The sequence below is a fragment of the Eupeodes corollae genome, chromosome 3 (assembly GCF_945859685.1).
Source record: "Eupeodes corollae chromosome 3, idEupCoro1.1, whole genome shotgun sequence".
Classification (NCBI taxonomy): Eukaryota; Metazoa; Arthropoda; class Insecta; order Diptera; family Syrphidae; genus Eupeodes; species Eupeodes corollae.
The window spans coordinates 44730603-44861629 of NC_079149.1; the positions used below are offsets into that span (position 1 = coordinate 44730603).

General features: G+C 28.9%; 4 protein-coding genes across 6 annotated transcripts; 3 read left to right on the top strand and 1 right to left on the bottom strand.

Annotated features, from left to right (window-relative positions):
- The first annotated feature begins 10741 nt into the window (after positions 1–10741).
- On the top strand, positions 10742–12194 carry LOC129951022 (lipase 3-like). Its single transcript, XM_056063011.1, has 3 exons — positions 10742–10901; positions 10965–11687; positions 11755–12194. The coding sequence occupies exons 1-3, from the start codon at positions 10785–10787 to the stop codon at positions 12148–12150; spliced, it is 1236 nt and encodes a 411-aa protein (XP_055918986.1). The 5' UTR covers positions 10742–10784; the 3' UTR covers positions 12151–12194.
- A 1710-nt stretch (positions 12195–13904) lies between these two features.
- LOC129950442 (lipase 3-like) lies at positions 13905–15218 on the top strand. Its single transcript, XM_056062383.1, has 3 exons — positions 13905–13982; positions 14032–14760; positions 14817–15218. Exons 1-3 carry the CDS (start codon positions 13905–13907, stop codon positions 15216–15218), a joined length of 1209 nt encoding a protein of 402 aa, XP_055918358.1.
- Positions 15219–18584: 3366 nt separating this feature from the next.
- LOC129950326 (diuretic hormone receptor) lies at positions 18585–101537 on the top strand. Of its 3 annotated transcripts, none has more exons than XR_008782103.1 (13): positions 18585–19607; positions 55145–56199; positions 70839–70956; positions 88580–88775; positions 88868–88964; positions 89071–89164; positions 89711–89791; positions 89939–90045; positions 95024–95134; positions 95360–95545; positions 95682–95806; positions 100010–100160; positions 101064–101537. XR_008782103.1 is itself a non-coding variant. In XM_056062220.1 (13 exons), the coding sequence occupies exons 2-13, from the start codon at positions 56044–56046 to the stop codon at positions 101104–101106; spliced, it is 1365 nt and encodes a 454-aa protein (XP_055918195.1). In that variant the 5' UTR covers positions 18588–19607; positions 55145–56043; the 3' UTR covers positions 101107–101537. The 3 variants fall into 3 exon arrangements, 2 of the variants coding, with proteins under 2 accessions (XP_055918195.1, XP_055918196.1); XM_056062220.1 differs by having other exon boundaries at positions 18588–19607; positions 100010–100060; XM_056062221.1 differs by having other exon boundaries at positions 18592–19607; positions 89939–90018; positions 100010–100060.
- A 6819-nt stretch (positions 101538–108356) lies between these two features.
- LOC129952087 (U-scoloptoxin(19)-Tl1a) lies at positions 108357–113770 on the bottom strand. The gene is made up of 3 exons (XM_056064515.1): positions 113324–113770; positions 108833–108982; positions 108357–108764 (listed from the first exon to the last, which is right to left on the bottom strand). The coding sequence occupies exons 1-3, from the start codon at positions 113430–113432 to the stop codon at positions 108643–108645; spliced, it is 381 nt and encodes a 126-aa protein (XP_055920490.1). The 5' UTR covers positions 113433–113770; the 3' UTR covers positions 108357–108642.
- Between the last annotated feature and the right edge of the window lie 17257 nt (positions 113771–131027).

Below are 131027 nucleotides of genomic sequence, written 5' to 3' on the forward strand. Positions count from 1 at the left end.
AGAATCTTCTTGTCTATTCCTAGACCTGGTCAAGGTAAAAATGATGTGGGAAAGGATTTTTCTATAAAGATTGAAACGGTTTTGCGTCTGGATTTGGACTTAAAGTTGGGATGAAAGGATTATAATTCATAAAGTATTTTCTTGAAACAAAAACTTTATTCATGAAGGATATTTTATATTATACGAAAAGACATCACGTGCAAAAGGTTCAAGGTTTAGTTAAATATGCAGAATGTCAATTATGACAGGATAAGCAGTTTCTTGACAAGAAGGTTTTGAAAAGAGGAAACACATATCTGGTCTGCGGTCGGAGAAAAAAGGTTAGTAATACAGAGTAGAGATTTGTTTCTTATGCATAAAGAGCTAACAAAATATTCTTTTTCAAACAGGGTAAAATTGAAAAAAATCAAGGTTATACTTTATTTTAGATTTTGAAAATAGATGAGAATGAAAAACAAATGTATTCATAGACCTTGTGTCGATTACAAAAACAAAAATCTATTGAGATTTCCCTAAAACAGGCATACAATATTTTGAGTGTTTTCAATTGGAAAAATCCTAAAAATGAAAAATACCTAATACAATTTTGTGGATGAAATGAAATCCTTTCAATTTGTCTACAAGTTTATGTAATTTATTATTGCAATTCAAATCTCAACGGTTCAAGCTCAGTAAAATGTAAAATATAATCCATTAAAAAAGATTTTTGTGCGTATGTTTGGTATAAACTCTTCCTATTTTCAAAATCGCTCAAACGATTATGATATCTATGGATCTCACCCCGACAACTACACATTGGTACATTTAAAAGCTTGCAAATATTCATTCAAAGAACTTCCTTAAACAATTAAATTAAAGCTGTAAAAATATTTTGGACATAAGACCAATTTAGTAATATTTTTGCTCGGATTTTATGTTGTTCTAAAACAGTGACGGTGCTTTTGTCGTCAGTGGGTTGTTGTGGGACAATCAGTCAAACCCCACAAAAGAAAGCAGCTTTTCTGTTTTCTCAACCGCGTTCGTGGTGTCCAGGGAGGGGACTACAGTTAACTTTGAATTGGAAACACAGAAAAGTAAGAAGAGAGGAAAGTAAAAAGAGGTAAATAAAAGTCGGATGTTTAAAATTTAATCAATTAGATATAAATGTAAATTTTATATATAATAAAGTAATAAATAGTAAGTGAAAACGAAAAGAAGATTCGGCAATTTAATTCCGCTCCGCGACCGCGATGTATGATTTTTAGAAGTCTAAGGGGCGGTGGGAAACCGACTGTCACCCTTATCACACAAAAATCACAAAAAGCGGAATTTATTAAGGTATTCGAACTCTTGTTGGAGTAGCTCAACTTCGATATAAAACTAACAGTTCCACTAACCATTGCACCAACCTGAAAGGGAACTCTAAGAACTAAAGTTCAAAATTTAGTATAGTGCAATGGTAAAATTGCATTGGTTGACAGTTGCTACTTGTGTCTTGTGTGTATTATTTTACTGTTAGCAGAAGGCAAGAACATTACATTGGTATACATAGTGTGTGGTTATTATGTTGACGTATTACAAAACATTTTGGCCATAAGTTGATACAAATTTTGTATGACGTCGTAATGTGTAACATATGTATAGTTTACTTGAAGGCAATGAAGGCTGTAAACAAAATTAAAAAAAAACTAGAGCAAGCTTTTGTCTGCAATAATCAATTGACTAGACTTCCATTTCATACAAACTTATTAACATAACAACTATAAATCAGCATTATCAATATTCAACCATTCCAAAATTTGTATGTATTTCAATAACAAAAACTGCCATTTTTAATCAAGAACGAAAATTACTTCGCTATTACCACCAACAAATTTAACTCTGCAGAAACCAATTTTGATATTTTTTCCCTTTCTTGTCCCCGTGCTTATATTCTGGTTAGAAGACCACCACAAATCTTATCCAAAATGCTCATTAACGTCAATTTACTCAACCATCAATGGCGTCATTTAAGGGTTGTTGACTGGCTTTTTGTCCTTTTTAATGAAAATACACTCCCCCATTCCCAAGTGGGCATACAAAAGAACAATTTCAAGGAATTGAACAGAAATAGAGAACTTGAAGTACAATAGACAACCAAAACGCCTGCTCCTCATCTCACTTTTTCGGTGTGACGGTGTGTATATTTTTAGTTGTGGTGTATTATAATCTTTCCGGTTTAATTTAGTTCTGGAAAATCGAAAATACCAACCGCATAAATGAAACATACTTTTCGACAATGTTGAGTTTAAGAAATAAGGACTTTCAAAAGATTGAATGAAAAGATAAGGAAATTCATAATTACTGTGAAGATGATACTTGTCAAGGTCGGGATTGTTATGAAATAATCATTATTTTCGTTTAGAGACTTTTTAGTGGAGGGTTGGGGAGGGAAGGTCTTAATTAACTGGGAATTAGGAAAAGCTTTGGTGTATTGTTCTTCACGAAATTAATTTATAGAAGACATCAATATTACAATTTTTGTTGTAATTAAAGTTTTCAAAACAAACAGAATAGCTAATAACACGTGTATACTCTTTAATATTCTACTCCAGAAGAGGTTGAACCTATATAAGTTGTTGGTAATAAGGAAAATGTCATTTCAAGTCAGAATTAAAATTGATTCTAAACATTTCTGGTGATCATGTAAATGAAAGTAAAAATATTTGGCAAAAATTCGAAAGACAGACATTCCTTACATTAACTTACCAATTGTGAAATTTTTGCAGGTTGTAAATATAAGGTGGGTAACGGAAATAAGGGTACAAATATATGGTCAGTTCGGTCTCATTCAATGGAGTGTTTTTCACGTTGTGTTTGACACTTTCGTCAAAAGCAATGAATCAAGATGGGACACTGCTTTTCGAAAAACAAAAACAATTACTAAAAAAAAGCCATCTGACCCCAAACATACTGTAGCAACTCCCGATAATACGGAAAGGCTAAGAGATGTTGATCTACAAAGTTCAAGACAATCGTTGTGGAACCAAGCGCAGGCCTTACAAATTAATTGTTTCGTACATTAGCATTAGAGATGCGTTTGTTGATATTAATGAGTGATGAAGCGCATTTTCACCTCAATGTTTTTGTAAATAAGCAAAATTGCCGTTATTATACAGAACTAAACCCTCAAATCATCCTTTGGCCTTTGGATATAACTTTAGACTTGTGCTTAAGAGTCAAAATAACGTCCTTAAGACGCACTCACGGATGCAAACAAAATTGCATTGTTAGATGAAAACTTAATTCGACGTTTTCACTCAAATTTTATTGACCGTCCTTCTTTGTTTTACATACATACAAGATGGACGTCATCTATTCGAAGATATTTTTAATTTCCCATAGGAAGTTTTTATAGTGGGTTCGATTTGTCAAATTAAAAATGTTAACATTTCTTGACGTTTCAAGGACAAAACGGACAGACAAGATTGAAAGTTATTAGTGTGGGTCGCATTAGAATCTCTTTTTAAAACTTTTAATGGCACTAATTTGTATATGATAAAATATTACTAAAATAAGCAGACGTCAAAAACATCATGTGTTATGTCCATTTATCTTTTTTTCCTATTTCTGTGAACCACCTTTTATTTAAGGAGTTAAAGCCAAATCTTAAAAGTGTACCTTCTTACAGAAAACTCATCTTATCTAAAACATACCCGACCGATTTTCAGTAACATTTATTAATTTTTTGTTTCTAAAATTGATTAGTTTAAAAAAAATCAAACCAGAAATTTCACTGAACTGTTGTATCTTTTATTTTTGTCCCAATATTACACCTTAAACTTATCTTTGAATAAAGTGGGAGTCATTTTTCACTTCTATTGAGTGTTTTTGACTGCATTAATATTTTTAAATAAACGTATCAAAAGATTAATACTTTAATTGTTACTTATTGACTAATAAAATATAAAAACGTTTACATGATTAAGTTAAGTAAATAATTTAAAATTTATAAACGTTTTTCACAACTTTATAAAAAAATCTAATTGAAAAATCCTCTCATGGACATGTTTTTCTGTGGAAAGCATTTGGTGTTAGTTTTCAACTTTAAAAAAATATAAATATAATTAAGTATCTGAAAAAGTTTGGACATAAAATAATAACAAAACCGATGTTAACAAAAAGGATAAAGTACTATTTTTAAATGTCGGTATATAATACGGAAAGTTTAAACCAACATATTATAATGACAACGGATTAAAAGTTTATTTTATGTTATAACTTTGTTTCGTATAAATTGAATTATATTTTCAGTGCACGGATTAACAGCTATGATGATGATATTTTTTGTGTGGAAAACAACCACCATAAAATAATGAATTGGTGTTAAATTTGTTCAGAACAACTGTTTGAAATATTGGAAAATAAAAGGGGAAAATATCACGAATGAAGTAAATGCTTATGACAATTACAAATAATCTAAAAAAAAATGTAATGTAAAATATTATAACCATGCATACAAAACTAAATCTGTGGAACGGACCTATTAACTCAAAGTAATAGGGATTTGAAAAATTCTAAAATTAGCTTGATTGTCATTTTTCACTTAAAAGTTTATTTTAGAATATTTGGGTGCGATTGATTTTGAATATAAAAATCAAAAAATGATAAATTATTCCTTCATTTTAAAAATAAATGAGAACAAAAGTATTTGCCAATATTTAAACATAAGAAAAGAAAAATGTACTTAAAACATTTTCCAAAATATCGACAAATTTTCCATTACGACCATTTGAACCAATATAGTTAATGGTACAAAAATTAATTCTAAAATTAAAAACCAAATTCCCAAACACAAAAAACCTATTTTCTAAACCTAATCTACAAAATATTTCCATGATACTTACACCATTTAAGAGTTTTAGTTATCATAACAACTTACTTTAAATACCCCTTAGTTTCCCAAGTTATACTATGACGCTGACATATTTTTTATCCTCAAACAAACATACAGGTACTTAAGAATTGAAAGTATTGATAATATTTATTAATAGGGGGTAAAGAATATATAAAATTAAAGTAGCAAAAACAATGATGTCAATAATCCTTTTCAATTGTTTAAATAATCTTTTAAATTGTTTGTATTATCTCAAGTATACTTTTTATTTATGTCCGTAAAATACAAATAAATACTTTCCTTAAGTATTCGCATATTTAGTATAAGTGTTTTTAAATTGTATAAACAAAAACACCTGGAATTGATAAACACTGATTGTTTGTATAAATCGTACGACTTTTTTTGAAAAGTGGGTAATTATAATTTATGCTAAAAAAACTCTTTTGTAAAAAAAAATTATAAAGTCGGTTTAGATCATAAAAATAAAATCAAAATTCGTACACACCCATTTACTCTCAGTAAAGAGGCTTAAAAAAGTTACTGATTTTTTGGTTACGTATTGAATTAATTTTTATAGAATGCAATGTGGTGATTATACCAACCAACTGAGTATTGAAAGTATTCCCGAAAAATAGGTTTTTAAATGGGTATAGTCTTACGTAATTACTCAAAACCGAGGAACTGTGATAATTACGAAGGTTGTCCTGAAAAATATTTGTGTCGGTGGATTTTAGGTAGCATGGATACTAAATGTTATTTTTTTGTGATGCAATATATAAAATATATAGGATGGTCAGATCAATTGTAGATCCGGAGGAGGGATCGTATAGGTTATGATTTTTAATTTTAATAGGAATTTTTTTGAATTTCAACCTAATCGTATTGCGTTATTGGATATGACCATCTTATATTTTAAATGATTATTATTAAAATTTGTATTTTAGTGGTTTCCACTTCGTGGTTAAAAGTGTTACTTCTAACTTAGGACTAGACAAATAATACAATATGAATCGGAAATCAAGGTCTATTACAATTGCGCAGCACAAATTCATCAACTTTTAAATAATGGGGGATCCAGGGGTCATAACGGCCATAAAGCAAGGAAAGATTTTAAAGTAATTTAATTCACCAAAAAACGATTTGTCTGTCAAAAACAACAAAAATATTTTTAATATTCTTAAGGTATCACAAAATGTAAAATTTGAAAAAAAAACATTAGTAATGCTTTAAATTATTTGTATTCTTTATTGAGAAAAAAAAGCAAATATTTAGATTCTTAAGATGAAACCTTAAATAAATGATCGTTAATTTAATATTATATTCGGAGGAATAAAGAAAAATGAAGCTTTAGTTAAACTAATGGCTAATAGGAAAACATAATTGATGTTTAATATTTTTTAATTTAATATAAAAGCTTTAAATCTCTCCAGAATTGAAGGTTCTGCCATTTTTTCTGCGGCATACCTAAGGTTTCTTTCTAATTCCTTATCTGAGTTCGTTTTTTTTTTTTTTTAATTTTAGAGAAATTATGTAAGTGAATGCACCTTTTTCGTTAAATTTAAGAGTCAAACATATTTCTTTCTCCACTTTTTAAGTTTTGTTGACTCCTTTTTAATCGAAATATTTGCAAACAGACCGAAAATAATAGCAATAATAGACTCTTAAAATTTGCGTCAAAAGAAAATACGCCAAAAAAGCTTATTACATTCTGTTGTATTTCCTTAAGATAAAAGATCAAATTTTTCTTGAAAACTTTCGCATTTTCTGGATTTTTACATCCATATTTTACTAATATTTTTCTTATAACGTAACTAAAGACTTTGAATACAATGAATACAACTCTATTGGTGGAATTTTATGTCTAATTTTTATTAATAAGCTCAATGAGATGAGGCTAGTTTCCTTTAAGGTGGAAATAGTGTTCACCATAAATCACTTGAAATTAAATTTAATTTTTCTGTAATTCAACTATATCAGTTTTGTTCCAATGTTATAGCTCATGAATATGATTTCAAAAATACTCATTTATATTCTATGAACCGATGTTTTGAAAGCGTAAATTGGCAAATTATTTCAGTAATTTAGAGATGGTTTTTGCTATGTTTCGGTATATATTATATGATGTTATTGCAATTTTTTTTTTCCTTTAAAAAATTCAAAAAGCCCAATTTGGTCATTAGTTAAAAAATGTCGTTGCTAAACTCCGTAAAAATATTAGGATTTAGGATTCTTTTCGAGAACAATTTATTAGATCTAGGAAAGAGTATGAATTCTTAAGAAGATTTACATACATATAAACAGTATGTTTGGTCTCTTGAGTCGAAAATAAAAACTAACAGAAAATCAATTGGAATTCCTTAAAGTATTTCTTACAATGGATTTTTTTCTGAAAATGTAGAAGATATTTTTAACAGCTTTGCTTTATTTTTCCAATCGAACTTTTCCAATATGGGCTTAGATTATAACGAAACACTTAGTTTTAATCCTAACATTAATGTTAGTGACATTTCTTTATCGACAGTTGATGCATTATATGCTTTACGTAACTTGATAACAGTTTTTCAGCCGCTTCGAAAAATATTCCACCTTTAGTTTTGAAATTTTTTAAATATAACTTAAAAACCCCGATTTGTCCTTGAAGCAAGGAGTAGTTTTAGATACATGGAAACATTCTCTAATAACTCCTTTGCATAAATCTGGATCAAAATTTTTTTACCTTTTGCTAAGCTTCAGCTAATCCCCAAATTATTTGAAGCATTTGTTAAAATTAAACTTTATAGTTTAGTTCAAAACCATATTTACCTGCATCAGCATGGCTTTATGAGTGGTAGGTATACTGCAACAGATTAAGCATTTTTTACAAATTACTGTCTTGGTTGTTTATAAAATCGTACTCAAGTGGCTGTAATCTACACCGATTTTTCCAAGGCGTTTGATCGGGTACAACATAATGTTCTCTTGAAAAAAAATTAAATTGATTGGCTTCAACTCAAATCTCCTTAAATGGATTGAAAGCTATTTTCCGGTGTACCACAAGATAATCATCTTGGTCCCCTCCTTTTCATTTTATTTATAAATGATTTACCGAATCGTATTAAAAGTTCTAGATATTTTTTATATGCTGATGATTTTAGTTTAGTGATTTTTGTTCTGTAAGTTCTTCATCAGATAATATTACCAAGTGGTGTTTCATTAATGGTTTAAATTTGAATGTAAAAAACTGTAATATTGTTATGTTTTCTAAAATAAATTATCCGATTTGTTTTGAGTACAAAATTGAGAATTATTTCTTAATGAGGTTAACAAATCAAATGGATCTTGGTGTGATTTTTGACTCGTATATGAATTTTTCTCTCCAAATTGATAATGATGTTTCAAAAGCTAACATCATATTTTGATTTATTTCAAGAACTTCTAACTCATTCGAAGATCCTTATACGAGTACATTAAAAAACTCTTTTTGTATCCCTTGCATATTGTTGTACTTGAATATTGTTGCATAATATGGAATGCCGTTACACAATCAAGTATTTTAATTATTGAAAAGGTTCAGAAGAGGTTTACCAAATTTGCTTTACGAAAGCTTTATAATTATTCAAATATCCCACCTTATGAGACAAGATATGCTTTATTTGATTTAAAATTTTTAGTATCTAGAAGAAAATTGTATTGAGTACTCTTTGCTTACGATGTGCTCAACTCTATAATAAATTGTTCATTTTTTTGTCCCATTTTAATATACATGTTCCATCTCGGAATTTGCGTCCTAGATATGGTAATTTTCTAAATATTCCTTTTCATAGCAAAAATTATGCGAAACATAATTCAATAACTGCTTCTTGTATTGTTTTAAACGTATTTGAATTAGTAATTAATTTTGATAAAAATAGACTAGATATTAAGAACGATGTAGTGAATTTGTTGTAACACTATGTTTTTACCACTGTCAATTTGTAATATAATGTTTGATTTTAATGTAGTCTCCATTAAGTATTGAAACTTAACGAATAAACAATTAAATAAATAAATAAATTATTTTGAAGTGATCTTCGCGTTTATTTTATGTATTATTTTTGGAAAAAAGCTACGTTGCAATACAATTTCTAACATTTTTGCAGGAAATGCACCCAAAACTGCACTCAATTATGTTATTTTAGCAGTAAGTATTGCACATTCAAAAAACGGTTGGTATTTTGGAATGCTTTGATATATAGGGACTCATCAAAATGAAAGTTAGACAAAATCTTGCTTAAAAACAGTGTGCTAAAAAAACTAATAACTGAAATAATCACTTAAGCCCTAAAAATATGTAAATAAAACTTTAAGGTACACATTATGTTATTTTAATTTTGTCAACCTTTTTCACAGAGCATTTATAAACTGGGGCTCGTCTATATGTTCAGGATGAGACCCCTCCCCCCTTTAGAAAGTCAGGTTATTTAACATTATATTTAAATGTTTAACTACAAAATAAGGATATATGCGTGCATTTTTTCTTTCATTCATGTTAAAAATGGATATATGTAAAAAAACTAGACTTATACACTCGGGCCTATACTCAATATTTTTCTACTATATTTTGTTTTTGCACTACACATTTTGTTGCTTTTAATTTGGATTAGACAGAGTCTTATATTTTTCTATATTTTATGAAATAATTAGAATTGCATATTTTTTTTCAATTTTGATGTGCTTATGATTCAAAAAAGTCAAGCTACAATAAAGCATGATGTTTATCAACAGGTTGCTCCCTATGGAACTTATTGAACGAGCTTTGTGGAATGTGTATTCTGGATATTCTCGCAAACTTTTCAAATGAAAAACTCATTTTCTCTTTCTGAGAGAAGTGCATTCAAATTAGAAAAAACAGCTTTCAATTTAAACATTGCATTTTCAGAACTACCTTTTTTGCTAGAAAGAAGTATAAGCAATGTTAATTTATAAAAAACTCCACTTTTGTATTTAAATATGTTATTTTTGTATATTTTTTTGGAAAAATAATGACTTAATTACTTACTTAAGGTGGCGCTAACAGTCCATGAAGAACCAGGGCCTAGTGACTTACAACTTTCAACCATTCCTGTGTGCGAGTAATGTTTTCAGTTGTCAGATATGGAAGGGACCTAAAATTCATATGCCGAATCCGAACTACTAATTTGAGAAAGCACTTTTCATGACAAGAATTACTCTTGAAAGATTTGTCAATTCCTCGCAAGAGGCAGAACCCGCGAAAACTTTTTTTCTTAACTAACTCTTAAATTCCAGCTCAGGAAAAATGAAATCAAAAGACTTCATTCAAAAGAGATATTGTAATAATACAAATCTAGGCTATGTTGTTTAAAATTTTAAAACTTAAGTTATTCCTTTATTGGCAAATAATAAGAAAAGTTTCTTTTTGAAACATAAAGGTTTTGATAAAATAAAACTTTTTTCTGTATTGTGATATTGAGACGAATTATATCTAAATTTAAATCTAACAAATGAAAATAATTTACAGACCATCATTGTATTATAGTTTGATATCAAACCATAAATAATATGAATTAAAATTCATTGTCTTTACTCAAAATTCTATATAGTTTACAAATTTAACCAAAGACCAAACTGTTATTTGAATTTGAATGCAACGAATAATTACTGTTGACAATTATCAACAACAATAATTATAAATTGGTAAACAAAACTACTCTTGAGAGAAATGCCAGACACATGCTATCAACTTTATTGTAATAATAATTATAATTGTAAAATTCTTTAAATTAGAAAATAAGTAAGTAAACATTTTAAAAGGGTGCCTCAAGTACCTTTCTCTGTTTTATTTACTTCTTTACATCAGCGTCACTTTTTATCAATTTTTTGTTAAGATTTGTTTCAATTCTAACTTTATCGATAGCCATTCGCGTGGACTATAAAAACAACACTTCCTTAAATGTCATTGATTAGTTTTTGTACAGAAGTCGGTGCGATGATTATGCTAAAGCTAACTATAACAGCGTTGTTTGTGGTCGCGGTAGGCACGGGTCCTACAAGTGCAATGAAGACCACAGTAAGTTTCATTTATGATTTCAAAAAACAAAAGGAAATACAAATTATTAATTTTTTTTAAAAGGCTCAACGAATTGCAAGATACAACTACCCAGTGGAAACACATAAGGTTCAAACCTCCGATGGTTATATCCTCACCGTATTTCGCATCCCCTACTCGCCCAAGTTGAAGAACCAAAATAAACGTAAACCAGTTGCGTTCCTTAACCATGGACTTCTGAGTTCATCAGATTGTTGGATTCCCAATGGGCCCGATAACGCTCTGGCGTTCCTCTTGTCCGATGCAGGTTACGATGTCTGGTTGGGAAATAATCGAGGCAACACCTACTCCAAGAAACATGTCAAGATCTCAAGTCTTCGACCAAGTTTCTGGGATTTCACTTGGAACGAAATTGCCCTTTTAGACTTGCCAGCCCAGATTGACTACGTTCTGTTCCACACTAACGAGCAAGCTCTCCACTATGTGGGTCACTCTCAGGGTACCACCATATTCTTTGTTCTTATGTCCGAGATGCCGAAATACAATGCAAAGATCAAGACAGCCCATATGCTGGCTCCAGTTGTGTATGTAGAACATATGACGAGTCCCTTTGCCAAAATGATGGGTCCCATGTTGGGTCAGCCTTCTCTGTTAACCGAAATGATGGGCAATAGTGAATTTATGCCGAGCAATAAATTCATGTCTATGATGGGCCAACAAGCTTGTAAGGATACCTCAAGCTTTCAGCCAATGTGTGGGAATGTACTATTTTTGATGGCCGGCTGGAATTCACAACATTTAAATAATGTAAGCACCTATTTAACAATTACATTTTCAACTATTTTTAAAATAATTATAAAACGTTGCCATTCAGTCATTGCTTTCAGAAGTTTGTGAAACTCATCCTGCCGGAGCCTCTACTGGACAATTACTTCACTACTTACAAGAATATGTGTCAGGAATGTGGCGGCGATATGACTACGGAAAGTTGAAGAATAATCGCAAGTACAGCAGTTGGTCACCACCGAAGTACAATGAAAAAAATGTTGTTGCACCGGTACGATTGTATTACAGTGACAACGACTATTTTTCATCGGTTGTTGATGTTCACAAGTTAATGCGTTTGTTGCCGAATTTGGTGGAGAGTTTTCATGTTCCTTATCCGACATTCAATCATTTGGACTTTTTGTTCGGCATGGAAGTGAAACCTTTGTTGTATGATAGGATAATAGCGGCTGCTAATCGTTTCGAAAGAACTGGAAAACAATAGAAAATCAAAAAAGAAAGAAAAAAATGAATGTGTTTTAACAATAATTGTGCTTTAATTCTTCCATTGATAAAAATGATTTGTGATAAAGTGAAGTCTTTAAGGAATAACTATCGTCTTAGCCATTATCAAAAAAATGTAATAGCAATTTTAACCTTTACACATTTCTCTAAAATTTGAAAAAATACGATTTTTACAGTTTTTTAACCATAAAAGTAAGATAATTGTCCTAATAGTATTTTTAGCTTTCAAAAACGTGTAATTAGAAAACTTATTAATAAACCTATTTCTTTTAAATTTGTTTCAAAATAAATCAAAATATGAAGTTGACAAATTAAATACTTGAGAAGCTCGAAGTAAATTAATTTTAAGGGTGTTATAAGTTCTAAGTTCAATCGTACCAGTAAGGATCTTAGTTAAAAACTCATTTCAAGGGTCCAATTATAACAATACAATAGAGCGCTAGAGAAATCACTTTAAATGAAGGAAATGTAATTCATTAGCTTTTGAGAAATGCACTTAAATCAGCTGCAAATAATTTGTATAATGTTGGAAATAATGATCAACACAACTGTCAAACAAATCTTGTGTTTATTTAAGGACACCATTAAAAAAGAGTTCTCGAAATTTTTATTTTGAATAGTCCGCTTTTTGAAAGTTGTCACTTTTGAAGCTGAAACTGAAAACGTAAGAATACAAAACGACGTTTGTTTGGACAATCCAAGTATGATTAATAAGAAGCCTAAACGTATGATTGTATGCTGATTTGAATGGTCTTCACATTCATCAAAATGGCGATACGTACAAAACAAGCACATTCATCAAGATGGCGATAGGTACAAAAGAAACAACACAAAATCGCAATTTCGCAAGAAAACTTTCTTGACAGTGTTTTAACACCTTTAGACTTTTTGCCAATCCTACACAATTAATTTAATACCTTCCATTCCTGATATTATCGAAATCATACAGACACAAATGTTCGATCTGACCATGGAAAAAAGTTTCATGTTAAAAATGTTACACTGCAACCCTTGTAGCCATACTAGACATTTTGATTGCATAGTGTCTCATTTATATGAATTAAACATACATTGATTTCTCATTAAAAAAATTTAATATATATTTTGTTATATGAAAATGAAACTGCTTATTGGAAAACACTTAAAGTATTTTTTGTAAGCTATTAATTTCGTACGAAACACATTTTTTACACTGCTTCTCATTAAAATATAATTTTAATAAAATTCAAAATTTCCAACCTTTCGTACACTCTACTCTACACTCACTCTAAAAACGATGGGTTTATAGATTCAATTTCCCCTGAAGATTCGAGAAATTTCAAAATTTACAATTTTAACTGATGTAATGATAAAACCCAGTTTTAGTACTGGCTATAGTCTTACAACAATAAATATCTAAACCGGAGGCCTGTTGTTTTGACACTATTTGTAAAAATATGAAGCTATTTACAATTCTCTATGGATTTCAAATAAATCTATAGGTTTTGATAGAAATGTAGCCCGCATGTTGTTTAACCTTTTCGTTCATTGCAGTGTACCAAATTAAACCTGCATTAATGCTTTGACCTAAACCAATGTTATAAAAAATTCATTAAATTTCAAGACTAAAACAATGACAAGTTATAATTAAACACTTTAAAATTAATTAAAAAGATGAGAAATTATGAAATGTTACCTTTTAAAAAGCAATCTGTTCTGATTAAAAGCAATAAGTTGGCACAAGTAACATCAGAAATGTATTTCATTCTGTTAATTATATTACAAATAATAACGACTTCCATAGCTGAAGAACCAAATATTCTCATCTCCACTGTAAGTCTATATCAAGAAAAAAACTAATTCATCAAAGAAATTTGTACAGCCCCAACGTATTGCCAGCTTCAATTATCCCGTGGAGTCCCATGAGGTCAAGACAGCAGATAACTATCTTCTTACTATGTTTCGCATTCCCTACTCTCCAAAAAACCTACACTTGAATGATTCCAAGCCGCGACCGGTGTTCCTCATTCAACATGGCATGTCAACATCCACCGACTCATTCATATTAAATGGTCCTGATAATGCTCTGGCGTATGTCCTTGCGGATGCCGGTTACGATGTTTGGATGGGAAACCATCGTGGTAATGTCTATAGCAGAAAACACATTAAACTATCACCTGATGAATCGGACTTCTGGAAGTTTTCGTGGCATGAACTGGGTATATTTGATATGCCAGCGATGATAGATTATGTCCTTGGGAAAACTAATCAGGATCAGTTACATTTTATTGGTCATTCTCAGGGAGCAACAGTTTTCTTTGTTCTTCTATCCGAACTTCCAAAATACAATGCAAAGTTCAAGACTTCGTTTATGTTAGCACCAATAGCATTTGTTGGACATATAAAGAGCCCCATAGGATTTATTGCATCATCTGTTCTACATCAATCCCCAATATTGAGTCACCTTCTTGAGGGGCTTGAATTTCTACCTATGATTGAGCCAGTTTCGATGTTGGGATCTGAATTGTGTGCTGTGGGATCATGGTTTCAATGGGTTTGTGCTGGTCTTCTATTTATACTTGGAGGTTGGGACTCAGAGCATTTGAATTATGTAAGTTTTCTACTTTCATTTACTTGCAATCAATATTTCAATTCGACATTTTGTAGACTCTTTTGCCACAAGCTATTGAAACACATCCTGCTGGCTGTTCAACTGGTCAAGCTATTCACTATTTACAAGAACACAAGTCTGGCTATTTTAGAAAATTCGACCACGGGAAACAGAATAATCTAAGATTCTATGGTCAGATAACTCCACCAGATTATAACATTTCAAATATTATCACTCCAGTTCGTGTGTACTATAGCGACAATGACAAAATGGCTCCAGTAGTTGATGTAAAGAAAATCGAAAAATTACTTCCAAATCTAGTTGAAAGCTACAATGTACCTGTGAAAACATGGACCCATGTTGATTTTGTGTTTGCCTTAGAAGTTAAGGAACTTATTTATGATAAAATTATAGAAACGGCAAATTATTACGAGAAAACCGGGCAACAGTTGAAATAGTTTCCAATTGTTCAGCTTAAAAATGTTCTAATGAACTAATAAGAAAAACAGATGCATACTAAATTTTATTAAGATATTATTATATTAAGTTTGAAAAATGAATGGGAATAATAATTTTAATGCATAAAAATTGTGTTTCAAAATCCATTAATTGATAAAGTAAAAATAATCTTATTGTAAACAGAAAAAAAGTGCATTGGTTTTAATTATATATTTATCGTAATATTATTATTCAATGAAATTAGTTAATAATCATAATGAGATGTACTAAGATTGTTGATCACAAAAACTGTAACTCATTTAACTTGTGAAGCACTTTCGGACATCGTAGGATCTTGAAATTTCATAGTGCATAGTCTTAAATTTAGACTGGTCGTACTTTCAGGCCTCTTTACTTTAGAAAGTTTGAACGTTGATACTATGTGCAACCAAAATGCGAATTGTTGCAAGCATCGATTTTTTTGAGGTAGTTTTCGACCACTTTTTGACACATATTGGGCAGTATCTAGGCAACAACTTGACGATTGTTAGTTTTTAAGTGTTCAAGAGTTAAAGGTTTATCTGCATAAACGCAGTCTTTCGCGTAGCCTGAATTGACGGTGACAGTCGATCCATCGTCGTTTTCGAAGAGGTAAGTCCCAATCACACCTCCGAATCAAAGAGTGCACTAAACAGTGACTTTTTGTGAATGTAATGGAATTTCTTCAATTACTTGAGGATTCTCAGAATCCCAAATACGACACTGTTGTTTAGCAACATACCCACCGAGTGAGAAGTTTTCTTTGTCTCTGGAGGAAATTTTGTTGGTAAACAACAGTGTACTCATTCGACGTATATACGACACGTTGGGTTAGCCGGCTTCAGTAGTTCAGTTTTTGTGTCAGCTTGACTCTGAATGTAGGTGCCAAATGAAAAATACACCATAATATGCCATAAGACAGTCCTTATTTCTGAGAACTATGAATAACACATTCTGTCGAAAAATTTCGACAACACTTTCACTTACAGCAGTGATATTTTCAGTGGTACGAGCGAAACGGTAATGCAAACGCCTAACAATAATTGCAACCAATCCACTTTCTTAAAATTTGTTTACAATTTTGCCAATTTATTGCGTACTTTTGACACCCCAAAATGACTAAGCTGATATTTTAATTTGTATTAACTAAGGAAGAAATATACGTTCTTAAATTGTTAAAATCTTGTAAGCAAAATCATGATTGTACAAAGAGTACAAATACGCCGGGGTGTACCAATAAAACTCAGGGTTTTATAAAGTCATAGAATAAAAGCTGAGATAGATTTCCAGACGAAATAGCTCTAAGTCTAAAGCATTGCAACCGATTTAAAAACCAATTAAAAAAATAGGGTGGGATGCGACCCACACTGATAACTTCCCATCCCGTCTGTCGATTTGTCTTGTATAAAAGTTTGTAGGTTTTCGTGTTCGGGCAAAAAAGTTGTCAGATGAATTATTCTTTAAAAATTTTAAATTATTAACAATATTTTTCATATAAAGAAATAGTTAAGTTTTTAGAATCTTGTTTGTTTTTACCAATTTAAGTAGAATTTCTTAAATTTTTACAAATTGGATGAACGAAAATATTTTAAGAGATATCAAGAACCCAATATCAATTTTCAGCAAATTTGCGTACTACTTTTTTAGATTTTAATTTGTATGGAAAAACGGACTGTTGGATTTGTATCAAAAAAAACTACTGAATATCGCAAACACTATTTTCTGTGAAATAAAAAAAGTTTAAAGATAATATTTTAAATTTTTGAAAAGCTATTTTAGCCGAAAGTAAATTATTACCAAATTTTAGTAATTCTTTTTTTTTAGGCTTTTCTTTTTTGTAAAAAAATCTGTCAATTCGATTTTTCTCAAAATTTTACTGAATATCGACAACAGTATTCTTATATCTTTTCTGATTCTAGAGCTATGGACAACGAAAAAAACGTCGCGAACGTACGTACAGATGAACGCACAGACATATTTCTAAAAATCTTTTATTCCGACTCTAGGAACCTTAAAACGTCGAGAAATCTCAAAATTTTTAAATTGACAAATCGGGCCCATTACAACAATTTCCTATGGGAAGTTTCTAAAGTGTTGTTTTTTATCGATATCAATTATTTTGTCTTTTTTCTCTTTTTTTTACAAAAGACAAGTTTTTTTTTGGGAGGGTATCAGTTATTTTTGAAAATGAAACTGAGCCAAATGATTAATTTTTACGTACACATATCTTAAATTACCCAAATATAGGTAAAATAAAATACTTTACGATTTTCTTTAATATTTGTAGATGTGTGTTTATATTTTATGCTTTAAGATAGTTTGTTGTTAAATTAACTTAACAACAAAAATACTAATTTGAAATATCAGCTAATCAGAAATCGTAAGGATTTAGCAAATTATTAAAAGTTCAGACAGCGACACCATGATTTTAACTTTCATAAAATGTTAATAAGTAATTCCGTAGGCATACTTTTTCTTTTATTTTATTTGTAATATAACCTACTTGGCAACCACGAAATCAATCAATGTACTTATTTACAAAATCAATTCATAGTTTTCTTTTCCTAACCGGCAAATATATTTTCATCTAAACCAAACTAACATTTGAAATTTTGTATTCATTCATGAAATATCAAAGCAAACAATCTAAAATGATCATCTGAATTTTAAAAACTTCCGTAATACCTTAGAAGCTTTCTATATGCATATACTTATCTACAACTGTAAGTTTTTAATGTCTTGAGGTAGGCACCCTACCTACCTCCAACTAATTAACATATATAACTCTTGAGTTTTATTAAGGTTGATCACCTCCGATCAATCCTCACACCCCAAACCCCACTTCTGTCGCATAGAAATTTCCAATAATTTTACAATGATAGAACTACCTTCAATTTTTATGAATGGTTAACTTTTAGTAAACAAATTAAACACATTCCACAAAACAACAAAGCAGAGAAAAAAACTATAAACAATAAAGATACAAATAAAATGAAGCATATAAAAGATTATAGAAGAAGATTAGAAGAATAAAAAAAGATTTAATAAAACAATAAGCTTGAAAAAATACATTCTTGATTTTTTTGTATTCTCAGAACACCAAAACGGAAGACCGGCGCTCTTCAAATCTGCCTGCTTCGGGAAGTTTATACTCCAAGGAACATCAAATCCATTAAGTTACTCTTCTGAAAAGATTTGAGCTTTTTTTTGCGTGATGTGGATTGAGATTCAGATTGCTCAGAGAAATCAACTCTCTGTGTGGAGGGCGGTGGGTGATGTTCGCTTTGCTCAAAACTAAAAGAGCTTTCAATCCAAAGACCGACACAATAAAAATGAATTCATTAGATAACGAAATAGTGATGCAGATACTTTTGTTTTCCGCAGATGCTACGCTTCATCAATGTTTTGTGTTGTTATCGTTTCGCCGCCGCCGTAGTTGCCGATGCCGTTCGTTGGCTTAAAGGCAACATAGTTGATTTTGATTTAAAAATACATTAAATGTTTATTTAATAATAAATTAAAAAAATAATAAAAACAAGCAAAACAAATCTTTACAAAAAATAAACTTGTTTCGTGATAAGATATACAAAAAGATACTTAGATACAAATCAAACACAGGTGTCTCCTTATAGTGATAAATTAAAATCTATCTATGTTTTGCTTCATCACCTCCAATATACATACTTTCTGATTTTCTGATGATATAGTGATTTTCATGAAATATAAAAATCATCTGTTGATTTAATTTAAAGAAAGAAAAACGAAAAAATTCCGATACAAAAGTTTACAGATACTTTAGCAGGTCGTCAATTAACGGTGGCGATCAAAAGTGATAAAAGTAACCGGCCGTAAGTAATAAATGGCCAATGGGTGCGGTATTTAATTAATATTTATACAAATTTGAATTAATCACCATTCATTGATCCATAACTCTATACCAACTTTATGTGTGTGTACTCATATGTGATGTGCAGTAATTATTGAATGCAATGGACCAGGTCCGTCCGTCGTCAGTCCGTTTCTCGGCTTTAGTTTTCGGTTCCTTTTACGTACCGTACATACGTACATATATAAAATAATTGCTTCCTCCGTCATCATACAAATACGCACGTTGCTGAATAAACAAGGAAATTGATTATTGTTTTTGTAATGAAATGAGAGTTAAACAGGAAACAATAATACAACATACGAAGAAGAAAAACCCTCTACTTACCTGCATATATAAAACATATGTACCTACGTTTACATAGGCTTATCTCCTTTGGGAAAGGATTTCCGGACCCAACTATATAGCTAGCCAGTGCAATCTATACCCAACTTTTACTCCAAAGGCCATTCGGATCCTTTAGCTGTATATTTATTAATTCAAGGTGGGTAAGCTCGAACTGAGCATGTATACTTTTGTACTCTTAGTTTATTTTTCATTTATTTATTTTCTTGAAATTTTAATTTTATTGTGTTTTTTTTTTCATTGTTTGTTTTCCATTTTGGTGTGTTTTCAATCAAAAAACCTCATTTTTGTGTTTACTCTCTCGAATTGTATAAACCGCCTCAAGTTTTTGGTCTTTTTTTTAACTCCTGAAACGGTAGTGGGATCGGTAATGCAGACTGTGTTTGTTTTGAGGTCAGTATCATGAATAATAAATTAAGTGAACTGGCTGGAAAACATAGACAAAAACAAAAAACACAGAAATACACAAAAAACTTGTGGGTAAATATATTATGAGAGGACGATTTTGGCTCGGACTCGAACTACAAGCTTGTGCTTTAGCTTTTAAAGGGTTGTTGTACCCTTCCTTACCTACCCTAAAAAATAATTTGATACCCGTGTTCAGGGTTTTTTTCTAAATGGGTTAAAAGTGGTTTTTAAGTTGTTGAACAGTTTTTTTTTATACATATCTCGCTTATCTATGTATGAGTTTATATACATATGTATGGGGAAGTGGTGTAAATCCTGATGTGTTTGATGTGGGTAAAAAGATTATTTGACCAAATAGTTTAACGCTTATCGGAAATTGGTTGAGGTACGGAGGATAGATAGAAGAGATTTTTTTAATGAAGTTTTATTTTTTGTTGAATTATTTTTAGAACTACAAGAAATAATGTGGGTGATTGATTCCACGTTGGGCGCCACATAATAAAATTTAAGAAAAACATTGTTCGTTTAACAGACAAAGTAATTGTTTTCTATTCCTTCAACTTCTTTGTGTTTTATATATCAAACTAAATTTACCATCAATCGCAATTTCTTTTTCTTAATTGAAAATCGGAACATGCATCTAAGAAATAATCTCAAGGATTTCTGTATGCAAACTTATCGATTATTTTATTCATATTCTAGCACTTTTCGATAGAGGAACAATCCAAACAATTATGTACTTGAAATTTCTAAATTTCATAAAAATTTTATTTTAAATTGAAATAGATATATTTTTGTGATGGTATTGACGTAAACGTTAATACGAAAAACACAGGTCCAGGAGTTTATCAACATTTTCAGTATTAAATTTCAGACTTATATATAGCGTTTTCTCCTTGACTTATATTTTTTTTTTGGAAATGTTGTTTACTGATTTAATACTGAAGCAAACATGACAACATGAAATTCGGAGAATCCAGAAAATATTGTGAACTTGTTTGTGAAATATAAAGAAATGAATTTCAAGAGGCTAACACCTATAGTTTTGAGGACATTACGAGAAAATAGCGATATAGTTCGCGGTATCCTAAAAAAAAAATTGAGTGCGTAGTAATTTGAACCGTTTATGAAAGATCTATTCATACAAAGTGGAATATGTTTCAATAAATTAACTTCAATATTTTTAAAACATTTTTAAAATACTAATATGTTCTTAGTTTTATAGGAAAATGCTTGATTGATTGAATTAATTTCGTATTAAATATTAATGTTTTATAGAAATACTAACTTATAAAATACTTAAAATACTTAAAATACTGTTTTCAAACTTCCTTTCTTTTTAAAAGATTTCACACATATTCAATAAACTCATGTAAGGGAATATTTCTTAAAATTTCAAATCTACAAAAAAATCGAAAAATCTTTCATTTTAAGTCATCGAGGTACATTCTACGAAAATGAAGGGAGACACACTTGTTTGGTGTTATCTGTTGTCTTAAGGTCTTCAGCAAAAATTCTGGTTATTAATTTCTTTTGAATCAATATTTCACCTTTCTTTAAACAAAACTTCCCATTTATCCATTTAAGTGGCAAATCCATGGCAATATGCATATGTTGTACATACTTTCATCACAATAGCTCCCCATACCCTTTAAGAAATTTTATGGTAGAAGCCTTATATGTAGGAGCAATACTAACACATGAGTCCTTTTTGTCTATTATTTTGGAGACCATGACAACACAATTTATATTTCCTTCAGTTCAAAGAACTTCAAATCTATATTCTGTGCATCAGTGTTTTTATTATGAACTCGATCTAAAAGCTCCATCGCAAGTAATTTTCCACATTCTTGAAACATACATAGGTAACGGGAACATTAACTTGGTTACCCTATATCTTTGATCATAAGCTTCTAATCCTTGAAATTCGGAACATAAAACCTAATTTAAATTATTGTTAAACTCTTATAGAAAATTGATGGAGTTTCTATGTCAATAAGCTAGGCTAAAGCTTCCTTTTCAATATGTCAAGAGCCTGATGTTTGTGATGATTTCGAGATTAATTGTTATAACGAATGCCATACTCGTATATGATAAAGCAAATATCACAGGTAACTATGACTTCAAGAATGATGAGTATACACATTTTAAGTCTTCTTTTTTGTATTTTTTATGCTGCTATTGACTGAGCATGAATCGAATTTTTCAAAAAATTAATTCGTGGCCTCAATTTGAACTCTACCCTACTTATTTCAATAACGAACAATGAAAGAGAAAAGACTTCTTCTTCCTATAGGTATATAAAAATAAACAAGATAAAAGAAAAATTATAGGCTGTTATTTTTCTTAATAAACTTGGCTAAAAGAAAATTCCAAGGGAGTACATTATTTAACTTGATATTTATGGTAGGTGGTATATGTCTATCTTTTCACCACCTGCAATCGCCGGAGCTGAGCATCTTAACTTTTCGTCTTACATAGAGCAACCAATAAATTATTGTCTTTAAAATGCATATTGATGATTCTTCAAAGTTTTGAGAAAATTGAAGATTTATTTATTGTTTAAAATGCAAATATCAAGTGTTCAAATAAATAAAATTTTCAAAACAACACTCAAGTTTTTATTCCACACTTAGTTTGAATTTTGAGGGAAATTTTGTTTCCCACGTAGAATTTTATTTCATTGATTTGAATTAATTAATATTTTGAATGTTTTGATAGATTCATTCATGAAACGTTCCAATCGAATATATATACCATAAATGAATTGGAAATAAATGTCCATGTTCTTGGTAAAATTTATTTACGAATTAAAAGAAATGTTTCAACATCATTCATGTTCAAATATATTTCCAGGTAAATTTTAATAACGTTTAGTTCTAAAATTAATTCTTTAGAAACATTTCCCTTAACAATTTAAACCATTCGAAACATAACAACTGAATATGAAAAAAGATTTGGAAAATTTAATAATGAACATTTTCAAGAGAAAAAATTACTCAAAAGTACAGATTGTTTAAAATAAGTTAATACTATAAATCAATGATTTAGAGAGGGAAACATGTTCTCATGAAAAACGAAAAGCTGAAGGATCAATCTGGATAGGTTTTATTTTGTTATTATTCTAAGGTCCGGTTTCTCAATTTAAAAATGCTGACATTTTTCTGGGGTTCAAGATTCTTAGAATCTAAATCTAACGTTTTGGAAAGAAATGTCTGTTCGTAAGTGCGCACTATTAGATACATGGGCTCAATGTAGTCTTACAAATATTAGAATTATTTTTTAACTCAAAAGCTTTAAGAACAAAAATTAAAAAAGAGATAGGAATGGGACCCACACTGATTACTTCTTTAAAGCTTAAAAGTTTATAGGTTTTCGTGTTGGATTAAAAAAGTTGTTAGTTGAATTGTTCTTAAAAAATTTAAAATAACCAACAATATTTTTCATATCAAGAAACAGTTTAGTTTTAGGAATCTAGTTTTATTAAAAAGATTTTTAGTCAAAAACAAATTTTTACCAATTTGAGTAGCATTTCTTAAATTTTTACAAATTGGATGAACGAAGTTAATTTGAAAGATATCAAGAACCGAACATCAATTTTTACCATATTTGCGTACCATTTTTTGTAGATTTTATTTTTGTATGAAAAAACGCACCGTTGGATTTTTACAAAAAACTACTGAATATCGAAAACAATATTTTCTGTTGAATTAAAAAAGTTTGAAGACAATTGTATTAATTTTTGAAAAGATAATTGAGTCGAAACTTTTTAGCAGTACTCGTGGCATGATGGTAAGTGCGATGGACTGTCATGCGATAGGTCTTGTGTTTGATCCCTGCCTATGCCACCTTAAAGTTTTTTCACGGGTTTCTCCAAGAGTAATTCTTGTCATGAAAAGTGATTTCTCAAATTAACCGTTCGGATTCGGCTTAAAACTGTAGGTTCCCTCCATCCTTGACAACAGTAGTCGCACACAGGAGTGGTTGAGAGTTGTCAGTTACTAAGCCCTAGTTCTCAAACGGTCTGTTGCGCCACCCAATTCAATTTAATTTAAAATTTTTAATTTTATTTAAGGCGAAAATCAATTTTTACCAACTTAGAGCAATGTTTGTTTTAGGTTTTTATTTTTGGTAGCTCGTATTGAAAGAGTTCAAAAGGCTTTCACAAGATTTGTTGTTAGGCAACTAAAATGGAGAATTGATACTCCTTCATATCCGTCAAGATGTGCTTTGATTGGACTTGATTCTTTACAAAAAAGGCGTTCTGTTCAATGTGTACTGTTTGTCCATGATGTATTTTCATACCGTATCAAATGCCCACAAATCATTTATAATTTTGAAATCTATATTCCGGAAAGAAGATTGCGTCTTCGTCATTTCTTTAACAATCCTAAACATAGATGTAATCATGGTTGCAACGAACCATTTACTAGATGCATACAATTTTTCAACACTATATGTAATGAACTTGATCTTTCTACAAACAGATGTGAATTTAAAATCAAATTGCAAAGCATATTATAAATTAGCTTTAAGTATTTAATTATATTTTTATATCAAAATTGTCAGTAATCTGTAAGACTTATATCTGTGGATGAATAAATAAATAAATAAATAAATAAATAAAAAAAACTGTTAATACGATTTTATTCAGAATTAAACCGAATATTAAAAACAATATTTCTTATAACATAAAATTAGTTGAAAGATAAAATGCAAAATTTTTTTAAAAAATATTTGTATCCAAAATCAATTTTTACCAACTTTTGTTAAATTTTCATTAAAGTTTTTATTTTTTGTTAAAAAAAACTGTCTGTTCGATTTTTCTCAAATTTTTACTGAATGTTGACAACATTTTTTTTAAAAGACGGAAGTAGTGCAAAGCCAATATCTCAAAGTTTTGCAAAAATATTTGATTCAAAGATCAATTTTTACTAACTCTTATTAATTTTTTTGTTTAGGTTTTTAGATTTTGTAAAAAAATCTATTAATTCTATTTTTCTCAAAACTTTTCAGAATGTTTAAAACAATATTTTTTATAAGATAAAATTAGTTGGAAGTCAAAATCTCAAATTTTTGAAAAGATATTTGAGTAGAAATGCAATTTTTATCAACTTTGAGTAATTTTATTTAGGTTTTTATTTCTTTATAAAAAATGTAAATTTGTTTTTTCTCAAAATTTTACCAGATGTCAAAATTGTTTTGAAGATGAAATCATTTTTTTTTCGTAAAATTTTGAGGTGCCAATTTTTTTTCAGTTTTTTTGAGCTATAAAAAAACTGTTGATTGGATTTATTTCAAAAATATACTTGTTTGGTATAACCTTACAATATATTATATAAAATTTAATTCAATTCTCTAGCGTTTTTGTTTCGTAAGATATTTAGGGTTAACCCAAATTTTCACCTTTTTTCAAACTGCTATAGTAAAAAAAACCTCCCATGCAATTTTCTTCAGAGCCCTTTCTGCATCTTTCTGCCTTATTATCTGTATAACAAAATTTATTTGAAGTTGATATCGCTTCTACCAACCCTCTCCCTTAACCCTTGGCCACACTATAAGATTTGGTGTTGGTGAAAAGTTTGGTGCGTGCCAAGTTTCATTTCATTTCAAGAATTTGGATTTAAAGAAACTTTTCACACACATAAAATCAAAACAAGTTTGACCGTCTAAACGTTCGGAAATTTTGAACAAATCGTACAACAACAAATTATTAGTAAAATTGTTTAAGGCTTTGGGCAAAAAGACCTAACGCCGCAAATGCAATGGAAGTTTAATACTAAGATTCATATATCTATTAAACTTTTCAAGGTAGGGCCATTTTTGTATTTAATTTTCCAGATAATTATACCTGGCCCGTCTTTTCGTCTTGGAAAAATACACACAAATTTTAATAACGAGCGTTTAAAATTTAATTTCATGCCTCAGAAGAACTTATACGAAAATAAATTTTTCACTATAGATATTTAGACTATATGTATAAATTATTCAATCAAAACAAAAATATATAACACCTGCTTTAAGTTCTAAATATCAAGTCGAAAATTCATTGATTTACCACGGCAGTATCCAAATTATTACTAATTTATATGTGGGTCGATGTATGAGGTCAAACATTTACAAAAACAAACCTTTATTTAAATGGATAAATCTATAAAACTACCGAACTAAACCAAACCGTTTATTGCAAACACCACATAATAAAAAAATTATAGTAAATGTCTCTGATTTAGTATATCACAGCAGCTGATGAATGTAAAGTGATGCTGGTCGTTTTTCAACTTCATTAAACTGGAATTATAACCAAGAATACAAATTTTTAATTTTATTCATAATCAATATCGATATTTAGTTCCTCTAGAACCCGCATTGGTTCATTGGATATTCATCATCCGAATACGTTCAAATTACCATAAAACATTTCTGACCTTCTAAATGCCTCGTTTATAGATAAAACATGTCCCTAAATTTCTGTCTGATACCCGATTTCAGTTGTTATCGTTGGAATAATCTTGAAACAATAAATAATGAAATATATGTAAATCCATATTTTGTAAAAAATAAAATACAAACCCCATGAAATAAATTTGTTTTATTCAATATGAGCAGACTTATTGATCAATTGAATTTCTGGGAAAATTCTTACATAAATGTATTCAATCTGAAGAGAAAATATGAAAATCCATTCATCCAAGTAAAAGATCAATACTTCGTCATATTTCAAATCTCAAAAACAGAGTGTCGATAAAGATAAGAGGTACAAAAAAAAACTTTTTTTGTTTTTCCTCGCATCAAGAATAATTTAAACGAATCTATCTATGGCTTCATTTCAGACTCAGTGATATAAGACCATCATCCTCATAAACTACTATCTATGCACCTACATACTCGAATATACATATCTCGCCCTCTGACTGACTTTTGCCGAAATATATTTTGATTGTCCTCCTTGAAAACAATTTGTCTTGACGGAAAAATAAAATAAAACATAAAATTTAAATCATTGTTTATGAGTTCGTGTACCGTACCTCCATATGCATATACTCTATATTTTTAGCAACTACTATGACATATGAGTGTTTTTGTATCTTGTGTTGTCAGTTATAGAAAGGGGCGTATAACGTTTTTATCTTATTCTTGCAGAATATACTTAACAACAAAAGATGTATGTTTAACTTATGGATATTAGGTTCTTTGAGCACGCATCACATCAAGCATACGTGTATCTTGTTCTGGATACCCTTACCTATGAATTGCTATAACCACGAGTATAGGTACTACAACTTAAGAAGATACAATATTTTTCTCTTCCATCATTTTCTGTACTTTGTATAAATATAGGAAAAAGAATCTACTTGCAGGTTTTATAACCCACTCAACTTTCATTCATCTAATAAAAGTTATAATTCAATCAGTTAAAAGTTTATGTGGGTACTTTGCCCCATATATCTAATCACAATGACTAGTTCTAGATACTTTTCCATTTAGAGATACGTGCGCTCTCTTATTGAATATTATTTTAACACCATGACCATATACCGACGAGAGTAGTAAGACACTTGGGACAGGGAGATGATGCTTGGTGCTGTACGAGTACTCGTGTAGCTCAATATCTATCTCTAGATATGATCATACAAGTATCTTTTTACACTAAAATGTATCTACTATATGTCTGTCCATGTCTAGATAGTATTGAAGTTTATCTAAATTATTATAAACATCATGAATTCTGTAAGGTCTCAAGTGAACTGTGCTCCTTTCTCTCCAATTTCTATTGTTGCTGCACGTATATCGTGTATAGTGGATGTCTTCTGTAAGTTTACTATAATATTCTATCTACAATATACATGTGAAGCTCATAGTCGTGTAGATTGCGGAAGTGTTGTTTTTTTGTCTTTTCTTTTAGCATGAAGAACGAGGAAATTTTGAACTTTAATTCCCTCAAGATATTGAGATGTTGACGATGTGCGAAATTGCAAATGAACTCCCCGACACATTAAAATAAAATGATGAAACGATAGAATCTACTTGATGCAATGGGATTAATAGTTGTACCTATCCCTAATGTGTTTGGGATTTGTCGACGATCAAAAGTTGGATAAATGTTACATTTAGACAAAATGTAAAAAAAAAAGAGAACTTTGAATGAACTTTTAGGGAATAATGCTTATCTAATTATCATATACAAGATGACATTTTAGACATATGCCTTCTAATTTTCATGGGATTTGTTATAGTTCAAGACCTGAAAGATTTTTTTTTATAAAAGCTCTCAACATGACCAATGTTTCAAATCAGTCTGAATACTGGGGATGTTATAAAAGAAACAAGGACTTCATTATAAAAATAGAAAAAATACCAAAATAAGAATAAAAACTTAACCAAAATGTTGAAGACCCATAATCTAATAAACTCAAAGTTTGTAATAACCCAAAATCGCAGAATCACAATATCCTGACAACTCAAAATCACAAAAACTCAAAAACTTTATAGTCTCAAAAGTAAGAACATTTTCTGCGGAGAAGGCTTTATGGTATGCTCATTTAGGTGTTTTGTGCATCGAACGTTTACTCACCTTAGCGTTTGGACGGTAAATTTAAGTTAGACAAAGTAGTAGTAGTATCACCCGTGGCGGCGGGATAGTTAGTGTTTAAGTATCTTGGGTTCAATCCCTTCCTGTGCCATCTTAAGCTGTTTGTACGGGTTCTGAATCTTGTAAATAATTGACAAATCTTCCAAGAGTATTTCTCGTCATAAAATTAGACCTTTGTAGTTTGCATACAAATAGAAGGTCCACTCCAACAATGACTTAAACAGAACATATCAATCTTTTAGAGTAATATATCACTAGGAACTGGTTTTTTACGAACTGTTGCACCACCTAATTTATTAACTTCCCAAAGAAAGTTATTGGGTCTAAATTATGGACTTGAAAATGTTGACATTTGTATAAATAAAAAAAAAAAAACAAACAAAAAATGATAAAATCTTAAAAAAAATTGTATGCAAAGAAGAGTAACGACATTTGGTATAATTTTCAGAGAAATCCAGTTGACAGTTTTTTTTACAAAAAATAAAAACCTAAAAGAACATCAGTAAAAAGCTTATAAAAATTGGTTTCGACTCATATATCTGTTCAAAAATAAAAGGCATTGGCTTCAAATCAAAAATTGTTTTTTTGACATCCAATGCATTTTAAATAAAAATCTAACAGACAGTTTTTTTCAAAAACATTCAAACCTTAAAAAATACTACGCAGAATTTTTAAACATTGAAGTTCGACTATCTGTATTTCGTGAACAAATTAACTTATTGACTTCAAAATGCTTTCATTCCATGACAAATTTTGTCGTTAACGTAAGATAATTGTCTTAAGACAATTAAAAAATAAGAAGTAAAATTTAAAAAAAAATGTACTACAATTGGTAAAAAATTATTTTCGACTAAAAATATCGGGAACAAAAACTCATATCTATTAAAATCAGACTTATTCATATTCACAATATTGTTGCTAATATTAGATATTATTTTTAGAAAAACGGGAAATCCTACAAAAACAATAGATACTGATTCTTATCAGTAATGGTTTTTGACTTAAGTTTTAGAGGAACAAACAAAATTGTATATCTCACACAAAATATTATTAGTAATATTTTATTAAAGTTATAGACAAATTGACAGACAGGTTAGGATAGGACGTTGTCAGTGTGGGTCGTATTCCAGTCCTTTTTCTGTTTTTAAATTCGAAATCTACTAACCTTACTAAGGTTAACACAGTCTAGCATCTTACATTACGGTACAAACATCAAGCAACCTCATGTTTTGACACACTTGGGGTAGCTGTGACGTTGTCTGTATTCAAAAGTTCATATTCAAAAAAAAATATTTTTAAAATTTCGAACCTTGCAATCATAATACTAAAAGTGTTCTTATATTACTAGAAATATTTTAACAGTATAAAATTTTTTTAACAGAGTTGAGTTGAAACGAGGTTAATTTTTAACTTCCCATAGGAAATTATTGTAATGGGTCCGATTTATCACATTGAAAATTTTGACTTTTCTCGACGTTTCAAGGTCCCTAGAGTGGAAATAAAAGATTTTTAGATAATGTCTGTGCGTGTGTGTGTGCGTACGTTCGTACGTCCGTACGTTTGCGATACATTTTTGTAGTACATAGCAAAAGTTGATAGATATATATATATACATATATCATATATGGTAAAACTTTGAGAAAAATCGAATTGACTTTTTTTACAAGAAATACAAATTTTAAAGAAATGTTAACAAAAGTTATTAAAAATTGCTTTTTGAATCTAATATCTTTAAAAAAATTAAAAATATTGTCTTCAACCTTTTTTATTTCACAGAAAATATTGTTTTCGATATTCAGTAGATTTTAAATGATAAATTGGTAAAAATTTGTTTTCGACTAAAAATCTATTTAACAAAACTAGATTTTTAAACTAAACTATTTACTTATATGAAAATATTGTTGTTTATTTTAAAATTATTAAGAATAATTCAACTAACAACTTTGTTAACCCAACACGAAAACCTAAAAACTTTTGAGCATGACAAATCGACAGACGGGATGGAAAGTTATCAGTGTAGGTCGGATCCCAAAATATTTTTTAATTTGTTTTTAAACAATATCTCCTCCCGTCTTCACCATTCAAAACTCAAAAAATGTTCAATGATTTTGACAGAAAAAAATGTATATTTAATTTTTTTAATTTCATTCCATTTATGTTTATTAACTTCCCATAGGAAGTTATTGTAATGGGTCCAATTTGTCAAATTGAAAATTTTGACATTTCTCGACGTTTCAAGGTCCCTAGAGTCGAAATAAAAGATTTTTAGAAAGATGTCTGTGCGTGCGTGTGTACGTACGTTTGAACGTCCGTACGTCCGTACGTCCGCGACGTTTTTTTCGTCGTCCATAGCTCAAGAACCAGAAGAGATATCGACTTCAAATAAATTTTGTTATACAGATAATAAGGCAGAAAGATGCAGAAAGGGCTCTCAAGAAAATTGCGTGGGTGGTTTTTTTACCATAGCAGTTTGAAAAAAAGGTGAAAATTTTGGTTAACCCTGAATATCTTACGAACCAAAAACGCTAGAGACTTGAATTAAATTTTATATAATATATTGTAACATGATACCAAACAGGTATATTTTTTGAAAAAAAATCAATATAACGGTTTTTTTTTTAAATCAATAAAACTGAAAAAAAAATTTGTCACCTCCAAAATTTTACGACTGAAATATGATTTCATCTCTAAAACAATTGTGTGCAACGAAAAATAATGTTTTTGACATCTGATAAAATTTTGAGAAAAATCGAATTGACAGTTTTTTTATAAAAATAAAAATCTAAAAAAAAACATTACTCAAAGTTCGTTAAAATTGAATGTAGATTCAAATATCTTTTCAAAAACTTAAAATATAGGCTTCAAGCTTATTTTATCTTATAGGAAATATTGTTTTCAACATTTTGAAAAATGTTGAGAAAAATCGAATTGACAGTTTTTTTACAAAAAATAAAAACCTAAAAAAAAAAATTATAAAAGTGGGTAAAAATTGATTTTCGACTCAAATATCTTTTTAAAACTTTGAGATATTGGCTTTGATTTACTTTTATCTTTCAAAAAATCTTGTTGTCAACATTCAGTTAAAGTTTGAAAAAATCGAATTGAAAGTTTTTTTACAAAAAATAAAAACCTAAAAAAAAATGTATAAAAGTAGGTAAAAATTGATTTTCGACTCAAATATCTTTTGAAAAATTTTAAATATTGGCTTCAAACTAATTTTATATTATAAGAAATATTGTTTTCAATATTCAGTAAAATCTTGTAAAAAATCGAATTGACAGTTTTTGTACAACAAATTAAAAACCTAAAAAAATTTAACAAAAGTTGGTAAAAATTGATTTTCGACTCAAATATCTTTTCAAAAATTGGAAATATTGGCTTCACACTAATTTTGTCTTATAAGAAATATTGTTTTCAATATTCAGTTAAATCTTGAAAAAAATTGAATTGACAATTTTTTTACAAAAAATAAAACTCTAAAAAAAAAAAACAATACTAAAGCTTGGTAAAAATTTACTTTTGACTGAAATAGCTTTTTAAAACTTAAAAATATTGCCTTCAAACTTATTTTATTTAACAGAAAATATTGTTTTCGATATTCAGTAATTTTTATATAAAAATCCAACAGTCCGTTTTTTCATAAAAAATAAAATCTACAAAAAATAGTACGCAAATTTGGTAAAAATTGATACGAGCACATATAGACAAACTTTTAAGCAAGACAAATCGACAGACGGGATGGGAAGTTATGAGTGTGGGTCGCATCCCAGCCTCTTTTTTGTACGACAATTTGAATTGTTACAAAACATTGAGAAATTTAAATTTATAAGTGTGGGTCGCATCCTCATTTGTATTTATATTTTCAATCACATAAATAATACATAATCTAAAACTATTATACAAAATTAAATTGTACTGCAAAGCTTCCACATTTTTGTTTTAATTTTTTAATTCTTTTCCGATCCATAGTTTCGGGCAATGACGCAGATCTAATTTTTAATCTTAAAAAATGTAAAGTACCGGTTCTTAAATGGACTTATTACCTTGTCTTAAGATTTTCACTTCCAATTAAGCACAAAAACAGGTCTAATATTTCACTTACATAGAGCTCTCTAATTGACCACTTTGTTCTTATATAGTAAGGAATTTCCATTTCATATACAAATAGTGTGGTAATAAGAATAAATTGTTGAATTGCATTTCAATTACACTCTCAAAAACAAACTTCCAAAGCAATTTCCCTCAAGTTAAGTAGACTTTTAAATTAGTTTTCTTAATGCATTTGGAATTAAGCCAAATGAATATTGTTGCCAATTTTATAGCACTCAATAAATATTTTATCAATTCAACACTTTTCTTGTAGGTTCTTTTTCAAAATTTGCTTTTCTCATAAAAATATGAATCTAATTTGATAGATTCAGCTGTTACGAGTATTGTTCTGCATATGAGATATTTTGACTTCAAACATTCATTGAGATACAATGAAATAATTATTATTATTTCAACATTTTCAATTCAAAAAAATAACAAACAAGAAAGCGTTGATTTTCTTCTTCTTAAGTGAAATAATAAGAAATTGATAAAATTTAATTTTTCATCATTAATATTGTTGTAAACAAAATTGAGTAAACAAACAAGTCAAAAAACAAGTCAAAGAAAATAAAAATAATGAACATCATGTTAGATGTTTTTATATCAAAAGATAATAATCATTTTCATCTCGCTGTGTACCTATATTTAATTTCTTCTTGTTAAAATTTTGTTAATTAATATTGTTTAGAAATCCGATATAATGTGAATTTTCTTGTGTAATTAAAATTGATTATATATAGAATCATTTTCCAACCCACGAATAATAACTACAGAGATTTTCAAAATATATTCGATATTTTGAGAGAAATCAAACTCTTTTTGTGTCGTGTTAATTATATTGTGCGTGTGTATGTGTCCGTTCGATTAGGAATATTTTTAGGATAAGAATTATCATTAAAAAAATACCTGAGTTTAAAATAATGTTAGATTTACAAAATATTTTATTTCTATTCTATTTTTGATTCCAAATGTTTTTAGCGTTAAAAGCTTTTTTTCAATTTGTATCTTATTTAAAAAATTAAAATATATGTGTTAATACTATAAATGCTTGTCACCCACCTGTTGACTATTTTTATCATTAAAGCCGGATGACTTAAGAATAAAATAAAATAAAAATACAAAAACTGTATTGCTTTTTTGAATAACAATTTATTTTTTAAAACGACTAGGCTTAAAAAATGCTAAGTATGTTGAAGCACTTAAATATTGTGATGACTATTCTAAATAAAATCCAACTGATATCGTACTACGTATTTTTTTTTACTGTATTCTTGTTTTATTGAAGTACATACAATATTGATACTTTTTTTGAAGCAAATTTCCACCTTTTGAATCTTTGACATCAAGTAATTTCATAGAACTCTCTGTTCAAAAAATATGCTGGTATGAACATTTTAAAGATGTTAAGACGCGACTTACTTACACTGAAATTTAAGCTTTTTTCGAGATAATTAAAAACTTCAAATCAATTTAATAGTATTTTTGGTACTATTTAAACTTTGTTTTTGGATAATATATAATCAAACAGGAACTGATGGTGATTATAGGACGTTCATTATAATAAACAACTTTCACTGACTACTCTAACATCGTATATAATAACTACAATCAGAAAATAGAATTAAACCTTAAAAATATCCCTGATAGTTTTTAATCGTAAGAAGATAGCATGTGGGTACATTAACTTAATGGCTGATTCGACATTTAATAGTAATGAGCCGAGTATAATTGCGAACATGTTTTGCAAACTACTTCAAAGATGCTTTTGTAGATCATAATACTACTTTTTTCCGAACACATCTACCACTGTTTCAAATTTCAACCACTTAAAATTTTATCAATTTCGTTATTAGTAAAGATACGGTCTTTAATAGTATCCTACAACTTGACGAATATTTTAGTCCTGGCCCCGACGGTGTACCATCATCCATTTTAAAGAAATGTGGTGCTGCGTATTTAGCACACCCGTTATGTGTTTATTTTATGTCTTTAAGAAACTCGCAGTTTTCTTTTATCTGGAAGAGCTCCTTTGTAATACCAGTACACACAAAAGGAAATAATGAACTACCGACCTATTGCTAAACTATCTGTGATACCTACATCCTTTGTGGCGTCCTTTCTTTTCACTGTAGTTCAAGTATCTGTGATAACCAGCATGGTTTTGTTAAAAAGCGTTCAACTGTTACTAATCTGTTTAACTTTACGTCGTTTTGTTTATATGTTTTTATAAAACGTGAACAAGAAGATTGTATATTTACTGATTTCAACAAGGCCTTTGACAAATTGTGTCATAAAGCATTACTTTTAAAACTATCGCATCAAGGTTTTAACGATTATTTCATGAACTGGATCTCCTCACATTTGCAAGATAGACGTTATAATGTTAAAATTCTTAATGAGTGTTCAAGTTCACTAGTGATGTGAATTCTGGTGTCCCAGAGGGTATTCACCTTGGTCCTATTCTATTTGTTTTATTTATAAATGACTTTGATTTCGATCATACAAAATTCGTCATTCCTAATATCATTAAAATTAATTCAACACCTGACTGTCTTCCCTTGCAAGAAGACTTAATATTATTCAGGGAAAGGTGGAATACTAATCGTCTTGTTTAAATGTTGACAAATGTAAAACGATGAGTTTTACACGCATAAAAGTTGCATTTTTGATTCTTGTCCTTTAAGTAGAGTATACATACGAGTATGTATTTTCTGACTTGGCCTGATTTCCGTGGTCTATATGTATTAAAATTACTTTTTGTTTCATTTGTGAGACCAGTCCTGAAATATGCTTGTAGAGTTTGTTCACCTTACTAAGCCGCCTTACACGTCACAAGACGCAAGCCATTCACAAAAGATTTTTGCGTTTTTGCCTACAATTCCTTCCGTGGTTTCATGATATTCAAATATTATCGCCTTATACACAAAGACTTTCTCTCATAAATCTTCCTTCTTTGACAAATCAGAGGATTTACTTGCAGTTTTGTTTGAATTAAATAAATAAATTAAATTTAATTAAATAAATCAAAACAAAACTATAAATTAAATTTTCCTTAAAATTAAATTAAACCATACAGTTTCGAATAAATACATTTGTGTTCTCAAATAATTATTTGTTATTTTTATTTATTTGAATCGAAAATAATTTTTTGTAAATTTTTGAAACTTTTGATTTTATGATAAAAACCAATTTCAATTGAATTTCTAGTTGATTTCTAAAAATGTTAATTCATATGCAAAAAGCCATCATTTATTGTAAAAATGAAAAATGACAAATATGTAATTTTTTCAATTCTTTTGAAATTGGTTAATTTTTTTCGAATTCAAACCAATTTCTTATAAAATTTAAAAAACGTGGCATTTTGTGAGATATTTGGGAATAACAAAATGTTACATGTTTTAAAATTGCTTTGCAAAAATCCCAAACCAAAAATTATTATCTCTATACTCGAAAGGTATATACTTAATGGACGGACGAACGTTAGCACGGACAGATCTGTAACAATCAAGGATTTAAATTCTAGAAATTCAAAAACTTCTAATCGTTCCAATAATAATAACTTCAAATAATAAAGCACAAAAACTACCGAAGTAAAATGAAGTTTTTATTAGAGCACCTATATATATTTTCTTGAAAAGTTATTTTTAAATAAAAAGCAAACATAAATCCTCACTAAATGGCTTTTCACTTCTTGTAAACAATAAAAATAAAATAATTTCATTATAATTGACGTGCCGTTTCTTATTCACACCTATAAAAGTATATTCCATTATATACTAAAGTCTCTCCGGCGCGGCGGTGAACCTAGTAATTCAGAATGTAAATATTATTCATCATTTTTAACTGGATAAATAAATAAATTTGCACATTGCACACTTAACTTATATACTACGTGCATTCTATGTACATTACATACTTATACTTTATACTTCATTGCATGCTCACTCGAAAACACGTAGAGTCAGCACTTGTCACATTTTCGAATGACATATTAAATGATGGGGTAATTAGCCTCCCGAAATTATTTATTCATTTTCATATTAAAGTTCACTTACATTTATAATTATTTTATTATGTACATATGGGAGTGTTGAAAAGATCCATCACCCTCACCTTAGTCATAAATATATATGTAGATAGGTACTGATTTGTTGTTAATTTGGCTTCTATAATTGAATTTTTTTTTCTATTTTGATTATATCATAATAATGAGTTGTTTTTCTACACATGAGTACATATTCTCATTTATATAAATAACATTAGTTGCTCTTAACAATGATTATCCTAAGGCGTTAAGATGGTTCTGCTTTTAACGATTACGAATCGGTGTGTTTTTCAAATCTCACTAATCACTTTCATATTTAATTCTCTAGCTATCTCATAACGCGTTGTCCATGAGGACTTTAATCCATTATGTATGCCGAAATATTTTTGGAGTCACACTCACGACTTTAGTTATTATAAACGGAACAACGGAAGTTCTCTGTACGTACAGTGCAGTTCTCTCAAACTGGCACATATTTTGTAATGATCTTTTAGTATGTTAATTTTGTACAGCCCCTTGATATTTTTCCACAAGCAAAAAAATAAAAATAGCAATTTGAAATAACTATTGGAAAACTTTTAACTTGCTATACTACTTTCTATTACAACAATGTTCACCTTTTTTTTGCATAATTAGCTTTTTTTAAGATTATATCAATTTTAAACTAACAAATAATTAGAAGTACATCCCGATTGCTTCATTGAGGCTATTATATGGCCAATACTTAAAAAAGGTGACACAAACACAAACATTTTTATTCTTGGATAAATAATACGAAGCAAACTCAATCGTAATGCTAAACTTTATAACTTTTTCGTTGACTTGAAAGCTATCTATAAACTTTACAACTAAGGTGCATCATCCAAGTTTGTTAAAGCACTGGAAAAACTCTACTATCAAACGACAGCTAGCGTTCATAATAGTTGAGGCAAATCAGAAGAGATCCAAATAAGTCAAGGATGCAATCTCAGCCCATTGTTATTTGCGTTGTTTCTTAATGACTTGGTTGATTGAATTCCTTGTGAAGTGCAGTTTGAAAGCTTAAAAATAAAAGTAATTATATATGCTGATGAAATTGTCATTTTGGCAGAGTCTCCAGCTATATGATTATTTTAAAAAAAGGGGACTGAAAGTAAATTCTGCAAAATCTAAGATAATGGTATTCCAAAATGGTGCAGGTCATACCGCAAGAGGAGAAAACTTGAGATATGATGGAATAGTATTGGAAGTAGTCAAGGATTATGTTTATCTGGGAATGACTCTCAAGTTTAATTAGAATATAGACAAATACCTCAAAGCCAAGGCTGATGCTGCTAAACGGCTATTTGCCGAACATTAAGAAAATTTTCAATAATAACAACATATCAACAAATGCCAAATATGAAGTTTTTTTGAAAATTTTTAAACTACCTTCTTTTTTTTGTATTTTTGTGTCTACAAAAATTCATGTTTTTCTTTGGATTTTGTAAATAAACTTAGAGTAAGAAAATTTTTATTTTTCAGTAAAGTAAACGTACTTAAAGTAATTTTGTTTCGACTAAACTAAAAGTCACAACTACTTTCTTTTTTATAGTTTGACTGAATTAAAAGTAAATTTTGCTACAAGTCAAGAAGTAACAATTACTTGAAAAAACTAAAAATTGTATGGTTTTAAATTGAATATAAAATTAAATAACATTGTCACTCGGGCAGACGACATTTTTGTCATGTCTTATTATTTATTCCTTATACCAAAAAATGTATGTAACTTAAAATTATTGAATAAAAATATCTATCTATCTAGTTAAAAGATTTGTTTTTAAATCCTCGATCTTAATATAGTGTCCAATGTTCTGACAGAAGCTGTCCCTTAAGTATTATTGTTAAATTTTAGACATTTGTGAACATTTTCTAACTGAAATGAGTAACAATCTTTTAAGATCTGTCAATTCCTTAGCTAAATAAAGAATTCAATGTTTTCCATGACATATTTAAGCATTGATACCATAAAAAAAGAACTGTTGTGAGTTCTTTACAACTGTGTTTAATAGTTTATGTTTTTAAAAGACAATTTATGTGGCAATTGAAAAGTTGTTCAAACTGCTAAGCTTCACATAGTATTTTTGATTAAAACATGTTTGTTACGTCAGCTGCCGAATTTCATCTACGCACGGATATTGTGCTTAATAATACCCTCGGTTCTCTGTGTCAACAAAATTTGTACCTGCTTAGTGAATGGAAAGTTTTCTTCTTTATTCCGCAGTTTCCAGTTCATAAATCAATGGGTTTTTAGAGCATCTTTGCAAATAATTATATAATTTATAAAGGATTAAAAAAATGAAGATTGTTTAAAAAACAGCAGAAGATAAGCCGTAAAAATAAGCAATTTGCCTAAACTAGATAAAGCTTAAACTCTTTGTTTCAATGACAAATATTAGATAATATTTTAGAATTAAGTTACTGTCTAAAAGCAGTTATTTTGATTGCAAGCATGAGATACATTTTTTGCGTTTAATTGATACAAATTTTATTGGAGTCAAAATATCAGTTCATAATCTATAAAAATTTAATTTCGATCTTCTAAAAACTTAATTTATTAAAAACATAAGTAACTTTTTACTAACGATTATTATAAACAATTTCTTAATTCGAAACTTAAAAACAAATAAAAAACAGTTTATGGGCAAATATTGATCCATATATTTGTACGTGCGGGTCACCTTTTTTCATCGGAGAGATGTCAAGAACGACTGAAAACACTTTTAGTTTTCAAAAAAAAAAAAAACGTTTAAAAACAAATAAGTTAAAAATTTTAAAATTTTAAAAAATAAAGAAATAGTTAAGCTTGAAAGTTTAGTTTGTTAAATAGATTTTTATTCGAAAACAATTTTTTACAAATGAATAGACGAATGAAATTAATTTGAGAGTTGTCAAGAACATCAATTTTTACCAAATTTGCGTACTATTTTTTGGAGATTTTAACGGACTGTTGGATTTTTATATAAAAAAGCTACTGAATATCGAAAAAAATATTTTCTGAGAAATAAAAAAAAGTTTGAAAACAATATTTTTAATTTTTGAAAAGCTATTTGAGTCAGAAGTAAAATTTTACCAAGTTTTAGTATTGTTTTTTTAGTTAGGTTTTTATTTTTTTTAAATAACTGTCAATTCTATTTTCTCAACATTTTACTGAATGTTGACAACATTTTTTTCAAAAATTAGATGAAATATCTCAAAGTTTTATAAAGATATTTGAGTCAAAATCATTTTTTACCAACTTTCAGCAATGTTTTTTAAGGGTTTTTTAAAAACGTTTTTTTTTTTTTTTTTGTTGCACAAAACTGTTTTGGAGATAAAATCATTTTGTATTTGTAAAATTTTCGAGGTGACAATTTTTTTTGTTAGTTTTTTTTGGTTTATAAAAAACCGTGAATTTGATTTTTTTCCACAAATATGTTGGTTTAGTATCACGTTATAATATATAATATAAAATTTAATTCAAGCCTCTAGCGTCATTGGTTCGTAAGATATTTAGGGTTGACCAAAATGTTCACCTTTTTTAAACTGCTATGGTAAAAAAACCAACCACGCAATTCTCTTGAGAGCACTTTCTGCATCTTTCTAGCTCATTATCTGTATAACAAAATTTATTTGAAGTCGATATTTCTTCTGGTTCTTGAGCTATGGACGACGAAAAAACGTTGCGAACGTACGGAAGTACGGACATACGAACGTACGTACACACGCACGCACAGACAGAATCTAGGGACCTTGAAACGCCGAGAAATTTCAAAATTTTCAATTTAACAAATCAGACCCATTATTATATCTTCCTTTGGATAGTACAAAATGTGGGTGACCTCAGATATCTTGAGAACCAATAATTTATTGATTTTATTTGTTGACGAAACACGCAACGAGTATGAACTTAAAAACATTTAAATAATAGTTATTATAGTATATCACAAACATTTTACAAACAAGAAATTAAATAACCTTCAGAATAATTTTACATTGATTGCGTACTTTTCGTATTTTCCTAAACTTTTGGTGCAAGGAACTTGAGAACTTTTGTCTTCCATCGAAAATTAAATATATAGTTAAAAGCTAATGTCTTAAGACTGATTTCTATCCTATTACTCCTAATCTAAATCTGAATAAAACTATATTAAAATTTCATACTAAAACTTAGCATTTCTCCATTGCCTAGTTTACACACAAAAGTTTCTTAAAAATAAACACATTCATTTTAAAAAAGTACGCAACTTACAAAAATTAAAGAGACTAATCTCTTGATCTGAATTGTATATTAGTACCATAATTGCAAATTTGCCGAATATTGATTTCGATGACAATAGATCATGATCTCTACTGACGTCAATATTAATTAAGTAGGTTCAATACAGAAAAACGTGTCTTTCAATTTAATTAATCACAACATATTTTAATATTTAAACTGACTTGAAAAACTAATAGGCTATAATAGGATACCTAACACAACTTATTCCCATATGTACATTCCTTAGAAATGGAACACAGAACTAAGAGGGCTTCAATAATAATATTAAACAGTTAATTGTTGATGTCATATGATTACTTGGAATAGGAAATTGATCTTGGCATATATCTAATTAATATGCATATAACATAATCATAATTATCATGATAAGATTTTGGTTGAAGAATCAAACAAAAAGTATAAGTGGGTTTAGTAAAGTCTCTATTATAATAGTTTGAATTTCACTTTGTGAAATTGAACTTAAAACTGCAAAATATGAAGCATCACATCAATAATATCAGAATCACACACAGATATAAAGAGAGAGAAGAAGTTTAACTAAGTAATTGACATGTTTTGTGAATTTTAATTTCTATTAATTCAGAATGTGCTAACAAATACAAAAATATGAGGTGTGATTAGAATCTATACATACTAGAGGACACGCGCTATCGTTTCTTCTCATTGTTTACTTTGTATGTACATTAGAGTGACCGCAAGAAGTTTGTTTTCGAAAAATGGGTCAGGGGAGTTCCATGGTTTGAGATTTAAATGGCCAAAATTTGATTTAACCTCTCAAAATTTCAGAATTTACAGATTTTCCTCTTTTGCGAAGTAGAGCAGAGAAGATCCCTAGTAAATTACTAGTATCTTCTTTTTTTCCACAGAGTCGTCGGCTTCAAAATAAACATTGGTTTTTGGGGAAATTTAAAGTAAGGTAATTCTATTATTTTTGCTTCCTTTTCGACTTATAAGGCAAGTGAATTTTCGGTATCGTTTCCATTGGTTTGTCAAATTACAACCCATTAACATCTTTTTTTTTTAAATAATAAAAATAGCACGTCATATTATTTCTAATATTTTCAATTTGTAGTACGGCTTCCCTCAAACTTAATTTATTACATATTTATAGAATATTTTAACAAAATTTTCTAAGAAATATGTACATACATATATCAAGTTTTTGCCTCAATGTTCTCATAATTCATATGTCTTAGTTATTTTTTTAATATTTTCATAACGAAAAGACAAATTCTTGTAAAATTTTTCAACATTTCGCTTGTTCTAAACAAAATTGTATTTAAAGTTTGAACATTTTATACAAATTGACTTTTCTTCTTGGAAAAATCTTTTCTTGAATAATTGGCAAAATGTGTTCTGTATGTTAGACATTCATGGTAGCAATAAATTAAATTTTGAGTATTAAAAAGAATAAATATAGGTATATATAAGTTTAAAAAAAATAAAATTCTTATTTATGGCGAACAATAAAATAACCCACCTTGCCAAAAATTACGTTTTTTGTTCACTTTCATCTTCCTCAACAAATCACATTTGCTTCCATTAAAATGTCTCGCTGTCTTAACTTACCTTGCCGCCAGAAAAAAAGTATTACTGCAAAAAAAAACAGGTGGCCTAGATCTTAAACTATTGAGGAAAATATTTATGACAAATTACGCTTGATATGAGTTTTTGATTGATTGATGGCTTTTACTCGTTATTCTTGGCCAAGTCAAATACAAAAAAACACACACACACAAAAAGGAAAAATTCCCAAAATTTACTATACGCCAGATTGAATTTATTTTTAATTGCATTTATTTATAACTCAATTGACTTTGGAAACGTGTACAATATGCATGCAATTAAAATACTATAAAAAGAATATTTTGAGACTTGTGGCTTGTGGTGTGCCTATAATCTAAGAGTTCTATTATAAGAAAAATTTACAGCACACATTATTTTATTAACCTTTCACGTCAAAATTACAGACATTTTGGATCTACAATATAAACATTTCTTTTTGTTTAAATAATTAAATTTAACGATTTGATTTTGTTGCTAATTTTACTTTCATTTTTTGATGTGATTTATAAAAGTGAAATTAAAAACAACCAAAAGGCATTCTTGATTGGTCAGAAGAATTTTGGTATAGTTTAATTGGAATTTTATTGACTTGAGCAAATGGTTTGCAAAAGAATGTACTGTATGATGATTTTCTTGTATTCGGTGCAAGGTCTCTTTAAAATAAAACCCAACAATTGTTAAGCTCTGTTAAATATATCCCATACACATCTTTCGGACTTTTGCTCAAAGGGAACTTAATACTGTGGTTTACCAGCATTTAAAGCGTTGATTTTGAATAAAACATACGAAGAATTCAAAAACAAGAACCAAAACAAGTCACAGAAGCATTGGGTGTGTAGTGGGGTTGTGATTTACCTGCAAGTTAAAGACCTTGCATTCAAATAAGTACATAATAATACACAGTGATTTTTTTAACAAAAAAATAATATTTTACTAAAAGCAGCTAATAAAAAAGTCCAGAACTTGAACCTTCCATTACTTATTAGTTAAATTGTTACTTAAATTAACTCAAAAAATAATCATTGATAATTAAACTTCAAATTGTTGACTGGCAAAGTTATTGTTATTTAATCTATTTTTTTGTTTTAAACTTTTAATTCTATTTTCACAATTAGCAATTTGACCAGATTTCAAGAACTCCATTTACCTTCATTAAGTGTTAATGCCCAATTCACATTCCACAAGGAACTTTTTTTGTGTTGATTTACATCTTCGTTTTTCTTAATTAACTTCCCTTAGGAAGTTATTGTAATCGGTCCAATTTGTCGAATTGTAAATTTTGACATTTCTTGACGTTTAAGGTCCCCAGAGTAGAAATAAAATATTTTTAGAGTGATGTCCGTGCATCAGTACGTTCGCGATAATAATGATAATAATGCCGAAAGATGGAAAAAGGACTCTCAAAAAACTTGAGTGGGTGTTTTTTTTACCATAGCAATTTAAAAAAAAAAAAGGTGAACATTTTGTTTTATCCTAAATATCTCACGAACTTGTATTACATTTTATATCATATATTGTAACGTGATACCAAACAAATATATTTTTTGAAAAAATCCAAACAAAAAATGACTTTCTCCAAAACAATTTTATGCAACAAAGAATAACGTTATAAGAACCTCACAAAAAAAACATTACTCAAAATAAATATTAATTTTCGACTCAAATGTTTTTTTTTTAAATTTGAGATTATGGCATCCAACTAATTTTATTTTATATCAAATGTTGTTTTCAGCATTCGGAAAAATGTTGAAAAATAATCTAATTTTTACAAAAATTAAAAAGCAAAAAAAATGAACAAATGTCGGTATAAATTGATTTTCGACTCAAATATCTTTTCAATCATTTGAGATATAGGCTTCAAATTAATTTTATTTTATAAAAAATATTGCTTTCAACATTCGATAAAATTTTGAGCAAAATGGAATTGACAATTTTTTACAAAAAATACATTACTTAGAGTTTGTAAACATTTTCGACTTAAATATCTTTTAAAAAATTAAAAATATTGGCTTCAAACTAATTTTATCTCACAGAAAATATTGGCAAACTTTTAAGAAATGCTACTAAAATTGGTAAAAATTGGTTTTCGACTAAAAATCTTGATTTTTAAATCAAACTATTTTATTATATAAAATAAATTTTTGGTAATTTTTAATTTTTTAAGAATAATTCAACTTACAATTTTTTTAACAAAAAACGAAATCTACACACTATTAAGCAAGACAAATCGGCAGACGGAATGGGAAATTATCAGTGTTGGTCGTATCCCAGCTTCTTTTTTTTCCATATATTTAATGTACAAATTGATAGAAAGTTGAAGTCGTTGCGTTAATGTTGATAGTAAATTTGTTTAAATTTCAGGTGTTCAGTCAAATTTCTTTTTTTTTCGCTTGACTGTCAAATTTATTTAGATGTCTCTATCTCGTTTTTTTACAAGTCCACAATTTGTCAAATCTATTAACTCATCTATAATGCAATGTAATGCACCTATCTTAAGTAATAATCTTATTGTTATAAAAATGTGCATCTGATCAAGATCAAATCATAGACAAATCATCAAATCATGGACTCGTATTGCACGACAAAATTAGCACCTAAATAGGTCTTAATTACTGTATTGGTGCTATGTGGACGTTAAGTTAACATCACCACGAGTTCCATATAAATTCTGAAAAATGTCTGGATTACATCTGATATACTAGTATGGTAAGAAGATAAATGTATGTATAATCTAATTAAGGACATGTTTTGGATTCCTTAAAAGTTATGACTATTTATTTATTTATAATACATACTTAAAATCTCAAAACTTAAACTAGACTGTTGAAAAATATTAATTTGCAATTTATACTTTTCATATTATCATTTGGTGAATTAATACAAGATTAAAATTTATTACAAATTTCAATTAATTGATTTAAGGGGCTATGTTCACCATAGTTTGATCTGCAAAAATTAGTATTCAATGGTTTCTGGAGTGATGGTGTAGTAAAGTGACCATAATGTACCAGCATAAATGAAACAGAAGGTAATTTTAAAACATATGGATCACGGATATCACGGCTAAATCGCTTTATAAAACCCAGAACTCTATTTGCTTTTTTAACTATGAAGCTAGTTTAGGGTCTAAGAAGTCAGAAAAAAGATATACTCTTCTTAAAGGACAAGAATCAAACATGTAACTAAAAATGATTTGAACTTTTATGCGTTTAAAACTCATGGTTTTACATTTGAAAACATTTAAAACAACACGATTATTATTTCATCATTCCCTGAATAATATTAAGTCTTCTTGTCAAGTGAAGACAGTCAGAAGCAGAGTTAATTTTTTTTACAAATTTTAATGTCATGAGCATATATTAGGAATGGCGAATTTTGTATGATCGAAATCAAAGTAATTTATAAATAAAACAAATAGAATAGGTGACTACCCTGACACCAGAATTCACAACAAATGAACTTGAACACTCATCACGAAATTTAACACTATAACGTCTATATAGCAGTTTATTAAATAGTCGTTAAAAACTTGCTGTGATAGTTTTAAAATTAATGTTTTATGACCCAATTTGCAAAGGCCTTGCAGAAATCAATACTACTCAAATATTTGAATCGAACATCAGTCCGTTTTGTTTAACTAATTCTACGCAATGAATGTCCGTTTGTTTGTAACGATTTGATTCACTCACTCTAAAAAATTAGTCAAATAGAATATAAAATGTTCGACTACAATTTCAACTAATAGTTTTCTTGTTGGGTCTAAGACATTTTTTAAGTTAGCATTTCATTTTCGATATTTTATAAACTGATTTAATTGAAGCTTTTTTGTTGCTTGTTGCAGTTCTGGGTTGATATCAAGTTAAGATTACACTTCGTGAAATTGGGATAGCTTGTGTGCAATTAGTTGAAGATTATTTGTTGTAAGTTAATCCTGGAAAGAAAATAATTCCAAACATTTCGTTTACTTAGATTTTTTGTAACACAATATACCCCCTTTTAAAAAAAAATCTAAGAACAAACATGTTTGGAATTTTTTGTCTACAACTAATTTACAACAAAAAATTTACATATAACTGCAAACTCAGTTTTTTCAAATTTGGAAATTGACAATTTAGGTCTTAATTTACTTTTTATATATTTTGCATACTAAATAAAAAACTTCCCGAGTTAGTACCTGCGACCAAGTTAAGCACTTTATTTAGTCACTCGTCAATTTATACTTAATTTTACAGAATGGTGCGTATGTATGTAAGTCGAGCTTCGAGATAAGCAATTTCCAATAAGAAGTTTAATTTTTGATATTAAAAAAAATTATATTTAAAAATAATCACTTGATTATAATTTGAATACAAAGAAAAAGATATGCCACTACGACTGGTAGCACTATATCCTTTTCATGATATTTCTCAAGCCAAATTCGCATATTTATGGTTGTATGTCCCCGATAAGCATTTAAATAAAAATTATTTTTCACGAGCCACCAAGAAAAAGTATGAAGGTGTTAAGTCACAAGATCTCGATGTCCAATTGTGACCTTATTTTTGGGAGACAACACGCAAACTTTTCTTGACACAATGCAACATTTTCAGTTTTAGAAGTTTCATGCTTAGTACTTATTTAATTTTAAAAGATGACAGTCCTTAAAGTAAAAGCTCGGAAATTAAGAATGTCAAAAATGTCTGTTTGACAAATAGGTACGATTACATTATTATTACTTTTTTTTTACAAATGCATTTTTTAGAATCGAAATGTTCTATTACTTTAAACTTTTACTTAGGGAATGTCGTATAGCTTTTGGATCACGAAACGGAAGACGTTAAGAATATTTAAAGTCATAAACTGTTACAATTTATGGAAAGCTTAAACAAATGTATCAATTTTTCTCCGCATTTGTGTATAACTATCACGGTTATAAAGCAATATCATTAAAACTTAAAACCTTAACCTTAAGACTTAGTTATTATAGACGGAGAAAAGATCCCTCGGTCTCCTTACCTTAAAAACTGAGTATTTCTCTTTATTATTCATTAATAGGTTATTTAGTTAAAATAAAAATTGAAATCTCTTATAACCGGAGTTGACTGTCTTATGTTAAATAATTACTCTTGATTCTTTACTTTGATGTTAATCTTTTACTTCTGTAAATACGAAGATACTTACAATATGTAGGAACGAAAGAGTATATTCTGTTTTAACCTACTTTGTAATATTGACATGGCTTTAATTGTGAAAATTTTCTTAATTGAACTTGCGCATTAAAACACTATAGTTACTCGTTTTTCTATTTATAGCTATGTAAAATATACCAATTAAGTTTCAATCAACTCACAATATTTCTCCCCTGATGTATACCATAATACTCTACTCGTACTCTTCATTTCATTATTTTGTTCTAATAAGGTGTCCAGTTAAAGCCCAGGAGTGAAGATAAATTAACTTATAAAGTTAGCCTACTGCTGTGCTCAAAATTCCTTTTCCTAAAGCGTTGCTATACTATGATGTTATGGTGTTCTATTTACCATAGGCTATAGAGGTAGATAAGGTTATACTATAGAAGAATATAGACTTGTAACTTTACCTTATCCTCCTGGATGGTGGGTTCATATACGAAAACCACCTGTAGTTATTCGTATGTAAACAACAATATTTTTGGAAATTTTATTGAGAAAATGTATCTTATCGAAGGTTTACGTGTATACCTCTATCTATTTGTATCCTATAGCTGATATAAAAATTGGGTTTTCTGTCTTTATTCACCACCCACTTACTATGTATTAATCAAATAATTGCGTTGAGAATAAAAACTCTAAAGCTTAATTGAAGTAAAAATAAAATTACCTAGAGTTCGTTTTCTTAAAATGTCTTTATTTTATTTTTTATCTTTGGAATTCTTATAAATCACTCATTTTATGTGTGATACGAGTATGTCAAAGTGAAATTTTTGAAATTTATAAAAAGTTTTTTTGCTCGTTAACTGTTAACGTCCAAGTTAGAATACCGGGACGAAACGGTAATGTACCAATTTTTGATGAACTTTAGGGTCAAAGCTATTTAAAATGTATAATTCAACAGTTTATTTAATTCCGCAAGTAAAATGATTTAAAAAAAAATATAGCCATAATAAAAAACCACTCCATTCCCCCTTAAAAACTCCTTGACCTAACCACAACTTAGCAAAAAAAAATAAAAGTTTCTACATCTTTAGGAAGTGTTACCTAAGACCAGGTCTTTAATTTGTTTTCAACTGATTTTATGAGGTAAACATGTTCGAATCGCTTTTACACTTTTCGAGCACATCATGCCGTCATTTATTTTTGAATTAATCGAAATAAACATTTTTCTATATTTTTTTTAAATTCTTCTTTAAAAGTTCTTAGACTCAGAATTTAGCCATTCAAAGTTCATTAAAAATTAAAGGAATCAAAGCGGTTTTTTCGTATTTAATATTGAAGTATGAACCTTCTTTCTTGTTGATTCTCATAAGTTATTGTGTCCATTACTACAGAAAACTAAATTTATACCCGCATGGTACTGCTCACACCATCCGCTACTGATCATCATTAAAAACTAATTAAACTTATAATATTAGCCTGATAAACACCACTAGCTGGACTAAATTTTTACATTATGGGATTTTCCGATGCTGGTTTTCTTATCCAACCTTTTTAAACTACATATTTTTGACTACAGGTCACAGCACTTTTATAGAAAATCATAAACCTACGAAGAATAATACCAACAAAATTATCAGTGTCCCTTTATATTTTTGTTTTTTACTAATGTCTCTCTAATTATTGATATGTTTCCGAGAAAAGTTCCTTTTCAAAACTAAAGCAACTATACAAAGTAACACCCCTGTAGAATGATTATATTATCGTCCTTAGATCTGGGTGAATTGAATGCCGAATTAATTTTCACATAATATCATTTTGAATAAACTAGAAATTTCCTAAGCAGAAACTAAACACAAAGCAAGTCAAGCGTTGTCTAAATTAAATGACCTTTCCATAATATTCTATTTATAGTCAAATGCAATTAAAAGTTATAAATCCAATATCATCGCCATCATCCACATCGTATCGGTTGATTTCCCTTCAGGCCACCGAACACATAACACTACCTTAAATCTCTTTCCAACTAAGTTTAAAACATTTATTGGTTTTTTAAGGTTTAGCTTTTGTATTTAGGCCACAATGAATGGGATTTGTATATTAGAAAAAGAGAACCCCTTCGACCGTAACATACTAACAATATCCCATGGAATTTTATGTGACCAAAACGTATTCGTAGAAACATGTTACGCTCAATATGTTGATATTATAACTTTACTACTCGTATGTGTGTAAACATAACATAATATTTTCTGCTTCGTCAATTATTATTGTCAAACAATGAGAAAAATAATTATTTCGTGATACAACCTTAACAATCGTTCTCTATTTAATAATAATTATATTTTTTCAAATGTGTGTTATTTTCCTTCACTTTTTCCCACTGTATAACAATATCCTCATCACACTTCTGGACAATTAAAACTTTAGAAATTAAATCTCTACTATTATGGGAAAATGTAAATATACAGTTCATAAAAAGTTTAATTTTTTAAGATAGTGAAGAATCAACAAACTTTTTAAAGTGTTTCTTAAACGTCATGAGTTCATAACTAATAAAGAATATACATTTTTTTTATTTTATTTAAGTTCATAATCCAAATAAAACCGAAAACCATAAAATAAATAGAATATTAGCCGAAATGGTTTTTAATTGACTCTTAACTCTGCTTTATGTCATTTGCGTCACAAACTTCTTTTTGGTTAATAAAATGGTCACAAGTCATATATTTTATTTGAGTAATCTCTAGTCTTTTCTTTACGCTCAAAAGATTATTTTTAGAATCCTAAACGGTAACAACATTTTCAAAATCCTTGTATTTAATTTAGTATGACGCGAATTGAATATGTTAAGAAAATATTTGATACAATTGTTGAATTTTAAGGTTTTTCTACATATTTTGAACAAATAAAATAAGTAAGGTTTTTATTTAAGAAGCAAATCATACATCTCTAATGGCTGTTTGTTAGTTTATTTTCTAGAATACTATTAAGGAGGCATTTTACAGCGTGGATGGGGGAAATTCGGTTGATTTTCGTAATTTTTGGTGCTAAGAAAGTACTCAATGATATCTTTTCCAATATATACAATTATTTAGCTGTATTAAACAAACAGTCCATAATTTGATATGTTGTATTATCGACATAATAAGCTGTCTTCTAATGGGAAAAATAAAATCATTTGCACGGCGGCGTCCATGATTCCGGGGAATGACGAAATAGATGACGCAGAAAATATTATGTCGTTAAACTAGAACTTTTTGTTTCTGTTTTATATCCCAAGAACTTCAAAAAAATATCCAAATTGTCAATATTCATCTAATCAGAAATATCACACTTAATCGCAGCGTAAATATATTTATAGATACTCAGTTCAAATATCAAGCTTATGGAATAATTTCTCTTTGCATTAAAATGTCAGCAAAATTGAAAAATGTCATTTTGAGATTTCAGTACTTCATTCCATTCGCAAAGAACAATTGCACTGAACATTTTGTTAGATTTTTGGTCAATTATCCGGGTGATTCAACTAGCGAAAATATGCTTAATTGACATATCTGTTCAATTAAGTGAAAACCGTATATAATTGCACGAGTAGGTCAACTAAAAAAAAATATTCATCCCAGAAATTTAGAAATTTACTCTATAAATATTTAGGTGTCAACTAAATTTCGGCGTCTGTTAGTTCGCCATAACATAATACGTTATGTCATCACATGCCAAGCAAGCATCGAAATCTGCATTGTCCTGAAGAATGTTATCTATGACCACGAGATCATTTTCCGGCTGATCTTGTCCTTGGATGAAGCCTGCCTTAAAAAAAAGATCTTGCAAATGCAGGTTTAGTTAGTAAAATGTTTTCAATATTACTTTTCTAAAACAATAATTTCTTATAGTAGCAGGTGTTATAAGCCACAAACAATGTTGCTTATGAGCATTGCTTGCGAATATGTGATCGACTTCGAAAATTCTTCCATAGTCTCGCCACGTTAGATGGCTATAATTTGTTTCCTTATTATATAAGGTGATTTTTTAGCTTTTATCTTTTTGGCAACACTGATTTAAACAGCTGACTTACGTTTCGTGTTTTGTTTCACTTTCAAAAATCTTCAATTTGATCTATAATTTAACCATGAATCGTCTTACAAACGAACAACGCTTAAAATATTTTCAAGTTTATTATCAAAATAAGTGCTCTGTTAAGAAAGTTCATCGCGCGCTTCTTCCATTTTATGGTCAGTTTAATCGACCCACTGAAGCGGCTATTCGGGCTACTGTGACTAAATTTTGAACCAAATTTACATTGTTGGACATTAAACCACCAACACGCTTACGTAGAGTGCGAACTGAAGAAATTATCGCAGCTCTATCGATGACCATGACCATCTATGTTCAGCGACGAAGCTCATTGGGTACGTAAATAAGCAGACTTTTCGATTTTGGAGTGAATCAGCCAAAAGCATTGTAAGAGCTACCAATGCATCCAGAAAAAGTCACAGTTTGGTACGGTTTGTGGGCTGGTGACATCATTGTACTGTACTTCTTCAAAGATGATGCGAATCGTAACGTAACTTTAAATGGTGAGCACTGCCGTGCGTTGATATCCAACTTTTTGTTTGCCCAAAATGTAAGAGCTTGACTTGCATGACATGTGGTTTCAACAAGACGATGCCATATGCCACACAGCACGCACAACAATAGACTTATTAAGAGGCGAGTTCGGTGAACATTTTATTTCACGTTCGGGAGAGGTCAATTAGCCGCCTAGATGGAGCTTAAGACTATTTTTTAAGGGCTATGTTTAAGCTCATGTTTATACATACAAGCCCGCTTTAATTGACCCATTGGAAGACAACATTCTCGAGATACCTGCCAAAATGTTGGAAAGAGTATGACAAAATTGGAATAAGCGGATGGACCATTTGAGACACAGTTAAGGTCAACTTTTGCATGAAATAATCTTCAAACATTAAATTATATAAACCGTACTATCGATCTAAATAAATATTTTATGCATTTTTCTAAATTGTATGTGTTATTTTTTTTTTTGAAAAACTTTCCTATCGCTTTTAAAAAATCACCCTTTATTTTGCTGATAGTAAGCTTTGAAACAATGAATAATGTCTTGGTCAAGAATCTGAATGATGGACGTTATATTTTGTATATATAAACCGCACGTTTATATTTTTAAAATCGTCTAACTTCTTATGACAGGCAGCATTGTCCACAAAACAAATTATTTGTCTGTTCTGCTTTATCATTTCTTCGTCAAATTTATATATATAAAAGTTGGGCCCATAAATGTTGGGTCACCCATGCCTTTTAGTTGGTGGAGAAATATTGAAAAGGTACAACCTTATTTTTTAAAATACCTTGTCGCTTTGATTTTTCCCATCACAATCATTTTAGTCCGTCCAATTGTCCATGTACATATTAATATTTTCTGCTGCATATTTTGAATATCAATTTAGCGAGTTATTCACCAAAGCGGTGTTCAATAAACCGTCTTAAAAGGTTTGCTAGTAATACCGGAAAATTTCGAAACCAATTTGTTCGATCAATTAAGCGGGATTTTTAGTTAAACGAGGTGCAACAAAGCGGGGATTACTGTTTTAGAAAGACAGATTATGTTTCATAATTTGACAATGCATGGCACTTTAAGGTCTACATGGGTTTTCTTTCAAGTTTGAAATTTGTATAAAATTAAAGATATGTTTTTATTAAAACCATGTTCCCCTTCTATTTTGAGCCCAAAAAAGGGTTATATGGTTTGGAAAACAATATTTGAAAAATATTTAAGTTTGCTCAATTTAAGTGTGTTATTAACTTCCAATAGGAAGTTATTATAATGGGTCTGATTTGTCAAATTGAAAATGTTGACAGTTCTCGACGTTTCAAGGTCCCTCGAGTCGATATAAAATTTTTTTAAAAAGATGTCTGTGAGTAAGTGTTTACGTACGTTCGTTCAGATAATAAGCGAGAAAGATGCAGAAAGCGCTCTCAAGAAAATTATGTTGGTGGTTTTTTTACCATAGAAGTTTAAAAAAATGTGAGCATTTTGGTTAACCCTAAATATTTAATGAACCAAAAACGCTAGAGACTTGAATTACATTTTATATAAAGTACTGTAACGTGATACCAAACAAATATATTTTTTGAAAAAAATCCAACTAACGGTTTTTTATAAATTAAAAAAAAAAACTGAAAAAAAATTGTAACCTCGAAAATTTACAAAATTTTTACTTATAAGAAATATTGTTTTTAACATTTGTAAAAATTTAGAGAAAAATCCAATTGGCAGTTTTTTTACAAAAAATAAAAATCTAAACAAAAATATTAATAAAAGTTGGTAAAAATGGTTTTCGACTCAAATATCTTTTGAAAACTTTGAGATTATGGCTTCCAGCTAATTTAAGCTTAAAAGAAATATTGTTTTCAACAATTGGAAAAAAATTGGAAAAAAATCGAAAAAATTAATAAAAGTTGGTAAAAATTAAATTAAGACTCAAATATCTTTTCAAAACTTTGAGATATTGTCTTTAAACTTCTTTTATCCTTTAAAACATATTGTTATCAACACTCTGTAAAATTTTGTTTAAAATCTATTTTTTCACAAAAAATAAAAATCTAATAAAGAAACAATACTAAAACTTGGTAAAAATTTACTTACGACTGAAAAAGCTTTTAAAAATTAAAAATATTATCTAAAATTTTTTTCATTTAACAAAAAATATTGTATTCGATATTCAGTAATTTTTTTTATAAAAATCCAACAGTCCGTTTTTTCCTAAAAAAAAAACATATACGAAATGTATGTCATCTCTCAAATTAATTTCATTCATCCAATTTATAAAAATTTAAGAAATGTTACTAAAATTGGTAAACATTTGTTTTCGACTAAAAATCTATTTAACAAAACTATATTTCCGAACTAAACTATTTCATTATATTAAAATCATTGTTGGTAATTTTAAAATTTGTAAGAAAAATTCAACTGACACTAAAAGCTACAAATTTTTAAGCAAGACAAATCGACAGACAGGTTGGAAAGTTATAAGTGTGGGTAGCATCCCTGCCTCTTTTTTTCAATTGCATTGCAGTACAAAAATTACCGAACTGTTATTCAAATATCAAGGTATATCGATTAACCGATTTTTGTTTTGCTAAATAAATTTTTAATTAGACACAACTGATAACAAGCCTAGCTTTATATTAACTGATAATATCTAACTTAATAAGACATTTCATAAAACATACAGCTTTTGAATGCAAAATAAAGATTTTTTCCAAAGGGATGTTAAATATAAAACCTTAAGTTATTTATGAGAAAAATTAAAAAGCCAAAACAATTCTAAAGATATCAACTTTGCTTCAAAACTTTTTCTTAATTGACTCAATATTGCAATCCTTAAATGAACATTGTTTCCCTTTAATTGTGTTGTCGTTCCCAAGTGTCAAGGTTAAAATCAATCAAAAACTCTTCTTTTCCTCCAAGGTCTATTCTCCAAGCATTATTAATTATTATCATTATTCTTTCCTACTGTATTTACATTATGAACTAAACCCCCTTTTTCTTTTTCAGCTCGGAAAAAAACAACAACACAATATCGGTGCTACTGTTTACTTAATTAAACAATGAAAATGTCGAAAAAAACACTTCAACAACAATTTGACAGAAACACCAATAGCGAAAAAATCAACAACAAGAACAACAACATCGACGAAGTCAACATCGGAGAAAAACATCAAAATGAAGTTAAACAAAGGAAAAACAAATAATAAGCGTGTGTAATATTTCTATTGACGCGAAGAGCGACAACGACGCGACCCGCAACAACGGTAACGACAACCGAGACGACAAAGTGACAGATACTTTTGCGTATATTGCACGATTAAAATTAGACAACGTTGAAAAAAAGTATCTACAGGTTTTTCGTATTTTGTTGTTTTATATTTGGTTCGTGATTGTGCTCCGTGTAGCCGTTGTATGTATCTCATAATTATTGTTATTCTTGTGGTCCAATTCGAATCCAAAGTTCCTCTGAATACGGCCTCGAGCGGTTTTAATAAAAACAAATTTCCTCCCCCAAATACCGTTTTGTGATACAGACATATAAGCTGAAACCATATTCTACGACTAGGAATTAAGAGGCGGCAAATATTGTTTTTAATTAAAGAAAAAATGAAAAACGAACAAAAACTTTTTATCGCGATTAGTGCGAAGTTATAAATTCAGAATTTGAATTTTGAAATGAAAATTAATCCTTTGGATATTTGTATACCTACATCTAGAATACCCTACCCAATCCCATACCAATACGTAACTGTGTGATTTCTAAACTCTGTGAATCCGGCCAGAACAAAGAAAGATAACGAAAGGATATGTTATATCCTTTCTATGTCCATACCTACAGTACATCTCACCCGGAATGAGTGTTCATGAACTTTTAGTGTGATTGGAATATTTTTTGTGGAATAAAAATGGAAAATTTAGATTTTAATGAGTTGGCGCGATTAGTTGCCGATGCCGATGGCAGTGAAATTATGCGCTCAGAATTTGTCCGAGCAGCTGTTAATAAAAGTGCTGAAATGCAATGTTTGCTGCAGCAAGCCGAAGAGAACAAGGATGCGAACAATGTGAGTTTTAAAAACTAAAAGTTATCATACCAATTTTATTTAAAACCCTTTAAACATTTTTATAATTTATTCATTTATGGATAGGAAATATTTTAAATTTAATCAAACCATTTGTGTAAATAAGAAGAAGTCTGAAAAAGAAATATTCGTAAGTAAATTTTTGGCTTTTTTTATTTGTTTTTGTTTTGATGAATTTTATTGTGTTACATTTTGCTGGCGAAAATAAAATGTTCTTTTAAATAAATAAAAACGCTGGATATATGGTTTTATGGAAGATAAAAAGAAACATAAAAACCTATTTCTTCGTAAAACAGAAAATTCTTTTTTAAAAATATCTGTTTTTGTTTGTTTAACTTGGTTTGAAATAAGGTTCCTATGTAGATAATAATGGGAGGTGTTTTTTATTTCAGCAAAGCGTGTGATTTTGTTACTGTACATAAAAAGTACTGGAACAGTAAATGACAGAGAATGTAGAAACAAATTAAAATTTAAATAATATTATCTTTATTTAAATGTACTTACAAATTTAATGCAATGCATTTTTGAAAAAATGATTTCGTTTTTAATTTGTGTGCTTCTGTATGTTTGATGAATCTGCTGTTGCAAAAGACAAAGCACTGTTGCGCCACCCCATTTGATTTGAATCGGTTCTTATAAGGTATTTCATATTCCTTATTGTTTCTTATCACGCAAAACTAATATCTTGTTGCATATACAGGTGTGGAAAACCACATTGTATATACTTTAAGAACAGTTTCTTTTCTTAGTTATTTATTAAATACATTTTTGTATTGACAGTATACAGGGTATACTCTATAATATAACTGCGACTGCGTAATATTCGTCTTTTTATATCAGTTTTATCATTTTGTATTGGACGTCTTATTATAAATAACATGAACTTTAGTATCTAGTCCTACTATAACTTAATTTAAAGGTATCACTTCTTGAGAATAGGTTAGTATCTATTTGTTGAACCTCTTTGTCTTAGAATTTCAAACTTGCCTCGATTACATCAGGAGTGAAAGCTTCCAAGCGACTTCAATGTTTAAATTAGGTACATCAAAGTTGGTGTTATTTTCTAGTGCAACAGTTTATTCAACGTCAGATCAAAGAAGTTCAATTGTTTTAAGGTCCATATTTGATTATAACCATTCAAAAATTGTGATATATTTGTTTTGGGTCTTTAAGGGGCTTTGTTCGTTGTTCATTGTGAAAGCAAATTTTAATCGGGCTTATTTACTAGTCATTTCTTTAGAATGCCAAAGAATTTTACAGCTGTCAGTGTCTCATTAATTTGAAGCACTTTATGAAGTAGTACCATGACAACAAACTCACTTTTGATCTAACTATCGTATTTATTGGCCACTGGTAAAACCCATTTCGAAATAAACTTTGTTCGGCTGCGACCCACACTGATAACTTCCCATGCAGTATGTTGATTTGTCTTGCTTTAAAGTTTGTAGGTTTTCGTGTTGGGTAAAAAGCTGTTAGTTGAATTATTTTTACAAATTTTTAAATTACCAACCATATTTTTCATATATAAAGAAAAAGTTTAGTTTCAAAATCTAGTTTTGTTAAATAGATTTTTAATCGAAAAGAAATGTTTACCAATTTTAGTAGCATTTATTAAATTTTTACAAATTGAATTAATGAAGTTTATTTGAGAGATATCACGAACTGAACATCAATTTTTACCAAATTTGCGTACTATTTTTTGAAGATTTTATTTTTTTTATGAAAAAACGGGCTGTAGGATTTAAAACCAAAAATAATGAATATCGAAAACAATATTTTCTGTGAAATAAAAAGAATTTAAAGACAATATTTTTAATTTTTGAAAAGCTATTTGAGTCGAAAGTAAATTTTGACCAAGATTTAGTATTAGTTTTTTTTTGTAAAAAAAACTTCAATTAGACTCTTCTCAACATTTTACTGAATGTTGACAACAATAGTTTTCAAAAGATAAAAGTAGTTTTAAGCCCATATCTCAAAGTTTTGAAAAGATATTTGGGTCGAAAATCAATTTTTACGTTTTTTTGTTAAATTTTCCTTTAAGTTTTTATTTTTTTGTAAAAAAAAACTGACAATTTTGATTTTTCTTAAAATTTTTCCGAATGCTAAAAACAATATTTCTTATAAGATAAATAAGTTTTTGAACAGATATTTGAGTCGAAATTCAATTTTTAAGAACTTGAGTAATGTTTTTTTCAGGTTTTAATTTGTTGTAAGAAAACTGTCGATTCGATTTTTCTCAAAATTGTACCAGATGTTCAAAAACATTATTTTTTGTTGCACAAAATTGTTTTGCATATGAAATCATTTTTTATTTGTAAAATTTTCGAGTTGACAACGAACGTACGGAAGTACGAACGTACGTACAAACGCACGCACAGACATCTTTCTAAAAATCTTTTATTTCGACTCCCCACTTAAATTCATTGTTTGATGTTAAGCAATTAGACGAAGACACATACATTTATAAATATGATAAAATAAGTATTCAAATAAATATTATAATTTAAAAAGTTCCTACTTGAACTTGAAATTAATCTAAAGAGTACAGCGGTCGTATTTCGTGCCTCAATTTCAGTATGACAAGTTTTAGATTTAAAAATAATAAAAGATAAGGTGCACTTTTATAATAATCTTTAAACGATATTAAACTTATTTGTAACTGCCAAAAAAAAACGGATTCTAAAATTAAAATTCAAATGGAAAAATTGAACCAAATTGAAAATTTTTCTAAAGATTCTTTTGAGCGTTTCACTAATATTGTGTTGTTTTCAAACCCAAACCGTAACTTTCCTTTTTATTTCAACATTTTAAACGTTCTCAACAGCATTTTTAAACAATTTTAAAATAAGGCTTTTTCTTTTAACGACCTAATTCCACATGCTATATTTCTTGATTATATGATAGACTTGAAATATAAAAAATTATTTACCTTATTTTTATGACTGATTGATGTTATTAAGTATTTTAACGAGATTCATTAATGACCATAATGTCAAACAAACCAAATGCTTAAAAAATTTCTTCTGGGGAACGGACTAAAGTGGCATATAGGCAAAAAAGTTTTGACAATAATTTAAATTGTTTTTAAGATTCTTGGTCTTAAAGTATAAAATTTCAGATAAAGTGAGAGTTTCATGCAGAGTTTTTGAAGAAACTGCTAGTATGAAAAAATGATTTCAAAATATATGCTATTTCTTTCTAGCTACGTTACTGGCTTAAGGTTAAGTATTTAATGCAGGTTTCTATAAATTTAATTTACCACCTATCTAGGATCGCAACCTCTATAACTTTAAAAGTCATTGTAAAGAAAATTATCAAAGTTTCTGACATTTAAATCATTAAAACGAAACAGTTGGCCTCAAATTTCGTTCATTAAAAATTTAATTTCACAGACTTTAACAACTCACACATCTTATGTTAATTTTTCTTAAACTTCTTCATCATCTATAATTAATGATAAATTTGAACTTTGACTTGTTTACACATTTAAGCAAATACCTGTCCTCCTACATATTATTTACTATGTAGACAAATTAAAAATATGTTTAAAGAGTAATCACCCTCAAGCTATTATTATCTTATCAGTGAATCTTTTTATAATACTGTCTTATTTCTTTTTTCCTTTTGTTATTTTTATCTAGATGTGAGATGATAATTAAAAATTCTTAAAATGATAAAGATTTTGTTTTTATTGCTTTCTTTCATTTGCAAAACGAAAATGAAAACAAAAATGTTAATAATAAATATAAACACTAATGATATTAACTCATCATCATTCAGTATAAATAATTTCTCTCTCTATTTTGGGGTTATCATAATTAAAAATATTATTTGAATCTCGTGTTAGATTTTTTAAAAGATGTTTTTATTTTTGTGATTTTTTTTAATTTAATTTGCAATTTTTCTTGTTAATAACACGATTTTCTGCCTTTTTGACTTCATTTGAATTTTAATTCATAATTAATTTTTTTTCCTATTAACATTTATTTCAAATTTCTCTTAGCATTAAAATTATTTGTATGGAATTTAAATAAATGTCTTCTGAATTTCGTAAGAAAGCTATAAATTTATATTTTGACAGTGTTTGCGATTAAAAAGCAATGAAAAAATTTTGGTTTAATTGATTGCCGCTACTCAAAATCAACGAATAATGAATACAAAATTAATAAATTTCATTTATACTTGTAGCAGTAATATTTCTGGCTTACTTCGGAGTTAAAATACAGTAGACAATGGATATATGGAAAACAACCCTTCTAAAATACCATGCATTTTGTTTTCTTATGTGACAAAAATAAAATTAAAAAAATAAATTTTTCAAATTGCCTTTACAAAAATATCCACCTAAGCACTTTCAAAAATTCAAACTTTAAAAGTTTTGACAAAAAATATTGATAAAAAATTTCTTGGATTGACTATAAAATAACATATTTAAGGTTAGTGTTGTAGAAACAATTCTTTCATGCATTTAACTAAAAATCATATTTTTGTATGAACAATTTTTAAAAACATTTATTTTCCTTCTTCGTTTTAACGACATAATTGTTTGGATTTTTTAAGTTTTATGTATCTCCCATTTATTGAGGCTTTTGAGGTAAGGTTAGGCTAAAGGCCAGTTTAATGGGCCATTGTGATACCAAATAAATCTTGAGGCTTCCTCTTAAGCCAAATAAAACCAGTTTGAGTCCCTTACGAAACGTGTGGGGCTGATTATGCTAATATGATTTAGATTGTTAAAGATTAATTTTCCTAGGTAATTCTTTCATTTTTGAGCTAGAGCAGGGCATGTACAGAGAAGGTGAAGAACTGTTTCCTCCTCTTCCTTGTCCATATAGCTTCTGCCATAGTCATTTAAGAATACGCATAGCGGCGGGCGTGGCGTGCTTCCTTATTATCGAGCTTACTTTATGCGATACGCTTAGAGATATTAAGCACCGTGATCGCTTTAAATCTAGTGTTGGCCAGATGTTTTTTGTGACCTGGTGTTTGCCTTCTTCATAGCGTCTTGTATTAGTAAATAGTTTACAAGTAGCGATTGGTATGCCAGCATTTGTCAAACGTGGTAGAATGGGTTGTACTGTACCATTCCTGGCGAGTTCATCTACCTAACCAGTTACCTGGAATGTCCCTATGGCTTGGCATTCAGCAAAGGTGAATATGAAACTGACTATCTGAGAAAATATTGATATCATACGCTGATACCTTTTCTTTAAGCCAGGACAAGACTTCTAAAAGTGCATAAAAGTGGATTGACTCTTCTTCCAGGAATGTCCTATCCTCCCAGAAAGATCTGGAAGGTATAGAAATCTGGAAGTTTCTGTGGAATTGCAATGGGGGGATGGTGTAGTCTGTGTGTCTAAATGTGTCTAAATACCTAAGAATTACGGAGTGGCCAATGTTCTTGTTAATCGACTGCGACGAAGCTTTCAGGCGAAAAGCAGAGCTTGCAGCTTACTTAATATATCAAGAGGTGTTGATAAAGTAGGGTGAAGGTTTAAGACTTATAATAAGCATTTCGGTGAACATTTAAATTGAAATCACACCGTCATAAACGTGGTGTGAGTGAAACACAATATTCTGCCTATTCCCATCAATGTGTTCCTTATGTGTTAATCCTTAACCGAATTTAACAGTTTCCTGTGTATTTTAAATTTGCATTAAAAGAACCTTGAAAACAGCAAACACAAAACATTAATTTAAAAATAAATATTCATACTGCGAAAAACAGCGTTTTTGGCGTCTTTTACAATAGTTTTAAAAACAATTCAAGTTTGCAGTTATCCCTATAAAAAAAATATAACACAAAAAGAAACAATCCCAATAATGTTGACAATTGTTTTTGGGTCCGGGTGAATTCAATTTTATGAAAATGCAAATATTTATATCTGTTCTTTTAAACTTCCAATTGACAGTTTTTTTGAAAAATAGCAGGTGCCATTTTGATCACATCCTCTTTTTAAATAGGTAAGGTTTCGTTCGATAATTTTAGACTTACACACGTGTCAACCAAGTTTGCTGTTTTACAACAAACATCTATCAAATTAGCTACAATTTCACAGATATTGGAAAACTGAAAATGTCATCCGCAATAAGGGACATTATTAAGGTACTTTTGTATAGAACCACAAACAAATACCACGATTGCCATGAACAACATAAATTAACTTCCTTCAGTTCTACGGTTTCCATAATTTACAATCTACCTCAAATTTCCGCAGTACCTAAACGTGAACAAGTTAAGGATGTGGTTTAAATATGTTAAACGTCACAGAGGTACCTTTATAAATTCACAAATAACATTATTCACAAAAATAAATAAAATGCAATCATATTTTAAAAAATTCTGTTTTATGTTAAAAAAGTACCAGTTACTTTCTATCCTGATTTGATTACATACATTCAATCTTCAATTTGGAATAACATCCTTCAAGCATACAAAACTAATTTTAAATAATGTTTTTGAATTGTTGTTTTTTGTTTTAGTTTGTGAAGAATGCCTTGAAAATTCATGTTTGTAAGTGGATTTCTTTAAATTTTTCTGCTAGAAAAATTCATGGAAAATGTAATCAATGAAGTATTTTGAACTGAAATTGAAATTTTTAAGTTTAACATATTTGGGAAATATTTTCCAAAAAATTTCATTACATCATTTTTAATGTTATTTCCAGTGAACGATCATTAATAATTAAATAATAATATCTTATCATGGAACTGTGCTGTGCAGTGTGCAGTGTTTTTGCAACCTTTAAATATAATTACATAAATTATATTATAAATGCTATGATATGCTCTGCTTTGCTGCTTTAACTACGTTATGCAAAATAGAATATTTTTAGAGAGACTGAAAATGAATTTACTTGCGGATAGCATCAAACTATGTACGAGTATTTGAGATGTTACTTTTTTTACATAATTTATTCTAATTACAACATTGGCAGAGAATTTTCAATTTTCCGCTTCCGGTTCTGATGAAATTAAAATTTGCAAAATATTTCAAACCATCACAGCTCGGTGCAGTGGTGGTGCTAGATAGAGGTGCTATATTTCATAGTCTGCCTGACTATCTATATACATATGTATGTACTTGCAGGTAAGCGCGATGGAAAATTATTTCAATATAATTTTCTCTCGTCTTCAACAAACAGTGGTGCAATATTAAAAAGGATACAAATATTATGTTTCTGAGAAGAGACCGCGGTGCTTCCATTAAATGAAAGCTGTTTTTTGGTCGTTCATCAATATTCAATAGCTGTTCAGATTCAGAGAATACACCTTAAAGTTGGCTATTTTTGGAAGAGTTAAAAGCTTTGAAATTCTATCGAAGGATTTTCTTATTTTCTTTTATTATTTATAACTCCTGATTATTAATTTAAATTTAAAAGTTATTGTAAAGTAAAGATAATGGTATTTATCTATTTGTTTTGAGATACTTGGAATTTAAATTTTCCCAAGGGTAGAGACTTCAAATAAATTGCCACTTCATTATAGTCCAATCAAAAAAGATCTTAAAATCGCAAAACGTGATGTAGATATGAATTTTGTAAATATTGTCAGGGGGTTCTTCTTAATTTTACTTGAGTTTAGCTGGCGATACAGAGCGGGTCAAGTATAAGGATGGTCTTTGAAGACAGCATATGCAAACTTAATTTTGTCCTCATTAATGAGAATACAAATTCTTTTCTGAATCTGAAAAAGGCAATGTTCATTTCGATCTTCCCATAAAGTCGAAGTCATTTTAATATCCAAAATACTTTAGAGATTTTTGAAAGATGGTGACATTCGTATTCGCCTATTGGGCCTATGGTCTCAAGCACAATATTGAAACAGCTTCATGACACAGCGTGTAACCTTGTCGTAATGCTATTGTGGTTTTGGAGGTATCTGTTGAATTTCTACTAATTTTGATGGAGCAGCGATTATTCTCCAATATGATTCTAATAAGTATCAGATTGACAGGAATACCAAAACTCGACATAGAACTGTATAGCTTGCCCCTGTTCACACTACCGTGATTTGAAATCGAAGAATAGGTGATGTATATGTATACGATGCTGGTATTCTTGGGTCTTTTGGTCGATGGCACATTTTCCAGAACTGAAGCCACACTGGTGAGTGCCAATCAATTCGCCAGTAAATGCCTTCAGACCATTTGATCTTGTACGTCAGGAGATTTTAAGACAGGTTAATATTAATTTGTAGCTATCAAAATCTAATAGGAAAAAAAGAGGCTGTGATGCGACCCACACTGATAACTTGCCATCCCGTCTGTCGATTTGTTTTTTTGTAAAAAAACTGTCCATCAGATTTTTCTCAAAATTTTACTGATTGCTTACAACAATATTTTTTGAAAGATAAAAGTAATTTAAAGCCAATATCTCAAAGTTTTGAAAAGATATTTAAGTCGAAATTCAATTTCTACCAATTTTCTGTAATTTCTTTTTTTAAATTTTTATTTTTTGTAAGAAAAACTGTCAATTCGATTTTTCTCAAAATTTTACCAGATGTTAAAAACTTTATTTTTCGTAGCACAAAATTATTTGTAGATAAAATCATTTTGTATTCGTAAAATTTTCGAGGTGACCATTTTTTTTCAGTTAATTTAATTTATAAAGAAAACGTTAACTAGATTTTTTCAAAAAATATTCTTATTTGGTATCACGTCGCGAACGTACGGACCTACGAACTTACGTACACCCGCACGCATAGACATCTTTCCAGAAATATTTTATTTCGACTCAAGGGACCTTGAAACGTCGTCCTATGTATAAAATAATTATATCAATGCATTAGAACAAATGTTTTAAAAAGTGGAACTTTATTTTTAAATCTATTTTCGGTCGAGATATTCGGCACATTAAACTATTTAAATGGTAGTTTGTAAGTTTTTTATTATTTGTTGGACAAGTTTGATCTTTGGACTTTCGTAAAAATGTTATCAAGTATATTTTGTTGTCAACCATCTTATTTGAAAAAAAAAATGTTAATCAGTTTTTGGCAGTAACTTTAGAAGAAGATGCCCTTAAAACTTAAATTTATAGCCTATATTCGATTTGAGAAGAATATTAATTTGTATAATTTATTATTATTATTTTTAAGTTTAAACGTAATAGTTTTGTCTTCTCTTATTTTTTGATAATTTTTGAGATTTTTATCTTGTGTTTACAATTGTTTTGTTTGCTGTTTTTGAGTAGAAAGAATTAAGTTAAGGTTTCTTAACAATGTTCTAAAAAGTTTCGTAATTTATGTGAATCTAAGTGTACATTTTCTGGAAAAAAAGAAACATTTAAATCACAGAACTACACAGATTTCGGCAAAATCCATAAACTTTTGGTGACGAGTTCCAATCTTTGAGTAATGTATTGAGTTAGTCAGAAGATTTAAGTTTATAAGAAATATTTAACTAATGTCGGCAACATTTTAGTCAAAAAATTTATAATATTGTCTATAGCCATTTCGATGAAGTTTACTTAAAAACTTATTCACTATTTATGGTTCGAATGAATTCAGCTTAAGATCTTCAATAAGTATTAATTTTAGTTAAAGACATATATAGACATCTAACAGAACTTCCAAACCCCACAAGATATTTATGTGTTTTGATGAAGCCACACTTTAACACAACTCCCTTACTTAACACAGTGTTTTGTGTAACACAGAATTTAGTAGATACTCTTGGTAAGTTTATGATTTATTTTTTCAATTTTAAAACCCTTTCACGAAAAGGGATCCTAATCTAAAAACGCTATACAACATTACATAAGTACTCAATAGCTAATATCCTATTGTTTTACTTCCTGTGCACTATGTTCATGTAGTGTATATTTTACATCCCTGATATTTTAAACCAACAACATCAACGGGAGTTCCATGTACATTATAGGTAGTTTTCATTAAATTTTCATTTATTATGCATTTTCAATTAAAGTTTAGATACCTACCTATGTACATATAATATTGATAACATCCGCACCAAAGCACAACGAGAGGAAAAGGACGAAGACACCAATGTATAAAATTTGGCAAAAGCAAATATGCCTGTTTTATGTATTATTTTATATATAATCCAACAAAATTGAAACCGTTGCTATTTTTCTGCACTTCAGGGTTTAGGGTGGATATTTTGTATGTTTCCATAAGCCTCTAGCACTATAATTACTTTTGGTATGGTGGCTCTGTTTACACCAAATGGCATGCTTTTAGCTATAGCCAATAAGGTAACCCACTAAAAAACTAATTTCGCCATTTAACTCAACTCGGAATGTACACATCAGGAGCTGGCTGGTACAAAATATTCATTTAATATTTTATATATATGCATGTATTTGTTTGTCCTTTTTTTATAGGTATGTTTATTAAATTCTAAATTCTAAAACTATTAGAAAACAATCCATTGGTTATACATACATTGATCTGTTTTATTTAGGACACATGAATTAATAATTTAAATTAAGCCAACTTTTTTCTATGAATTCAACGTAGCTGTTTTGAATTGAAATACCTGTGTTTTACCACATGAATTTTTGTTTTAAATTCGAGTAAATGAAAACTATTTGTCCTAACTTTACGAATTAAAAACCAATTATCAAAAAAAAAAGTATGCAAATAGTGTCCTTGGAAATTGGATTCTTCTCTATGTTTTTTTCTAACACAGTGTTTTTTGATAAAATTATTATTTAAGACACAATAATGGATAGTAATTTCATTCTAAGAGAAGAAGGTTCGCCAAATACCTGTAGAATTTAGGCAAATGACAACAACTGCTAAGTGTGCTTTACGACGACCCAAAAACACTTGGTGGCACAGAAGGATTACCTTCTAGTAGAAAATACAATATTTTTCCTTATGAATATATTGAAGTTCTGGCTAAGCAATAAGTGACATTTTTCTATCAAGCTGAAAAAAGGTAAAAGGAACCAGGTTTATAGATATTAAACGAAAAAATAGAGATGAATTATGTCGAACCCTTTAAAAGCCATCCTGACAAGCAATACACGCACTGAAAGCATAAGCATTACGGTTAGCACTCAATGTCGCAAACTTGAAGTAAAAGTTAATTTACTTTCATGACAACTCAACAAAACTTAGAACTAACACAGTCAGTTGTATGTACATATGTTACTAGATTTTTCTTATAAAATTAAATATTTTTAAATTTCAGGAAAATTTGTTCTTATTTAACTGAGTATATGAATTGTTTAACCACCTCAATATCATACTGCATTTTGCTATTGTTTTAACTCATTAAAGTGCTTAATATAAAATTTCAAATTTAAACACTTTTCGAATTTTTTTTACAAGATATTGACTTTCTAGATTTTCTTCCATTGATCCAAATTGTTGCAAAAAGTGGTAAAAATCAGTTCTCTTGGCTGAAATTTATTCGACCAAGTTCCAGCGCGGCAACTTGCTAGAGATTATTTTAAAAACATAATGGCATATACCCATACACTTATCTTTTTAATAAAGCTAAATTCTTTGCTATAAAATTATATTATATGCGTTTTATTTCTTCTTGAAATCCACACTTAAAAAAAACACACTACACTACATTTTCATTCCTCCTCACTGTCCCATTTTCATACTCTAAAATTTTTGATTTTAATATAGTAATTACACCATTCTAGGCATGGTAAAAGATTCAATCGGTGGAGTTTCATTTCTTGAGATAACTATTTCACTTTATAGGAAGTTATTGTACCGGATTCGATTTGTCAAAAACATTTTTAGAAAGATGTATGTGTGTACGTGCGTTCGTACGTATGTACGTCCGTACCTCCGTATGTTCACGACGTGTTTTCGTCGTATATAGCTCAAGAACCGAAAGAGATATCGACTTCAAATACTTTTTTATACAGATAATAATGCAGAAAGATGCAGAAAGGATCTTAAGAAAATTGCATGGGTGATTTTTTTACCATAGCCGTTTCAAAAAAGCTGAAAAACCCCCAAATATCTTACGAACCAAAAACGCTAGAGACTTGAATTAAATTTTATATAATATATTGCAAAGTGTATATTTTTGAAAAAAATATAAAAAAAGTTTTTTTTCATAAATCAAAAAACTGGAAAAACTTTGCCACATCGAAAATTTTAGAAATACAAATTGATTTTATCTCCAAAACAACTTTGTGCAACAAAAAATAACGTTTTTTTCTGGGAAAATTTGGAGAAAAATCGAATTGACAGTTTTTTTTTATAAAAAAATTAAAACCTAAAAACACATTACACAAAGGTGCAAAAATTGATTTTCGACTCAAATATCTTTTCAAAAATTTGAGATTATGGCTTCCAAGTAATTTAATCTTATAAAAAATATTATTTTCAACATTCAGTAAAATTTTAAGACAAATCTAATTGATAGTTTTTATTACAAAAAATGGAAACCTTTAAAAAATTATACTAAAACTTGGTAAATAATTTACTTTCGACTCAAATAGCTTTTCAAAAATTAAAAATATTGTTTTCAAACTTTTTTATTTCACAGGAAATATTGTTTTCGATATTCAGTAGTTTTTTTTTATAAAAGTCCAACAGTCCATTTTTTCAGGAAAAAAATAATAATAATAATAAATAAAAAAATAAAATCTGCCACAAAAAGTACGCAAATTCAGTAAAAATTGATGTTCGGTTCTTGGTATTTCTCAAATTAATAATTTCATTCATCCAATTTGTAAAAATTTAAGAAATGCTACATTAATTGGTAAACATTTGTTTTCGACTAAAAATCTATTAACAAAACTAGATTTTCAAACTAAACTATTTCCTTATGTGAAAAATATTGTTCAATTTTAAAATTTTGTAAGAATAATTTAACTAACAACTTTTTAACCAAACCCTACAAACTTTTAAGCAAGACAAATTGACAGACGGGATGGGAAGTTAATGAATTTTGTAAAGTGTAACAAAGCTAATTTCCAACTGTTAGTAGACTTAAATAAAGTGAAATAAAACCAAATTGGATTTATTTCACTTTTAACAGTATGGTTTGTCATTAATGCAAAGAAACTTTGCAGGCTCTCAACCTCAAATCCTATCCCAAATCCTATAGTGTGCCCAAGCACCGTACAAATAAGGTGGTCTTATTTCTTAAAATAGTTTAGCCTTATTTCAATTTATCAGAGTGCATTTACCTGCTTATATTGCTGCTTGATTGTATATAACCTTTAAGCCACAATTGCGATGTGACGATAAATGTATGTACATAAATCTATTTTAAATTTGGCCAATGGATCCCAAATTTTTAAAATAAATTATATAAATGTTAACAAAATGCATTAGTTTGAAAGTTATTCCTCTTGAAAGTTGTTTGCCCTTAAAAAAATCTATGCATCAGAATATTCAAAAAACCAAACCAACATCTTCTTTTCTGCTAAAGCTCAAATAAATTATTTAAGAATACATACATGTATCAATGCTTAATTAAATAGCAGGGACACTGACAACTTACCGTGACGACGAATGGTACTACGAAATCTACTTTTTCTACTTTTTTTTCGGAAATTTCCATTCTCTGAAATCTTACAGTAATAACAAAAGGTATAAGCTCTTTATCTCGACAAAAAAAAACTATAACCAGGTAAGCTTACTGCAAAAAAATATTGTTTCATTAATTTAATAAATATTAAATTCAATGCTGCGGAGGAGCGGTGACGTTTGGCAGGTGAAAAACAACAAAGGATTTATAAAATATGCAAATAAAAACAAAATGATCATTTAACCTTAATTAATGGACCAAAAATATTTATGTATATTTAGTATTTTCCTTAAAGAGAATATAATTTGAAAATATTTATAAACCTATTCTAAATTTAAACTTTTCAAAGGTAAAATTTATTCAGAAAAATTAATTAAACAAACTTTCTCAAAACTTTAACGGCCATCTATGGTATATAGTTTTAAATTTTGCTGTATGGATAGAAGAAAAATACCTTTACAAAGTTCAAAAACTTTCATAATATAACTTCACTATTTTCCATGGTCTTTGATTAAGCAAAAATTTAACCGCTTCCGGGTAAATAATATTTTTCAAAACAATTTCCCTCAAAAGTTCAAATTATGTAGGTATAGAGTTAGGTAGGCTAGGGTAGGGGGTTGCCAAGTAAGGCAAGGAAGGATGGACGAGATGAGGGATTGGACGGACATGTGCAGGGCGAGTAGTGTGTGGATTTATGGAACGAAGAGTGAAGATTGAAGAACGCTCCCGGCTTCGGCACACACAGTTGTGAAAACGACAAATTGAATTATGATTCCAGGGGAACATTGTCTCCCCGTCACTATGTACGAGTTTTGGTATACATGAAACTGTAGGAATTGAACAAGCGCAAGGAAGTCCTTTTTCTATCTGCCTGGCAGTCATTGCAGGAGGTCGTTACTATGTGACCGTATACCCTAGTCGTTCATCTTTTGTAGAATAATAATAATCGCATGGCGTGTTTGTCTGGTCTGGTCTGGCTTTTGCTTTTGTAGGGGTATTATGATTTTATTAGCAGAACTGTTTTTGAAATGTTCATTTAGAAAAAATTACCTTTGTGGCAGATAAAATAACAAAACGCTAGACTTAAGGAGTTTATTTCATTAATTTTTAATTTTTCATTGTTGTTTTTTTTTTTTGTATCTTGCAGGTTCTTGGATGTCCGATATCTTTTGATTCAGTACTGTGTTGGCCAAGAACACCTCCAGGTATTTTGGCCATTTTGCCGTGTTTTGAAGAGTTCAAAGGCATCCAGTATGATAGCACACGTAAGTATAAATTAAAAAAGAATAATAATCATTTGGGTGGTTTTGCATTGTATTTATTTCAAAGTCTTCTTTTAAACATCAACTTTTAATATGTTAAGGACATTCAAGTGTATGGATTGATCATTGATGTCTCACACGAGCAAAACGTTGGCAATCCTTTATTTTATAGTTTAATTGCTTTAGTGAGGTTTTAAAACCCTTAGAACTCAAATTAATTTACAATATGTACACATTTTCTTAATAACACAAAATCTTCAATTAAACTCAATTTATATTTACAATAAATTCAGTTTCATTTTATTGATGCACTTCTCATAAGCAAATAACTGCATCTTTTGGATAGATAAGTTTTTTTTTCTTGGTGTTTTCTTATTTCTTATAGAGTAAGGTATTTCAAATATGTTTACTTATGAAATACGGAAAACTTTAAATAAACATTGTTAAGCATTAAACAAACAATGATTCTTAAATGAGATTAATGTATAAAAACTCTTTCAATATTACTTAGTGCTTACTGTTATACAGTTAGAAATAATATTTTTTCATTGTAAAAATCAATATTTACCTAGGCATCTGTATTTTATGAAGAAAAGGTAATTTATTTGAAACTAGTTTCAGAGTGAATAAAAAGTTTCAAAGTTTAAAATAATTTACAGCCAATGATTACGGGAAGTAAAAAATTTGCGAGTATTTTTGATAGACCTATTCTTGACTCCTGAAAACATTTACCTTGTACATATATATATCAAAAGAGATTATCCTTAAGGCGTTCTTATATTAATAACTATATATATATAAACATACATATAATTTTTTTTTTTTTTTGTTGAAAAAAATACAAAAACAATAATTTTTTTATTTTGCCTCTGGTACTTTTTAATGTTAAAAGAAAGTTAAATAAGAGGAAAAAAACTTTTCAAGAAGTTGGAATATTATTAAAATACAAAAATATTATGATTTAAGGACATGAACAACAGTTTAACTGCATTTAAAACGTAAACAAAAAAGTACTCTAGGGAAAATCAATTTTATTTAAACTGTTTTCTTTCCACTTAATTCTTAACTCAATTTAAAGTAATGAGGTTTATGTTTTTTTGGCCTTTTTCATAAGCAATATAAGTTTAAAAATTATTTAAGTCTTTAGAAAATACGTTAAGAAACAAGAAATGACAGTTGTGATACAGAGATGTTGGTACATACAGTATCCAATAAATTACATACTAAGATAAAATGATAGTTAGTGCGTTGGACTGTAATGCCAGAGGTCGTGGGTTCAATTCCTGCCTCTGCCATCTAAGGTTCTTTTCACGGATTCTGCCTCTTGGGAGGAATTGGCAAATCATCCAAGAATAATTTTTGTTCATGAAAAATACGTTCTAAAAATTAGTCGTTCGGATTCGACTTAAAACTGGAGGTCCTCTCCATTCCTGACAACAGTAATCGCACACAGGAATATTTAAGAGTTGTAAGTCACAAGGCCTACTTCACAATGGACTTTTGCGACTTTTTTTATATTACAAGATGACAATATGATTTTAATGACAAATCAATTAAGAACAAATATTTTTCCCAATAAATTATTTTTAAGTAATTTTCAACTAGAACGGTTTTTTGTAATCAGAGTCATCTCAATATTAAAGTTATTAAGAGCAAAAGGGAAAACTTAATTGAAGATTCAAAAAACCAATAATTTTAAAAATGTTTGTATTAAATCGGAAACAAAATACTACAAAAATATTAGTTAGAGTAGTTAAAAAAACTCATGATAATCACTTTGATTAAGAATGAATTCCAAAAATCTAACTCAAAACCATACTCCATGGTTTGTTTTTTTTCTTTGTAATAATAAGATATTTGTTGTAAATTTTGTATCTGCGATATTAATTGACAAAAATTAAATGGTCTACAAAGTATTTTTTACAAATTTTTTTAATCGTTAATTATGAAAAGTTACAGTTTATTTTGATTTGTAAATATATCTTGGTTTTTCTCATAAGTTCAAATTTTTTTTAATCAAGTTAATTTTTCGTATATTTTTGTCAAGAATTTGTATAAAACCGTCTTTATACAAAAAATCATTCGATTGCCTTACTTGATAACAGTGATATTTTTGATTTTTTTAAAGAATTACCATACATACATTTCACTTGAGAACATTACAAAAAAAAGAAACTTTTTTTTAACTAATTTGACAACAATGAATATTAAACTGAAGATAAATATTTAGAAAAATATTCAATTTTATTATTATTTTATGAAAATTCATTTTTTTTCAGAAAAATTATTGTACTTAGTCTTATTGTCTTTAAGCAATATTTCAAACATTTTATTTAACCAGTTGTAAGTAATTGACACATTACACTGGCGTTAAGAAACCATACTTTTTTAAGGAACTAAGATGTCCTGAATTCAAATATCACCCTTATATTTTTCTTTCTTCGACAACCAAGAAACAAAACCTTGAATATAATTCCTTTGAGTTTTTAACCAATTAGAGTTAATATTTAATTTTTAGTGCTGATTTTCAAATCAACTTCAAGCTTAAACTCAGGAAAACCCTCTTTTATCAAGAACTACTTTATGAATTTATACACCCTCAAAAATCTTATTATACGTTTTTTTTCGAATTAAAAAAGGTTCGATTCGAAATAAAATGAAAACCCTAGAAAAAGTATAACCTGCATTTATTTATTAACAGGTGTTATTTTTCTATTCAAAAATTAAAACATTCGTACTTTCTTGCTTAAAAAAAGAATTCAATAAAATTATTTATAAGCAAAATGCAAATTTAAGAAATTGCTCCAACATTTCTTTTTAACTTCCCATAGGAAGTTATTGTAATGGGTCCTATATGTCAAATTGAAAATGTTGACATTTCTCGACATTTCAAGGTCCCTAGAGTCGAAATAAAAGATTGTTAGAAAGATGTCGTCTGTACGTGCATGTGTACTAACGTTTGTACGTCCGTACGTTCGCGACGTTTTTTTCGTCGTCCATAGCTCAAGAACCAGAAGAGATATCGACTTCGAGTAAATTTTGTTATACAGATAATAATGGTGAAAGATGCAAAAAGGTCTTTTAAAAAAATTTCGTGTTTGGTAAAATTCTATTTAACCCTAAACATTTCAAGAACCAATGACGCTAGAGACTTCAATTAAACTTTATATTATATATTATTACGTGATACCAAATAAGTATATTCTTAGAAAAAAAAATCCAATTGACGGTTTTTTTATAAATCGAAAAAATTGAAAAAAAAATTTGTCACCTCGAAAATTTTACGAATAAAATATGATTTCTTCTCCAAAACAATTTCGTGCAACGAAAAAAAACGTTTTGAGAAAAATCAAAATAATAGTTTAAAAAAAAAAAATCTTAAAAAAAGCATTACTCAAAGTTGGTAAAAATTGAATTAACACTCAAATATCTTTTCAAAAATTTGAGATTATGGCTTCAAACTTATTACATCTTAAAATTTAAAATTATCTGTTTAACAATTTGAAATTATGGCTTATATCTAATTTTCTTTTTATCGAATTATCGAATTATTTTCGCAAAAAAAATTAAGAGACAATTTTTAATGAAGTGATGGGTTAAATTTTAATGCATTATATTATTTAATAAGCTTAATTTGAAAACTAGAACAGGTTGTGTGGGCTAAGAGATAACTTGATGATGGTGTTCAATAATAATAGAAAACTTTTTGAGGGCTTTAAATAATTTCTAGGAAAATATCACGAAATTTTCGATTCCCTCAAATATATTCTAATTCAATATATGTAATCTGCCTATACAAGATTAAAACAATCCATTATCTAATTTTACCAATAATGACCATGGGTAGCTCTTACAAAATTAAGCGACTATATTATTTCCCTAGCGCATTACATAGCTCTATACGTTATACTACTGTACGAGTATATGTAGATTTCTCTAAGCCCCATCTACATGTATTGGATTACACTGTATGTCTAATAAATATGGTATAAAGACATTAGGGTGCCACATATTTTAAATTATTGTTTTAAGTAATGATTTTAATGGCTAACTATTCTTCGAGAAGTGACATGTTTTGCAAATATATCATGTGCTCAATGTATCCCCATAAAAAAAGCTTTCGATACAGTAGACCATGAAATATTACTAAGAAAGTGAGAGAAAGGTGGATTCTGAGGCTTTATGCTAAATTGGTTTTGTTCTTACCTTAAAAATAGAAAACTGATTGTCAAAATAGGTGGCAACTTCAGTGAAGTTACAAATATTAATATAGGAGTCCCACAAGGATCTGTCTTAGGTCCAATATTGTTTCTTATTTATAATAATAGTATATCTGCCCTTAATTTAAATGGTAAAGTAGTTGGCTTTGCTGATGATATAGCGTGTGTTTATTCTAGACTCACTTTGCTTGATTTGTTTTCAGACATTAAACATGACTTAGAGTTATTAATACATTGGTTTGGCATGCATAATATAGTAATTAGTGAGAAAAAAAGAATTATGTTTTTAAAATCCCTTGCTGTAGATTTGAGTCTTCCTCTTCTTGTTCAGCATAGTTATGGCTGCAGAAAGATCCCACTAAGTAGTATCTCTTGTTGTGCGTTGTTAAATAATTGCTCTCCAAACTGTTTTGTTATTGAACCAGTTACTGAATTTAAATATCTTGGAATAAACATTGAAAGTAAAATACACTGGAAAATTCACACTCAAGCATTAAAGAAATACCTACTGTCAACCACTTATATTATGGAAACTATTTATTATGAGTTAGTACAATCGAAACTTCAATACGGTATAATCTGTTGGGGTGGTTGTTACAAAAATCTTTGTCAACCTCTTTTGGTAACGCAAAAAATTTTAATAAGAACCATTTGGAAAAAAAGAAAATATGAACAAAGCTTTCCATTGTTTGTATTCTTCCTCTCAAACACCTTTATTTTTATAAAGTTTTAAAAATATTTTTTTGTGAGATGTGGTTATCTTCTAAGTCGCAATATACCAACTTACGCTTTACGCTCCAGCGCAAAATACTAAACAATTTTTAATTTTCTTTTCCTCAATAGCACCTAGACTTTTTAATTTACTTCCTTTTGAATTACGGGGCATTCGATCAACTCATTTGATTAAACATTAAAACATAAGAAAATGGCTTTTTAGCTTTGATCTCAATGAAATCAATAACATTATCAGGATTCTTATCTAATGTTTAGTTTACTCTTTTTTCCCTTCAACATTTCTAATATAAAATTATGTCAAATCCTTTTATTAACTTCCCATAGGAAGTTATTGTAATGGGTCCGATTTGTCAAATTGAAAATTTTGACATTTCTCGACGTTTCAAGGTCCCTAGAGTCGAAATAAAAGATTTTTAGAAAGATGTCTGTGGGTGCGTGTGTACGTACGTTTGTACGTCCGTATATCCGTACGTTCGCGACGTTTTTTTCGTCGTCCATAGCTCAAGAACCAGAAGAGATATCGACTTCAAATAAATTTTGTTATACAGATAATAAGACAGAAAGATGCAGAAAGGACTCCCAAGAATATTGCGTGGGTGGTTTTTTTACTATAGCAGTTTGAAAAAAAGGTGAACATTTTGGTTAACCCTAAATATCTTACAAACCAAAAACGCTAGAGACTTGAATTAAATTTTATATAATATATTGTAACATGATACCAAACAGGTATATTTTTTGAAAAAAATCAAAATAATGGTTTTTTTTAAAAATCAATAAAACAGAAAAAAAAAATTTGTCACCTCCAAAATTTTACGACTGAAATATAATTTCATCTCTAAAACAATTTTGTGCAACGAAGAATAATGTTTTTGACATCTGATAAAATTTTGAGAAAAATCTAATTGACAGTTTTTTTATAAAAAATAAAAATCGAAAAAAAAACATTACTCAAAGTTGGTAAAAATTGAATATCGATTCAAATATCTTTTCAAAAACTTGAAATTAAGGCTTCAAACTTATTTTATCTTATAAGAAATATTGTTTTCAACATTTTGAAGAATGTTGAGAAAAATCGAATTGACAGTTTTTTTACAAAAAATAAAAACCTAAAAAAAAATTTATAAAAGTTGGTAAAAATTGATTTTCGACTCAAATATCTTTTCAAAACTTTGAGATATTGGCTTTAATTTACTTTTATCTTTCAAAAAATCTTGTTTTCAACATTCATTTAAAGCTTGAAAAAAAACGAATTGACAGTTTTTTTACAAAAAATAAAAACCTAAAAAAAAATGTATAAAAGTGGGTAAAAATTGATTTTCGACTCAAATATCTTTTCAAAACTTTGAGATATTGGCTTTAATTTACTTTTATCTTTCAAAACATCTTGTTGTCAACATTCGGTTAAAGTTTGAAAAAAATCGAATTGACAGTTTTTTTTTACAAAAAATAAAAACCTAAAAAAAAATTTATAAAAGTTGGTAAAAATTGATTTTCGACTCAAATATCTTTTCAATACTTTGAGATATTGGCTTTAATTTACTTTTATCTTTCAAAACATCTTGTTGTCAACATTCGGTTAAAGTTTGAAAAAAATCGAATTGACAGTTTTTTTACAAAAAATAAAAACCTAAAAAAAAAATGTATAAAAGTGGGTAAAAATTGATTTTCGACTCAAATATCTTTTCAAAACTTTGAGATATTGGCTTTAATTTACTTTTATCTTTCAAAACATCTTGTTGTCAACATTCAGTTAAAGTTTGAAAAAAATCGAATTGACAGTTTTTTTACAAAAAATAAAAACCTAAAAAAAATGTATAAAAGTTGGTAAAAATTGATTTTCGTCTCAAATATCTTTTAAACAATTTTAAATATTGGCTTCAAAGTAATTTTATCTCATAAGAAATATTGTTTTTAACATTTGGTAAAATTTTTAAAAAATCGAATTGACAGTGTTTTTTTACAAAAAATAAAACTCTAAAAAAAAAAACAATACAAAAACTTATTAAAAATTTACTTTCGACTCAAATAGCTTTTAAGAACTTAAAAATATTGGCTTGAAACTTATTTTATTTCACAGAAAATATTGTTTTCCATATTCAGTAATTTTTATATAAAAATCCAAAAGTCCGTTTTTTTCATAAAAAATAAAATCTACAAAAAATAGTACGCAAATTTGGTAAAAATTGATACATATAGACAAACTTTTAAGCAAGACAAATCGACAGACGGAATGGGAAGTTATCAGTGTGGGTCGCATCCCAGCCTCTTTTATATCTTGAATTCCTTTCGGTGCTTTCAATTCTTGTCTTTGGCAACAGATTGTACATTCGGTAATGTGTGTATATGCTATTTTAAATCGAATAAAATCTCTACAAAAAATTTAGAATTTCATTGTGGTAAATCAATTACATAAGTTAAAAAATACGTAAATATGTTTCATTTAATACGAAACACATAAATTAAGTCTACAAATTAGTGAATATGATAGTTTTCTTAACTTATTTCAATTAATACAATTTTTATATAAGTGACACCTTATCGACAAATAATAACAAAAACAATTTCAGTGGAATTATTTTGTCTTCCACTAAAAAAATGTTATGCCTTTTATTGTAGTGACAGTCTAATCCTTTGTACTATTCTATGAAACTATTATTCTGTATATAGTTCAACTTATAGCCTGAGACCAATCCAAAGGACCATTGTTTGTACTCTTTCTATTATTTTCCCTGTGGCGACAGCATTCTCAGCATGTATGTACATAAATATGTTTGCATGCAAACATTTCTATTCAAAAATAAAACGTATTCATCTACATAATATCTTAATAATTTCGATTCATTTAAATTCTTATATAACGTACAATACATTCGAGCGAGCTTCTGGATATTATGCCTTTAATAAAATTAAATGATTGATCTTCTCGATGAGAACTTGAAAGCAAATCTGATTTGTAAGACATATCATTTATTCAGAAGAAATTAAGGCTTTTTCTCGTTTCGTTAGCTATACACAACAAATTGACTGTCATTTCCGTTTCGTCTTTATTCGATACCTTAACTTAAATATACTCAAAGTCCGGAGCAATAGAGTAGCTAAATTCATCCATTATAATTTGTCTTCATTAGGAAACAAGAACTCGAATCTATCAAAAAACATCCTTTTCAATCAATTTCCTATGTTCAAGTAGTAAGTTCTGGTAAACATTAATCCGAGTCCTAAGTAGTATAGTCGACTATTGTCCCCATCCTTATATTGCTCATTGATGCGCCATTTAAACAACATTCTTCTTACGTAGTCCTATTAAACGTACGCTTAGGAAAATGTGTTTAAGGAAATCCTGCTATACACCCACATTTGTTTTTCATTTGTTTTTCAAGTTCGTTTAAACGAGTACGAGTATATTATAAGGCTTTAAGAAGTTTGCTCTTTATCATCGTCGTCGTCGTCGTCGCATAATGAAAAAGCACAGCAACAACAACAGCTCAACAAAAAATCGAAACTCTTCAAAACGATATCGATGTTTGATGGTCTCCGGTTTCGATTAAGGATTCAATACTGTATTGAGTGAAATTCAATGCATTAATCATACTCCACATCCTCACATGACACATATATAATAGGATATATGTACTGTGCATATGTGATGTGATGAAAGAAAAGATGACACAACCTTATATGCTCTCTTCGCCTGTCTTCTGTCCTTTTATTCTGTCTTTTTTTATAAGTATAAACTTGTTAGTATATGGCAAAGAGGAGGCAACTCCTCGCCTTTCAAGCACATAGCTTATAGCTAACCGGGCTTAAGGAACGTCACTATAATATAAAAAGAAACGAGTTAAGGTGGAGACATTCTTTCAAAGACGAGCTGTTGTTTATTTATTGAAACGAATTAATCCTTGAGGTAGTTATCGTTTCTCCTTTATATCTCCATACGTTTACGTAGCTATTTTCTTTCAACAAACTTTTATTTAGATATTTTTCTATTATAATATTCATACTTAAAATATTTTGTCCAGGTTATAAAATAGAAAACTTTAGAAATAATGAAGATGTTTTGCATTCAAAAATTCCACATAAATTATTATCTTTATGAAACTATTGGGGTGACCATGACCGTATTTAAAAAAAATTAAATTTTTATTTACAAAAGATTTATTAAAATTAATAAATTTTGGATTAATCTTCGAGAAAATTTTCAACATTTCAAAGTAGCTAGAATTGTAATATTTGTATGCAACTGGCACTGGTTTCAAATACATTTTTGTTTTCAAAAGAATCAAGAAATCAGTTTTTTAAGATAAAACATCTTTATTGGTCTTATTATCTTCTCAACCAAGAAAAGCTTTCAACTTAAATTAATTCATTCAATTCGTCTTTCGATTTGTCTTGCTTAAAAATTTGTACGTTTTCGTGTTGGATTAAAAAAGTTGTTGGTTCAATTATTCTTACAAATATTGAAATTACCAACAATATTTTTTATATAAAGAAATAGTTAAGTTTAAAGAATCTAGTTTTGTTTTATAGATTCTTAGTCGAAAACTAATTTTACCAATTTTTGTAGCATTTCTTAAATTATTACAAATTGGATGAATGAAATATAAATATTTGAGAAATATCAAGAACCGAACGTCAATTTTCAGCAAATTTGAGTACTATTTTTTGTAGATTTTATTTTTTTTAATGAAAAAACAGACTGTTGGATTTTTATTTAAAAAGAAAACTACTGAATATCGAGAACAAAATAAAAAAGTTGGAAGACAAAGTTTTTAATTTTTAAAAGCTTTATAAGTCGTTAGTAAATTTTTACCAAGTCTTAGTATTGTTTTTTCTCAGGTTTTTATTTTTGTAAAAAATAGATTTTCCTCAAAATTTGACTCAGTGTTGACAACAATATTTTTCAAAAGATAAAAGTAGTTCAAATTTAATTACTTAATATATCTTTGAAAAGATATTTGAGTCGAAAATCAATTTTTACGAACTTTAAGTAATATTTTTTTAGGTTTTTATTTTGTATTGTAAGAAAAACTGTCGATTCGATTATACTCAAAATTTCATAGAATGTTGAAAACAATATTTTTTATAAGATCAAATTAGATTTAAGGCAAAATCTCAAAGTTTTGAAAAGATATTTAAGTCGAAAATCAATTTTTACTAACTTTTATTCATTTTTTTTAAGGTTTTTATTTTTTGTAAGAAAAACTGTCAATTCGATTTTTCTCAAAATTTTACCGGAAGTTAAAAACGTTAGTTTTCGTTTCACAAAACTTTTGGATATAAAATTATTTTTTATTCGTAAAATTTTCGAGGTGACAATTTTTTTCAGTTTTTTTGATTTATAAAAAACCGTTAATTGAATATTTAAAAAAAAATATAATTTTTTGTTATCACGTTATAATATATTATATAAAATTTAATGCAAGTCGCTAGCGTTTTTGCTTCTTGAGATATTTAGGGTAAACTAAGATGTTCACCTTTTTTTAACTGCTATGGTAAAAAAACAACCCACGAAATTTTCTTGAGAGCCCTTTCTGCATCTTTCTGCATTATTATCTGTATAAAAAAATTTATTTGAAATCGATATCTCTTCTGGTTCTTCAGCTATGGACGACGAAAAAAACACCACGGACGTCGGACGTACGAACTTACTAAAAATCTTTGATTTCGACTCTAGAGACCTTGAAACGAGAAATTTCGAATTTTTCAATTTGACAAATCGGAGCCTAACTTAACTTCCTATTAATTAATAATGCACTGTTTAATTCAAATACAAAATTTTTAAAAACATACTTTCACAGTTTCTGGTATCTTTACAGTTACAGCTTACAGTTTAATTTTGGATTGTATACTTTTCAAAAGTCTTTATGCCGATTTTATTTTTGACAAAAACTATAAGGTCCTAGTTTCTAAGGGAACTTATAAGAAGTTAATAATCATGTTAAACTATAGTGATGTAACTTTTTAGTGACTGCAGCTAAGTCATCACTTTTTTTAAAAGTCTTTTGGACTTTCAAAATAATTTTGACTTTTAACATAAAAATTAAGTCATTTTTAAAAGTCAGGACTTGAAGATAATGAGACTTTATTTAGAATTTAAAGTCATTTAAAAATCAGTTTTATATGGAAGGCAATTTTGAAAGTCTTAAGACTTTAATCATTTGTATTCATTTACTTTCTTTTTAACAAAATTATGTTATAACTATAATTATTAACTTCCCATAGGAAGTTATTGTAATGGGTCCGATTTGTCAAATTGAAAATTTTGACATTTCTCGAAGTTTCAAGGTCCCTAGGGTCGAAATAAAATATTTTTAGAAAGATGTCTGTGCGTGCGTGTGTATGTACGTTTGTACGTCCGTACGGATGTACGGGCGTAAGACGTACAAACGTACGTTCGCGACGTTTTTTTCGTCGTCCATAGCTCAAGAACCAGAAGAGATATCGACTTCAAATAAATTTTGTTATACAGATAATAAGGCAGAAAGATGCAGAAAGGGCTCTCAAGAAAATTGCGTGGGTGGTTTTTTTACCATAGCAGTTTGAAAAAAAGGTGACAATTTTGGTTAAACTTAAATATCTTACGAACCAAAAACGCTAGAGATATGAATTAAATTTTATTTAATATATTGTAACGTGATACCAAACAGGTATATTTTTTGAAAAAAATCAATATAACGGTTTTTTTTATAAATCAATAAAACTGAAAAAAAAAATTTGTCACTTCCAAAATTTTACGACTGAAATATGATTTCATCTCTAAAACAATTTTGTGCAACGAAAAATAATGTTTTTGACATCTGATAAAATTTTAAGAAAAATCAAATTGACAGTTTTTTTTACAAAAAATAAAAACCTAAAAAAAAAATGTATAAAAGTTGGTAAAAATTGATTTTCGACTCAAATATCTTTTCAAAACTTTGAGATATTAGTTTTAATTTACTTTTATCTTTCAAAACATCTTGTTGTCAACATTCAGTTAAAGTTTGAAAAAAATCGGTTTGACAGTTTTTGTACAAAAAATTAAAACCCGAAAAAAAAATTAACAAAAGTTCGTAAAAAATGATTTTCGACTCAAATATCTTTTAAAACCTTGAGGTAATAGCTTCTAATTAATTTTTTCTTATAAGAAATATTGTTTTCAACATTAGGACAAATTTTGAGAAAAATCGAATTGACAGTTTTTTTACAAAAAATAAAAACCTGAAAAAAATTTATAAAAGGTTGTTAAAATTGATTTTCGACTCAAATATCTCTTCAAAAATTTTAAATATTGGCTTCAAACTAATATTATCTTATAAGAAATATTGTTTTCAACATTTGGTAAAATTTTTAAAAAATTCGAATTGACAGTTTTTTTACAAAAAATAAAACTCTAAAAAAACAATACCTACTAAAACTTGGTAAAAATTTACTTTCGACTCAAATAGCTTTTCAAAAATTAAAAATATTGGCTTCAAACTTATTTTATTTCACAGAAAATATTGTTTTCAATATTCAGTAATTTTTATATAAAAATCCAACATTCCGTTTTTTTCATAAAAAAATAAAATCTACAAAAAATAGTACGTAAATTTGGTAAAAATACATATAGACAAACTTTTAAGCAAGACAAATCGACAGACGGGATGGGAAGTTATCAGTGTGGGTCGCATCCCAGCCTCTTTTTGTTCCTCAAATTGACGATATTTGTATTATGAATTGAGATATTTATTAAAATTGTCTACAAAATACACAATATTCATATAATTTTCACCAACATCAAATTCCTTACGACAAAGAAATTGAAAATGACTAACTGACTTTTAAAATTAACTCACATTTAAAATTGGCTTTTAAGTGACTTAAAAGACTGTATATAGTGTCAAAGAGATTGACAATGATGAAAATGATTTTTAACTTTTATGTAAAAAGTCAAAGTCAAATCACGAATTTATACTTTTAGTTAAAAAATAAAGTTAATTGACTTTGTTTTACGGACTGAAGTTAGTAAAACACTTTACACTTAAAAACTTTGTTGAACTCTATAAATCTGTTTACAGATGTAACTTTTACAATATGGTCACAATTAATTGTAAAAAATTAAAATACTTATTGGAAAACCTTTAATTACATTATTGTATACAAAAAAAACATTTAAAAATGAGTATTTTAAGCTTTTTAAGCTTTAAGAATTTCAGAACAATAACCTGGTCACATTTTTTTATAATAACTTCCTATATCTTCAACTGCTATCCTTTTATTTCTCAGAAGGGAAAAGAATTCCATTTATGTAAAACGTATACATTGCGTGTATGTATGTATAAAGATGATATAGAATTATAAAACTGTTTATGTTTGCATATTGTGTTTATTTTGTTGTATGTGTTTTTATTTGAAACTATATGATATGCGGGTGTGCTGATAGTTTTAAGAAACGAAACATATAGAATTTATAATTAGCAACCTTTTCAAACGGAGTAAATTTAATATTAAAACTAAATCTAGTGGTTTCTTTTATGGATCACGCATGCATGAAATAATCAAATTAGGTTAACAATGAATAAAACCTCTTCGTCCTCCTATCAAAAACATATGAAATTGGAACAATGTACTCGTGTGCTTGATAAATTGAAGAAATTATGAAGGTATATTCTGTTATAAAGAAGAACATATAAAATATGGATAAGAATACAATTTAAAAACAAATCAAATTGAAGATAAACATAAGCCACACAAAAGAAAACTTGTTAAAATGAACAGCATTAGTATGTTGTCTATCCCAAAATTGGGTACATCCATCTCAAAAGACCACACCTTTCACGTTTTCTGTAAAGATAAACCCGTCACGTTCATTTAAAATTACTTTACAAGATATTCAAAAGAATTTACTTTGACTCCAAGGTCTACCATAACAAAAATGGGGATAATTGGTGTTTTGAACAGGAACTCAAAACTGTAACTTATTTTACTGGGCTAACATTTTGTACTTGTTAATGATTTAAAGGATCGGATAGACATTTGGAATTTCAATAAATATAAAAGCTTGCTTTAAAAAAATCAATTTCAGACCAATATATGTATGTAGAGGGTGGAATGCAAAGCCCACTGATAACTTCAATACATATGTGAAATATTCATTGAAAATATCATTAAAAGGATATACTGCTACAACCGTAACCGTGGCAGCAATTTTACTGAAATTTAGTTTCGTTGTAAAGTGCATACCTTCCTATTTACAATAAAAACCCATCAGTTTATTACACAAAATAAAACTTTTATTTAATATCAAAATAAGACCTGTTATTGGAAAACCTTGTAGAATTTGTTGAAGATTTTTATTTTAAGTACAAAGAACTCTTTATTGCACGCTTTTGAAAATTTTAACAGATGTCACAAACGTAATTTTTTGTAATTCAAAAGTTAATATCAATTTATTTTCTTAAGATATTTAGGACCTAAAATAATTGTTTGGATGATAATAACAAAGCCATAAGTTTATTTTTCTCAACGTTTATTCAAAATCCTTGTAGATCCAGATTGTAACTAATACAATTCAATGGAAGTCAACATTTGTTCGAGACATATTTAATAGCAAACAAAATAAGAATGCTTTTTTTGGAAAGGCCATTTGTAGTACAATAGAAATACACGTGTTTTGTTGGAAAATCTATCAATAGTATAGTAGGATTTTACACAAATAACAAAAACAATATCCGTAGTATGAATAACACCGATAAAAGTTAAAGTAGAATCTTACTACGGATAGGTTTTTGACATTTATACCAGTCTGAAATGGATCTAATGTGATTGCGTTCTCATATGTTGGTACGATTGATATTGCATCCGTATCTCGATGGCAGTTTCGTTGATTAGTTGTGCATTGGGAATCATGTGTATTCCATTGGCGAAAAAAAAATAAATCTGTTACTGTTGATATTATTTAGTGTTGTTAATCAAAATACACAAACTGGGCTTATTTTGCAAGAATAGAAAAGATAATTAAGTTTTGCTATGTTTCCACTAATGGTTTATCTCACTTTAGATTAAATAAATCTTAATGGTGTTTCCACCGCACAAGAAGATTTAAAAATGATTAAGTTTGACAGCTTTTTTTAAAATATAAATGGTGTCTCGATGTTTCTTATGAAGTGCAAGTGAAATAGTTTGATTCGTGTTAAACAATGAAGAATTGAATAGTTCAGCAACATATAACAGTGCGCTACCTACTCCATGTGCAATTTTTTTTTAATTTGATTAAAACAAAACTATATTTTTTGTACACAAACATGCAAATAAACAGACTCCGATCCCCGACCGGAATCGAGTCAAATCAAGCTAATATCAACTCGATTCAGTTATATAAAGAATTGAGACGAGCTTCAAGCTCGCTTCAATACCACATTTTAATGTAGCGGTCTACGAACAAACCAGCTTCTTGAAGTTTTTATTTTATGTCAAAGCTGCATTTGTTGAATGAATTATTTTTATAGAATCTCAATTGTCAGATGTTTTCTTACCATTTCTTCTTGAAAATTGTCCATTTAATTAGTTTAAGTTAGTTTTTTTGTTGCTAAAGTTAATTTTAACTTTCGATTTTAACAAAAAAAAACTCTTCTATTTGTGTGTTTTTGTTGTTATTATTCTGAAAGATCTTCTTTCAGTTGTTCCAATTTTTAAATACAAAAATCTGGCTACTGCCGATGCGTTTTCTTGGGAATTTGCTATTTATAAAATGCCAGAAAAACACGGTTATTTATATGAATAACAAATACAATATCCACAGTAGAATCTCTGCAGTTGGAAAGGCAAAGTGAAACTCTGTTCCGAATAGAGATTCGGCTTTTATCCGAGTATCTAAATCAATTCCCGAATTTTTCAATTTTAGACGTTTATACGTTTGAAACCTCTTGAGGCTCGAAGAATGTGTTCGAAGATTAGTGTCCAACATATAAAACACTATTACGTCATTTTAAAACTCAAAATTAACTTTTTTTAATAGAATTTTCTTTCTGTTTATTTCAGTAAATCTTTAATAATATAATTATTTGTGTGTTTTTCCAATGAGCTAATAACTGAAATTAAATTAAATATTTATCGTAAAAGCATGTTTTCAAGTTTGTGTAATCCTACAAAATTTGTTGGCAACTCCGTATCATCTTATTGATGATCACCTTTTAAATAAAAACGTAGTACATAAAATACTTATCGAGTCTTCAAAAAAACATACCGAGATAAGAAAATTTAAATCTTACTTTTTATTCTGGGTTTCAACGTTGCTTAGCATAAAATCGATCATTGCACGTCCTTGTAATCTTTTTTTATAATTAATTGTAAAACTAAACAAAAATTAGATTTTGTAAGCTGACTCAACTAAGATGAAATAGACAATAGCTCTAATATTTGTTTTGTTATTTTGCAAAAAAAAAGGTCTCAACAAATGAATAGTACGCCATCTATTGCACACACAAACAAGACCATGAGCTATGAACGAACTTCTTTCCGTCAGTTTTTATTCCATTCTGTTACAATTTACAAAATGAAAAACATATAACAAATAAGATATAAATTATTTCTTAAAATATCTTAACTGTTTAAAAATGTTTCCATCTTATTAAGAAAAATTAGTTCTGGTCTGAATCTCGCTAATTTTTACAATTTTCTTATAAACTATTTTGACAAACTTTCAATTTTATTAATTTTTAATTTCCCATAGAAAGTTATTGTAATGGGTCCGATTTGTCAAATTGAACATTTTGACATTTCTCGACGTTTTAAGATCCCTAGAGTCGAAATAAAAAAGCTTTTAAAAAGATGTCTGTGCGTGCGTGTGAACGTAGCTCAAGAACCAGAAGAGATATCGACTTCAAATAAATTTTATTATATTTATTTATATTATATATTATATTTATTTATTATTTATTATTATTATAAAGCACCAAGATTGACAGCATTGACAGTTTTTCACAAAAAAATAAAAACTTAAACAAAAAATTAAAAATATTGTCTTCAAACTTTTTTTATTTCACAGACATTTTTTTTGATTCAGCAGTTTTTTTTATAAAAATCCAATGGACGGTTTTTTCAATAAAAAAAAATAAAATCTACAAGAAATAGTACGCAAATTTGGTTAAAATTGATGTTCGGTTCTTGATATCTCTCAAATCAATTTCATTTATACAATTTGTAAAAATTTAAGAAATGCTACTCAAATTGGTAAAAATTGGTTTTCAACTAAAAATCTATCTAAAAAAACTAAATTTGCAAACTATTTCTAAAAAATATTGTTGGTAATTTTAAATTTTTTAAGAATAATTCAACTGAAAACTTTTTTAACGCAACACAAAAATCTACAAACTTTTAAGCAAGACAAATCGGCAGACAGGATGGGAAGTTATCAGTGTAGGTCGCATCTTAACCTCTTTTTAAATATAAAAACCGTTCTACTGCGAAAAGTCTTGATGGCTATTTTTCACTGAAGTAAACATGGATTACAAAAAAAAACAACGTCAATTTTTTTAATTTTGAAAATCGTTTTTGGTTCAAACAAAACAATCCTACGAAATCGTCAACATCCTTTACTAAACAATTTTAAAAACGTAGCCAATAGCAGACATTTGACATTCATCGAATCATATTTCAAATACCCTCCAGAATCCAAACTACCACTAATTGTTTTTTTTTTTAATTTTCAGAAAATGCAACAAGGCTGTGCTTCAGTAATGGAACGTGGGCCAACTACACCAACTATGACAAATGTCACCATGCACCTCCGTCACCAATTCCAGACTTCTCCCCAAGCATAGAATTGCCATCACTTATCTATTGTTCGGGATATTTTTTAAGTCTATTAGCTTTAACTTTAGCCTTAATTGTTTTTCTTTACTTTAAGTAAGTAGTATATACAAAACTTTTATAAATTAATCACCAAAGAAAAAAACTTTTAAGACCGTGGAAAATTTTTACATTTTCTTTTTTTGCAGAGACTTAAAATGCCTTCGGAATACAATCCATGCGAATTTATTTTTAACATATATTTTATCAGCCCTCTTATGGATTTTAACATTATTCCTTCAAGTTGTAAGTTTTGATAACAATGATGATGATGAGAATAATGATGATGATGGAGTGAAGCCCTTGAAAAAAACGAGTGAAACTTATGGAAAATTTTCTTGTACATTTTTAGATGACGGATCATCCCAGCCAGTCAGGATGCATAACCTTAGTTGTACTTTTTCACTACTTCAATTTAACGAATTTCTTTTGGATGTTTGTCGAAGGTAAATAATACAACAAAATAAAACCTCTCTAGATTTTCCATAAAGATATTTTTGTATATTTTGTGTTAAATAAATATTTCAACTATTTCTACGTGTAATGCAATGGCCGTCATGCTTCATGCCATGAGCAAGGAAAATAGAATCTGCATCTTTTGGATACGTGCACAAATTGAATGGGTTCCGCTTCCACTTCTGCTTCCTTTTTGTATGAAAACGATGAAATGAAAAAAAAACAAAGTTGGATATTTTTAAAAAGCTCAGACATACAAGATGTGCAACAAGCTCGTTTCTGCAGCTGCATCCACACAAACAATAACAGAAGGAAGTGTATATCTGTGCCACTTAAGTGATGGTCTTTTATAGCACAAGCCACCCTTAAATCTTGGTACACCATGCATTTTATTTTCAACAAAAAATAAAACATTTTTAGCTTGAAAAAAATATGTACTGTACATAAGCGGATGCTATTAGTATGCAGAACGAAGATTTTAAAAATCTGATTTAGCCTCGAGATTTAATGCATATATTTTCTCTCTTAAATTGCAGGACTCTACCTATACACCCTTGTGGTGCAGACATTTTCCAGCGATAATATTTACTTTGCGATGTACGCGTTCATTGGATGGGGTAAGTTGTGCTGTTGGTGCTGTGGTTGACTGAAATTAATTATTTTCTTTATGAATAGTGAAAAGAAGATAAATTATAGACCATGAAGGTGTTTTAAGGATTTTTATTTAATTTAGTTATTGTTTTTTGTTTTCTTCTTGTCTAAAGGATGCCCAGCGGTTATAGTGATTGCGTGGTCAGTAGCTAAAATCTATTCCCCTCCACTTGAGACTGAAAGATTTAATGGGGTAAGTCCGTTGATTGGTTCATTGAAGGTGAGTTTATTCAATGTACTATAGTGAAATCTTTTCCTTGAAGCTATTTATTTTGCGGTTGTTTTTCGACACTTCTTTGAGTCTTTCGATTGCATTTTTGAAATTAAAACAATATAAAAGCATGTTGGGGGATAATTGAGTACAATGGTTTCGCTTAGAGCTTGGAAAATTAAGGTTATATTTTTTTCCGGAGGCTTTTAACTCGGTTAGAATTTTTAATTAAAATTGCAAACTATGGCGTATACGCAACATTTTTTTAAATAGTGAATTATTATTTTTATTTAAAAAAAAATAAAATGCATGACTGGGCCGCACGAGGTTTCTACTGTATCCAAAATTATTATTAGATTTAAAAATATACCTTAAAATGTATTTGTCTTTAAAAATTTAAACACCATTTGATTTCATAACAAAAATACCCTGATTTATTAAAAAATTGCTTTGGAAAGTTGTTTAAGCGACTGCAACTTATGTCAAAGATGGAGGTGACCAACAGTTCTAATGCCAAACCCGAACCTCTAATTTGTAAAAGAGCTTTTCATGACAAGAATTAATCTTGAAAGATTTTTCAATTTCTTGCAAGAGCCAGTACAATAAGGGCAGAGGCGTTAATTGAACCCAAGAAGTCCTACTAACTAACTAAAGCGCAATGAAATTGAAACCTCACTGGATAATTGTAAACTACCTATTTAAGGTTAATCTTATCGCAGGAAATAATTTTCTGCGAAAATTGGTGGATGTAAAGTGATAAGAAGCTTTTATGATTTAAAAATCAATATCTCAGCAAAAGATGGACTTACTAATAAATTAAAAAAAAAATATCGTAACCGATTACACAAGCTATCCGATATATATCATGGATGTATTCTACTTTATTTCAAGCCAGTGGATTTTAAAGCAAACAAAAAAAAAATTCAAAACTTATAAAAATTAAAAAATAATATTTATGATTCTCCATCTTTGCTCGGAGAATTAAATAGAGGTATCTTTAAAGTACTCCTGTAGAGTTTTTCTTTAAGAATATACTTATGTTCTCTTAACCATTGCAGAGCTGTGTTTTTCACAAGCCACCAATCTTGAGGTTTCAGGGCAAATTGTTTGTATGAATCCGAAATCCTTATACGAATTGGTAACAGGCTTTATGGATTGACGGTTTTGTGTCTTTTTAATTTGCGACATTTAAACCATAGGAAGTTATTTCAATTAAAACATTGACATTTCTCGACGGTTCAAGGTCCCTTAGAACCTAAATCAAAGATTTGTATGCTTTTTTTTACACTACAGAATATTCAGAAAGTATTTAGCTTATAGCAAGCTTCAAACTACGATAAGAGGCTCGTTATAAGTGCATATGTTAGTTGTTAGCAGTCGCGTGGTGGGCAATACAAAATATGTAATTTGGATTTCTCCTAACGAAACCATTGGGTCACCTAACAATTGAAATTATTTCTGATGCCTGGAACTTTTAGGTGAATTTGATTCATTAATCGCAGATCATTTATAAAAGAACCCAGGAAAGGGATACACTTCCTATTTGTTAGCAAATATTTGCAACGAATTCATTGATATAATGGGAAAACAAGTCCTAATACAAATTTTAGGTGAAATTACGATTAGATAGGCAAAATATGTTTCTCTAGGTGTTTACAGTACACCCAACCTATCTCGTATCGACCAGTTGACTACCGAAAGGTTCTTAAAATTTACACCTATTCAAGAGCATAAATCTGAATATTTGGCCGACACAATCTTCACGTTTCTGAAATCATGATATTTCAATAGAGAATTGTAAAAGACAAAGCTTTGATAATGCGTCTAATATGTCGGAAAATATTCTGGTTTGGAAGCAAGATTAAAGGAGAAGTGCAAACTTGCTACCTTTGTACCTTGTGCAGCACATTCTCTTAACTTAGTAGGCCTTCATGCAGCTGGTTGTCTGCAGAAGGCAACAAGTTTCTTTCAAGTGGTTCAAAAAATATACAACTTTTTTTTTTTGCTTCTACCCATCGTTGGAATAAATTGAATGAATGTTTGGGTTCACATAGAGTTTTTAAAATCTTTCTGAAACAAGATGGTCTGCACGAGCTGATGCAGTCAACGTGCTCCATCATGATTATAAGCAAATTACTGAAACCTTGACACCTATCTCAAGAGATTCAAAGAAAGTTCCCGACACAAAAAGCGAAGCGCTAGGCATGTCTAAGAAAATGTCAAAAGTGGAGTTCCTCATTTTAACAAAAATTTGGAACACAATATTAGAAAGAGTTCGTAAAACCAGCAAGAGAGCCTTCAAAAAGAAACAATAACGATTGACGTTGCTGCCAATTTTCTTTGTTCACTATGTTCTAAGGGAGAATTATGATAAATCTGAAGCGTTTGCCGAAATTCAGATTCCGGATGCTAATCAAAAATGCAATATATTTTGATGGTATTGCACACTCCGTCCAGTTTAAAATATAAATCCTTTCCAATTATTGATACTATTACTTTGCAATTAAAAATGCGATCCGATTGCTATCAAGAATTAATGCGATATTTTGCTTTTTTGTCGATTGCAATATTTGACTTCAGATTAGTTGCAAATTCTTGCGAACAGTTTTCAAAAAAAACCATAGAGATGTTAATGCAGAAGAACTTGAGGTAGAATATCTGCACCTCGTAAAGTATTTAAAAGAATTCAATAAAGATGTAAATGCAGATCATATTACAATATCAAAATTGTACAATCTAATTACATTTCCAAATTTAGAAACTGCTTGTAGAATTTGTATATCTTTGATGGTTTCAAACTGCAGTGGAGAGCGTTCATTTTCAAAATTGAAGCGGATACAAAATTAACTTCGAAGAACAGTGATACAAGGTATACTAAACAGCTTGTCAATTCTATCAATTGAACATGAATTACAGGAAATTTAATTTGATGGCTTGATTCATGATTTTGCAACGGACAAAGTCAAAAAAGTATTATTTCAATAATATTTTTATATATACTTAAACTTACATAAATAAAATATAATATATAATATAATAAAATATAAAGAAATAAACGTGCATAAAATTAAAAAATATATAAAAACATTAGAAATCAATAAAAAAAAACAATACAAATTATCAAAAATCAACTATAAAGAAAAATGTTAAACTTTTGAATGTAAATTAACACAAATTATAAAAGTATCTGTTTTATGTTTTTTGTTAGTTTTATTTAAAAAGTTAAAACATTTGAAAAAATAAACACAAATTCATATTAAAATGATTTTGTTAACCTGTTTATAAAAATCCAACAGTTAGTTTTTTATTTAAATTAATATTTGCAAAACAACTACACAAAATTAGTAAAAATTGATGTTTGATTCTCGATATTTCATGAATAAAGATGATATTAACCTCTCTTGTTATTAACGGAAGATAATGGTATAAGAAAAATTCAATCTGTATTTTCTTAAGACAAAAATAAAAACTTTTAAAAAATACTACTAAAATTAGTTTTCGACTAAAATACTCTGAAACAAAACCAGATCAAGATATTGACATAAAATATTTTGTCTCACACTAAATATTATAAGTAATATTTTTTTAAAGTTTTAGACAAATCGATACACGAGTATTTATGGGAAGTTATCAGTGTGGGTCGCACTCTAGCCTCTTTTTTAACTTTTAAATCATAACTTATAAAATATGGGTTTTTGCTTAGAGTTTTATCGTAATGTGAAGATTTTTCTGGAAAAAGGACAAAATAATAAATTTGCTACATAAGTTACGCGTAAACAATTAAAATTTGTAAGACTCGCCTAACTTACCAACAGTGAATTAAGTTCGGTTAAGCCTATTATAGGTGGAATAAATAATTATACCACCATTAAATTCCGTTTTAAATAAATTTTTTAAAGGAAATAATAAAGAGTTTTCCCAATTTATAACACATTTTGCTTTTTTAATTGAAAATTATACCGTCGCTGATCGAATAACTCCCATATCAGAAAAAATTCACTTTTTAGGTAGTGATGCTTTTTTATTGTAAACTACTTTCCTGGTCTAATTAAAAATGCCTCGTTAGCTTAAAAACAATCGTTTCAAAACTAAACGCATAGAAATTATGTAATTGTGATTGCTCGTATCTATTTCTGTATCATGATTTTTGTTTCTTCCGAAAAATTAACTTTTCAGGGTTGCAAGGTATTCGATCAACAATAACTATATTACATCATTATGCTAAAATTCTTCAAACCTTTAACAAGCTTTAAGGCTATGTTGTTTAACTTCCACAAACTTCCTCAAAAGAACCTAAAAACAATGAAAACAAATTTTTTTTTATTCGAAAAAAAAACTTTCCCTGATTATTTAACTAATTTAAACTTTTTACCAAGTAAAACATTGAATCAACAAACTCGTGAAATGTGTGTTTTAACTCACTGAAAGTTCGCAATTTCTTCCAAAAACCCAAAAGGTTCCCTTCAACATATACGAAAAAAGATAAACGGAAGTCATGTCATATCCCCTCTCTCAATGAAATTCTAAACATATGTAAATATTTGCCATTTTAAGTCTTTTTCATTCAAAGTTTTATCAACCACCATCATCCATTTAATAAACAAACATCCCATTCATTATACTCCATCAATTAATTCACTCTTAAAATACTTTCTCTTCATAGATGCGCATATCCCTGAAAAACCAACTATCCGTTTTATTTTATTCCAACTTCCATAGTCATTTTCATTATAATTGCAGTATGCAAATAAAAATAAAAAAGAAAAACTCAAACCCACCAGCATCAGAGCTAAACTAGCAAATTTATCACATGCAGGGTAACCTCTTTTATATCCTTTTTCAAGTTCGATGGGGCAAAATAGTAAAATGGTTTCACTATCATCATTGTATCCTTTATTGCTTTTGCTCTTTTATTCTTTCAAATATAGAACAAACAAAAATAAAGGAACTTTAAAATTTATTTGATTTTTCCTTTTTTATTTTGCAGCTGGAAATCGAATGCTCATGGATGCGAGAGTCCCACATCGATTGGATATTCCAGGGACCAGCATCCCTTGTTATTTTGCTGAATTTGATTTTTCTCTTTAGGATCATGTGGGTAAGAATAATGAAAATGAAAAAAAGAAAGTGCAAATAGTGTCCACTGTTGGAAATCGAAATTTCAATTTCGGTGGACCAACATTTTCACTGCACTTTGTGTCATCTGCTGTGGTGATTATTCCTCCTTTGCTGGAGGGATTCAAAGCTTCTCGTTCTCGATGCTTAACATGTGTTCTTGTGTTGTTCTTCTTTTTTTGTTCCATGTGGACCGAACCACCTTAAGGTACTTATCACAAAACTGCGGTCAGCTAATACCCAAGAAACCCGTCAATACCGTAAAGCTTCAAAGGCCTTACTCGTCCTTATACCATTGCTAGGAATAACATACTTGCTGGTTTTGTATGGACCCGAACATGGTCTGGAACGGCACGTTTTTGAAATTCTAAGAGCTCTCCTCATTAGCACACAGGTAAGATGAACTGGACATAAGCAACATCCTTTGCTGCTACTCTCGTGCAACGAATGCATTTTCCTTTGGAAATACAAATATTTATTTGACTATTGTGGTTTACATATACATTTGTACATTTATGTGTCTTTTATAGGGATTTTCCGTTTCCTTTTTCTACTGTTTTCTAAATTCTGAAGTGAGACTAGCGCTGCGACATCGATTCGAACGATGGCATGATGCAAGGAATATAAGTTCGGAACAATCAATGCGAAATAGAAGGTAATTTCAATTCATTAGAATCAAGATTTTTGCTTTGAAACTTTAATGTGAATAAATTGACATTATCCTTGTGAAAAAGTACTTAAAGTAAGTCCAAGTAGATTTTAAGGTTTGTTTGCTCCCTAATTAATTGTTAAGGTGAATGGTTTGGTATTGAAAGAGATACCAATTAAATTCGTATTAAGTTGATAAAGTTCTAGATCACTTAAAATTGAAATTAACTCAGTAATTGTTAGAGCGAATTTAATAGTTACGATTTAGGGATTTACCAGAGGTTTACTCGTATACTACCTAAGTTTCTATGAATACAAAAAGCGTATCATTTTGGTTTTTTGAAATAGAGAGAAATCGATGTTAAAAAACGAGTAAATTTATATTAAGTTTATTTTGAAAACTTTACCAAATTATTGAATTCAAATAAATAAAAGTCTTAATCAGTCTTAATTGAAAGACTATGTTTAAATTATCGATTTCTTTTCAATTTAGAGCAAAATGAAATGCTGAGCCAAGCTATATATTTGCTAATCTTAAACTATTTTAACAATAAAGTAAAAAGGCAAAAATATATCTCCTTGTAGTAGTAGTAGTGGTTTTCAAAAAAAAAACTTATCATTAAAATGAAGGTCAAACCAAGAATGTATTTTTAATTGCATACTTTTAGGAGCATCTCAATTAAGAAGTTGCATTTTGAATAGTCCTCTCTTAGGGCAGATGTTATTTTTGAAGTTATCTTGTTAAGAAATTTGACAAATAAAAACTAAAGTTACAAAAAAAAACATTACACTCTTAGAAGTTATCAAAATTCACTTAAACACTGTGAACATTTTATAGTCAGCAAAACTAAACCAAAAGAAATTTTATGTTGGGGTGAAACACCTTCTAAGCCAATAGCTAAACTATTAGAAAAATGTCAGATGTTGGAGAAAGCCAATAGTGTGAAGAATGCGTTCTTTAAGAGCAACTGAGAATATAATTGATGTATATACATAGCCTGTATCGAAAACCAAAATTTAGCAATTTTGATCAATCTTTGAAATCAGGCATAAACTACGCTTAACAATATTGACTTGAATGTCAGCTGTCAAAAGGAAAAACATCAAACCACACGTCTAAGAAAAACACCCGTGACACAAATTAAGAATAGACCAATGAACCAGAAGTCTGTCAGGGTATACTAGGATAATAAAAGACGAAAAGTATCGTATGAGTGTAGTATTCCTAATAAAGATTGAATATTATAGTTTTCTCTATAACAGCGTCATTTCTTCCCAAAATTTATCTACGCAAAACTTAAAAATCAAATCCTGAGGTCTCCTAATTTAAGAAGTGTGATTTCCAACTAAAATTGAAGCAGAATATAACGAGTTATAAATATGTAGATGGAAGTTCTGGCGGATCCAGACTTTTAACCAGGGGGAGTCACGAGCTTAACATATAGACGAGTTTTTACTTGCCACCTAAAAATGTTCTTTAAAGGAGGTTAACAAAATTTAAACAACATAATTGCATCTTAACCTTAAATGTACCCATTTCAAGGGCTAAAGTGACAACTTTAGTTATTAAATTATTTTAGAACGCTATTGATCAGCAAGGTAGTACCCGTGGTATGATGGTTAGTGCGTTGGACTGTCATGCAAGGAGTCTTGGGTTGAATCCCTACTTGTGCCACCTTAAATTAATTTTCTCGGGTACTGCCTCTTGCTAGGAATTGACAAATCCTTTAAGAGTTATTCTTGTCATGAAAAAGTGCTTTCTCAAATTAGCCATTCGGAGTCGGCCTAAAATTGTAGGTCCCTTCCATTCCTGACAACAGTACTCGCATACAGGAAAGGTTCGGAGTTGTAAGTCACTAGGCGCTGGTTCACAACGGAATGTTGTGCCACCCAATTTATTTTTTATTGACCAGCAAGGTATAGTTTAACCATTTAATAAAGTAGACTTTCTTATTATGGAAGCATCCCAAGATTTTGACAGTTTTCTAAATATGCCATATTTAAGACCAAAACAAAATATTTTAGAGGATTTTTATTGCTTTCATGAAGAAATGTACGAAATTGATTTTCTTTCTCCCAAGAAGAATATATTCTTTTTTGTTGCCATTTATATTAATACAAAAAACGCAACAAAAAATCAATAACCCATAAAATGAGAAAGAATCTGATATCAAGAATTGTCTGGTTTTTTTGACGTAGTTTTTTCGGACTCAATTTTCGGTAGTCTAGCTATTATTACTATCACTATCCGTCTGCTTACTCGTAGATTGAAGATGGTGCTTGGAAATATTTTGGTCTAAAAGGATTCAACAAAACTTTAAAATTGTAGAATTTAAGAAAATAAGTGCATTTAAGTACACAATTTCTCTGAATATAAAATAAAAACAAACTAAGGTAAACATATAAGCTGGGAAGAAACTTTTGTGTGGCAGTCACAAATTACATCTTTTATAATCTCTTTTCACTTCAGTGCTTAGGAGATTCAAAGCTATTATATTAATAGATATGAAACGTGCATTGTCTTTTTCAATTAGTCATTAGTTTAACAAAAGTATCACTTTTGCTGTTTTTTGGACATTTATATTCAAATTCACTTTAAAATGTATATTTTTTTAATTTGCTACGATCTTACAGTTTTATACAACAGAAAATCAATTCTGAAAAAAACATGTTGCCCGGCTGCAATAAATCCCAAATAAATTTTTCTCAAAAATTTAAATACCTACCATAAAAAAAATTATGAATCATGATTTTTGAAAATTTGACCATCGGCAAGAACTTGCATTTAAAGACAAGATTATTGAAATCTGTTGAGGAAGTTCTTGAGAAAATACTAAAATATGTTTTTCTTGTAGAAAGAAGCCGGAGTAAGAAATATATCAAAGAAAATTTTAAAAAAATCTATCGGTTCATTTTGAAAAAAAATCGATTTTTCGAATTTACACTGCTGTTATTTTTAGTATTAAAAAATAAAAAAAAAAGCCTTAAGCTAATCGGCACAGTAGTTAAGGCTTTAGGCGCCAGAACAGACAGACAGACGGATGGAATTTTTTAGACTTTTCTACCATTGTAATGTCATGTTTGATTCGAAATTGTTTTCAAATGCAATAGTTGCCATATACATACGAGTAGTTCCTATGTTTCGGAAGTAAAAATCATTTCAATGTTCACTATATACATACATACATATGTGAATAAAAAAAATGGAATTGAAGGCTGGATCGTTCATTGGTCAAAATTTGATGAATTTGTGCTAAGTTTTTGGAATAGGGCTGAATGTCAGATTCATATATTATGTTCTTGGTCTAGCCCTCAGTTAAAAATGCTTCAAAATATGATAGAGGTCATATACATTAACTCAATATGACTAGTTTTAGGAGAGAACTCCTACAAAAATACATGTCATGACTCCTACGACCCCCTCTGGATCCTCCATTGAGTTCTGGAATATAAAAGGTTTTTCTCAGCAATTTTTGTTTTGAATTCCTCTCTTTAAAAACCAAATGATAATATTTTAAAATCATATCCACTGATCCTGCTTGTTCTTTATAAGTTTCTGTAATTTTCTTTATAAGTTTCATATAGAAAATGTAATCATCAACGAAAAAATAAAAATTATCACAGTTTTCCAATATTAAAAGACTTTTAGTACTCTATATAAATATTGGCCTTCAAGTAAAAGATAAAAAATGAATATGAAACAGAGCGAAAGTTCAAAAGCCTTAATATTTTAACAAAAAGCAAAGGTTGAATAGCAATAAATACATTTTTCACAAAAGGTTAAAACTTCATACAAGTCATGAGTGGGTTTTATATTGAAATTATTATTAAAGAGGATTTTCTGTCAAGTTGAATGTATATTGTTATCGTATGAATAATAAAGCGTTCGTCACACAATTGCAATAATAAAGCAAACTCCACCTCCGCCTTCCGCAATATATATCTAATATTTCTTTTTTAATCAGAACAAAATGTTGTAAGTGGCATTATTTCCAAGGACGAGAAACAAATTCTTCAATAAAAGCAAGAAGTTAGACCCAATACATAATAAAGTATTGACCTCTGTACAAAGGACAATAAACTGGATATAAATTGGAGACCAAATATGACTTTTAGTGGTGTTCTAGAAAGTTTGTTTGGGCTTGTGTATACTTATTATTTGTTGTTTGAATATTTTTCAATTCACCTTAATTTTTGTTTTCAATTTCAGATACAGATTCTCGAAGGACTACTCCCTACGATCAAGAACTGAAAGTTTACGGTGAGGGGATCATATACATATATTTTTTTTTTCAACAAAAAAAAAATATTTTTTAATGAAATAAACAATTTGCTCGTGATACCCTTCATTATAATTATGTGTATGTCTATTGAAATGTCCTTTTTGATTATGATTTGTTTGGTTTGTTGTAACTTGGTTCGTTTATTAACAAAAACATTACATATTTTATATCACAGCACATTTTTGTATAAATGCATTTTGAATGTTTACTAATTCATTTATAAAAGAAATAGAAGTATATTACATATATTCAAACTTTTTTAATTTTTACTCAAGTATAATCAAAATAAGATTTATATTTTTGGTGAAGGTATTTTTTATGGAATAGAACTGACTCTAATCTGTTGAATTAATGCCCTGTTTTATATTTTTAATAGCTTTCTCACAAGCTTTAGAACTAAACCTAAGAAAAAACAAACATTCGTTTGGGGTTATCCTTAAGAAATGTATAATGGATCTCTGTTAACCATCCTCTTAAATATTGATATACAAACAAAAAATGTAAGATACAAATCTATTTCAAAATTGGTTCTTAGATTCAAAATCATCATATTTCAGAATTAAGAAATATTTATATTCAGCAAAAATCAAAAATTCGAATTTTTAAAGAAATACTTTCTCGATTCTCAAATTGGAAAATTTGACTAAATACTTGAACTTTTTTCAAGACAAAATAAATAAACAACTAAAGACTTACTTTTTTTGAATAAAAGTATTACTGAAATTAAGAGTTCTAAGACTTTGTACTTCAAGCCATCACTTATATTTTCTAATTTATTCACTAAAATTCAATTTTGGATTAAGAAACCATTCTTTCCTTAACTACAATTTATCATATAGTGAATGACTAACTTTAATAATTGCATTATAATTTTTAATAATCATTTATTTTGATTTTTATTTTGATCACCTTTTTTGATTTAATTTTTTTTTTAGTTTTGAATTTTGTTTAAGTTTATTTTATCTTCTCTTCTTCTTCCAGTCTTACATCAACAAGTCCTGTGCCCACATCAAACAATGAATAATAAATTTTGCACGAGATTTTATTCCTATAAATAAATCTTAATGTTAATTCCTTTTTTTTAATAAATCTTACTCTATTTTATAATTATGAGAAACTGGTCCATATTATTGCTAAACATGTATTTAGCTAATAATTTACATATATTTTTTTAAGAAGATAATGTTGCTTTTATTTATATTTTTAGTATTTTTTACTACCTAAATAGGAAACATAAGTATTTTTGTATTCTTATTTTAATAATCTAATTTAATTAAAAAATTCATATTTTATTACTAATGTAAATAGTAATTCCTTAAAATTGATGTATTTTAAATTAAAGAAACTAAATTCAGTAATTTTCTACTTTTTACATAAAATATTATAAAACTTACGCATTTGTATAGATGTAAAATTATTTTTAAATATTTTTATTATAATATAGATATATTTAATTTATTATTAAGTGATACATAAGATAAAAAAGAGATATTTAAATAAATAAATGTACATATTATATATAAATAATATTAATGTTGAAAATGTGTATAAGTATGTGTTTTCTTTAAAAACGATTATAATATTGATTTTCTTTCAGAACTGAAGAATATCTGGTGTTTGTTCATCCCTAGCATAAGAAATCATTTAAACGGAACTCAACAAGTGAAAGTCATTTTCTTTAAAGATACAACTAGTAATTATTAGATATTATTATTAATATTAATATTCTTATGTGTAATTTTCCAACAACAAAAAAAGTCAACAGTCAATTAAATGTAAACTATATTTCGAAACCGAAAATAAATCAAACGTAAATAATAGCAAATGTCATTAGTTTCTATTTTTATAGATAAAAGATGGGCTCATTTTTAATTATTTTTACATCCAAAAATAAATGATATAATTTTAAATACGTAAATACGAGAAACTTCAAAGAAAAATTCAAAATTACTCGCGAAATATTCAACTCTAAACTTGACTTTTGAATATTATCAAATACAGTTATATTAAAAAAAAATTCGATGGGTCTGACAAAAGGCAATGGAACGAAAACTATGGAATTCATTGACACAATTATGGACAGATGGAAATCTAATCTAAAATCTGGGCAATCTTAAAAGAAATGTGAGGCAGTCTGCAGAAAAACTAAATTCACCAGCAAGATTTTTCTTTCAACAAGATAACGATCCTAAACATACATGGATCGTTGTGAAGAAATTGTTATTTTATAACGCCACAAACCAGCTCAAGACGGTTCCTTAGTCACAGGACCTCAATTTCATTGAGCATTTATGGGCAGAAATTATTAATTTTCAAATTTTACAACATTTTAACCTTCGTTTTGGCTTGATCTACAGGTTTGCGATGTATTGTAGAATTATTAAGTTTTTGAATTGTTATTGTTTGTAAGCCTGCATGACAAGACTTCCGACAACGGATTCAGGCTCATAGATTTTGCTGCGGGCCAAAACGTCATGGTAGCCAGTACGTGTTTTTCACACCTCAACATCCATAAAGAAACTTGGAGTTCTCCAGATCAATCTACCGTCAACCAGATTGACCATATTGCGATCGACGCCAGTCATGCTCCCAGCATCATAGATGTCCGAACTCCCTGAAGAGCTAACATCGACTCTGACCACCACCTCGTTGTAGCCAAGGTAACACTTCGGGTTTCCAGGCCCAAGGAGGGAGGTGCTGGGAAAGGGTTCAACGTCGAACGGCTACAATCGCAAGAGATCGCCAAATCCTTTTCCGACCAAATTACAAGTAACCTCTCTCGAAGTTCTCTGCCACCAACGCAATGTATCGAAAACCAGTGGCTACATTGCCAAGATGCAATCAGAGAAGCCGCCTTTGATGTGCTGGGTTTCAAACAGCCACCAACAAGGAACCACTGGTTTGATGAGGAATGTCGGCAGGCAAATGCAGCCAAACAACAGGCACGCAAAGCGGCGCTGCATAAAACGACGAGAGCTGCTCATGAGCTCTATGAGCAGAAGAGGCGAGAGGAACGCCGACTTCTCAAAGGAAAAAAAAGATAGGGCATGAAAAGCGTGCAGTCGATGATGTGGAGAGGTTTAAAAGCAGGAATGAAGTTCGAAAGTTTTATGAACAGGTGAAACAAAATTCACAGTTACATAAACCTAGAATCGAAGGCTGCAAGGACGAAAGCCAACAATCCCGTCCTCCCGACTTAGACGAAGCAAAGATTGCCATATCTAAGCTGAAGTCTAATAAAGCCGCTGGAGCTGATGGCTTGAATACCGAGCTCTTTAAAGCAGCTGAAGATAAGTTGGTTAGAAGCATGAACCAACTTATCTGTTAAAAATATTCAGAAGATAGCATTCCCGATGAATAGAACCTCAGTATTGTTTGCCCGATCCTGATAAAAGGAAAACCCTCTAAACTGCTGCAATTATAGAGGATTCAGTCTACTTAACATCGCCTACAAAATCTTCGCTGCTGTAATATATGAACGTCTTAAGCCCATCGTCAATAACCTGATAGTTATTTATCAGTGTGTTTTTAGACCAAGAAAGTCCACAGTTGATTAAATATTCACATTACGGTAGATCCTGGAAAAAACTCAAGTACACCAAATCGACACCCACCATCTTTTCATCCATTTCAAGGCAGCATAAGACAGCGTTTACAGGAACGAGCTGTATAGAGATATGTCTAGTTTTGGCATCCCTGCTAAACACGTCCGTTTGTGCAGGTTGACCATTTAGAATTCACGCTGCTCCATAAAGGTTGGAAACAACTGAACAGAATGTCAAAAAGGTTTTAGACAAGCTCAAACGCTGTCATACGATTTTTTTAACATCGTACTTGAAAGAATAGTGCAGAGCTCACACGTTAACGCTAGAGGCACTATCTTTCAAAAGTCTGTCCAACTAGTAGCATATGCTGATGACATTGACATAATCGGAAGAACTCAGCGTGATGTCAATTGGGCTTTTGAGAGTATTAAGTCAGAGGCGGCGGCAAAAATGGGTTTAACAGTTAATGAGGGCAAAACAAAGTACATGCTTTCGTGAAGAAGCGAACTACAACACCGACCTCTTGGTCATAACGTCACAATCGACAGACGTACCGTTGAGGTAGTCAAGGACTTCGTCTACCTAAGCTCCACTGTAAACACAGAAACAACACCAGTGCAGAGATCAAACTCAGAATAACTCTTGCTAACCGCTGTTTCTTTGGACTGAGAAAGCAATTGAGTGGTAAGGTCCTCTCTCGAGGGACCAAAGTGTTGCTACATAAGACCCTTATCATCCCCGTCCTGCTATACGGTGCAGAAGCATGGACTATGACAAAAGCGGATAAAAGCACTTGGCTCGGTTCGAGAGAAAAGTTCTTCATGTGATCTACGGTCCCGTATGCATCGAAGGGGAGTGGAGGAAAAGATGGGACGACGAGCTGTACGGACTGTACAGTGACGTAGACTTAGCCAGAAGGGTAAAAGTCCAACGACTTAGATGGCTGGGTCACGTATAGCTCATGGAAACCAATGCTCCGGCCCAGAAAGTCTTCGAATCCACACCCACAGGACAGCGCAGTAGAGGAATACCGCAGATCAGGTGTCGCGCACAAGTTGAAAGTGATCTCACCCAACTTGGAGCGCGAAACTGAAGACATCTAGTTAGGGATCGAGTTAGATAGAGAAGTTTGTTGGGTGAGGCCCCAGTTCAAACAGGACTATAGCGCCACCTGAAATAAGTAAGTAAGGGTATGTAAACGATCAAAATTGTCGCATGTGGGGCGGAGAAACTCCGAACGCATACATTTAAAGGTCGATATACCCAAAACGAGTCACTGTTTGGTGCGGATTTTGGTCCAGAGGCATAATTGGGCCATTTTTCTTCGAAAATGAGCAAGGAGTGGCCGTTACAGTCAATGGCGATCGTTATCGGGTCATTGGATCAATGGTGAACATTATTGACTCATTAAAAATGACTTAAATGCAACATGTTACGTTATCAACTGCCTTAACATAGGGTTATAGGCTGGCATCCTGTCAAAGTCAGCTGTCATATGCAGTGAATAATATTAGTTGACAGTCTGCAATTTACTATAAAGTATTCCAATGGTGGTCACAAACATTTGGTAAGATTCTTATGACTAAGGCCTGAGCAATATGCATAAATAAATACTACTTTAAAAGCAACTATTGCTAACAATCAGAATTTGTATACATCCCAATGTTAGGAGCAATTGAACTAATCGTTAATCCAATTTTTAGCCGTTGATTGAAGATCACGATTAGGGCATATTATTGTGCCAAGAAGATGGTATGCAACAATCTATAATGATTAGGTGATAGCCACGGACAAAAATAATTCCTAAATATAAGACGCATAGAAAACTAATATTACTCAACTTATGGTCGAAATACCACTAAAAAAGTGTGAAACATATTTTAAAATTATTATTTGATTGTTTTTTACATTTATAGCAAGGCTCAATCTTTTTTTGTTGACATAAATCTGACATCGATCGAGAATAATATATTGCGTCAATGCAATGTTTCGAGAACCCAATTGAATTAATGAAACTGAAAATTTTAATATTCTTGGGATGTGTATTCTATTGAAATGATCGAAATGGTTCAAACAATTCCCTGCTTCTAATCTGGCTAACATCGATAAAACATAGACATAGACGAGTTCGTCTCTAAACTGAATTTTGAGAAAATAACTTAAGCATCTTGGAGAGTATTAAAAGAACAGCTTTTTGGAAGATTGCTGACCCGTTTACATCAATTGAACATCGCCGTCATGTTTCTACAAATAACTCATTTTTAACGTTGTTTTAACAGACTATGATCTATTGAGGTAACCAGCTGTATTCCATCTCTTCGCTTCCTATAGTATTTCAGCTCCTATGAATGTCCATAAGTTAAACCATGAGCCTAACTTCAATTGTTTTGTAGAAATATTAGTTCCTTAGATGTACTAGCCGAATGTGAATTACCGCCTTAACATACTATGTCTTTCCGTTTCAAGAATTCAAAACTAATTTACACTCACTTTTCTTATTCTAACACTGTGTTTTTGCCATATTAAGGGTATACTCAAAACTTAAGTGTCAGCTTACTATAAAAAAAATTAGTCACACATATTATTTTCGAAAATATTACTATTCTATACATTTTCGGTTTGGTATGAAATATTAAATTGTTCAAGTTTACTTGATAAGAACCCAACAAATTAAAAGTCCCAAATGTCAAGTTCAGTATAAAATTTTGATTTCAATAAAAATCCCTGAATATTTTCTTTCGTGTTTGGCATTCACAGAGAAATTGAAGGCCATACAAAATAAATCTTATTTAAAACAAAAATTAAATAATTTTATTTCCTCTTCATATCATGTGTACGTATGACGTATATTTTCTGGTCTTTTTCTTTTGTCAAATCATCGAAAACATTCCGGAATTGAAACAGAATAATAACACTCAGTTTGGTCAGTGGGTTACCGCACCATATTATTTGAGGGCCATTACTCGTAATATACCACCATTCCAATCAGTAGCCACAGTTACAGTCATACGCCACGCACTATATCTTAAGGGTTGAATGAACGTGTACAGTACATGGATGATTCTAATTATGAGTTCCCATGATTTATTAACATATTACAATGAAATGTACATAAAGCTAAACAAATTTCTAACCCATATACAGCTTCTAGCAAGGTCATCAGAAGTAAACTTTAATTATATTATTGTGAAACTGAATCATACATCAAACGTCAATTAATAAAATCATTTAAATCTCTCTCTTTTCATCCCTCGGATACTTAATGTAGCCGCTTATCAGTGACAACAACGTGATGATGATGTCAGGCTTACTTTTAATATTCTTATCAGTTACCTAATTTTACTTGGAATAAGATTCACTGTTCTTAAACTAAGTCACTGTTCTTAAACTAAGTCTTAAATCTATAAACAAATTTAACTCAAGGTGATTTTTTGTTTTTAATTATAAATAAATTTAAATAAACCTTGATTTTTGTTTATATGAGCTAAAGCACGCGTGGGCTACCAAAAACAATCTACAGCCCATGAACACACACGCTTACTGGTAAAAAAATAGTTTGATAAAAATGTCAAAACTTTGATATTATTTTTAATTGAATTATGTTTTTATTGCGAATTCAATTAGACACTGTCAATATATTAGGATTACTCGTATAGAGGAAACTGATGCACAATATTAAATTAGTTGTCACATGCTTATCGTTGGTTCCATACTACCATCACTAGCAGATGTTCGCGTCCCTGCTAGATCTAGTTCTTGCAAGATATGACTCCCAGTAAAAACCAAAAAAGACTGGAATGAATCATAATTGAAAGAGTCTTGAAGCCTGGTTCGACTTAAAATTAATCAATAAAAATGCTATGCTATGAAAAATCATATTAATAATAATATTTCGATTGTTTTGAGTTCCAAGAATTTAACAATTTAAGAGTTTATGGAGAGATGTTAATTAAATATTTTAGAATTTATAATTTTTCCATTTCTTATCTTTTACGTAGCCTCACAGAAAAAAGTTGATAGGTTTTAAATCACAGGATTTCCGAATACTGTTGTGATTAAATATCTTTAAGAACTGAAACGATCAGGAAACTTTTCTTGCAAAATTGGGAACTGTTGCTACAAAACTGTAAAACTTTTGTAGTAAATTTTAAAAATGTCAATGCTTTGTTGAAACGTGTATCTTTACATTTTTTTAAATTGCGTAGTTTCACCTGTCAAATTCCAGAAGATGGCAGTTTCAAAACTGACAACTACCCATACATAGAATTTCATTAAAATGAAGTTTCTTATAAGAAACTTTTATTTTGTATATACAGATAACGTGGAAATATTTCGCTTGCCACAGAAATAGGGTATATAATTTTCATATTTGCGAATGTCAGCTATCAACTTACTGATAGTTGATCATTATACACTTTTTAAATTCAAGTAGCCAATAACTTGGAATAATGAAGATTTTTGTGGATATTAAGAAAATGTGGAATTATTAATTCACTTTTTAGTAAATTAATTAGAAAAATCCCTGCAATTACTCGCACACAGGAATGGTTGAGAGCTGTTGTAAGTCACCAGGCCCTGGTTCTCTTCAGACTGTTGCGCCATCTTATTTATTTTAGTCAGAAAACTGGATTTAAAAAAGTATCTACTATCAAGCAATAATTGATACTTGAAATTCTAGCACTGAATTAATATTCTCTTTTTTAAGTTAAAAATAATAAACAACATTAAATTATTATACAATTAAATAAAACTTAAAACAAATTTTATTCACAGACATTAGAATATAGTACATATTATTATAAATAGAATAGGGCTTTTCTTAAACTACAGTCATCATCAACAATATAAACAAGCTAGCAAGTCTCCATTTACAAAATATTTGTTGTAAGTTTTTTAGTTATAAAGAAAAAAACCTTTAAATTTTTAAACTTTATACAAAAATAAAAATAGAAACATTTCTTGTTCTTATAGACTCATCCTTGTGTGTTTTTTTTTGTGTTTGCTATATAAAAGTCTTAAATTAAAGCGCAGCAAAATTGTCCATCCTTACAATCAGTTCCAGGCCTTACAAGTTTTGCTGGGCATCTGTCTTTACAATCGCCCATATGTTGGTGACAAGGTGCTGGCCTTACTGGTACTTTAAAAATTATGTTTAGTTTAATTTTTAATTTTGATTTTTCTACTGGATAAATCTTAAATTCTTACATTCATAGCAGCATTCAACACCTAAGTATTTATTTGTTGGGCAAAGTCCAGATTTTGATGATGTTTCCAAGCAATCACTTCTATGTACGCATAGACCGCCAAGCATTGCGCATTCTCTGTCATTGCGATACACTTTCACACCTTGGACCACTGTAATTACAAATAAAGAACAATTACATGTAATTTGTTTAATAATTTAATAACAAAATATGTTTAATAATTTAATTTTACTATTGTACGAAATTCAAAAGTACTAATTATAGTTTTTAAATAATTGTACATAAATCAAAAATAATAATTCTTAATTATTAACTTTTTAAACTCCTTAATTTGGAAGTTGTAATATGTAAACAATAAAAAAAAAAACAAAAAATGGTCATTCAACATTTGTTTGATACATCAACAATAACAATAAATGCAATAAAGCACCCATGGGGATATAATAAAATTTAAAAAAATAAATGACTCTATTACTCGTATTTACAAGCATATACTTTTTGTAATGGTTTAAATGCCTTAGGCCCACGTTTCCAAATATGAATAAAAATGGATTAAATTGCCTCGCGGAATTTGTACATGTATCGAACTAATGTATAACTGACTTATTTTTTTTTCCAGGAAAGTATGCATGTAAAATAATGTCTGATATATACAAAAAAATGTGGTGGTTTAAGTCAATCTGTTAATCTATTACGCATATCCAAAATCATAAATCCCTTTAAATATTTTACGTTTATAAATTAATTAAAATGACTTATGATCAAACATGTGACTTACAAGTTTAAAGGCTTTTATCTTAGAGTAAATTTGGATAAGTTGAAAATACTAGTATTTAGGGTTGAGAAATAAATTGTTTTAAAATTATAGAATTTAAGAAAAAAAAATTTGTTTAATCAAAATATAAAGTTAGTTTTAATTTAGTTATTTTTTTCTGACAAATCTTTTTTATATTTAAACAAATAAAACAATTTCCAAACTTAATCATTTCTAAGAGTTGATCATACTTTTCATTTAAAAAAAATACTTGGTGATTTTTTGCATCGACATTGATAGAACAGTATAAATATCTTCCATATGATCTTTCTTCAATTTGCTTAGGGTGCAAAATAAAGTTGTTTACTAGATTTATAATGATTTAAATTTTAATTAAATAATAATCAGCTAGGACTTAAGTATCATTTATAAATTCAAATCATCGACTATTGTATTTTTAATAAAAGAAAAACATTTACATTAATTTAAAAAAAATGACAAAAATCCTCATTCCCTAAGATGAGAATAAGCAATTTTTAATTTTTATTTTGCTAGTATCATTGACGATTTTTTTTCTAAGAACTTTTTCTTTTCTAATAAGATTTTTGAAATACTCAAAACAAAAGTCCATGTCTCAAAAATGTCTAAAACGATTAAAATTATTTTTATTTGCTACTTATAGGATCTATGTGAGAAGTTTACCATTCGTAAAAAAGTTCAAAGACGAGATTCTAATCAAACATAATATTACGATGCTACCTCCTTAACCATTGGGTCAATTGACTTTTAACTTACAATTCAAGATTTAAAGCCGATGCGCGCTAAACGTTTTTCTCATCTTTTAAGGCTAAAATAAACTGTAAAACAAAAACGAGCCGATAGATTTGCATTTAGTTTTTTTAATTTGACTTCTTTGGATATAAAAAAAATGTAATTATACCAGTGTTTTGTTGGAAAATTTATCCATAGTATAGGAGGATTTTACACAAATAACAAAAACATTATCCATAGTATCAATAACACCGATAATAGAGTAGAATCTGACTATGGATGGGTTTTTGATATTTATGCGAGTCTCAAATCTTATGTGATTTCGTTTTCATATGTTGGTACGATTGTTAATGCATTTGTATCTCGATGGCTGTGTTCGTTGAGTACTTGTGCATTTGAAATCATGTGTTTTCCATTGGGGAAAAAATCAATCTGTTACTGTTTATTTTATTTTGCTTATTTTGCAATTGAAACAATAGAAAAGATAATTTAGTTTTGCTATATTTCCACCAAAGGTTTATCTTAGTTTAGATTAAATAAATCTTTTCGGTGTAAGATTTAAAAATGATTAAGTATGACAGCAAATGCAAATGGTGTTTCGATGTTTTCGATGTGTGAAGTGCAAATGAGATAGTTTCATTCGTGTTAAACAATGAAGAAATGATTAGTTCAGCACCATATAAGAATATACTCAATGTTCATATTTTTGTTTGTAATTTGATTGAAACAAAACTATAGTTTTTGTACACAAACATGAAAATAAACAGACAATAATGTATTATCTGTTAAACCAACTCCTACACATAGGCTTTTCTTCTCAAATTTTGACAAAAATACAAAAATACAAAAATCCGGCTACTGCAGATCGTTTTGTTGGCAATTTCTCACTGTACAATATATGGAATTATTTTGTAAATTAATTTATTTCAAAAACTGATCAACCGATTTGAATAATTTTTTGAACAAGCTCTTATACTCTTTCAATAATATTTGAGGTTCAAAAATGTCATTATTTCGTTATAAAACGAATATTTCGTTTTCGTTCTATGAAAACTCCCTAAGTCCATTTTCCGCAAAAATGAAAAAAATATACTAAGTTCATGCAAATGACAAAATTTATATTTTTTCAAAACTCCCTAAGCTTAACGATGCATCATTTTTAAATTATAAAGAATTAAAACTCCCAAAATCTATTCATTTGCATGGTGATTTAAAACTTTTAATGCAATTATCTCAAACACACACAAAATGGACTAAGGGAGTTTTAATAAAACGACGAAGATTTATAGGCTCTTAATAACTGCATATTAAACATGTTTAAAAACTCAAATTAAAACAAACTATCAACATTAATTTAAAAAAAACGCTCTAACGATTTTCAAATACAAAATTTGACAAATTAATTTTTTTTGAGAAATAAAATGGCTTTTACATTTTTGAAAACAAACATTTTTGCAGGTATATTTTATATCTTAAAATACAGAAAATATCTTTAAAGGGACTTATTGGATACATGAGCACGTTTTTTTTTAAATTACAAACATCGGAAAACTTAAATAAAAAGTTTTTAAAAAAATTAAGAACTGCACACGATTTGTGCAAGGATTAAAAACAAAATAATTTAACAAATCAGGAACTATTAAACTTCAAAACAATATTACTCGAAATAGTCATTCAAAAAAGGGACATCACCCAATATGGAGCTCGAAACTGGAGAATAATAGCTGGGGATCGAGCTAGATGCAGAAGTTTGTTGGGTGAGGTTCTAGTTCACACAGGCCTGTAGCGCCACCTTAAGTAAGTAGTCATTCAAACTTTCAAAATATCATTTAGAAATTTTTAAGGGCACCAAAGGAAGTTATCAGTGTGGACACATCACAGTTTTTTTTTAAAATAATAAACTGTACATACATTTTGATTTCGGTCCTGATTTAATTTTTTTCATTCTGTACAACAAGTTATAATCAATAATTTTTGTTTTTCATCTGAATACAAACATTTATTACTATATGTTATATCAGTAGAGGATAAGTTAAACCATAATTTTCTATTTCCACTATTCTGTACTTCAAAATTTATTTTTTTTTATTTGAAAAAAAAACATCGTTTTTTAACTTTATTTGACACTCGTGAGTCCCGATACTTAACATTTGATATTGTGGAAAATCAAAAAATTAAACAAAATACGATTTGTTTCTTAAACAGAATTATCAGATTTTTAGTTTTGTCATAAACAAGAAACGTTTGTCGCTTAACAAGAAAAGGTCCTGAATTGTCTATAAATTCAAAAACCCTCATAAATATTTCTCGAAAGTCTTATATCTTTGCCCCAAGAACTAAGCTTTTAAGCAAGGAATATTTATAAACGAACAAAATAAAGAACATTTCTTCTATAAATTCATAGTCAACGAAAAATATAATATTTTGTTATTATATTTCCAAGATTAAGAAAATAATCACTTTTATTTTCAACAACAGTAGGTATCATTTCAAACAAAAATCATAACACACTTGTTTTGACTTAATGACAAATTTCCAATCAATAAATAAATTACAATGTGTACATCTTTATCATTTTGCATAAGAAAAAGTTCAAACGTTCATAAACATGCATTGCGGCTTACATATAGAATTGTTGAAAAACATTTCCAACGAAAACAATATTTTGAATACAATCAAATTTAAAACTAGAAGAATTCACAATTAACATTAAATATTGCATAATAATTTTGTTCGCATACATCACTAACACTTATTTTTATTTTCATTGACGAAAGGTTCCCAAGTTCAAATTGATTAAAAAGAAAATTTTGATTCGATGAATGTTCAAGTTTAAACAAATCTAACTTATTTAATATTTCTAAATTTCACATAAGATAAGTTCAACAACACAAATTCTCCTTCACATTTCAAATTTCATAAGGCCTCTAGTTCAAGACCATCACACTTTGTATATTTTAAACTTACTTTGGGTATCGTACAGAACCTCATTTTCGTCCGTGTTCTGTGCTAATACTCCATTGATAATCGTAAATGCGAGTACAAAAATTGTTAAAGCTGTCTTAGACTTGGTCATTGTTTTGTTTTATTTTATTTTGTGGTGAAAATTGTTTATGTGATTTTTTTGTTTTGATTGTCTATTATTATTTTGCAGATAATTTTTATTTTCACTCTTTATTTAAGTCCCCAAGTTAACTGTTAACACTTCACTAGATCGTTCTCAACTGAGTGTTCTAAATTCCAGAGTGATTCCTTTTAAGCAAAGTTTCAATTAATAAATTTTATTTACAAAAACAAAAATAAAAATAAATAACGAAATGAAGCAAAAAAACAAAACAACAAGTACAAAAATCCCAGCGGGCTTTTCGATTATGATTTCAATTCTGATTCCGCGCCAAATAACTAGATGTATTCGCCGCACTTCACTTTCGCTTCAAAATCAAGACTGTTTGCGCGATTGACGGTATATGGACAGCAAAACGATACAAATACAAAAATTATTCAAATAAAATCAACCAAAACTAACAAAATCATTTGAAGAATCACAAGCAACAATAATAACAATTAAAAAATAAAAAACAAAAAACAAGAAACAAAACATTGTACAATTGTTTGGCAAACTATAATTCAAATAGGGGAATATGGAGCACAATGTACATCACAAAACAAAAATTAAGTAGCGCAAGAGTCCGTTGAGAACTAGGGCCTAGTGACTTACAACTCTCAACCATTCCTGTGTGCGAGTACTGTTGTCAGGGATGAAAGGGATCTACAGTTTTAAGCCGAATCCGAACGGCTAATTTAAGAAAGCACTTTTCATGACAAGAATTACTCTCGGATAATTTGTCGATTCCTCGCAAAAAAATAGTGCCTGTGAAGAAAACTTTAGATGACACAGGCTGGAATTGCACCCAAGACATATAGCATGACAGTCCAACGCACTAACCATCAAGCCACGGGTAATGTACATCATACATCATCTAATTTTATATGATTTGAATTATAGCTAAAAAAGTAAACTTATTGATGAGGTCACAACCTTCTTTGTAAGTTTTTTCTTGTTGGTTTTTAGTACATATCTGTATACAAAAACTGGAGTACAATATTTAATTTAAAAACCTTTTCTGTTAAAAATTCTGAATTTTAATTATAGTCCAAAAATTACCCTCTAACAACGATATTAACTCTTCCCCTAACATTTAAATTAGGAAAAACCATTACCAAAGCGTTGAAGCAATTAGACATTTTTCGCAGAAGTCACGACTCTGCTGGCTTGAGAAGGAAATGGAAAGGCATGGCGGCTAGCTGCAAGCAGTGGTGCTTGGTAGAATACCAAAATGAGATAGTGGAAGCTGAGGAAGTCTCTGGTTGTTTATGTTTATTGTTTATTTGTCCAGACTTTTAATATAGCCATGCCGATGACGATGATGACGATTGTAATGGTCATGCGGTCGTTCTCGTGAGACTTGAATATATAATATTGTGATGGAATTCATCATATAGGGGAATAATGGTTGTAAGATGATGATGATGAGAGAAGCTTATCATTATCTTTACTGCAGTCATATACAGTGATTGAAAAACATCTGGTTATTGAAGAATTTGCGCATTGACATTGTAAATTAAAAAACAAAAAAATTAAAAAAAAATGAAAAATTATGCAATAAATGAAGCTCTATTTTTGCTTGCGCAAATTATTTTCAATACGTAACAAGTTAAGATACTACTTGAGAGGTATTATACGAGTAATCTTTTGCCCCTTTTAATTACGTTCTCAGTTATTTTGTGTATTGTAGCTTACGTTATGGAATGCACTGATCTGTTTTAAGTTAAATAGGGTCTCCCCCGGATTTCCGATGAGGATTTTCATAGAAGAGATAAGAAAACTATAATTAATATTGATTGATTTCCAATTGAGAAATCAAATGTATTTGTTTAATATTTTCAAGAGTTTGAGATAGATCTAATCTGATGATATTAGTATTATGTTCATTAAGTTTTTATAAAAACAAAAATCAATCTCAATTATTGAAAATAAAAATCTTATAATCAATTAGACAATTTTGTAAAGTTTTTTTTTAAGATTATATGATCTATTATGTGCGCATTGACCTTGGACGGTCTTGAACAACAAACGGTCAGACTAACTTTATGCAAAGTATGTCTATTTTGTACTTAAGGAAGATAATACCTGGGGGCACAAGTTTCAGTCGTATGAAGTTTGACAAAAATAAATGAGTGTTACTTCCTTTTACTGCATTAATTTTTGACTTAATTTGAAAAGAATTATATATTTAATTTAGTTGAGTTTGATAGACCCACCTCAATTTAAGATAGTTTGACTTTAGATTTTTTTTTCAAATGTTCTCTTAAGTCGACTTAAGTATAATTTTTTATTTGTTGGCCAAGGTATTTTGGGTTTTTTTTGCCAAAGACACAGAGCAAGTATTAGGAAAGTGTTTGTTAGAGAAATGGAAATGATTTTAAAGAATCTTATTATCATCTTCTGTATTTGATTTAGAAAGGATGCACAAATGTGTCAGTACTGCAACGAAATACTGGTCTGTCAAACAGTGCTCATTTTCAGTAGAGTGTTTTTTTAAGTGATTCTTACATGGTTACAGTTTGATGGTTTTGTAAAAGTTTTTAAAAAAAGAAGGTTTTATCACCAAAAAAAACTCTGCGAAAGTTGGTTACCAAATTCCGTGATGATGAGACTAGTGGCGTGACTCGTCGTTGAGGCATCCTGCCAACATTTCAACAGAAAGGAAAGTTTACGAAAAATTTGCGTTAGGTTTACGTTATTACATAGAATATCAAGGCCTTATCTGAAATATATGTTAACAAAATTCTGCTTATTTTAAACAGAGCAAGATACCTTTTTATTGATCAATTAGAAATTGAGATTAGATTTTTTAAATTCTTTCCATTTTTTGAAGCTAATTTGTTTAATGTTCAATTCTAAAGATGTTAAAAGTCCTTTACAATGTTTAACCTTAATACTTTGCCATGTATAGGCTGATTAGGTTTCGTTTGAAAAAAAAAGAAAAGGGAAGGGGAAGAACAATCTGGAGAGAACAATAACATACATAATGTTCATACTGAGTAAATCAGTCTACTTAAGGTTAATAAACCATTTCAGTGGAGATGTTACGCTTATTCTAATATGAGTCCCAGCACAAGAGTTTTCACAAAGCAACTTATTTCTTCACAGTCTTTAATTTATTAGTTTTTTTTTATTTATTTATCTATATAAAAAATTATATTAATTTACAAATATAAAACAAAACTCATCCGACATTTAAAAAAACGATAAGCATACTTTTCTTTTCATTATTTAAACTTTCATTTTCTATTGCTGTTTAAAAGTCAAGACTGCAATAATGTTGGCTAGCTACACAATGTAGCTCTTGTTTTTAAGCGTTATTATTATGTAATATGACGTACGTACTTACATTATGTTTGATTATGTATTTGAATTCACGGTCAGCAAGTCGCTTTTTATTATTAGACAAAAATCATAAACATTGGCATTTTTATTCGACTTGAATCAAACAATTATCATAAAGGCAAATTATAGATTCGAAGAAACCAATTATCATAAATTACAAAATATAAGAAGTAGAAAAATATTTGTAATGTTAATATTTGTTCATAATTTGGTTCTGAATAATTTTAAGCAATAAAAATTGAGTCCTAAAAAATTGTATTTTCTTTTATTTATATTAAAGTTTAGTTAATAGTATCATATAAAGTGTTTTTATTTTTTTTTGTTTGAATTTATTATTACTATTATTTTAAAATATTTGTAGTTTAAATTTTAAAATTATTTTACACGTCAAACTCAATTTTACTGTTTTTTTGTATTTTATTATACAATATTTTATTTTATTATATTTGTTTTCATTTCTTTTCCTTTACTATATTTTATTTATTTTAACCTTATTTTATTTTATAATGTTAAGGTTACAAACTTTTCAATTTTCAAACTAAGAAAATTCTTCCATTTTTTGATTTTATAGTAATGATAAAAATAATATTGACTTGAAATGTGAAATTTTCATGGACAGTGTATATTTTCAAATATATTCTCAGTTCAGAAATAATACATACAATTTCATGAAATTTTAACTGGGGTGGAATAGGCTAAGGTGATTTTTGAAAAAAGACAATCTAAATAATCGAATTTGATCAATGTAAGGTGATAGTCAAATTGATACCTTAAAAGATATCACCACAGAAATTTGATAGTAATTTTCAAACAAATATGTTTATTCCGAATACAGCTACCAGACGCTTATAGTATTTTCACACCAAACCCAAAACCGGGTTTTCGGCAAGAAGTTTTCGAAAACCCGAAAATCGTTCACACCAAAAATTTACACGTTTTCATTTCACATTTAAATTTATTTAACACCGGCTGTCAAATTTTGTATTGATGAAAAAATTTGTGAGTAAAAAGTTTTGTTCTTCTCAAATTCTTTGTGAAAATAAAATAAATTCTAACCAACTTAAATTGATTTTAACGTAACACTAGCATTTCTTGTTTCAACTGAAGTTCTGGGGACGGGTGGAATAGGCTTATGACATGAACCAACAGGAACTACAAACTCGCTTGGCTACAGCTATCCTCTTTGTTTACTTCCATCGGTCTGAAAAATTGACTAAGGAGAAGCTTATTGTGTAGAAAATATATCATAGAATTAACAACAAAAAAAACTGTTACAATACAAATTAATTTTATTTAAAATATTTTTTTCTTCTTTCATAACAAATTTAATCAAAAATACTGAGCTTATGACTATTGCTTCTGCTGGCCAAATATCCCTTCAGAATCACCATATATTGTGGCCGTCCGAGTAACTTATGGGCGGAGTTGTAAATAGTCTGAAAGATTTCGTATAGGTCCTTATGGCCGGAGCAGTAAAGCTCAATTCCTTGTTCCAGATTCGTACCAAAATCACACTCATCCAGAGCGATCACTGAAGCTGTTATGATGGGCTGCAATTTCTCCATGACTATCTTTTTGGTTTACTTTTACCTCCACCAGAGATTTTATTTCATACTTATTCTCCTCTACAAATGAACTTATCGCCTTTTTCATATCTCCCAGACCCTGGTATTTGAATGGAAAGGAATATCTTTCTCCAAGTAGTAGGCAAAAGCGTCGAACATAATTGTTGCGACGAGTTCGAAGACGCATCCATTTTTAACGATATTACGCACTATGATCAAGTCTTCCTCGTCCTTAAGGTCGTCAGACCAGTAGCCATAGTGAATTCCGGTTCCTCGCTTAACAAAGAGCGTTTGGAACTCTGGAGAATCATAAAAGAACGGCCAGTGCCGCAAATAGTCACCGGGCTTTTATTCTCGACGTTTTTCGATTGCCTAGCAGCTCCCCCAAAGTTTACTTTTTTTTCTCTTCCATATTCTGTAAATAAAAAAAGCAATAATTTTTGTTTTGTAAGGAAATTTTATACATAATATTACTTACCACGACCAAATTTATTTCAAAATGAAATATTTGTTTTGACAGCAGCCATCAGTTGTTTTGTTTACATAAATTTCACCATGGCAACAATGTATTTTGACAATTGGAATCTGAAATTGTTTAATAAAATTAGATCAAGTCCAGTCATCTTACACAGACGGAATGAAAATGATAGTAATTTTCACTATCAAAAATATGATAGTCAACTATCACCGTAGCCAATTCCACCCTTGACTCATCTACAATTATTATATACATTTTAAGGCAAACGAAAATTGGCAATTTGGCATTAAAATTACGACCATAATAACGGCGGTAAAATTGACTTTTTTTCAAAACGAAACATCATTTGGTTAAATATTGATATTTTTTGCAAAGTTTCAGGCCCTTGTATATGTAAATGACTTGCAGTTTAACTACATATTTGCTACAGTGCTATCTACTTAATCCTTCCAAATTATGAATTGGATTTATTGTTGGCCCTTTAGAAGTACTTCCACGCTCTTTCATTATGTAAAAAAATCATCGGTTTTTTAAGTTAAAAAAAAATAAAACAAACAACACTATATCTTCATTTACCTTGTAAATATTTTGAAGATTAACAATTTATCAAAACAGAATATTGCATGTTATCTATTTAAAAAATAACAGACTATTAAAAATGTATAAAATTGCAGCTTCAACAAAAATGATTTGTTTATAAAATTTATAAACATTAATTACTATTTTTCAAAGCCACCTTCACCACTTTAAACATATTCTTGCAACATACAATTTCGCCTTAATATTTTTTTATTGTAATGCGAATCAATTAATGTACTATATCACATGCAAAATTGTGGGTCGACAGTATAATTCTAATATGTAGAATTGTGTGTATACGTTTTACAATCACATGGTCAATGGTTAATCATAACATGGTGAACGCTTTTCAATTAAAACAATGCAAGAGACTTAATGCCCCATATTTGATTATTGTTTTGGTCACATTGATTCAATTAAATTATTTAAATACAGTACAACAAATTCGATACTTAAAAAAAATCCAAAAATATTTTTTATAACCGAAATGCAGCGGAATAACCGATATTTTCTTGGTAAAACCTGCCAATACTTTACTAAAAAGGACTTAATCAGTAGCGGACTAACTTTATAAGAGTAGACAACAAATATACCAATATTATTGAGTTGCTACAAAAGTTTTACGGTAAATATAGTTTTAGAATAATTGTTTCAAGTCTTAAGTTTGTCAGTAATTTGATTTAAATGTCAATACAATTTTATTATTCAAATACTTTTTCCATGTTGTTGACATGAAGCTTTGAAAAACACAAAACGGCAAACCGTTTTAATCTATTTTTGGAGAAACTTAATAATATAGGCGCTAAAGTTTCATAGTAAATTTACCCGATTCTTGATTTTGAACACGAAAAAGTTTTATTTTTTCGTCTAGGGTGATCAAATTAGCATAAGTTGGCATAGGTAGAAATGGCGATCTCAAGGCAACCTAGCCTGAAATAAGTTGGCATAAGTATAAGAAAAACTTTTCTAGTTTATACAATGAGTGGTAGGTGGAGACAAATGTGCCTACCAAACCAGGGCCGAACAAGACTTTCTCTTGAGCATACATAATATTCCATTGTATACAGACAATAATAATGCAAGTTAATATACATACATACCTTGCAAATTTCAAATGAAGAATAAAAACCCCCTGCATCAGTTAATATAAAATGTATACAATATAATTTTTTAATTGATGGCAAAACAAATGCTAGATAACAACGTACATTTAATGATGTGACACCCTATGATTCATAGAATTGCAGTATGACAGCCTGAAGTACGAAACCATTTTATGAGCAACCTAATATTGTGGCAGGTTCAGGTAATTCACCTTCTTTATTTATGGCTACAGTTTATCTTGAGCAAAACGCCCACGTAAAGTTTACCTATTTTGCATGTTAATTCTGAAAAAAAAACTCAATAATAACATCATTTGCATACAATGTATTCATTCTGAATTGATAAGAATATAAGTTAATTATATTGTAGTGAAACAGATTCTGTGCAGGTGCAACCTAAATGAACGTTCTCTTATTGCTTCATTGTAATTGTATTGCAAACAACCTATTTTAAGTGCTTTACATTTTAAAATGTCTATATTTTTAAATATTTGTCAATTTAATATAAAAAGCTACTCTTAATTTTATAACTAGTAATATTCTAATTCTCTTTTATTAGTGAGTCGACAGTGAGAGTTCGTAAAAAAGGCCTAACTCTAAAATATCAACAAATCAGTAGTAGTCCTAGGATGAATTGAATCATTCACTTTATGATTTTTACCTTAATAAAATGTTAACATGTTTTCAGTAAAATGGTAATATCGTTTAAAACCTTCTCTTTAGTAACATTCTAAAAAGGTTTTTACAATTTAATTAATCGTTTAAATTTTTGCAACTTTATTTATTTTATTTTTTTAAAGAAACAATTTTGTTGATTCTTAAAATAAATCTTAAAACGAAGCTGAAAACGTAGACCTAAGAAAAAGGAGGCAAAGTTCTTTAATTCACAATATTCAAAAATTGATATTAAAAAAAAACTTGGTTTGCGCGAAATAAAAACTTAAAAAAGAGGCTAGGATGCGACCCACACTGATAACTTCCCATCCCGTTTGTCGATTTGTCTTGCTTCAAAGTTTGTCTATATGTATTTTTACCAAATTTGCGTACTATTTTTTGTAGATTTTATTGTTTTATGAAAAAAACGGACTGTTGGATTTTTATATAAAAATTAATGAATATTGAAAACAATATTTTCTGTGAAATAAAATAAGTTTGAAGCCAATATTTTTAATTTTTGAAAGCTATTTAAGTCGAAAGTAAATTTTTACCAAGTTTTAGTAGGTATTGTTTTTTTTTAGAGTTTTATTTTTTGTAAAAAAACTGTCAATTCGAATTTTTTAAAAATTTTACCAAATGTTGAAAACAATATTTCTTATAAGATAAAATTAGTTTGAAGCCAATATTTAAAATTTTTGAAGAGATATTTGAGTCGAAAATCAATTTTTACCAACTTTTATACATTTTTTTCAGGTTTTTATTTTTTTTTTTTAAATTGGAATTCGATTTTTCTCAAAATTTGTCCTAATGTTGAAAACAATATTTCTTATAAGAAAAAATTAGTTAAAAGCTATTATCTCAAAGTTTTTAAAAGATATTTGAGTCGAAAATCATTTTTTACGAGCTTTTGTTAATTTTTTTTCGGTTTTTAATTTTTGTGCAAAAACTGTCAAACCGATTTTTTTCAAACTTTAACTGAATGTTGACAACAAGATGTTTTGAAAGATAAAAGTAAATTAAAGCCAATATCTCAAAGTTTTGAAAAGATATTTGAGTCGAAAATCAATTTTTACCAACTTTTATACATTTTTTTTTTTTAGGTTTTTATTTTTTGTAAGAAAACTGTCAATTAGATTTTTCTCAAAAGTTTATCAGATGTCAAAAACATTATTTTTCGTTGCACAAAATTGTTTTAAAAATGAAATCATATTTCAGTCATAAAATTTTGGAGGTGACAAATTTTTTTTTTCAGTTTTATTGATTTATAAAAAAAACCGTTATATTGATTTTTTTCAAAAAATATACCTGTTTGGTATCACGTTACAATATATTATATAAAATTTAATTCAAGTCTCTAGCGTTTTTGGTTCGTAAGATATTTAAGGTTAACCAAAATTTTCACCTTTTTTTCAAACTGCAATGGTAAAAAAAAATACCCACGCAATTTTCTTGAGAGCCCTTTTTGCATCTTTCTGCCTTATTATCTGTATAACAAAATTTATTTGAAGTTAATATCTCTTCTGGTTCTTGAGCTATGGACGACGAAAAAAACGTCGCGAACGTACGGACGTACGGACGTACAAACGTACGTACACACGCACGCACAGACATCTTTTATTTCAACTCTAGGGACCTTGAAACGTCGAGAAATGTCAAAATTTTCAATTTGACAATTCGGACCCATTACAATAACTTCCTATGGGAAGTTAAAAATGATTCGAATTTCAATGTTCCGCATAGCCTTTAAAGTTTTCGAAATAATCGACTTCACAGGCATAACATAAAACTCCAAATCGAAAATTAATTTCTAACAAGGCATCAATCGGAGCTAATTTTTAACTTCCCATAGGATGTTATTGTAATGGGTCCGATTTGTCGATATAGAAATTTTGACCTTTACAAAGATGTCTGAGCATGCGTGTGTACGTACGTTGGTACGTCCGTACGTTCGTGACGGTTTCTTTTCGTCGTCCAAAGCTCAAGAACCAGGAGAGATTTCGACTTCAAATACATTTTATACAAACAAAGATGCAGAAATGGTTCTCAAGAAAATTTCGTGGCTGATTTTTTTAACCATAGCAGTTTAAAAAAAATTGAAAATTTTGGTTAACCCTAAATATCTTACGAACCAATAACACTAGAGACTTGAATTAAATTTTGTATAATGTATTGTAACGTGATATCAAACAAGTATATTTTTGAAAAAAATAGTAAAATAGTAAAAATTGATTTTCGACTCAAATAACTTTTCAAAACTTTAAGACATTCGCTTTAAACTAATTTTATTTTTTTAAAAAATATTGTTGTCACCATTTAGCAAGATTTTGAGAAAAATCGAATTGACAGTTTGTTAAACAAAAAATTCAATACCTAAAAAAAACATTACTAAAAGTTATTGAAATTATTATTATTCGACTTATATCTTTTAAAAAATTATTAAATTGACAGTTTTTTTAACAAAAGTAAATACCTAAAAAACAACAACAGTTCGTAAAAATTGATTTTCGACAAAATATCTTTCAAACATATGAGATACAGGCTTCAAATCAATTTTATTTTATAAAAAAATATTGTTTTCAACATTTATTAATTTTTGTATAAAAATCTAACAGTCAGTTTTTTCATAAAAAATTGTAATCTACAAAAAATATTACGCAAAATTTGTACTAAAAATTGATGTTCCGTTCTAGATATCTCGTGAACTATAGATGATTTTGACTTCAAATAAAATTTATTTATCCAATTTGTATTTGTTTATACAAGAAATAAAAACTTTTAACAAATTCTACTAAAACTGGTAAAATCGGTTAACGACTAAAAATCTCGTTCACAAAAATAGATTTTGAACTCAAACTATTTCATCATATCCAAAATATCGTTTGTAATTTTTATTTTTTTAGAATAATTCAACTAGAAACTTTTTGAACAAAATATGAAAACCTACAAACCTTTTAAGCAAGACAAATGGGAAGTTACCAGTGTGTGTCGCATCCCAGCGTCTTTTTAACTGATTTCCTTAAATTTGTTTGTGATACCTTTGGTTTACCTTTGTTTATTGACAACGTTTCTAGCTTTTTTGCAGTTTTCTAAGTAATATTTTAAATAAGTCCTATATCATCATATCGTAAGGGACTCAAACTGGTTCCCTTGAGCTTAGGAGGAAGCTTCAAGACTCATGTGGTATCACAATGGGCCATTAAACTGGCCTAAGTGTGTCCGTTTGTTATTAAAAAAGAGAAGTCGAAAAAAGTACTTCCGTCCGTCCATCTATCTGCCCTGGCCCGCACAGCTCAAGCCATTGAGTCGACTGACTTCAAGTTTGAAAATGAAGATCTTAAGGCTATTTGCGTCTATCTCAATAATATTTGACGATCAAAAAAATATTTTTGTTTGTATTTTTGATTTTTAAGTAAATTTTAAACTTTTCTGAAATTTGGTATTTCGAAAATGGGTTGTTATTTTTTACGAATTTGAAATGTAAAACATATATTAATAATCTCTAAGTACCTGAGTTCTTCAACAAATGGTTTGTGGTCGCTATTTTATATTTTAATTTCCTTTTGCAAATCGATTTAGGTTAAAAGTTTATATGTTAATGTTTACGTAAGATATTAAATCTCCCAAGAAAAAATATTTCAATTTATTTTTCTAGTTATACGTTTTTGTAAATAACGAAACAAAAATGAAAATTAAAAAATAAAAAGCTGAATCCCCAAAAAAACCGTCTTAAGATTTGTTTGATTGAAATTAATACGAAATAACGATACAAAAGGTTTTATAACAGGTAACAAATTGAAATCCTGAAACATAAACCTTTTCTATAATTAAATAGAAATGTTAAGATATTTGCTTTATGTTATTCTTTCGTTATTTAAACAAAAGAAAAAACAAATATTTGTATTTATCTGAATTTTTTAACTGTGTTGAAAATTCGATTTATTCTTAAATTCGTTTAAAGTGTTAAATGAATTATTGAAATTTCTATGCGCTTAATTCAATTTTCTTGACAAAGAATCAAAACAGTAGGTAAGTTCCCGACTAAGTCCCTGTACTGATGGACACAGATAAATAAAAACGAAATAATTTCAAATTTTACCTTTGTATATGAAAATATATACAAATAGCTATTTTACTTATTTTATCGAAAAAACCTGTGGTACCCGATTTTTGCTCGTATATTAAAAAATTCAGTAGATGGCATTCTATTCATACAAATTTGAAATGGGTTTTTGAATGGATTGTAATCAAAATGGCGACTTTACTTAAGGTAGTTATCTTAACTAAACATGAATATCTATACTTTATTTATGTATGTTTGTCAATGAGTAAATATATAATTAAACTTGCAAAAATTATCTGCCGAACTTTCTTGTACGCTCGAAGCTTTAAGCTTTTATATTTTCCGTTGAGTTTAATTAATTCAAATATTCTGTTAAGTATTTGAATTTTTCGAAAAAATTACTCATGTTTTAAACTATGGTAATGAACTTTGTAATTCCATTTAAGTGCCGTGTGAATTTCGTGATTTGTAGATTTTTTTGTATCATTTCTTCAATGGTATGAAATTTTCAAAAATGTATTCAAACAAAATTGAATATTTCGTGTCGTATCGTTTTTTATCCATAAAATTCAAAACAATCACGACCATTAATAAGGGTTTTCCAATAAAAGGTTTCTTTCATAATAACCCACTATTTTGTTATGTATCACTTTTGAAGCTGTCATCTGGGCGTCATGCTCACTTTTATTAAAAGGATATGGTTATGCAATGATCCTAACAATGAAACAAACATCCATTGATTTATCTGAAACAATATTGTTTTTAATAACAAAACACAAACATTTGTTTGGAAAACACTATATTTGACACACGTATTTGTACTTTTTTCATATTCAAAAAAACCAATCCATTAGTTCAAAACTGATAAATATTGCAAATATGTCGACTTTGCACACGACTTATAAACTTTTCTACCAATTATTTGGCATTAATCAAACAACAGCTTTTCAAAATCCCAGGAAAAAACTTACTATCTATTTATTTATACACAAATCTTATTTTAAATGATACCACAATACTATGGGTTTGCTATGTTTAACAAAAACTTGGACGAACTTTTTTTCAGTAACTTATTTTCTAAGATCACAGTTTTTAAATTCTATCTAAATTTCAATAAATGTATCTCTTGAGTGTTACGTCGGTAAGTCATTGACAGTGTGTAATTTAAGTTGGGGATGAGGTAGCGAAGGTAGCATAGTTTCATCACTTTCAATATAAGAAACTTGAACAACAAACACCCTTGTTGATGGTGAGTAGCTACTTTCCATTATCTCTGCATAATCGGGAGGGGCGAATTCACTGTAAGAAGGTACTGGACTCACAGGTTTTTCCACACGGTCCTCTGCAATAATTGGTGGCGGTGCGTTTCCTGATCCGGATATTGATTTCCTCCATATTATTATTAAGAATAACATCATTATTGTAAAAAATGTTAACAAATACCAAACATTCAGTAATAAATCCATTTTCTCATAAATTCAATTTTCAAAATTTCTAAAGAAAAAGACGAAAAAAAATATAATGCTATAGTTTAAAATATTTCGTAAGAAAACAAATAGAAATTTACTCACTGTGAAAAAATTGCAAGGTTTTCAAATTAATTATTATTATTTTTTTTGCAATGCAAGAAATGAGTAAGATAATTAAAGTTAAAGTTAACCTAGTCACAGTCAAAATTAAAATAAATACAAATTTAAAAATATTATAGACTTTAATGATACCAAACCAATTTCTGATAAATAAAAGCTTTTAACAAAAATAATATCTCTAAATGTTGTAAAGATATAAAATTTCATTACGATAACGATTTTATATTCGCTAAATAAACTTTCCTGATTTAATTCGGAAGTTTTGCTTATCAAAATTAGATATTTATGTATTTTGAATCATTTATTGTTTCACGAAGGTAGAGGGAATTCCACAGGGTATACCTGTGAAGTTACTTTGGTTAACAAGTTTTTGTTTACAATAAATGTTGGTGAACAGTTTTTGTACATAGAGATAAATACGTTTAATTTTGTCTGAAATTGTTAAGTCTCTTTTGGTAATATGTATGTCTTATTGAAGTTTTGATTAAAGTATCTAATTCTTAAATTAGAATAATAGACATATTGTATGCTAAAGCTTAAATTTTAACAGGTACTCGTTTTGAATTTGAAATATAAGTCAGTAATATACAAAATTGTGAAATAAATGTTGGTGTCTTCTCACAAAAGTGCCAACTCACCATAACTAATCAAACAGTATTTTAGATTCATTTTCGGTTATGATATATTATGATATCTATCTTTTAATTTGAAGTAGACACATAAACTACACAACAATAGTCAGTTGTGTTAACACTTACGGTGGGTATTTTTTTTATTCAATTTTTTAGAAAACCATCCCAATAATATTGAAAGGCTTAAGGTGTTATTATTTCATTTAACATGTCCTTACACATTTTGGTTTCCATTTTTAAAATAAACCAATTTATTTTTGATCTAGATCTGTCAAAACAGAGATTTGTCCTGTTTTTTTTCGTGACAAAAAATAAATAAAATATTCTATTATTTTGATTTAAAATCAAATCTCAAATCAAAATACTTAAACATTCAACAGTATATGACTTGCCATAAATGGAAGCAAACTTTACATTTGCTTAACCTCGCAATTTATACCCGAAATTTTATAGTGTGCCCAAGCACCCTCACCGTAAAAATTAGTTCGTCTTATTTCTCAAAATAATTTGGACTTATTTCACTTTGTCATCGTGTAACAACTGCTTAAATTGGTCTTATGTACTTCCCATAGGAAGTTGCAATGGGTCCGATTTGTCAAATTGATAATTTTGACATTTCTTGACGCTTCAAGGTCCCTAGAGTCGTAATAAAAGATTTTTAGAAATATGCGTACGTGTGTACGTACGTTCGTACATCCGTATTACCGTACTACCGTACGTTCGCGGCGTTTTTTTTGTCGTCTATAGCTCAAGAACCAGAAGCGATATCGGCTTCAGATAATTTTAATTATACAGATAAAAAGCAGAAAGGGCTCTCAACAAAACTGCGTGATTGATTTTTTTACCATATCAGTTAAAAAAAAGGCGAACATTTTGGAGAATCCCAAATATCTTACGAACTAAAAACGCTAGGGACTTAAATTTAAATTAAATTTTATATTATATATAGTAACGTGATACCAAACAAGTATATTTTTTGAAAAAAATCCAATTAATGTTTTTTTTTGTCACCTCCAAAATTTTACGAATAAAAAGTGATTTTATCTCATTGTTATATTTTAGCAACGAAAAATAACGTTTGTAATATCAGGTCAAATTTTGAGAAAAAATTGACAGTTTTTTTTACAAAAAAAAAAACTCTGATTTTCGACCCAAATATCTTTTCAAAACTTTGAGATATTGGCTTTAAACTACGTTTGTCTTTCAAAAAATATTGTTATCAACTTTCAGTTAAATTTTGAGAACAATCTAATTGACAGTTTTAAATAAATAATAATAAATAAAAATCCAACAGTCCGTTTTTTTTATAAAAATATAAAATCAACAAAAATTTTACGGAAATTTGGTAAAAATTGATATTCGGTTCTTGGTATCTCTCAAATTAATTTCACTCATCCAATATGTAAAAATTTAAGAAATACTACTAAAATGTGTGAAGTTTGTTTTCGACTAAAAATCTATTTAACAAAACTAGATTTTCAAACTAAACTATTTCTTAATATGAAAAATATTGTTGGTAATTTAAAAAATTGTGAGAATAATTCAATTCAAAACATAACAACTACTTTTTTAACCCAACATGAAAACATACAAAATTTTGAGCAAGACAAATCGACAGACGGGATGGAATGTTATCAGTGTGGGTCGCATCCCAGCCTCTTTTTTAATTTTTAGTAAAGTGAATCAAGGCCAATTTTTTCACGGCACCGACAATGAAAATATTGAAATATTAAGATTCTATATCAACAAGAAAATAGAAATCGGGGTCCAGACTTTGTAAAGGATGGTGTAAATAAATATTCAAAGAAGGAAGTAAGTGATAAACAATAAACCTGTTTTATAAAGTATAAAGACTTAAGAGAAAATTGGGGACTTTCAGGTTTGCTGGCAAACCCCAACCCCAACCCCAACAATGTTCGAGTTTTCTTGATGTGTGGCCAAAAACATAATCTCTCTACTTAACAACGCATCAAAGAACATTGAACTTCAGGTTGATGAGCATTTCTAATAGTTTAAGTATTTCAGGGGAAATACTTGGTGGGTTTGGTTAGAACTTACGTATAAAAATATCTATAAAACAACTAAAGACATACAAATTTGGGACGGTTCAAGCAATGTAAAAGTTTTAGTTATAGTTCAAACTTTTGTTTTACCGTCCATAAGAGTTGATTTGCGGTACACTTTACGTTTAATAAAAACTGATTAGGTTACCGAGTGCCAATCCTTCACATATATAGAGGCTTTAAGGTGTAGTTATAGTCTAATGACAGGAGACAGCAATGAGATTTTGATGGCTGAAACAAAACACGCTTCAGCTTCGGCTTCGTCTGCGTTACGATGAGTCTGCTTCGAGGTTGCTTTGAATGACATTTCTATAATAACCAATGGGAATCCCTTCAAAAGCAAATGTATTTTGTTAGTTAGTTGTTAACAGCTGTGGAGCTGTCAGACAAAGCAAATTATCAGCAAATTTGAACTAGAGCTTCCGTTTGGAGTCACATTAAGTAACATAACGTTCTTTTCCTTACGATTGTCAAACGAAACGTGAGGTCATCATTGTGATAGCATGCATTCCTATAGCTAAACTCATAAGCGTCAGGCGAAGCCAAAGCTGAAGCGTGTTTGTGTTTCGGCCATGAAGCATTAAGTTCTCAATTTTATCGTACGCTGCTGCTCAACTTCCAAATCTGAAGGACAAGGGTGTAAATTTAAAAACTAAAGTTAAAAACTAAGAGTACTATCATTAGCGAAACAATTAAATAGATTGTATTTTACAGGCAAAAGATTGATTAAGAACCTTAACAATTAAGGTTTAAAATATTTTATAAATTGAAAAAGGATCATTTTTGTTTGTAAATATGTATCTTGAACTTTTTTCGGAATAGTTTTTGTGTGATTAGTGTTTGTATTTTAATCCCATCAACATTTTCGCTTCTCCGTATACAAATCTCAATAACATGTTATACAGTAATTATTTAATTTTTAAAATTTAAACCGGCTTTGTATTTATAATTAACTTGTTGTTTAATTCAAGGAGTTATTTCAGTGCCAAAATTTTCATCATCATATAATTCACCATAAAAATGACAGCATGAAAAAGATCTGTTTAACATTGTAATAAAGAATTGGTACGAAATAAAAAAAATCGACTTAAAATGTATAAATTAAAAATACGTAAAGATATATTTTTCAGGTCAAACATTTTAAAAATAAAAGCTAAAACTACCTTTTTAATTATTTTACATTAAAAAAAAGGTGAATTTTGACATTTAAATACAATTGACAGTTTTAAACATACACAAATTAGTAACATTTTGACTTTAAAATTATATCATAATATATTTTGTTTTTAACATATGGTTGAATCAATATGTTAGTTTAAAGACGTTATTTTATTGTTATGTGGTTCTTCTAGAATACCAGAAATTTGGCTGTAGTCAAATTAATTGTATAATTCATATTCATTAGTGAAAATGTATTTAGTTTTAAAGCACAAGTTGTACTTAAAGAAATATAACTTTCAACTCTCCCAATCAATTACATTTTAAAACACAGTC

Bases quoted from the DNA above. Each gene is read 5' to 3' on its own strand.
- LOC129952087 (XM_056064515.1), bottom strand. From the start codon at position 113,432: ATGACCAAGTCTAAGACAGCTTTAACAATTTTTGTACTCGCATTTACG. The intron at 108,983-113,323 runs GTAAGTTTAAAA...TTGTAATTACAG, and splicing joins GGTTCTGTACGATACCCAAA to TGGTCCAAGGTGTGAAAGTG. The intron at 108,765-108,832 runs GTAAGAATTTAA...TAATTTTTAAAG, and splicing joins TGTTGAATGCTGCTATGAAT to TACCAGTAAGGCCAGCACCT.
- LOC129951022 (XM_056063011.1), top strand. From the start codon at position 10,785: ATGTCATTGATTAGTTTTTGTACAGAAGTCGGTGCGATGATTATGCTA. The intron at 10,902-10,964 runs GTAAGTTTCATT...TTTTTTTAAAAG, and splicing joins CAAGTGCAATGAAGACCACA to GCTCAACGAATTGCAAGATA. The intron at 11,688-11,754 runs GTAAGCACCTAT...GTTGCCATTCAG, and splicing joins ATTCACAACATTTAAATAAT to TCATTGCTTTCAGAAGTTTG.
- LOC129950442 (XM_056062383.1), top strand. From the start codon at position 13,905: ATGTATTTCATTCTGTTAATTATATTACAAATAATAACGACTTCCATA. The intron at 13,983-14,031 runs GTAAGTCTATAT...AAATTTGTACAG, and splicing joins CAAATATTCTCATCTCCACT to CCCCAACGTATTGCCAGCTT. The intron at 14,761-14,816 runs GTAAGTTTTCTA...GACATTTTGTAG, and splicing joins ACTCAGAGCATTTGAATTAT to ACTCTTTTGCCACAAGCTAT.
- LOC129950326 (XM_056062220.1), top strand. From the start codon at position 56,044: ATGGAAAATTTAGATTTTAATGAGTTGGCGCGATTAGTTGCCGATGCC. The intron at 88,965-89,070 runs GTAAGTTTTGAT...GTACATTTTTAG, and splicing joins TAACATTATTCCTTCAAGTT to ATGACGGATCATCCCAGCCA. The intron at 95,807-100,009 runs GTAATTTCAATT...TTTCAATTTCAG, and splicing joins CAATCAATGCGAAATAGAAG to ATACAGATTCTCGAAGGACT.